Source organism: Ciconia boyciana, chromosome 7 (assembly GCF_034638445.1).
Source record: "Ciconia boyciana chromosome 7, ASM3463844v1, whole genome shotgun sequence".
Taxonomy (NCBI): domain Eukaryota; kingdom Metazoa; phylum Chordata; class Aves; order Ciconiiformes; family Ciconiidae; genus Ciconia; species Ciconia boyciana.
Window position 1 is genome coordinate 16,579,225 of NC_132940.1, and position 144,179 is coordinate 16,723,403.

General features: G+C 39.9%; 4 protein-coding genes across 6 annotated transcripts; 3 read left to right on the forward strand and 1 right to left on the reverse strand.

The window, feature by feature from the left end:
* Positions 1 to 3,467: 3,467 nt before the first annotated feature.
* PRKACB (protein kinase cAMP-activated catalytic subunit beta) lies at positions 3,468 to 79,709 on the forward strand. 3 transcript variants are annotated; one of them, XM_072866968.1, is made up of 11 exons: positions 3,516 to 3,650; positions 32,707 to 32,777; positions 58,281 to 58,342; positions 59,302 to 59,430; positions 63,167 to 63,265; positions 64,869 to 64,951; positions 65,536 to 65,662; positions 67,927 to 68,022; positions 69,550 to 69,672; positions 72,382 to 72,546; positions 76,758 to 79,708. In XM_072866968.1, exons 4-11 carry the CDS (start codon positions 59,368 to 59,370, stop codon positions 76,881 to 76,883), a joined length of 882 nt encoding a protein of 293 aa, XP_072723069.1. In that variant the 5' UTR covers positions 3,516 to 3,650; positions 32,707 to 32,777; positions 58,281 to 58,342; positions 59,302 to 59,367; the 3' UTR covers positions 76,884 to 79,708. The 3 variants fall into 3 exon arrangements, with proteins under 3 accessions (XP_072723068.1, XP_072723069.1, XP_072723067.1); XM_072866967.1 differs by lacking the exon at positions 32,707 to 32,777 and having other exon boundaries at positions 3,468 to 3,650; XM_072866966.1 differs by lacking the exons at positions 3,516 to 3,650; positions 32,707 to 32,777 and adding an exon at positions 41,067 to 41,286 and having other exon boundaries at positions 76,758 to 79,709.
* Positions 79,710 to 91,583: 11,874 nt separating this feature from the next.
* SAMD13 (sterile alpha motif domain containing 13) lies at positions 91,584 to 104,020 on the forward strand. The gene is made up of 4 exons (XM_072867528.1): positions 91,584 to 91,732; positions 93,135 to 93,219; positions 97,267 to 97,378; positions 102,778 to 104,020. Exons 2-4 carry the CDS (start codon positions 93,167 to 93,169, stop codon positions 102,919 to 102,921), a joined length of 309 nt encoding a protein of 102 aa, XP_072723629.1. The 5' UTR covers positions 91,584 to 91,732; positions 93,135 to 93,166; the 3' UTR covers positions 102,922 to 104,020.
* Positions 104,021 to 111,938: 7,918 nt separating this feature from the next.
* Positions 111,939 to 119,536, reverse strand: LOC140654113 (uricase-like). The gene is made up of 8 exons (XM_072867131.1): positions 119,385 to 119,536; positions 118,739 to 119,009; positions 117,846 to 117,962; positions 117,642 to 117,720; positions 114,200 to 114,386; positions 113,586 to 113,709; positions 113,088 to 113,171; positions 111,939 to 112,076 (listed from the first exon to the last, which is right to left on the reverse strand). Exons 1-8 carry the CDS (start codon positions 119,534 to 119,536, stop codon positions 111,939 to 111,941), a joined length of 1,152 nt encoding a protein of 383 aa, XP_072723232.1.
* On the forward strand, positions 117,655 to 131,687 carry DNASE2B (deoxyribonuclease 2 beta). Its single transcript, XM_072867458.1, has 7 exons — positions 117,655 to 117,740; positions 121,068 to 121,220; positions 125,086 to 125,263; positions 126,554 to 126,629; positions 127,682 to 127,843; positions 129,354 to 129,551; positions 130,108 to 131,687. Exons 2-7 carry the CDS (start codon positions 121,108 to 121,110, stop codon positions 130,461 to 130,463), a joined length of 1,083 nt encoding a protein of 360 aa, XP_072723559.1. The 5' UTR covers positions 117,655 to 117,740; positions 121,068 to 121,107; the 3' UTR covers positions 130,464 to 131,687.
* The last annotated feature ends 12,492 nt before the right edge of the window (positions 131,688 to 144,179 follow it).

A 144,179-nucleotide genomic window follows, 5' to 3' on the forward strand; every position in this document is an offset into this window, starting at 1 on the left:
CAGGGTAAGAATTATCAGTACGGATGGGCAAAACTATCCATCTGTATCTGCCAATCCCTTGCAATGCAGGCACACCTTAAAGGCAAGGGAAGAAAATTAAGATGCCTAATGATTTAAATTTATTGACTTGTTTCAAATGTGTATTGAAAACAACTGCTGTAATTGCTACAGAGATGCCACTATCTTGTCTAGAAATTGGAATGATTATGGAGTGAAATGATATGTGGTCCAGAAGTAATTACCGTATGAACAAGTAATTTCCATTAAAAGCACGTGAGAGCCTTTGATCTAACAGAAATTTATCTTTTCTGTCCTGAAATGACCCTCTCATTTTTAGTTCTGCGTCTATGTAGAGTGGAATATGCAAGTTTCATCAGGGAACTATACATCTGCTACAGAGCTTTAGGCTTTTTCAGAGAAAAAGATTGGTCTTGCTAGGATGTTCCTAATCGATAGTTCCCAACAAATATGTAGAAAAATGGATTAAAACCTGCTGTGAGTCACTGAAACTACATCATTAAATGTGTATAGTTCTAAAACTGCTGAGCTGACTTTGTTAGAGTATAGCTATTTTTTTAAATCTTATACAGATCAGCAAAACAAATGAAATTTGAATTCTTAGATTGCGCCATTACTGAAATATTCTAACATATCCAAACAGAACATTTTTCATATATGCATGATTTGATTTTTTAACCAATTGTGTTGAAAGAAAGAAGACAAACTACTTTTGTATGAGCAGTGATATGAGGCATTTCAGCATCAAAGGATTTTCTATAGGGAAACCAAAGGATTGTATATAAGAAAATTAAGGCAAACTGAAGATTAGGGCTAGAATGAGCTGATGCTCTGAATGCTAAATAAGTATATATACATAACAGATAATCTATACTACATTCGTATGTTCTGCAATTAATTAATGAATATTAACTTGTTAATGTAGCATAAGTTGTGTAAGTGGTGTGAACGAGAATGCAAATGTCCAGCCCTAAGTCCTTGTTTCTGTTACCTTCAATTAGACATGTAATGCTAGGATCGTGTAAGTGGTTCATTTAATGCGTCACAGCACTGTTGACTTATATTTGTTATGGTTTTGATTATGAAAGTGATTGGGTATAAGCATTTATGCAAATCCATCAGTGCTGCATGTGTATTCAGAGCATGTGCTTATTTGAGAACTAGTGTCATGCATTGCTGCACATATATATGCAGTGCTCTGTGTGTATATATAGGATTTTGCTGGAGTACGTGCAACAACCAGCTGATCCTTGTCCAGCAAATCCCAAAGGGCAGTAAAGGCTATTGGACCTTGGTGGATCCTCACATACAGAGCCTATGCAGCATAATTTGTTAGTGAAGGAATGAGCTGTAATGCCAAGAATATGCTAAAGATGCTGCAGCGTATCTCATTTGTTAGTGATGCTGCTGCTGTCTTCTCAAGGATATCAAAATGTCTGTCAGCACCTGGATGAAAATCAGCTGACTCAGATTCAGTCTGGCCAAAATGAAAATGATGATGGCTGGAGCGGGGAAAATGTTTAAAACTGGGGTAACATCTTTACCTATCTGTGATAGCGTCTTCAGACATTTATTTAAATACTACAGCACCTCAGGTTTCTATTTTTTGTCGTCTGAGTGATCAAGATGGTTGATGGCAAAAGTACCCTCTTCTTTTCCCAAGCTTAACTTCTCCTCCTGGTGCAGATCTGGCCATTGCAATCTACAGCCCTTCCTGGCAGAGTGAATTACCGGTAACTTACTGAACCTCTGGGTAAGCGTGCAAGAATGCAGAAACTCCAGCTTTGGCAAAATGAGACAGCCCTCTTCAACAGTACCAGCTTCACCATCCCCAATGGTTTGCAGGTTATTTCCTCATTATGTCTAAGTCTTGTTTCTGATCTTCAAAGCAATAAAGACCTGGCTTCCCCAGAGACTGCTTCTTTAATCATAAAAACACAGCAACTCCTCTGAAGCAAGCAGTATCACACATATCAGGAAAATGCAAGTGAAAAGGTGAAAATCAAGAGAAAGTCCCTTAAGTGAAGCATTCATTGGTAGAACTTCAACCTACAAAATATCAAGAGAATTCAGGTAAGTGTTCCGAAAACTTTGCAGCTGGATAATCCACGCAGCTCGTACCACTGTCAAGCCACGCGCTGGCTAGATCTGCCCAGTGTTCAGATGCAACGTACTCTGCTGCAGCGTCTCAGGAGAATGGAAATTTCCCAGAGGTATCTGCTTTAGCGTGCATTTGCGTCTATGTATAAAATCCTGTCTTACAGAGAGTAAGGTATTAGGCCGTGACGGTGTGTTCTGCACCGGCAGCAGCCCAGGGTGTCAGGAGAGGACTTTGATAGCACCTGTGAAAGATGGTACCCAGGACAGCTGCTGCTGGAACAACTCATGCAGCCTGCAGCCCTGGGGAAAGAGGGCAACTGGCCGGTCCAATATACGGCCGCTGATCCGTAAGATTACCACTTCTGCTCTCCACTCTCACCACTTCAAGGCACATAAAATAGAGCCTTCTTTCTGATAAGCATTTCCTTCCAGAGCTAAAACACTCAAAGCATTCCACGTGGTAAATATATATATTTAAGGAGAGCTATCATCAACTTGAAAGTCACAACACCGTTTGAAAACGCGTAGCTGTAGCTATTTATGACATGAGTGGCAGCAAAAGGGGGGAGGCAAAAAAATCTTTCCTGGCAGCTCGCTTACTCGCCGTGCTTTTTTCCTATAGTCTGCTGAGCCATGTAAATACCGTTTGCGAACAGGCGGCAAGCGCGAGTTTCCTCCCGTAGGCTGCCGGGGCGCAGGCCCGGGCGGGACGGCCCGGCCCGGCCCGGCCGGCGGTGGCGGCTCCGCGGGGGCAGCGGCGCGGTGGGCGTCCCCGGGCCGCCAGGGATGCTCGGGGGGAGGCGGCCGAGCCCCCGGCGCCGGGCGGGCGCAGCCGCAGGGCCGCGGCGCGCTCGGCCTGCCGGGGTCACCTTGGGCACGGCGCGCCTCGCCCCCGCCTCAGCGGCCGCGCTCCGCGGGCGGGCCGGCCCTGCGGGCAGCGGGCACGGCGCTGGGAGCGCGGGCGCTCCCACGCCGCCGCCCTGCGAGGCCGGGCGCTGCGCGGGGGCACGCGGGGGCGGCCGCGCCCCCGCCACAGCGGCAGGCGCGGAAGCCGAGGGCAGCGCGCCCGCCCCGGCCCTCCGTGAGCCGCGGCTGGCGCGGGCGGGCGCCGCCCAGGGCTCCCGCAGCCCCCTCCCTCGGGCCCGGCGGCCGGGGCGGCGCCGCCCGCCTGAGGCGGCGGCAGCGGCCGGGGCCGTGGACGGCGGCGTCCCGCGCCCCGCGCGCCCCCGGCGGGCGGCGTAGCAGGGAGGAGGCGCCGCCCCGGCCGTCATTTCCGCCGTGTGTCGGGGTGGGGGAGGGGGGCAGAGCGCTCGCCTCCTCCTCCGCGGCGGCCGGAGACACAGAGACCCAGCGCGGGGCGAGGGGAGCTCAGCCGCCGCCGCCGCGCCCGCGGGCCGCGCCGCCCCGCCAGCCGAGCCCTGTCCCCGCCCGCCGCAGCCGCCCGGCATCCTTCCCGCCCCCCGCCCCGCGCCGCGCCGGCCCGGCCATGGGGAACGCAGCCACCGCCAAGAAGGGCAACGAGATCGAGAGCGGTGAGTGAGGGGGATCCGCCGCCTCCGCCCGGCGCCTGGCTCCGCTCCCCGAGGAGGGGCTGGCGGGCCGGGCCCGGCGCGCCCGCCCCGCCGCCGCAGGCCCCGCGGCCTAGCGGCTGAGGCGCCGAGCCCCCCGCCCCGCGCAGGCCCGGCCGCCCGCACCCGCCGGCCCCCGGCTCTGCGCGGCCTGCTGGCCGCCGCGGGGAGCCTGCCTCGGCCCCGGCCCCGGCCCGCCGCCGAACCGCTCGCCCGCCCGCTTCGGGGTTTAGCGTCTCAGGAAATAAGCGGGATAAATCCGCCTGCGGCCGTCGGGCCGAGGCCGCCGCCGGGCCGCGCGTCCGGCTGTCCCACAGCAGGTGTTCGTCCCCGGCGAAGGAGGAGCTGCTGGCGGGGCCGGGGTTGCGGCGGGCAGGTGTCAGCGCCTCCGCCAGCCTCCATCCTCGCCCTGGCCAGCTCGCTTTCCCCACCCCTGAACACACCCTTGCCGGCGGGGGAGGCCGCCCGCCGCGCCGCGCTCCGTCTGCGGCGGGAGGGTTTTCATCCCGCTGCGGGGAATGTAGGTCAGAAACTCCGAAGCCTGCCCGGATCGCGCAGCCCCGGTGACCCCGCCGGTCCTGCCCGCTCTCCGTGGCACAGCCCCAGCCCCGCGGCGTGTTTACATCGTTCGGGAGCGCGCTGGGAGAGCACTCGCTACAAACGTTGCTCTCCTGATCCCTGGGCAAAATGGAAGACAAAAGCATTGATCTGAACTTGCCATCGCAGGGTGCTTTTTGCTGTTTTTCCTTTTTCCTGTCTAAGGATTTCAGCATAATCTTCAAATAATATAAAGCCGATTCAATTGTTGGGAAAAAAACCCCCAGACCTTATTTTTAGTAAGTTAACTTCCTTACTTCACTTCTGGTGGAAAACTTTGGGTATGTCTGTGATGGATAAGAGAAAAGACAAGACGTAGAGAGCAGCCAGTTGTGCAAGCTCAGTGTTCCTACAACAATACCCTTTGTTACTGGAAATTCCATGGCATTATTAAAATGGAAAGAAGTTTAAACATCGAAGTTACTTTGGGGGGGGGGGGGGGTTTGCAGTTTGTTTACTTTTTGTGTGTTTACTACTGAGGTCTGGGGTAGAACTGGGTAACCCGATTGGCATAGGCCGGTGCCTGCCCACGCAGCATTCCTCTGGCTTCCCCCGGGATCTGCATGGGTGTCTCCAGCTGTGGGACCAGGGGCTCAGCTTGACCTACCCAGTTCTGCTGTGTGGTTTTGCCTTTCACTTCTTGCGTCTTATCTCATTATTATTATTATTATTATAATTTTACAATCCAAATGCTTTATGAGTATTTGACCATTATTGTTTATTTTTTATTTAGCTGAGTGCATTAATTTTTGATAGGAAGTATTTTAGCCTACCTATAAAGGTACGTGTGGAGAGAGAGAGGGTGGATTGTTTGAAGTACTTCAGTACATTTTGTACTTCATAGTAGCTGTCTTGCTATTAGTCTGTGCAGTTAAATAACACTACACCACACAGTGTTTAGTTCCATTTTAATTAATTCGTTTCTCATATTACCAAATACAGTGATTTTTAAGTTGCAGAAGGAGTTTGCTTCAGAACTCCTCTCTCTCTCTTTGTTAGAGTTTAAAAATGAAATGCTGCTAGAGACTTCAAGCTCAGATGTTCAGTTACTCAGTATATTTAGCAGCAAAAAGCTCTGTAGTGATACAACTTCTGTAACTAGGAGAAGAAATTGATCATCATTGACATACTGCTGGGAAAGACCAGGATTCACTTACTATGGAGGATCAATAATATATGAATACTATACACATAATAAATTATTAGAAGTAATATTTGGTTTACTGGCAGTGAAAGTTGATGTGTAATCTGTTCACATGATACACGGCAACTAAAAACTAAAGAAACATAAAATGTGATGGAGCTTTAATATTTCTGATACATATTCACATTGTTGAGCCAATTTTCCTGTTTTGTGTGTTAAGTGTCCTTAGTAGCACATATTCCAAACTTCAGGACACTGAAAATGAAGTTGTTTGAAATGATAACAGAAAAATAGCCAGGTTTGACTTGTAAAAGTGATGTCATGCCCTTGATCCACGCATGGAGCGTATGGTATTGTGTGGATCAAGGACATGCTAAGGTCCCTGAAAGAACAATGGAGGGTAATGCAGCTTCCACTGATAACTATACTTGCTAGTTCATGAAGTGTAATTTGAGACCTCTTTCACTATCTGTGGTCAGCACAGTAAATGCTGTTCACCTAACCGTGGCCCTTATATTCTTCTTGTTTATTTTAGTTTTCCATGTATGTTCAAATATCCCCAGTACTTGTTACTTCACTCAGGCTGTCAAGAGGAATAAAGCCAGTTGTATGTGAACACCAGTAGTGGAATGGAGGAAATGTTTCAGAGTATTTCTAGGCAGAAGTTGCAGGTGAATGAAATCTGAATGCTGGTTAAGTTTCTTAAGCTTAGCCACCAAAAAAGTGAATCAGGCTTGCATAGCAGGGAGGGAAAGATACATATGTGTATATACAGAAGATGGAAAGCTTCAGTGTAGTCCGTTAGGGTTTTCTTTCTATGCACTTCTGTTCCAGGTTCTCCAGGTGGATTTTGATTTGGAGGGCCAAAATTAAAAGCGAGCCTTTACTAAAGAGAAGCCTAAGGGTTCTGTACCCTTTTTAAACTCTGTGCCTGTTTTAAATGGTTTCATGGTTTTCCACAGGGCACAGCAGCCTACGAATTCTGAGAGTGTTTTAGAATAATAATATAAGTAATTTTCATTTGAAATTTGAAGAGACACAATTGTCAGCTGTCTTAAAAGTTTCTCTAAGTTGGATCCCTCATCCTAATATTCATTTAATTATTCACTTCATTGTTTGAGGTTTTTTTTCAGCCACTCAGTTTACGGTGGTTGAGAAAACTTCTTTTCCAGCCTGTGAGTTAAAAATGTCAACATGTGGTAAATTACATTAAAAAAAAAAAAAGCCACAGGGAGTCTACCTTGTTGCAATTAATGTAGGAAAATGTTAGCTTTATTAATATTCATTATCTTGGAATCATTTGTTAAAGTAGCACACAACAGAAACATAACTACAGCACATTTCTGAGTTTAGAAAAGGTCACATAGTATTTTTTTAATCCAGTAAGTGGATCTGTTACTTTCAAGATCATTATTGATTTTATATGAAACAGGAATGTTTTAACTTTTACTAGGACTATTTTCTAAACAGGAATGAATGTCAGCCCTGCAAATTGTAAAGTTTGTAGAAAGATTTTTTTTTTCTTCAGATAACTTGATAATACAGGTTTTTTAAGTAATTACTATGTATGGCTCTGAATTATTTGCCCTTTTAGGTATGCAAAGTAATGTTATACATGACAGCAAGAAATTTGTTTAGAAATTAATAGTAATCGCACTTGGTGTTTTGTTTGTTTTCCTAGATTCAAGAGTACTTAGCTGTGATATTGTCTGTTTCTTTCTTTTTAATTACCAGACTGGATTAGAGACCAGGTGATTAGAATACACTCTTTGGTGACTGGAAGATTTGTATACTTTCTCTTCTTCCAATAGATCTTGAAACCACACGGGTTTCTGAGTTGCGTTAGCCAGGATTCACATGGTGCTTGCTGCCTTTTCTGTATCAATATGTGGTAGTAAATTGCTTTTAAAATGTATGTTTAAAATTAAACTATACATGATCTTCAAAACATAATTCTGTACACATATCTTCTTACCTGGTAGCCAGATCTCCAGCTTCCAGTGCATGAGGAATTTATTAGTCTAACATGAATTTACTAACTTCAACTTCTGTGGTCTTTAAATAGCCAAGTACAGTGTGTGTGATGCGTATTCTGCATGTGAGTTTTATGTTCATTCACTCCTCCTCCTCCTCAAAGTGTTCCCACTACACTATCTTCAGTATGACAGAGTTCCTATTATAGTCAATTCTTCTCTTTTTAACTCTTATAATTATTCTGTAAGTAGTGCTCCTTTGAAATGTGCTTGACAGGAAGATGCAGCCTTCTTAATTTTCTTTTACCAGTAGATTTTAACATCCTCAGGGGGCATTTCTTAGAACTGAGATTTTTTTCTTATTTTTCATGTGCATTCAGTGCTGGGTCATTCTGCTGTGTGTACTCATTGAGGACCAAAAGAGACCAATAGTTTGTTTCTTGTAAAGACTGGATGAGGCAAAGCTCTGTCACTGCTGACCCTGATTAGATTAAAATTGGTGAAGTAGAGGTGAAAAGCTCTATGTCCATTATTATTCCAAGCTTGCTGATTCCCTGTCACTTTTCCAGAGACACTTGTTTCAGTGTTTTTGGTCTGAGTGTAGTTTTGTTCAACAGCTGTTGTCTTTTTTTTTTTTTCTTTTGCTTATTGTGTTTATGCTCTCTGATTTTGAAATGGACAGCTTTTGGAGCCTTGTTAACACATTTTCAGAACATCAGGTATAGTATGTATTGTATAAAGAGTAATTAACAGTATATATTCCAGTGATGCTGGAATGGACTGTATGGATGATATCTCTAAAACAATGTATTTAAAGCTTCTTTCCTTATATTTTTGAGCTTGTATTGTCTCACTATTGATCAATTAGGTTTCAGCAATATGGAACTCCATCATCTGAAAATCAGAAGTAGTTATAATTACTTGCTGAAGAAATATCTAAAAATTCCTTTGCTGTAATCACCAATGTAAGACTACCACTATGCACCATCTGAAAATTCCGCTTTAATTAAAAACAAAATGCTTATTCACAGCTTGGACTAGCAAAGAGAGAGGCTATAATTCGGTAAATGATAGCCACCTGGTAGCATAACAAAAGGTCAGAAGGACTCCCAAATGATAAATTAGTTTATGTATTTAGCTGTCGTAGTCAGGCCTTTATTACAGGCTCAGACTGCTTTAAAGACAGAATATTTTAAATTATGTGACATGCCCTTGTTGCTGGGTTTCTTTAGTGTTCATTCATTTACCCATATATCCACATTCATAGAAATGACATAATGAAAAATAATATCTTGAAAAATACTGGGATTTCTCATATTTTTGGCAAGTCATGTTGTTCCATAGTGTAATTAAGGCTATGTGTGTGTGCTGCAAAAATTAACCGTCTCACTGATACAGGGAGCAGAATGTGGACAGAGAGTAAGTGGAAAAACTGTAAGGACGCAACTCTGCAAGTTATGGTGTCACGGGTTGCCCGAGTGGAGGGCTGTGCTCCATGCTGCACGTGAGGTTGTTGATGGGAGTCTTCTCCAGTTAGTTAAGTTCTTCCGTAACTGACACATCTCTCCTTTGGACGGAGCTGTGGAAAGGCCTTTGGATGGCTGTCAGATTGTGTGTTTTGCCTGCATCCTTACTATAGACATCATGAAGGGCTTGTTTGCCCAGAAGGTTTGTTTTGTTTTGTTTTTTTTAAGCTACAGCAGTTAGTTTAATAAAGGATATTGTCCCTGCTACACAGCAGGTGGGTTCCAGATCAGATCTGGGTAGAGTGTATTTTTTTAATCAGTGCTTCTGGTCATTTAAGCTTGCAGAGTTTTCAGTGTTAGGAACCTTGAGTCGGTGAGGATTTTTCTTACAAACTTGTGAAACTTAGGGCTAGAACTTGGCAAAGAGTCTGCCCTGCAGTGCTGCTCTCAAGCTTTGTCTTTGTTACAGGTGCAAGGTGTTATTTCATAAGCATTTCTTTCAGTTGCAGTTCTGCTTTTCTGTCCTCTGCCACTTTTTTCCTGCCTCTGTGCCCTCAAGTGTGCTGGAGCAACTATTTATGAGACAACAAGGTGAACTGAATTTGAGATTGATCTAGGTTAAAAATAACCCTGCAGAAAAGGGAAAGCAGAAGGGACTTTAGTTAACCTGGATCAGCTTCCTGATCCAGTTCACTGCAGCTACGCTAACAGTTGTACCAGTGCAGGCAGGATATGGCACAGAGGTGAGACTGGATAGCAGGCACAAAATAGGGGTTGTCTGACCTCCTGCTGTTGCCGAAAGGAGAGCTGTGGTGCTGTGGTCTCAGGCTGTACTGCAAGTCTTTTCTTACCATATGCAGTTTCTACGCTGTGAGCTAGAAATGCTTCCTGGGGAGTGGGGGAGAGGACAAAGTAGCAGTGGAGCTGTGAGGAGGTGAGTGAGTGAGAAATGTGTTGTCTTAGGAGTTGCAAAACTGGAAAGATAAAATCACCGTCCTTTTTTCCCCCTTTTTTTCCCCCTGGTATGGTTGGGAAAGGATTACACACATTCCTTTGTCTAATTTTATTTATTTGTGTTATCCTGGTGTTCAGGAGGGCTAGTCATGAATCAGGACCCCGTTTTGTTTGTACAAACACAAAACAGACAATTTATTCTCCAAAACCCACATGTTCTGTTTTGGATAATAAGGTGAATACAGACAGATGGGAAATACAAGATGAAAGTGAGACTAGTAGTCTGTGTAGCAGGAGAATTGGGATAAAGCAATTTGAGGGTATGTTTGTAGATGTTGCTGTGCAGGGAGCTAGAAGAAAGATACTGGGGTAGCCCTGCATGTGGTGTTTGGGATCAGCACTGGTAGATGAGTCTCTTCGGTGCTTGGTTGAGCCTGTCACTTCGGCATCCTACTTGCTGTTTCTTCAGCGTCACAGCAGAATAACGTCCACTAAGAGTAAGGTTTAACAAAACAGCTGAGCCCATCTGGTGGCTTGTACTGTTGAAAAATATGTTTTTATTCCTAGACACTTCATGGGTCACAATTCTAGTGTTTTTCCCATCCATTGATAAGCTATTTTACATAGGCAGAAAACTATGTGTTTTTTATCCCTTTGGGTTATCTGTAATTACTTTGCACACCAAATCAATTCACTGAGGTGTCGGATGGCAACAGACAGAATCAAAGGAAGCTATGAAAGCACTGTTGGCAATGAAATGGTGAGGTGGCAAGAAAAAGGAGTCTCTTTTCTTAGCATTGAGCCCTTAGATTAACTCAACAGTTTCCTAAGACCTCACCCTGCTAACTTCTTGGAAAAATGATTACTCCAAACTACCCCTTTCCCACCTGCCTTTGTTCGTATAATGAATTACTTCAAGGATTGGAGTTTTTAGTGGGAGATGTTAGCATCTAGCAGTTGGACTTTGCTTTTTCAAGCTTTTCGAGTTATATGAAGGTAGAGAAAAATATAGCAAAACATTGCTTCTTTCCATCTCCACACTTATCATATGGATCTTTAAGACAATAATATTTGAAGAGTTTTTTGTTGTTTTTTTCATTTTGTATTTAGTTTCAGTTCTCTTTTTGCCAATTTGATACTCAAACTAAGAAATGTTTTTATTTCATTCATTCATTTTCTAATTCATTAAACTATTTTCTACTATTCCCTGTCCAGAGGGGTTCATCTATAATCATAGAGGGCTTGCTAGCTTGTGATACAATGAATTCTGGTATGTATTCGTAGATACACATGTAGTATGGGTTAGGCTAACTGTGTGGGTTGCTTAACATTTTACCATGTAGTAAAGGTGTGGAAACACCTTGTTGGTTTGGGTTTTGTTTGGGGTTTTTTGTTGTGGGTTTTTTTTTTTTTTTAGGCTGCAATTTTAATAACTTCAGACTAAACAACCAGTTTGTTTTCAGTGTTTCTTTACATTGAGATATCATCTGCCTATAGTTTTAAGCCATAGTTTGAGGGTTTTAGAAAATCTTTCAGAAAATCCTAGAGGTGTATAAATACACTCTGCATGTTAGAGATAAATGGGCCTTGAGACTCTGAGAAAGCAAAAATTTTTTCCATGACATAGCTGTTCTCTACCAGAGAAAGCCTGATGAGCGTTTTGAGCCAAGTTCTCTCTATAGGAAGGGCAGAGAATTACTGTTCTACATTGCACTGACTGCTTCTTCTGCTTCACTAAAAACTCTGCTTCTACTGCTTCTGAGACACATGGTGTCTGTGTGATAGACTAACACTGAAATGTAACATACCTTACTTGTGAAGTTAAAACAAGAGGCATAGAAAATCCTCCTTCAACACATTGTTAGATGAATGAATATCTAATCTGCTGGGTGATTTATAAAGGTAAGCGTTAGTTTTGTTATCCATCTGCCTCTTGTTAACTTTTATCCTTTTGTTAAAATACTGTCATGTTTAAACAGAGGACATCAGGAACTTTTTGTTTATTTTATTTCATTCAAGTTAAGCTGCTTCCAGCAAGTACATACTTGTTAACCTACTGCACTTGCTGTTAGCACTTGTCTATAAACCCACAGACTTCCACAGCTGCAGTGTGGTTCAATAAATTAAAACAAAGGAAACTGCATTTCTGGCATGAAGAAGGAAACTTTAAAGATAGAAAAGATTGTTGTTTTGCCTGTGCCCAGAATCCGTTTGCTCTTCCCTCTCATGAAATGACATAATTAAGGGTGTATGTACTCAGATACATCAGCAGGTGCATTGTAATAATAATTAAGGTTAGTTTTGATTACTATGATATTAGGCAGTTTGAAATTCTTTGTTTGTCTTGTAGCAGGTAACAGTAATAGGTTTATTGTATATTTAAATTCTAATTGTTAAGCATATGATAATCTAGCCTTACTTTGCACAGGAGAAAAATGTGACTTAACTGCACCAAAGTCTATCATTAAGATAAAGGTTTTAATGCAAATTACCTGTATTAAAGCATTTTATTAACTGATCCATAGATTAATGTGGAGCCTGGAGGTTTTAATCAGAGTTTCTCATTGAAAAACAGGGAAGGTGGTGAGAGAGAGAGAAAAAATGTATTACATAGCTGAAGTCATGCCAAACCAATTTGAAAGATCATGGTATTTCCTTCAAACAGGTGTCATTATGATGAAAGGAGATGCGTTTTCATTGACTTGTTGAGGACTATTTTGTATCAGGCACTTTTTAAAAATTCAGTGCTTCAGTCATACATTTGGTCCTTGTGAAAACTTGTGCAATGAGAAAGCGGGGCTTCTCATTGAAATTCAGGACTATGCGTGCACTGTAGAGCCCAGCATTGGTACTCTGCTTTGGGAATTACAGGTTAAACATCCTAAAGCAGTAGACTGCAACAGTGCATCCTGTGGTCAAGCTGGTTTCTCTCCGTTGGCTTAAAAATCAACATTTTAGTGGTACTTGTTTATGTGAACTGAACTTCGGAGTGAAATAAGGTGCTAAATCATTTAGCTTAATTTAATGGCCTATATGAATATGAAATTGCAAAACAAATAAGTTTTGTAATTAGTGTAAGTCTACAGCAGCTTCATGGGATGTGGAATCGCCTGGGAGGTTCCGGGTGTGTAGTGCTTTGTAATGGTTCTTATGGTGTTTGCTGGTTCTTTTGCAAAGGAGCAGATTTTTTTTTTTTTCTTCTTTGAATTTCTTGAAGACTAATGATCAGATGCAAAACTGACACGAGAACAAAATTAGCTTTGGTTTTTCACACAGATTGCTTTAATACCTAGGAACAGTTCAATTTCTATCTAAAATTTGTCTATTGTTATGACACGCTTTCTGCCAAAAGATTGCTCTTTCGATTCTACCTACACCATTATCCAACTGCTCATTTAGTATTCAAATGCAGAATTTATTTCATTTGCATATCAACTTAGGGTTTTTTATATTGAACTCCGAGGTAGAACATTATTGAACTTTAAATGAATGTGTCCACAGTTTGGTTTTTTTTCCTCCTTCTGTTTTCATTGCTGAGTAACATGTGTTACCATTGGTAGGTAACAAACATATCAAACATGTTGCATCTAAGGTGAACACCCAGGAAAATGTTGGCAGGATGGCAAAAGGTACTGAATGATTCCCATATGAAGAATTACTATGTAAGTGACATCTCTTCTGTCTAGAATAGATAGAGGATATGATCTGTAAAATTGTGTGTGGCATGGGAAGTGAGAAGTGTCCTATGCTTGCCCTGTTCTTGCTTTTTTTAAGCAGCCACTTCGAGCCATGGTTTCTATTGGCTTTTTCCTTAGGGACAGATAAGAATTTATTCCTAATAAAACATTAGAGTCCTCCTTGAGAACGAGGAACTACAGAAAAAGAGAATGGAGAGAAACCAGGCAACAGTTGGTAAAAGAAGGTGTATGGGTCAAGAAATGTAAAATTAGGGAGCCAAAGGGAGCACTAAGCAGAGTATGGTCTGAGTCTTGTCTGTGTTCTCCTGTCCTGGAAGAGGGAGCTGATGGACGTTGGCCAGAGATGCTCTGTCTGAGGAGGTGGAAGTAGATGCCATGGGTGTCAGGGTCATCCTGTGAAGCTTCTTCCTCCTAGTTGCAGCTTGGTCAGAGCCAGTGGAGTTGATGAGATCTTGCATCACGTAGAGCCTTAGAGGGGAAGTGTGTAAATACAAAGGTGAGCAAAGAGCATCTTAATAAGAGGTTTTGGGGATGCTGGAGGAGGGATTGCCACTTGTCTCACTTGGGCCATGGCACATGTGTGTATTCCACCTTATCCCAGAGGAAGCTAAACTCTCAAGGACCCCATGAACAGCAGTATGGATGTGCCCATCTCTTTAAAACGTTTTTCCTGGCTGGGCTCTGGATTTAGCCCAGAGTACAAGCCGGTCCACCTGGCGTCTTGCCTCTTCTGATGGTAGGAGATCCTGTCTCCTGCTGTCTGGGCAGGGCAAAAGGTGAGAAAGTGAAGTATGAGTGCATAGTGGAATTTTCCAAGATGAGGAGTGAAGATGAACTAGATGTCATGAAGCCTACTGAAATACTGTGTGGGGAAGTATGTGTATATATCATGGGGACAACAATCTTATGCTGGTGTTACAGTTCCCTCAGTCTTGTAACCAGGAATTACGCTGTTGCTGTAGGGGTGGCTTTGCACATCAGGGCACCGGTGACTGGCTTCATGCCAGATACCCAAAGCTACATATTCTGGTTCTGCCACAGATGCCAGGTATACTTGGAGTGTTGTATAGTTTCAGCCATCTTTAGCATTTTCTGTTGACACCTGTTACGGCGAGTCCCTTATTTACCTAAAGACCTAATCTTCTTTGTGCACTTGACTCTATTCCTAGCAGTCCTCGCCTATGTTTTCCTGTAGTCTGACGTTAGACAGTTTTACATTGTACTGAAATCCATTGTTTTCTGTACCGAAGCGGTACTTTTTGTTTGATCTTTTTATCATGATAATTGTAGGTGCTACTTGTACACCTGCAAACAGGATTGTTTTGTTTTTGTTTTTTTTTAATAGATGGTGTCTCTTTAGAAGCTTGCTATTTTCAGGAGCTAAACTGATATTATAAAGTTGTTCCCTTCAGAAGAGTTGGCATGTTTTGGTGGTGGTGGTTTTTGGTTTTTGTTTTGTTTGTTCTTTTTTAGGCAGATGCTTGAAACTATGCCATTTATTAAAGAAAAGCATTTGCTAAGTAATTGATAGCAGGAATGTAGAACATAATTTGGCCAAATAACTGTTGTGCTTTTCAACTGTAGGAAAGTGTTGCATGATGATTTGGTTGAATTTCTAAATCACTTATAGCCACAATTATTTGTTGGTATTACTTAGAATGGTTTTCAGGAGCTTTTTTAGAAGCGACTTTATAGTTTCTGCTGGGCGAGAGCTGTGCTTTCAGAGTAGAACCTGGTTTCTGCTGGTATGGTGGTTTTTGGAAAAAAAAAAAAAAACCAAAACACAACATGTATTGTCTCCAGCTTGAGGTTTAAGGCTATAATTACAAAACTTTCCTCAACTTGCTGCTTAGGGAGTAGTTATGTGACCAATTTTCTTTGGCGGTAAAGCTGACTTGAAAAATTCCTGCCCCGATCAGCCCTGCTGCTCTGCTCGCAACTACAATTTGCTGCTCCCCCTGTGCTGATACAGCTGTTTGAGGACTGCTCTGAAGTGTCACCGAAATGGGTAAAACCCTTGCTTCCACCCGGCCCTGCTGTTTTAACCCATTAATTTCATGGACCTGTCTTAAAATATGGCCCCACCTTGTGTTGGACTGATACAAAGGAGGCATGTGAAAGAAAGGGTGAAACATTGTAAGTGGATTTTGCCACTGAAGAAAAGATACTAAGCATTTCACTGAAGGGAAGGAGAAAATGCTAGCGTCGCAGAGTGTTGATCTAAGCTTTTAGATAGACAGGTTAACCTGAGATGGTTTTTAATTTGAGGGTCTCTTTGGAGCCTTCCCTTCAACCAGAGATGCTGCTGACTGACTTTTGTAACGCTATGCATCACCATGCCATTCTCAAATACTATCAGCAAAAAATGTCCTATTTTTGCTTACTACTGAGACTAAAATAGTATTTGTAACATTTTAGTTCTGTTAAATGCGATTGCCCTCATGGTCATCAGAGCAAAATTTATTTTGACAAAGTTATCAAAAGGATCACCAGCCTTCCTTTTTATATTTTTAATTACTCCAGAATGTACTCAAGTATTTGTTAGGACAAATAAAACTGGAAGATGACTAATACATACACACTCATTTTAGATGCAGCATGTGAGTAGGGAATAACAGGAGGAAGAAGAGAGGCGTGCAGATCTATGCAGTAGCACAATGAGAGATGTGAAAGAACCAGATATCGAAGCTAGCCTAAATGATACAGTAAAGCTAGAGGTATAAGCATTGCAAATTTAGTATGATCTTCGACAAGAAAAATTAAGGCATCTCTTGCATTTACCTTTTCTGCAGTTGAACTGAATTTTCCACTTAATGGTGAAGATACGGATTTTCTGCAGGATGTATTTTTCATTTAAAGTGAAAATAAAGTTTGTAGCCTTACTGCCCTTTCTTTCAAAAGATAACTTGTGGTAGTTCTGCCTGCCTTTGTGTGAAAATAATCCGAAACAGAAAATAGTAGTTGGCTGGTTTTCCACAGTTCTATTGAACATTGTAATTTTCTCCACCAACTAAATTGACTCATTCATTTCCACTAATACATACAAACTTACTTGTTCCACTGCCAGTCTTGTTGTTAAGAGGACTAGCCCAAAAAGCAGTGGCTGGGAAAACAGAGTACTAGATGCTCAGTATGGAAAGCAGATAAATGCAAGCCTTTCACACACAGTCCCTTCGGACTTGGACACAAGAGGGAAATTTTTCACGATGGGAACAATCAGCCATTGGAGTAGTCTCCCCAGGGAAGTGGTGGATTCCCCAGCATTGGACACTTCTAAGATTCGGCTGGACAGGGTGCTGGGCCATGTTGTCTAGACCTTGCATTTGCCAAGAAAGGCTGGACCAGATGATCCTTGAGGTCCATTCCAGCCTGGTATTCTATGATGTGTTATGAAGAAGCTGAGTAGCAAAGCAAGTCTGTTGAGCTTGAGGTTGCTGCTTGTGCAGCACTTGAGAGGGGTTTATAGAAAGTGACTGCTAGTTGGAGAGGAGAGAATAGAGATCAGGTACATTTATGAAGAAATAGAGCAGTGGTGAGAATTTGGATTTCTCTCAAATGGCATGGTGGTGGTTGGATAACCTGAAGAGGGCAAGAGCTATATGAAAAGCAGTTTTGATTTCTTGTTGAATGTACATTTAATCATGAAAAAAAGAGCCATTTACTGAGTTTGGATAAGATGTGTGCTACAGTTGCAAAAGACGGAATATATTCAGTATTATGGGCGTAAGACACAATATTGGCAGTTTTCTGAGAGTCAAAGTAGTAGTAAATACTGAAGAAGGAAGGTGCAAAAGAATAAAGAAATAGTATTATTACTCCCTATTAAGTGTTTACTAATGATATAGGTAGCAGCAATAGCATTATAGCATGAGGAATATTTTTCCTCTTCCAAAATACAGAAGTACACTAGTGTTATGTGTAAAATAAAAATAAATAAAATTAAAAAAAAAAACAACAAACAAGCAAAAAACTGTTGACACACGTAAAAGCCCAGTTTTTCTTTACTGGTAATAAGGAGCATTCTTGATGTGGTAGAAAAAAAGGTCTAATCATCCTCTGTTACGCAAATCTCTTAATGTTTCTCTTCTTTGGGACCCTTGCTTCCTTGCTGACAAGAGGCCATTGGACCTTTACTTGTGCTCCAAGAATATGATGAAACAGTAAATCTCCCTATTTGTGGTTACATCAAGAACTGTTGAATAAAAGGTAGTATTAAATTTTTTCTGGTGTTTCGTCATATGGCAGAGCATATTCTCTCATGAAAGATTAAATTGCAGATGCTGCTGACATCTGTTACTGTTTGGGAGGTTCTTGTTTCTTTGTGTATTTGGAGGAGGGTTATCTGAATCATAATTACTTGTCTGCTGCAGCAGCAGCAACTTTGCAGTATCCTTTGATAGGAGGCAATCTGGAACCACAAACGAAAACAATACTTCATTTTTATAGATGTCTGTTCTTACTGGTGTGGTTTTTGTGGTCTAAACACAGCTTAATTGTCACAGCATTGGATAATTTAGAACTGAACTTAGAGGACTGCTATGTGAAGTACTAAAATACTGTGCTTAGAATTAGACATTGTTGCTGTGTAAAAAGTACTTCCAGCTAATTGTTCTTCTCAAGTACTTCTTCAGCAGTGATAGTATTTAAGAAGGGACAGCAAAATTAGAACAGTTTTGAAAGATGACCTACAAGCAGATATAACTCTGGTCCTTCAAATTGTTACAATTTAAGAAGGCAAAAATGTAGTCATAACAGTAGCCTAATATTTGTAGCTTCTTTATACTGAAGTATGCATATACTGTATGCATAGATGGAATTCTCTTAACTGAAGGAGGATATCTGAAGAAGGGGAAGAGGAAATTTCCCCTGTAATTTTTCAGGTTAGAGAAAGCAAGGAGAAGGATAACAGTTTTATTACAACCAATATAATTATGCTCTAGGTAAGATCATTGTTTGTAAACATTTTATTGTATTTTGACAATGTTGTTGAGTGATAGATTTGAGTTGAAGTTAGAAAAATGGGAAGAAATGGTAGTTAATATATCAACAGTATAGCATTCATGTATTAGTAATTTTAAATTCTGTAAGGTACATTAATATTCTGTAGAGTTATGTGAGATACTACAGGAAATCAGAGATCAGTTTACCTTTTTTCAAGTAAATGCAGAAAAGAGTGGAGGTGATGGCCAGTTATTGTTCTATTCACATCTTAGTCATTGTCTTTGCCAAAGTGACCAAAATAATAAGCGTGTTTCAAGGGAAGGTCTTTTAATATGTTGTGGGGTTTTTTTAATCAGGTATAGTTGTTTTATTCATTTATATGAAAGGAAATAAAGTCTATTTTAAATACTTCTACTCTTACAGAAATTTTTTATTCTTTCATTTGAATCTTAGAATGTATGGATTATACTACTATTCCAAACAGCAGTAATTTTGGTCAGAAGATAATGGTATATATGTAACCTCCCTGTAAATAGGCCATAAAGCATTGGCAGTCTAGTGGTGGTGGTGAGGTAGTTATATTTTGTAATTTGGGTGTCTGGTTAAGGGTAGAAAAAAATTGGACATTTATGTTCAAAGTTGAATTTTTAAAATTATGTCATTAATGGGTAAGGGATGTGCTTTTCTTCTATTGGCACTTGTTCGTACTAGTATGGTACAATTAACTTTTTTCCTTACCTCAGTGAATTTTTTTAGCCTCTTAACAAAAGCATTTTTAAGAAGTCATTTTTAACTTTAAGAAACTGAAAAGCTTTTTACAGTGCAATCAGATATTCTGGTGTTCTGTTAGACAATGTAAGTACATAATTTTCATTAATTCAAGTTGCATGATGCAGTATTACTTGGCGATTTATTAACAAAGAGTCTAGCTTAGGAACAAATTTTTATGAGTATCGAGACAGTTTGTCTTAATTCAGTGTTTCTGTTTTAGTACATGTAGCAACATCAAAAATGTGAATATCTTCTTTATTGACAAGTATTTTCTGTTAAGTTCTTCCCATTAAGTGATTTTAATCACAAGCACTATTAGCATTCTCACTAAAATAAAGTATGTTGAATTTGGGATGTGTCTTTCCTGCCAACAGGTGTTTATGCACCATGTGTCTGTGCCTTTCTGTTTTGCCTTTTATCTTCTAAAATCTAGAATAGAAATTACCACAGGCTGCCAAGATTGTCATTCTTACTGAACTTTACCCCTCAATTCCTGCACCTATTCAGGTAATCAGGAAGACATTTCCACTTTTAGAAAAAGAGGACATGTACATCTTGTTAAAACAAGGCGTCATAGGGTACTTTTTAACTCTTTGTATTTCAAGAAGATATTTTTATCTCATAATTCAGGATAATAGGGATGTTTTAAATAGTAAACATTGGTGTCTATTTCAGTTTAAAAACTTTGCATTTTAATATTTTTAACTACTAGATATTAGTTAAAATTTGCTTTGCTTAGAGTAAAGATTACATTATTTCAGTGTGGTTTTCAGTATCTTACTTTGCCTGATAAGAATAGGATTATTCAAACCCTTTGGAGATACGTTTCTGTTGCTGCCCCTTCTTACTATCACATTTGTGGTATTATGGGTTGGATAAATTTTTTGTGAAAACGAAGGATGGAAATGCAGCTTTCCTATTCTTGGTAAATAAAGCAAAAAAATCCACCAAAACTCAATCAAATTAATGTTTTCAAATTAAAAAAAACAGGCAGCACACTGGTGAAATATTTCAGGCAGGAGAACTATATCACTTGAGGAGTGTACCTGGATGTCATTTGGTAAAGATGTGTGTATGTGTGTTTCTGAGAGGGGAATCAAAGACACAGCAAGAAAGCCCTGGATACAGTTTGAGCAAACAGTGGAACATGGCCTGTGAAAAACATAGCAAGGTATTTTTCAGCTGAGCGTGGCTAAAGAAGCCTTATTATGGACTTCTCAGGTTCATTTCTTCTTTGTAGAGGTAGGCTTTTATACATTCTTTGTAAATACCCAAGATTGAATCGAGATAATCTGCAGAGAGCAGCATCTCGTGTATTTCTATTCAAGTGGTGAGTGGATGATGGAAACAGGTAACCAGCTCAGGTCAAGTAGGTAGCAGTGTGCATTTGTGTAAGCAGCATGTTTTTTTCTTTCTTGACTGACTTCCAGCCGTAATGATATCTACTATCCTGAAGATTATTTTGCTGTACTACCTAGTCATATTTCTTTGCTTTTGATTTATGTTTTATTATTTATATCAACAAGCTAAAACATGAATTTTCAACTGATACATCAGTTTCCTGTCCTGGGCAGTTAAATGCCAATATATGCTTTCTTTATAGAAACTGCTTCTCAGAGTTTGTGATCACATGCCACCACATACAGTGTGTCAGTTTATTTTGCAAAACTGATGCTTTCTTGCTGCTAAGAAAGTTTGCAATTCTTATATAAATTTATAAGCTTTAAAAAAAAATCTGGTGCAGCTCTTCCAGTTCTGTCAAACCTTTATTGTCCATGAATAAAGAGTCAGCTTAAAAATAAGCTTCTATGGTCATAGAGCTGTGATAACAATTGGAGGATTCCTTGCTTGGGCAAGTTAATATCAGTATCTTGGGGGGAGGGGGAAGGTTTTTGTTAGGGAATTTGTTTCTCTTGTTCCTATGTATTCTTCTTGAACTTCTTTCAGATGTAATTAGCATAACCCCCCCACACACCCCCGTTTTTTTGTTGTTGTTGTTGCACCTTTTTTTCAAGCTGTCTTTCTATCTGGGTCTGTTTCAGCCAGATTTCTTTTATGTCTCCATTACATTTTCATTCAGATTGGAATTAATACAATAACACACACACACATACATATCACTTTCAACTGTTTTCTATTGAAGTTCTATGTGAAAGTTATTTGATTTGATATATTACCAAAAATTTAGCAATACAATGGATAGAGAATAAAATGAAACCATGGTTTCCTCCCTGTTTATGTTCTTACTGTTCTAATTGGTTTGTGGAACAAAAAATAATTCTTCAATGCCATGTCAGACCAACTTTCTCCATTGTATTATAAAGCGAAATGTTCAAGTAGCCTTGAAATCTTGGCAATTTTGACATTACAGAGTTCTTAAGTTGGTATGCTACAACTTTGTTTTATTCCTGTGTTTGTTATGAGTTAGGGAATCGTGAGGTTCTGTATCTGTGACTGTAGATGTACTGGGTACCATTCAGAACCATAGTGCAGGTAAAGTAAATGTAAGGATTAGGAAGAAATCTGTAAAGAAGGCAAGGAGATCAATAGAACTGTTTGTCATCAGAAATATGAAAGGAGCCCAGTATTTTCAAAATTTACTATTCTTCTATTTGAAAACTTCTCTGAGAGAGACTTTCATAGCTGATATGACAGAATTTTATGGGAGGGTCTGCTGATGAACCACCTCTTAGTCTAGATGATGCCACAAGGTGATACTTGACTTTTAGGTTTCTTTTTTAAAACCCTCTAAGTTTCTGTAATCAAAATGAGAAAGAAAGAAAAAATAGTAATGTTGGAAAATCAAACTTTAAAAGGCAGGAAATGCAGGATTAAAATTACCTGTGTGACTGTATTTTAGCTCCTTTGCACCTATGTGTTGTAAGAGAGAAAATTGCATTATTATATGCTCCTTCTTCCCCTCCAAAGGATGTTGCTACTTTCAGTGCACAGGACATTGAGCAGTACTCAAAAGTACATTAAGCAAGTTTTATTTATCTTTTCTTTGTTATTTTCAGTGCATGTCTGTCTACCTTATTTACTGCACATTATTCTTTTCCTTGGGAGCTTTTTACAGAAATCATTATCTTAGTATACAACTGTTTTGCAAACATTGAATTTACCTTTACAACATTCTGCTAAATGAGGAGGTTTTCTTATTCCCATTTTACGAATAGGGAACTAAGGCACAAAGAGATGAAGGTAAAATGTTTGCCTTTATTTAGGGAGCCCTGTCTGATGTGATAAAGGCTTCATTTCTTGGGGCACATGATGCATGAAATCCTCTGAAGTATTCAGGTGCTGTTTATGTAGATTTCTGTGGCAGTTACAATTGTTTCTTCTTCTTTGTGAAACAGGCACCCAAATACCATTTGGTCATCATGAGGGATAGAAAAGCAGCAGTACATGCAGCTGAAAATAGTATGGTTTAAGGAACTTGTCACAGAGCAGGGATAGTGTCCACTCCTCAAGGATGGCATTCAGTAGCCTTCATCATCAGCGTGTCCTGCTGCTTCCCAGAGTTGTGTAGATCTTTCTGCCCTACACAAAGGAGCCGTACAGATACCTTTCCTTCACCACCTAATCCTGAATGACTGCCAAGGCAGTTCAGTACACTGTACTGCAGGAGGTATCAATCTGTGGAAAAATGAATACATGGCTGTATCTGTTGTTACAAAGCATGTGTAAAAAAGGGCCATGCTGAGGTTCCTAAAATGATGCTAATTCTGACTTTTTTTATGCTTTTGAATACCAAAATATGAAATACAAATAATGTTTTTAAAACATATTTTTCTGTTTGAAATAAGTTACATAGACAAGTAGTTGTTTATATAGTTTGATTTGTAAATGTCTTCCTATAAAAAGGCAGTAACTTTTACTAGTCAGTTATTGTCTTTATTCGTAAATGTTCATAATTAGCATAACAATAGGTTGATAGCGGATTAGTTCACTTTGTCCAATGTCAGTTGAATTTCTGTTTATTTATTGAATGTACAATAAAGCTAAGGGGTAATATACTAGCTTTTTCAGTGGCAAATTTTGTAGCTTGTATATTTTTATGCTCAAGTTGGAGGAATTTATTAAAAATTTTGAGAAGACATCAATTTGTATAGATATTACCTCAAGTTTAAAAAAGAAAACTTGGAATCGTGAGAAGGGAATAGGTACTGGTGATAAGTCTTTGCTCACTGGAACTATTAGGAAGGTCTTTTGCTAAACTCAGAAGTACTCTTAAAAACCCCATTAAAAGCTCACTTGTCTGTGTTTTGTAAGAATAACAGAAATGTGTCAGGCTATGTTATCACAGTAGGAAAATTGTTTGTAGATACGATTTGGCTCTCACCCGAGCTCAAAGCACAGTATTTGTTGACCTTCCTACTTACGCTTGATGCACTGAAAATCTGGGCTGTTAAACTTGAGAGTCATATGATTGTCTAAATCCTTATTTCTCAGTTGCGATGTTCCAGAAAAACAAGGCAGAGGCAATGCAATCAGGCTTAACAGTCCTATTCCTTTTAACCATTTCTAAATTTCTGTTAGGGAAGGTATAGCTTTTAGGAAAATTATTGGCTTTTTAAAATTAGTTGGCACTATTAAGCACCTTTCATCTGAAAACTGGCAACTAACTGCAAGTATTTATTAAACAATTAACTTTTTAGAAGACTTAGGCATACAGCAATAGTAGAGTGACTTCTTATAATTACCGTAGGCTTATAGTAACACTTCTAGTAACTTAAAATAATGTGTATCTTCATTTTTCTCCAGTCATGCATTTAAATTGGCAAGTATAGTTTTCTCTCTGTAACAGACCTTATTTTATGGCAATTAGTATATCAATTTACTTCACGTTCTCAAAGTGCTTATTAATTTTAGCTCAAAATAGATCAAATGTACCACATGTGACTGCTGTATCATAATACTACTTATCTATTTTTAAATCTAAATGGACTCTGGGAAAGTACTTTGCAAACTTTTGGCTTCTATCACAGAGCAGGTTTCCTATGTATTTCTGGATAAAGTGCCTCCTAATGGGGTCCTGTATTATCCATGGGTCTTTCTGGCCATGTTTCAAGGCTTTTATGTTTATTAATAAAAAAAACTGAAATAAAACTCAGGTGAATTGTGTAAATCCTTTTTCAAAATGAACAAGCTGGGGAGTCTCCATCTTCTTCATTTCAGTCCTGAAAATGTTCTGATATTGCAAAGGAAAATGAGATGTATGCTGTAAGTCATGAGCTCAGAATTGTATTGTGGTATTTTGTTTTGTAAATGTTTTCTCTGTGAACTTATATTCAACACCAAAGAAATAATACTGTTTCCCTGTGTGTATGTTACAAGCTTTTCAAAACTTATTAAATGTCTCTTATTAAAAATATATTGACTAATAGAAAGCAAGCAGTCTTCACCTTTCTTACTCTTTAATCATGGAGTTGTGGCTCAAAAGTTATATAAAAGTTAATATTTATTTTGTAATGGTCAATTGGGATCTCTTTATCTCCACCGCATGTGGTCCAAGTTAAACGTTAGGACTTTTCTAGCAGGATCTCACCTCACCAAATTATCATAGTCATGAAAATGAATAAGGTAAGAGAGAATCTCCAAGGCAGTGAAGAATTTTAGTATTTTCTACGTTGAAGGCAGCTGTAAAATAAGACAGATAAATCTAAGGAGAGCAGATGAAATGTTACTGAACTGGTTGGTTCCATGGTTGCATCTGAGTATACAGTTGTGTTGTATGCTAATTGTAGTTTGGGTTTTCAGCGTAAATCTATGTAATTGCCGTTTGTAGTAATTCAGTCTGAGAGTTACAAAGACAAAAATACCAGCAACAAGCAGCACCACAGAGATGATATCAGTATTTAACAAAAGATGATAAAGGAACATTAATTAGCTTTGCAGTCTGAACTGCATCATAATTTGGGATCCAAGGGAGTACCGTTAGGTGACAACCGTTGACAGACACAATCCACAATAGACTGCAGATATTTTCATTGCTTAGCCTGTGAGCCAAATAGCAGTAGTGCTGTGTGGGTTTTCTGAAGTCACTCTTCGTGCTGCAGTCTTGTCGCTGGCTGAAGAGACAGCACCCCAAGGTCAGATTCTTCATTTCATAGAAAGATATCAACACGCTAGTGATGCTGCAGCCACTAAGTTTACAACTTCAACTTCTCAATGCGTGTCTGTAGCAACATCAGATACAAATTAAGGAGGATAGCAAAACAGATTTAACAAACACTAATGTTTGAGGCATTCTTTTTTCTCAGCGTGCCCAAAGTATATCTGTCGTTTGCTATTCATATCCTGAGTCAGCTATTGCTAAGTCAGAAGTTGCTAAAATATTGAAGAATATTAAAGTGGGTGTTTTGTCTTTCATTTATGCACAGTTGGCAGTCAGTAACTAAATTCAGTTTTCGTTTCAGTTTGAGAACTGAAATGAAAAGAGTTGAGATAATGAGATTGTATTGAATCAGGTTTTGGTCTTTGACCTTCTAAAATTAATGTCTAAAACAGAATTAAGGGTGGAATTGTATATAGACATGGAGTGTTGTCCTTTAAGTTTAAATGGCTGAAGAATTACAGCAGTGAGGGGTTGGGCTTTTTTCTTTTCCATGAACAGTGATAGGGCAGACCTCTTTTCATGTAGAAAAATTTTGCCTATGCTCTTGGGGACTTGCATTGTACAACATCTCTCATTTTTTTGTTTGATTCTGTTTTTTTAATGAGGCCATAGTTGGCACCTGACTTTTTTTTTTTTTTTAACATGAGAGAGTAAAACTATTTAATTGTTTGGGAAAACACTGGTGAAGACGCCTTTTCTTGCTCTATAACTTACACTCAGGTTTTGCCTCCACTCACAGTAGTTGTTTCAGGTGCAGAGCCCTCATCCTGCCCTTCCTTAGTTCCTTGTTTCACTTTTACCTCTGTCCTGTGTCGGCTCCCTAATGCAATCTTGCATGAGGACACAGTTCCTTGCCTGTTCGCCCTTCCTCTGCTTTTTTTTTTCCCCCCCTCTCCTTCCCACCCCCCAGTTCTGTTGTGAAATTTTAATTTTTGACTGAGTGTCAGAGACATTCTCGTGAATTCTAATATCGTATGTTCCCCATGTTTGTATCATAGTTGTTCCTGAAGTGGACATTTAATGGCAGAGAATAGGAATATATTTTAATTTTAAGCTGTGTATGAACAGCTCACTAATAATTTGTAAGCAAAGAAGAAAGCATAGTTTCCTTTATCTGTTGTATTTCAGCCTGTTACATCAATAATTAATCTCTGGTGTAAATATTACTAGCATATCTTTAAAAGATCTATTTCACTCTTTTGAATCAACATATTTTCTTAGGAGGCCCTAATTTGGGGTTTGACTTAGGACAAAAATCAGACCTTATTAAATGTGGCTTTTGTTTCTGTATACTTTTTATTCTCTTAATCTGTAATATGTCAGCCAATCTGTTTACTGTCAGAAGTCTGATGTTAATCCATTTTCTTGGCTGAAGCAAAAAAAAAAAATTAACAACAATGTTTGAACCTGAGGATGCCAATTTAAGCATATGAAACACTAAAGTCTTATTTTTAATTTAACAAAACCCAGTCAATTTTATTTGAAATTGTTTCCATATTTAAGCCTTAGTTTTATATTAAATTTCAGGCTACCAATTATTTTTGGACTACACTTACAAATTAATGAAAGCAGATGGGATGTATGATTAGAAATTTTGGCATATTGAGCAGTCAGGCTGAACTGAAAAATATTTGAATGTATAATATGTAGGACAAAATTATATCAAAGAGCTATTTGATTGCAAAACCAAGGGTGCAAAAGGATGCTTTGAAGAAAGGCAGAGCGCATCTGAGCTTGGCCCCACTGCACACTGTACAGGATGTGAGCATGTGGCCTCTTCCAAATGGCTGTGTCCCAGTTGAGTGTCTGTATACTTGTGTATCTAGATGTGAATTCACTCCTTTAAGGGAGTGAATCAAATAATTTCAATAAAAACTGTCCAAATGAGAAGGGAGGGGGAGAGAGATTCTGGTTTTAAAAAACACTGCATAACATATATTTTCATATAATGATGTTCAGAATTAAAATATTTACCAAGAAACATGGGTTGCAATTTTTTTATGTTATTGAGAAGAATTTGTCTTTAATAGACAAGGAGAAGATTTAAAGGTTCATGCCAGGTTTGTTGCCCTGCTATTTTCACATCCATTCTAGGTGACTGCCAGGATTTTATCAGGGTTGTTAGTTATGGTTTTGTTTGGAGTTCTGCTGAAAGTATGCTTTACTTATCTGTATTCCTTGAGCTGGTTGCTTTAAGTAGAACAAAATTTGTACCCAGGATATCAGCTTTTCTTTTCTTTTTCTTAGGGTGAGTATATACATACCGCTTTTTTTCCTTAGAGGAAGGAAGGAAGAGAAACTTTGTGTTTCAACATGAATGGCTATGAGGCTGCAAGTTTTCCAGAAAAGTATAAAGCTTTGATCTTCTAGCTGAAGTTGTTGTAATTAAGGAGTAAGAGAAGCTGATTTTAGGTTAGATTTATAAATCTTTTCTGTGTAGGCTGGGTAGAGTGTTGGGAAGGAACTCAATAAGCTACATCCAAGTGAATGCGTGTGAAGCAAGCATAAGAGAAGGTGGAAACAAATTTGGTATCCTGTATTTGCTTTTGGACAGTTTGCCAAGTCTGCTTTGTTAATTCTGTGAAATAACAGGTTGATGAACTATATACAATTTTAAATGCTACAGTCTTGGTGGAGGGTGGTGATGAACATTAATGAGGTGCTTTTAATAAAGACTGTTCTTGAATCTGAACTAGTGATGTAGCTTTTCAGTTATGAGAATAGAGTATGCTCCTGCAGTTCCTACAGTTCATGAGTTTGTGTATCCTACACAAAATGAGGAGATAGATACCTTCAGAGCTTGGCATCCATATGGTATATTTTCACTGGGTTTGAAATACTGTTCTCCATAGGGGCTGGTGCTGCACATAGACTAGTCCAATTGCTGCTGGATGTAATTTAGAGTTACTGAAGCAGTCATCATTAATGGAGTATGGACTACTAATGTATTTAATCTACTCTTAATTAGCTCATGGACAGAGGTCTTAATGAACATACACCTGAAGATAATAAGGAGGGTACAGAGATGTAGTTAATCCAGTAATTGTAACAAGTGAATCTCCAGAAAGAACAAAAAGTGAGCAGGTTATAAACTGTTAGCAAAATCCAGATGAGTAATGAATTTTCTAGTGCTGCTTTTGTTTTAACTAAGGAAAGAGCAGCACGATTTGAGTTAGTTCAAATAATTTCCTTCATGATCGCCTCCTGCCCATTTCCTCCTTTCTTTTTCTACCCATCTTTCCATATGTGCATTTTAGCCCCACAACATCCTTAGCACCTTGTTAGGTTCAGAATTGGATCATTAAGGACTAAAGTAATGTGTTCCCATTTTGATGTGTTTTCCAGGACCTATCTATTCATTCTACTCTCTGAGAAGTTCTGTAGAAACTGTATTTAGCGTGCCAAAATAGTATTTACTTCAGTGGATATAGTAGGGTTTGCATAGATTTAAGGCGTACCTGAAAAGGTAATTCAAATGTAGATTTCAAACTGAGTAGAGCTTATAATTGCATTCAACGTGGAGTCCCAAAAGCCATTCATCTTCAGAACTTGGCCATGTTTGACATCCTGAATGCCCAACAAACCTTCCGGGAACCATGCAGAGTTGCATTACACAGCATGCTAGCGTTGTTCACCTTTCACAACTTTTCAGAAAAATTAGGTACCAGCAGTGTTTTGAAAAATTACAATAATATGTCATTTGCCTTATTTGGCTGATAAATCAGTTGATATTTTCTTCTGAAAGTGTCGTCTTTACAGAGGCAAAGGAATGGAAATGTCAAAGTAGGTTACCTAATAATACATAAGCAGTCCTTTTCACTTCAGATAAGTATTCATTTAGGCTTTCATTTCTGCGTAATTTAAGTATTGGGTTTTTTCTATCTATATAAGAAATTATCTATATAAGAAAGGCGAGGAGAGGGCTCAGTAATTGCAATTACTAAGTTCATTATTTTGATATTTCATTTAAATGGGATGCCGTGTGTTCTGTCCGTGTGTTCCGTGTCCATTCTCTGCCCCCCCCCCCGCCAAGTGGAGGAAGGTGGATCTTATAGTGGAAATAAGTTTAAAAATTCACCCAATGTATTGCAAACTGGTACCTCATTTTGGCAGTTTTCTTGGGTAGAGTTTAACTTGAGAGGAATTGGAAGAAAACCAGAATCTTCCCACATGCCACGTGACTCCCATAAATAACAACTCTGTGTTGAGGTTGTTAGGAAAAGTTATGAGCATCTGAGAGCAAGTGAAACATGTTTTTTTTCTTCCAGGAGGAAGAAAAGAAGCCTCTGGCTAGTTACAAAATTTTAAGCATTTTTCTCAAAGTGGTTCAAGTAAACTAAGATAATAAATTCAAGAGATAACATGTCTTCCAGCTCTGCCAAATTAGAGGGATTTTTGCTTCCTAGAAATTAGAAGGGCCTGCACGATGCTATCATAAGGTAGACTTTACCTATTCAAAATAGGAATATTCAAAACTTTTTTTTTTAGTAGTAATCATGAATAGGATGCCCGTATCACTGCAAGATTAAGGATAACATTCCCAGGTATTAGCAGGAATCCGCCCAAATGGTAAAGGCCTGTGTAGGCAAATTCTCTGTTTTCCCTGTGTGCAGTCTGCAGTGGAGGTGTGCAGTGAAGCTGTCAGTTATTTCAGATGTGCACGTTTCTGCAACTCCAGACTTTTTGGCAGAGATCTCTCATTTACAGATGAAAATATTTGGACGTTTGTCATTTGTCACAATGCTCAAATTCTGACCTGTGTAGGTTACCTGTGTGCGGTTTGGGGTGGGTTTTCTTTGCGAGAGTTCTGCTGATCAGGACAAATCAAAAGAAATATCAGTGGCACCTCTCAAAAACAAACAAAAAACCTGTCTTTGAACAATTACTTGTTTTTTCTTGGCTTGCTTTCATACATACAGTCATCACGTAATAAGCCTAAGCAATTTATAATTAATCTGCAGAAGGTCAGAGCAAGACTCTGGAAGCTCTTTGCCAGGGAATTGTTAGCTCCTGGGTCTGTGACAGCCATTTCTTATTGGGTAGGGCTCTTGCCTTTTGATACTAAGGTGAGAATGGAGTTAAAGGTGTGTATATCTTGAGATAACTTATATTGTCATGAACATTTCATTTCTGTAAATACCAGAAATAGAAACCAGTGGAAAGAAAATTGGAGTGAACTTTGATAGATAATATTGTTCCGTACCAAATGCATTGGATCTATGCCGCAAAAATTTCTTTACCTGTTAGAGTGTTCATTAGCTCAGTAGGCAAAGGGAAAAATAACTGTGTAGTCAAGTCTTGCTTGAATACGACTTTGGGGAATTCTTTGGAAAACAGTGGTATAGAAGAGTCTTGCAATATCCTTGTTGAGGAGAATATGGGGTTGAGTGTCAGTGCTTTGAGGTGACCTACTGTGAGAAGCTGCTTTTAGTGGCATTTCACAGCATTAAATACAGTGATTTTCAGGATGCATTTTTAATTATTGTTTGCTCCTATTTCTCTTTAAAGCAAATTAATTATAAATACAGTTGCAACTAATGGATGTTTTTGTATCTAGTTAAAAAATAACTTCAAGAATATTTGCTGTCAGTTTACCTGTCAATTAAATTTTATATTACATTTATGAAAAATATTTTTAAATCAATTTAAATATTGTTGAACTGTGCAAAAGTTTGTTCTTTGTGCAGTCTAATAGAGTGAGCTATAATAGAGCTAGCCAGCATAATGAGAACCTGCTTTTTAGAAAGAAAATCTTTGATTTTTAAACAAAATGCAGAATTGTCAAACTTCTTGGAGTAAATATGTTATGTATTATCAAGCATTGATTTTGCACTAAAAATAAGCAAAATCTGTATGTTCAGCACAGCTTGTAACTTAATTCCCTGTAAGCTGGTGAAGGACATCACTAGTTTCTTTTGATCTTATTAAAAAATCTGTGATCATTTTGCTTTGAGAGTGAAAATGCAATTGCAAGGTTGTGGCTGCTTGAGGATACATTATTAAAGAATTGTATCTTTTCTCTGCTGTCATTCATACTGCATGCTGAGCTGACATGCCATGAGAATTGTTTGATTTTGTTCATCATTACAAGTAATGGTGTATTTTATCCATACTTGCTTCTAAAGCTTTTTTCGGAGTTCTGTGTTGTAAATAAAGGCATTTGTGTAGCAACTTTTAGAATTTTGTTTTATGAATTCTTAATTATTGTTCTTAAAATTGTCTTTACTTGTATCAATAAATATCAAGTGACACAGCATCTTGGCAAGTTTACATTAACAAAAAGAAAGAAAAGAAACAGCTATGCATTTAATCTTGTAACATTTCTATCCTGGAAAGTGCTTTCTGCTTTCCTGTGCTTTAAACAAATATTAGAATAAATTAAGTATATTTGTTGTCATGTATTTCTCTTGTTCTTAGTAAGTGCAAGAGTGAAAGATAGATCTTCTGACCATTCTGCCTACTGGCAATTGCATCTTGCAATAAAAAGTTTTCTCAATTTCAAGATACCTGTCTGAGCTTCAGTTATTTTGGCCTTTATTGTAAAGTAACGCTTGGGAACGCCAAAGGATACTATGGACTGAGAAGTAATGTGCCTGTTTGCTTACCAGTAGCTGGAAAACACATTTCATAAATAGCAAAAGGGAAACATTTCACTTTAACTTGGTAAATGATTTCTGTTATATCCAAATGCAAATACTATTTAAGAATATATCCAGACTGCTACTAAATAAATTCACCTTACATGAAACAAACTGGATATAAATTGTAATTTCTCAATGAAAACCCATCACAGATAGGGGGGAAAAAAATAAGGTCTGTGCACTTTGCCTCTACCTCACCAAGAAAAATAGACAGTAATTACAAAGTTGGTGTGTGAATTATTTCCCCTCTAAAAAATCTGAGATACTTAGTTGTGTTTATACAACACATTACAGATGAATGACTGAGTACCTTTAAAACTTGCTGCTCAGTATTACAGTTTTCATACCTCACACTTTGTTTAGTCTTAAACCAGCAGATGGCATTTTTTACTCCATTTAAATGCAGACTAACATAAATTCTGTAAACCCAGTGTAATTAACTTCAGTATATAGAGAAATCCTGTTGTCTGAGCTGCACTTCTGATGCCTCTGTATTAATGCAAGTTCCTGTAACTGGGATACTGCTTACTTAGCACAATGTGTATTAGGAGCATTTAAGAAACTTTGAAATATCCTCTTACACATTCTACAGCCGCTTGTCTTGGGGCCAGCAGCATCCCTTCTACTTTTCAGGGATTTAATGCAAATTTTCCACTCTAGCTGCTGTGCGGGATAGTGCTGGATCTCTACTAATTTGGTCTTTCCCCTGTTTTGTAGAGTATCTGAAGCTGAGCAGGCTGGTAGGAGTGGAGGGACCAGGACACTCCAGTGCAGTCTGTAGTCTAGCGGTAAGGCACAGGAATACAGGATCTGTTCCTAATACAAGTAGAGGCGTGCGCATTGCCACAGCACATGACCAAATGTTTGGTACTTTAGACCATGCTTTGTGAAAGCCACTAATGTATTCTGATTTGCACTGTACTCTTTCATTCTGTGAAGAAGCACTATCCCTTCCGATGAAGTAACTTTGGTTTTGCTTTCTTTCTTATTTAGATATTTTCCTAACTGAAGCTAAATGTCATATAATCGGGGAACACTCCAGTTTTGGAGGAAAACAAAAGTATCCATTTAAAATACTTAGCTCAAAGTGGAGTCAGTTGTTTTTATTTTGTTGTGGTTTTTTTCCTCTAGGGAATGTGCTGGTGATTTAAAATGCAGACAGGCTTCCTGAAAGAGGTACTAAAATGATTCTAGTTACTCTAGTATTTATCATTCTGGTCTTTTACTGTACAATACAGAATCTGATAGTAGAGTGTAGCTACTAGTATAGTAAAGAATTTTTATCTGCAAGACTTTAGTTTTGGTGAGCATTTTACTACTGTCCCTTCTCTCACTTCCTTCTGTTATCCCATATCAAGAATTAGCTCTAAGCACGACCCCAGATCTCTCAGGTTTAATTATCATTTGTTACGTGAGGCACTCTTGACTCGGGATACGTAATGCTTAATTTGTCCTGAGCAGCAGTTTTCAAACGTAAATGTGCCTCTCATGGGGGAGTTCCTTAATATAACTAAGTGGCTAAACCAAGGAAGGATAGACCAAACCTGCAGATTCTAGAAAAAGTAGAGCTTATCAGCCTGAAGCTTTCTGTAGCCAGGATCTGCTCCACAGCAGCTGCTTACCCACAGGAGCCTTTACTGTTTTATGAGAGAGACAGATCATCAGTATCGTTGTTCTGATGGGAGATGGGCCAGAATTCAAGCAGGTAACTTCTCCTTCAACCCAGTCAGATATTGAGCAAAATGTCCAGGTTTTTAGTGTGTTTCTTCTGACTCAGGAACTTCATCTTATTCATTTTGATGGATAACCCATTAATGCTCATTATTAATCAACAGTATATTTTGTTGTAAATTAAGTGGACCAAAACCTTTGTCTGCTGTTAGTTTTTTCAGAGAGACAGAGTTACTGAATTGCTAAATTTCTTCAAAAATTAACCTTGGATTTTAATTTAAATAAGTCCATACACTTAACCTGTTTTTTTTTCTAGACCTCATCTGTTCAAAAGCAAGAGTATCTTACTTAGTCATGGCAGAGAACTATTTTATGCAAGTATAGCAAAAACCACTTACACAGATTTTAGGGTACTTTCTATTTTGCTGAAAAGTAACAGAGTTTGTACAAAACTTCTGATTGTATGTCAAACTATCTTAAATAGTGCTATGAAGTAACTATGGAGGTTTGAGTAGCTTATGATCTGGAAGGGCATGGACCAAGCAGATTTCTACAAGTACTTTCAGAAGATTTCTTGTACTTATGTGAAAGCAGGTATTTCAAAGATGGAGCTTCACTAAACTTTGTTTTATTATGGAGCTATTGTGTGATCTTTATTCACATTCTGAAAACCTCTGTCTTGCAATGTGACAATCCCAGACCATAAGCACCAGTGAGCACATCATCTTGAAGGAAGCTGTAAGAAAAGCAAGGAGGAAGGAGCCATGTTGGAAAGGAGAGGAATCCAGTTCTCTTTGGCGAGTTGGACAATTTTGTGGAAGATTTGGCTTGTAAAGAAAGGGTTCTCTGTCCCCTTCTTCTCAACACTAGGTTTGGGACTATGACTACAAGCTATTTGACTTCAAAAAAAACCAGATATGTGTTGATAGAAATGAGGAAACTTGATCTGCTGCCGTGGTATGTGTACATGGAAAACCACATCATCTTCAACGGTGAATTTGTCAAATTTGGACAAGAAAACTGATGGGAAGAGTGAGAGCTTTTAGCTTGCGTATGAAAAATCAGATGCTGAATACAAGGAGGGTTTGACTTTTTTCTTTTTTTTTTTCCTTGTCTACATTCTTAGTTATTTTTTTTATTCCTTTTGTATCATCATGGATAAAGAATAAATGATGCTGTTGGACCATGCAAGCCTTAATTTATGCTTCCTGATGAGAGATGAAGGTATTAGATGTCTGCTGCAATTAAGATTGTGTACAGTAGATGCCAGTAGAGGTCTACTGAGTCAAACCAGAAATATGACCAGCATTTCCATAGCAACAACTTCCTTTTGGCAGTCCTATTTATAGAAGTGCTGCAGTCCCAGCTGTAGTACTGCTCTCAGAGGGGCTCTCTAGTAAGGGTTAACCTTTTTAGAAAAAAATGTACATGTAAATGTACACTAAGACTGCATGGGTTTACTTTCTTTTGTTTTATTAAACAGTTAAGTCATTGATTGTGTTTTTGTTTATATACATTTTGAAAAATCTTTGTTTCAAAATGGAAAGCCATTAAATCTGTAAGATATTAGCAAATACTGCTCTTCCTTCTGTGTGTTTAAAAAGAAATGCAAGCTGGTGGCATAGTGCTGGACGTATAGTGAAAATCAAAATATATCTGCTTTTTAAAGAAGTCTTTTTCTGCCTCTTTCTACCCATAATTCTTTCTGAAATATGCATGCCTGGCAAGACTCAAAATGGACTGTGTTTACATAATTTCTGATTAAAATGTTCTTTTACTTATGAAATAGCTATCTGTATATTTTGTTTTACATCCTTTTCTCTCAAGCTTTATATAATAACTAGAAAAATATACGTATTTCCTCAAGCTTAAAGCACAGAATGCTCTAGGTTCTTTAGTATATATTTTAAAACAAATTTTAGTGTTATTAAATGCTTATAAACTTTTGTAATTTATAATTCAAAATTAGACACGTACTTACATTATTTTCTTTTTCTTAAATGTGTTGGCTGCATCTTTCAACTTATAAATATTTTATTGGTCAATAAGAGACCTGCTAAATTTAGCAATATCCTCAAGCTCTTAAAAATGGAGGCACCCTCACTAACACTTTGTATCAAATAATTGCTCACTCCTTTTGTAATAAATAATAAATACTAAAGTTGGACTTTCATTGTTGAAATAACTGATGCATAAAGGAAAAGATGTGCTTTATCAAGCCATCATTTTTTAAAGCAAATAAACTGTCTTTAACCTCTAGAAAAAAATTCTTTATTATTCATTTATAAGGTTTAAGTTGTTTTTCTGTAGATTACAAACAAAATAAATAGGCATAAAATGTCACAGTATGTCTTTTTTACCTGTGGATAAAGGCCAGTCCTGAAAAGGAGAAATACTGATTTTAAATATTTAGAATAAGAAGATATAAAAGAATATTTTTATTTAGCCCTTAAAGAGAAGTAGAACATCCGTAAACAGGCAGATTGAGACTCAGCTTTGTAGGCAACCAGGAGAATGTTAGGTTTCAAGATTTGGAATTAAGACCTACATTTTAGTTAAATGTAGGTGATCTGAAATTTATTTTGCATCATGGATCCATTTTTCAAGGTCCTGTCAAGGAATACAGTTAATTATCTTAAAAACTCCTGTGTGCCTTTGCTTGCAAGAAATTCATGGTTAACCTTCATTAAACACTAGAGAAGAGACTCCCAGTTTTGACATAGTATGAGAGAATTTCAGATCTGTGTATGAAACTAAGTACGGCATTAGATCCTAGAAGTAAAATAAATACATTTCAAAGATATATAGGTGTGCTGTAGTTTTTAGTGTTTTTCTATTTTGTACTTCTTTAAAATTCAGGAATTTCACGGTAACTTTACTTGGGAAACATTTTTAATATTTTAAATTGATAATGTGTGCCTTTTTCTGTATTGCAATTAAAGCAGGACTGTACAAATCATGCCACTACTCAACCATCTAGCTTTTTCGAGGAAAGGAGGGTGCTCTCTTTCTTAATCCTAAATTTTTAAGTCTTGACTGGTAGGGTAGAATAGCTTCTTAGAAATTGAGAAATGATGTTTTAGCAGAGATTATTAAGAAGAAATTGTCCACGTAGCCACATTATTCCTGACTCTTTTTCAGCAAGAAGCAGAAAGAGTCTGTGGCTGGGTTATCGTGCTGTGTCTTGTTACCTATGGTTGAGAGACACACACTGGGCATCAGCTGCTGGGAAATGCACGCAAGGTTATGGGCTGGCCATCAGGAAAAGTATAAATGGTTTTGTTGCCTTTATCAGATTGGAGAACCACAGCGTTAGCCCTTTTCTATAGTTATCATCATTATGTTGTTTTTTATAAATTTGTGGGAGAGCACCTTAAAGTTTTTTAATGAAATATTATTTATCAAAATTCTATAACTTACACATGTAATGTTCACATTCATGGCTGAATCTCTTACCCACCCCTCTGGGTGTTCTAATTTGTTTTAAAATATCACCAAGATTTAGTGGCTAGAATTTAGTGAAAATAAAATTTCTGCCTAAAAGAAATTCTTAACATTTCAGTGTTGACTTTGGCTGCAAGGAGAAGTTACAGCTTCGTTATCTCTTGTAGAACAGAAATTTTAGAAACTGGTTAGAAACATTGAAGCAACTCTCTTTTACATTTTTCTATGTAACACCTTCCTTAAATTGTATGCCTAGCCAGTTTGAACTGAGTGTGTTTGGGAGCGCTTTGGAAGAGATGGAGCTCTGCAGGCAAAGGGAATCACTGCACCAGCACTGAGCCCCTGTGCCAATGTTGCTTGGTCGGGCACCGGGGTTGTGAGCTCCCTGGCATACACCAGGTAGCAGATACACTGTGTAGCCTGGGTAGCTTGGGTTTATTTTGCAATAAATATTAACAAAGAGTGGATTTTCAACACTTCCCTGGCTGTAGAAACTAATAGGAGACCTGGATGGTAACTGGCTAGTCTTAATGTCTTCAAACTTTAATTGTTTTAGATAACTGACCTGAAGTAGGCTATTTTTTTGTAACAAAAGGGTTTCCTAGGCCACAGAGACTGTCTGTAGAGTAAAAGTTACTCGGTGACAGTTAAATGAACCTAATCAGGCTTGATATTATATGGTCCATACCTGTGCACAGTTTGGCACACACCTGATATGACTTGCATTGAGTGGGTAGAACATCTGGATGTTCATGGTCTGGCTGGAGCACAGCCAACTTTTGCTCTTTTGGGAGGGCGTACGAGCTTAACCACAAGCACTGCATGGCTTTAGGTCAAAGCTGGCTCAGATTCTTCTTCCAGCTTGGAGCATGAGTAAGATGACCTCAAGTCTGTTTGCATATGTCTGTATAAGCATTTATTGTATTTGAAGATTTACAAACTGTTCTAGGGAGAAGTAGGGCTGGCTAGCAAGTGGAAATCCTAAGACAAGCAGAGCCACAGAATTTTGCCTTTGATAAAGCACCGTCCATTGCTGATTACTGAGCTGAGCTTTGGGGCAGTAAAATACTATGTCAGAGCTTGTGGACTCTGTGCTTCATATATAACATAAAATACTTGGTGTGGATAAATTAATGTTGCATTGATTTGGAAGATTAGTATGTCAATAAGATGAAAGATTAGGTAAAAGGAAGTAGGAGATGCCACCTTTAAAAATTGTGGACTTCATTTGAAGACACTGAAGTCCACGTGGGATGTGGGCTTCACAGAAAGTCAGTGTGGTAGTATTTTATATTATCATTGGGCAATGCCAATCAATGCCAAAAATTTCCGAGATTAAGGAAGTGTACTACTATCTGTGTATAAATATGACCAGTACTTTCTTTTCATGTTTTGCATGTGGAGAAGAACTTCTATAACAGAGTTCTCTGGCAGTCATTTGTAAAATTCTGGCAAATCCAAGTTTTCTCTTAGGATGTCTTTTAATAATCCCTTTTTGATAACCTGTTTTCACTTAAACCAGTTCACTTCTGTGATCTCAGAGGGTGGATATTTCTGCTTCCTATTTTTGGCGCCTAATTCAAGTGTCCAGGTTAGTCACTTGGGTGCATTCAGAGCTCTGAATTTTGGTGGGCAGAGTTGGTCTCTGGCAGTTCCCATATCTCTCCATTGACTCCAGAGGGTTGGCAGGCTCTAACTTACGTAATGTGATGTGAGTTTTGTAAATTATCCTCTCTGAGATCAGGGAAACGAAATGGTTTAGTTGAAGACTTGTGTGAAAGATAAGACGACAGTAGCGTAAAGGCTCAGAACCATGGGAGAGGAGAGAGACAAGATGAGCACACCATCGTGCCAGGTGGCTTTGTTTACTGGAGAAAACAGCCAAGGTCATAGAAAACAATAGTCTCTTGGAAGGATTCCCTGGATGCCTGGAGACTTGGGGTGAGCTACAGGGGAGCACAGCTGTACAATTCCAGAGGGGCTATTCCAGCCCTGGAAAGTTCACCTGGTAGGGAAATAAGCATCTTGTTGCTGTCTAAGTATTTCTTATACCGCTGTATGGAAGGTAGCATAGCATTACTCTGTCATAAAGTGTTTGGTTATATATGGCACATAATATATCCCCTCTGCCTAGTTGTGACCCCTGATAAGGCAAATGGATCCCCATGGTCTTCACTAGCTCTTGTTTCTGGCAGCAGAGCCTTGAACCAACAGGATATCGTGGAAGTCAGCATTGATCCTGCAACAAAGCAGGTAAAAAGCTGGAAGGCGTAAGGTGGAAAAGGACCTGTAATGGGATCCAGGGAAGGTTGCAGCGCCTGACCCTGACAGGGGTGAGCAGCCTGGTCACCAACAAGCTAGCAGGCGCTCATCCAGATTTGCAAACTGGTGTGTAAAATGTAAGTGTTTAGACATTGGGTTTCAAATTTTGAACAGGTGCTGGAAAAAGAAATTACATTTCCAGAGTATAATCTGGAACCTGAAAGCAAAGGGTGTTTCTGCGCTTTGCATAGGGTCTAGAAATTTAAACTGTTGCATTGACTAAGGCCGATTACAACAACCCTGGAAGTGCCCGTTAGGAGGAATGTAGCCAAATCTGCAAAGTCTGTCCCTCGGCATTTTTATTGTTTTATCGTTGTCATAGGCAGTTTGTCATCATGGGTTGTTTTTTTTTCTGAAGCACAGAGCTGTTATGAAATAGTTATGTAATGTCCAAGGATGGATATCTGCTGACATTTGAAAACTATTCAGTGAGAAGTATGGTGAAAAATGAGAGGTATGTCTTTAACACGTGTTGACTGTAAGACAGGAGACAGATTGTGGAAAAGTTATTTCAATCTTTCCTAAGAATAGCCTTAATTTTTAAGAAGCTACATCTTATATGTGCAGAGAATATACTGGGAAACCTGCCTAATGTATAGGTTTCCATTTTCACAACAATTAATATTTAGTATTACCTGTTGTAAGCATGCAAAATTACATAATTTGCAAATTAATATAATTTAATGTTAAATACAATTTATTTCCCCTATGTTCTGCACATTAAAAATGATGCTTTCTAGACTTACTCTACAGTTGAAAATACTCAAATTTCTTGTGAATGGAAAAACTTTCTTATGCAATTCCAGGAGACTTGCATGCAAAGCTTTTACATAAGCAATGTCAGGAGCTGGTAACCATGACTTTGTGACTCTCCTTCCAGCTGCCTTTGGGGCTGGGAGAGTGAGCACGCTGCTAGATAACCATCTGCCAACGCTGGTCGTTCTAGTACTTTATTACTGAAAAAGTTAAATGCATTTGGTTCATTCTTGGGAGTAAGTAGAACCCAGTTTGGGTAAGTATGATGCAGTTGTGTTTATACGTACGTTAGAATTCAACTTCTTCAGTCTGATTTTTCTCAAAGGAGGAAAAGAATACTTCCCCACCACCACCAATAATAAAATAATAGTTTCTTCAGTAGTTTTAGCAAGTAACCTCCTTGCTTGGAAAGTTGTTTCATTGAAAACATGAGATTACTAATGATTAGATTACAGCTGGTTATGTTTGCTATGATGATGGTGGTACTCCATCTTAATAACAGGGGAAGAACTGCAGAATAGTCACTTTTCTTTTTTCACGCATGGTTGTGGTAAATTAAAAAAAATATATCTGCCTTATGATCTTTACTTCTGAACAAGTTGTTTATAGTATTTTAACAGAAAATGTGTATTTAAATATAAAATGTGATGCATTAAAAAGCTGTGAAAACACATGCTAGAGCAATTATTGTGTATTTTTTTATAAAAACACTTTTTGATTGACATGAAAGGAGACTTTCAGGAGTATAAACCAGTACATTATAGAGCTTTTCTTAACAGGAAGTAGAAGAGAGTAGTGGTTAGAAAACACTGCATACAGGAAGCTTGACACATGCATAGCTCTTAGTGGCTCTGGGTTGTCCAGCTCCCTTCAGATATTTTCTCTTTTGCTTTTGTAAAAGTCGCCGGTGTGTATAGATGGCAGCTCAGAAGGAGGTACCTTGTAACCAGTGCACAGGGACAGCCACAGCGCTGCAGAGACTGGAAGGTTTTGCTAATCGCCTTTTCCATAGGCATTCAAAGAGTGGTGCGCATGAACAGAGAGCGGCTCTGGAAAATGAGAGCCAACATTGCTCTGAACTTGCTGTCCTATGGGACAAATCAAGTAAGTAGGGGGGTTTGTTTGTTTTGTAGACACTCGCTCTTCAGTTCGCCTAGCACGTGAAGAACTTGCATGTTTGTAATCGAATATGAACACTGATCTCTGATATGTTCTGGGGGGCAATTTTACAATTCGAAACCTAAAGGTATTAATTGGAAGAACAGCATATTGCATCAGGCAGGGGGAGGTGGGGGGCTGGTTCATGGCCTGGTGGCCGGCAGGAGAATTTATCCCTCGTCCCTTCTTTTCTCTTAAAGCACAGTTGACTTGTTTTGGCAAGCCGGGACCCAGTTTTTACTTCTGAATTACTTCCTTTATTTTCAAATTAAATCAGCTAGTTCAGCAGAAATAGAAAACTCATTAAAGACTGTAATGTTTAAACTTTGGAATAGGCAGACATTGCTGCACAGATTAAACTTCTAATTATAGGGCTTTTTATCATTTGTCGTTTTATTTTAGGGGATATATACATCAGAACACTCTATACAGTGGTAAACAGTATATAATTGTGTTTGGTTTTAACTATTACATATTAATTTAGTGTGGGAATGCTGACTATCATTAGCTTTAATTTCTTAATTAGTGAACAGTTTACAGTATTATTTGTATGGATTAAAACTTTTAGTGATTGCATTTTGGTTAATAAGAGTGAGAGATTTCAAAAAATATCACAATCTGAGTAAATTGACATTGGATTTTCATTTTTTTCTTTTAAAGCCATATATTCTTTTGGAAAGCAATTATTGTCTCTGTGGTTAAATACTCGTTTTAAAATGTTACAGTATGGTAATTGATGATAATTTTGTTCCAGATTTCAGATTCATTGATAGATTTGAGATAGCACAATTATTTCAGTTGAAAATAGGTCTTACTGGAAATGCTTAGCATCAGAGTGTTACCATGAAGAAAATCAATGTTTATACATCTCCCTGCTTGCAATTTAAAATATTATATGAGTAGGGAGTGAATCTGTTCTCAGAGGATAAGCAGTAAACATGGATACAAAAAGGTGTTAATGCATTGACCTAAAATAGATTAAATCTAGGTCTCCCAAGTGGGATGGGAAAGGATCGACTAGTTTTGTTGGGAACATAAATGATGAAAGTGCATAAATTCTGAGCTTCCACTTCTCCAAAATATTTTCGGCTTGGTAAAAATAGAGGCATACTTGTGTTTATGTAGAAGCTCTTTTTTATGTAAATAGCTATTTGAAAAAATAACACTGAAGCACTTTTGTTTATATAACATGAAAAAAAAAATGGTATTGACCTACTGACACTTACAAATTGTGACCTGTTTGTGTACAAGTCTCTACTATTTTTTTCCCCTTCTATTTAAGGCAGGCTTCCTCATGTGACATGCTTGATGAGGAAATGGACTGTCGTGTCTCTTGATGATAAACATGGTGAAAATGGCTGTTCCGCGAATGCTATTTTAAGTCATAATTAAGTACAGTGGTTGCATGCAGTTTTTCTGAGCCAAAGTTACTGAGCTGGTAGCTGAATGGTGGTTGATTATGTAGCTTTGGTTTCGGGGTGAAATTCTGAATCTTTATCCTGAACCTTTACTCTCAATTTGTAGATTATTTTTTAAAAATAATAAATAAAAATACTGTAGGTACACATGGACTAAGTCTATGTTTCAAGATTCTCATTTCACTACCAGTGTAGCCAAAGGAGTGATAGAGAAGATAAGGAGTACAGTGGAGGGACTATTTCTGTCTACTACTGACTCCTAATTATATCTTTAGAAAAATACATAATCTGTGAAAATTCTTTGTGAAAAATGGAAGAGAAACAGTTTTGTTTGGGTTTTGGGTTTGGGGGTTTTTTTGGTGGTTTTGTTTGGTTTTGTTTTGTTTTTTACCTGAGAATTCAATGTCATAGAATTGCATAGGGCCACTGAATTCAGGTTGTAGATTAATTTCAGAGAAAGCTTAATAGTGTTTTAGAAACACACTGGTGTTTGTCTTGTTGGATATTGGAATATTCTCAACTGTTCTGCCCATATCACTGCAACTTATTGAAATGTTGGTGTAAGGTTTTAGGTGAAGCTACATAGCAGACAGTGCGAATTACTCTTGAAGTTCAAGGCAAAAGCAGTCTTTTTAATTCCTGAAAAAAGTTTGGAAGGTGACTTCTCAGAATTTTTGTTGTTTTAGGTTTGAGATGGACTTCATTTGAAAAAAAAGTTAATATATTTATACCTTCTGCTGTAATGAAATACTGTAACAGCTCTGTTTCTATGTATGTCCTTTTACAAGCAGTTACTGCTGAAGCTATGGGTTTGCTGAAGGGGAAGGAGCTGCCCCTTGTTGGGTGGACTTTTTGTTTGTGTTGTCAGTCATCTGATGTGGGTTTGAGTAATTTGCCATGTGGTCTACGGCCTTAGGGGTGTGTCAGTGGTTAATTTTGAAATTTAACATCTTTGCTTCGTTATTTTGATATGTCAAACATAAAACATGAAGTGCCTTGCATTCTTGGTTGGTGCACGAAACAAATGAATGTGTTTTATAAAGTCCTCAGAATCCAGTAGGGCAGAGGTGGCTCAGGACACTGCGGGCCTTGGAATCTGTTTTTAAAAGCTGCCTGAGTGCCCGTGTGATTGTACAGCCTGAACTGGTAACCAGGTCAGTTGTGCTGCACAGCCAAAGGGTGAAAGGGATGTGATGGTAGTCATCAGAACGATGTATTTCATTCTTAGTTTGGATGTCTTGACTGTGACCACTTGCAACTATATGGAACCTACGTTTTGATTTTTCTTTTGTTTTCATAGTTGCTTGTTGCTCTTTGAAAGATTGATATGGGAAAGGAAAGGAGAATGAGGCTGCTTGGTTTTTAATGTAGAGACAGTAAGATCAGTGTGAATCTTTTATTCTTGAACTGATACAAATATTTTCCAAGTCTGTGCATAATCAGAGAACACATTAACAACTTGGATAGCTGAAATGGTCAGGAGAGTCACCGCTATTGCATCTTTCTGGCGTCTTCATAGTCTCTAAATTGCAAATGGATGTGTGATGAATAGTCAAAGGAATATTATTTGGTCTTTAACTGATTCAAAATAGTATCAATATACTTTCAAATACTGTGGAATGTCTTATAGAGATTTAGCTGAATAATCACTAGATAGATATACGTGTAGAGAAAAATACACGTGAAATAGGAAATAATGTACAGAGTACATTGTGTGAATTGATTAAAGCTTTAGAATAACTACTAGTTGGGTACAAGTCAACAGATAATTCTGGTCTAAGGTTGCCATGGAAACAACCAGTGCTTGATATAATTGAGAGCATCTTAAAACCTCCTGGTGTTTGCATGCTTTTTTCCCCCTGCCATTTTGAGTTGCTCTAGGCATGAATAGGTAGCATTGGTCAGAACAGAAGTAGTTAATGAGCAAAACCAAATATCCGTGTCCTGAATATTGATTGTGGTTTACTACTGGTATCTTGTGCTTCATAGTTTTTTGCATCACAAGGAGCTCGTAAGGAAGAGCAGCTCTCTGGATTCTGTGTGCTCTCTCTTTCCAGATAGTGTGTAAGTGTGTTTAGAGATTGAAGCACTGATTTTGTAGGGATTAACATACTTCATCAACTGTTGGATTAATATTAGGAGCAATATGTTTCTGAAAACTAGCTTTTCAGCATGAATGGTAAGTCTTTTCTATTACCTTTGACACTATTTTTTTGTTCCGTCTTCACAATCAGGAAAAATCTACCGGGTTTTCCTTTCTTGTCTGCATAGCTGCATTGACTACTGATCTCTTTGTTTTTGTAATTGACTCGCTGTGGGTTTCTATTAAAAATTACTGGTCTTAAAGATTTGCAGTTTTTATTAAACATTTTGCTTTGCATAACTGCTATTTAGTATTTGAAATTCTGTTTTACAGCTTTCTTTTAGAAGTAACTGTTCGACATCATTAAATAAGACACAGAATCTGATTTGGAAAATTTTATAATTGAATGATGTATATGTCAGTTCACTTAATTTTCTGTACCACTTAAATTATTTTATCTAAATTGATACCAATAGAGAGGCCTTCTGAAATTATTATAATCATCGCCTAAAAATTCGGAACTAGCTTTTGTTGGTTTTCATCTGAACCAGCTTATTCTTCTATGTTTTTTATTCTTTCTAAATGATGGGATAGCAGAATAGTTGAGGTCGTTCATGGAAGTAGGGGAGGGGAGTCTCATTTGAAATGAGATATAATAGATCTAGTAAACTTATCAGGCAGGTATTTGCTTTCCAAAACCACCGTGTCTACTTATTATAACATACTTCAAATTTAATGGAATTATGAAGCACTTTATTCTTACTTGGAATATTATTGAAAGTTGTATCTAATTATATAAACTCTGTATGTTTATTTCCTTAGAAACAGATATCCTTTGAAAATTGTTTGCAAAAAGCCCAAATATATTAGTTTCTGAAATGATGCCTTTTTGTTTCAAGCAGATAGTCTGGAGCTTTGGAAAATGACTTAAGAGGGTTAGAGATTGCTTGAAAAGAAAAAACAGTTAATCACGTATATGAGGTTTGTGTGGATCTGTCTGTGTGTGTGGTTTTGCTTTATCCTGCAAATTTGAAGTACCATTTTTATGAAGGTTTCACTTTTGTACATGGCATGAGATAAAGAGTGGGAGGAGTCATCCCACTGCCTTATCTAATATCAGTTTATATATACTTATCTCATTCAAATGTGTTGAGGTCATCTTCCCTGAAATGAAAAGTGTGGCTGTCGTTTCCTCGGTATACAAAGTACAATATACAAATGTGAAAACCAGTACAGATATAGGACAAGGTTTCAGAACTTTGTACGTACATTATGGAGATTTATGTTACAGTGTCATGGCTGTTCAAGTAAACCTAAATGCGGGCTGTCCCCGAAAGAGGTGGCCCAGCCTCCCTTGTGTGTTCCCCGCAGCCCTGCGGATGCTGGCAGGCGGGAGCCCGGCGGGAGCCGGTGGGGAGCTGGTGTGGCCTCGCGGGCTCACGGCCGGCCTGGGTTTGTGCCGCAGGGACGCGGCGGCATCCCGACCTCCCCGCCGACACCTGCCCCTGCTCAGCCTCTCTGGAAAGTGCGGGTGAAACTACAGCCTTGCTGCGCTTCCTTGGCGTCACGCGGCCGCCTTCGTCTAGTGGTGGAGAGGTCTCTCGGTGGGTTTCACCAGTTACCAGGCTGGGTTTTCCATCACCTTTTTCTCTGTTTCTCTTACAGTTAGGTGGTAGCTTCCACAGGAGTTAATGTTTGTGGAAATCAGCTCTATGAATTTTGAATTTCGCTGCTTGGGTGGTTTATTTTTTTTGTATTCTGTTATGATTAAGTCATTTTAAGGGAATAAATTTCCTACAAACTAGGTGAAAAAGAGCTTACAGGTGTTTTGTTTTGTTGGTTGGGGTTGTTTGTTGTTTTTTTTTTTTTTTTTGCAGGGGTGGTGGTTGTTTTGTTTTCTTTTCTTTTCCCTGGGGCCTTATTCTGCAATTTGCATCTGTAGATTTCATTCATCTTGACATCCAGGCTCCCGGTTCCATTAAAAATAGAAATAAATAGCTGCAAGTTTTACCAAGTGTCAGTTCCCAGTCAAGAGGATCTATAAATCAGAAGTCTAATTTTGACAAGGGAAAGGTGACTATTTCCTCCTCCATCAAGGGAGGATTAGATTAAGTCTTCGCTGTAAACATTTCCTCATTTAAACCACTTCTGCTTTTCAGTGCACTTTTGTGGCTGTCTTCACTGCAGCAGTGTTACATTACACCCTGTCAGTGGGTAAAATCAGATGTTCTCCTTGGGAAAGATTGCCAAGATGCAAGTGAAGCCTCGATGGAAAAGTGATATATTTTCTTCAATTGCAAGTACAATTGCCTTACTTCCCCACCCCCCCCCAGGAGAGCTCCAGTTATATGATTTTTTTTCTTTTTTTTTTTCTGGAAAGACTTGAAAGAAAGAAAACCTATTTTTCTATTTCTTTGGTTGAGGGTTTTTGTTTTGAACAGCAGAACATTTTTGAACAGATAAAACTGGAAGGCCAAGTAACTTTAGGAGCCCCAGCTCCCACTTCTGAAAGGTGTTACTCTGCTAGATCTTCTGTTTTACTAGGAATAGGCTTAACGCTCCCAAGTATCACCATGTACATGATTGGGCTAGTGCTTTCCACTACTGCAAATCGAGGTAGTTGCTGATACAGAAATTTACACTCGTGAGATAGTAGTTACCAAATGTGTGTGGAGACAGATGAAGCAGTATGAGGAAAGAGTACGAGCAATGTGATAGACTCTGCTGAATTATTGTCCAGCTTTGTGTGCACTGGAGAATAGGAGCGTTTCAGGAGTGAGGGTGAAGGGAGGTAGTGTAAATATCTTAGTTACGTGCATTGGGAACATCTTTTCATGGCAAGAGACAGCAAGTAGCAACTAATTATTCCCACTGCTGAAAAGACTATAGAAAATGGAAGGATGCCATGGAATGTCCAGGTGCCAGAACTATACATCTTCCTATATGCATCTCATGGGACTAATGTTTTTTTCCTTTCAAAAATTCCCCCATGTTACCCGTTAGCCTCTGACAGCAGACTAGGATAATTTCTTAGGTGTTGACCTGGGTTCATGTTTCGTTCAGATTCTTGTATAAAATATTTGAAAAAATAAAAGGCAACACAAGAGTTGCTGTGTTGACATAGTTCTTAAAATGCATCCATACAGTGAACAGTCCCTCAGGGTGCTTGGTTCGGAGCATGAGCAAAAAATGAGTTTAATAAAATTGGGGTTTCTTCCAAAGGAAAGGGTATTTAGTATGTTGTAATCTTGTATCTCTTGACCTGTGACTTACTCTAGTCCCTTTTGTTACATTTGTTACGTATATTTTGTTACCAGAAAGATTTTCTTCTTTCCTTGGTTTTTAGTGCACATCTCAAATTGTTTATATGATTATTTGTTGCTGGTTCCTCTAAGAGTTGCTGCTGGTACTGCTGTTGCAGGCCAAAGTTTGCAACACGAGTTTCCCAGCTTTAATGATTGAGGTTCTTACCAGCCGTTTTGTAACTAGAATAATGGTTTTGGTGTTTTCCTTTATTCATTCTAGTTGCTGACAGACACTCCAGTCCATTAAGAATTCATGTGGTTTAAGTTTTTTCATTTAAGTTTTTTTGCAGGGTTTGCAACTCAATTCAGTGCAAGTTTTATGCTTGCCTTTTATCCAAATAAGCATTGACTTGAACCAGTTTCTCTCTAAAGGCCCATTCTTTATCAGAACGGATAGTAAACACTCTTACCTACTTTTTGCCCGCCCTAATCCTGAGGCAAACAAAACCTTGTTGTTCACTCGATGTGTTGAATTGTGAAATGTGTTTGTTTACATAAGACTTCCTTATTCAGGAAGTCAGGCTCTCTGCTATTTAAGGTTATAAATGAACTTCTCCTGCTTGGCTAGTTACTGCAGGCAACCCTTTCCTGTAAATATTGAAAGTGTGTTCTGCAGGAGATATGTCAGTATAGCGATGTGTCAGAATCTCAAATCTTGCGAAGAGATGAAGAGCTATTTTGCTGATTTACCCTGACAGCTGTGAAGATGTCTTACTGATCCCAGCGCATGTATATGAGAACTTGGGTAGTTTTGTTAATGCGAGGGCTGGGACAAAGTAGCTTTGTGGGAAGCGGACATAGACACGAGTGCAGTTAAACCAAGATTGGCGTATCTACTATTATTTTGATGCCTTGTTTGAAATATTTGAAAAAAGAGAAAGCAACTCAAGAGTTGCTCTTTTCAAGTAACTTGCAAAACGCATCCATACAGTGACCAGCCCCCGCAGTTGTGTAGTTTGGAGTAAAAGGAAGGAATTAGTTTAGTAGAACTTGGGTTACTTCTAAAGAAAAGGGTATTTGTGCATGAGTGTATCTAGTAGTATGAGAGGCATTGCCTGCTTGCAGGGAATTTATTAGTCACTATGCAGATCAGATCAACGAACTGCAGATTTACACTTACTGTTTCTAATAATCTAACTGTAAAACATACTCTCAGTGATAGCTGCCCAGTAATATGTTATCCGCTTTAGTCACTGAACTTTTACAAAGAGGGAAGGTGGGGCAGTAATATGGAGAGGAAAGTTGGTGCTAGCCAGTTAGGCAGTATCTTAACAGTGCAGAGGGGTGGATAGCTTAACTAGAGGAAAACTGCAGCAGGTGCCGTAAACATTTTGCTTGGTATGTGGTTTTGACTGTACGAGGAAAATCTGATTATGTTGTATATTTGTATTTAACTACTAGAATTTGCTAAAAACCTTTACTCAAGAATATGATACATTTACAAGATATTTTATAGTAGTGCCCTAGAAAATTCTGTTCTTGGAACTCATTCTTAAAATGTATCCCCCCCCATGGTAACCATGGAAATATATGCACTGCAGAAACAAGAGATGTTGGCATTTTCACCATTTTTGCATAGTTTTCAATTTTCTTTGTAAAGTAGTACCTGTTATATTTCACACAGGAAGGTGGTTGTTTACACTGTAAGTCCTGTGGTAGTTGCAACACTTTAGATTACTTGCTGGATAAAGTTCAGCTACAACTATAGAGGGTGGTACTGCGCAGATGAAGCTTAATTCCTAATTGCTCACAAAGCACATCAACGTATGAAAATTGAGGATTTTACATGTTAAGATTTCTTCACATAACCTTTTCTGTATGAACTAATTTTATATGTAGGGAGTATTACGTACTGCATTTGAAAGTAATTGTGTTAAACATATAATTTATTAATTTGAAATTTTAAGTTAATAGAATTAACTTATCTAATACAATAATTGAAAATTAATAACTTAAAATTAGAATTATTTTTCAGAAGCCTTTTCAGTAGTCCAATGCCGTACTTTCATGGTCACATTACACTAGCACAAACTGGCACTCCTTCAGAAAAGGAGCAGTTCTCCTGCCCCACATATTTGCCCATTTCCACCCCACTTCTCCTTTCCCTCACCCCAGGAGAAGCATTCATGTGATAAAAAGAACTGGGAGCTGCTGCAGATTAAAATTAGCTTCCCTTGTCCTCCCCTGCCTTCTGTCCATTACTTTTTAATCTGGCCTAATTCCCTGACCTGGCTTGGCAGTCAGCCACAAGGATGCTTTTGCTCTTTCAAGGAAGGTCATGATAGAGAGGCAGGGACTGTGGAAGGACAGGACTGAGGTTTTTTGTGTTTATACCAGCCCGTACTGAACACTGAACTGTAGCCTAACAAACCAAACTACCATTTCTTCGACTTTTAAGCCTCAAAGCATGTGGATCGTTGCAAGAGAGGAAGCAGATTTACAAATGTGTCATCTCTGGCAGTCTGGAATAATTCTCTTCAATGAACACTTCAAGGGCAGAAAGAAGGTATGAGAGAGACTCCTTTCTTTAGGCCAAAGCTTAGTTTTAACATATTCCAGAACTAACTGGATGCCAGTTCTAACTGGTCATTTTAGAGAACTGGGACAAAATATCAACTCTAATCAATCAGCAAAAGGTTCCTAATAATGCTTTAATTTGAAAGGAAAGCTTGGGCAAGAAAGAGAGGTGCTACCCTGAAGGACCAAAAGACCTGAAGGGATGGAACAGCTCTCGCCCACTAGGAATCTGCAAGAGACTTTAGGTCACGTCCCATGCTTGGATGTTCAGATGAAGCTATTCTGCTTCTCTGCATTGAGGAAGTCTTGCATATAATCAGTAGTTTAGGATTTGAATAATAAATCTCAGCTTGGTTCATAGGTTTTGGTTGTCTGTTTCAGGTTTTTTGGCAGAGAGGAAGAGAGGCTTTTGGTGTAACTGGAAAATGTAGAACTTATCTGTGTGTGTCTTGAGGGAGAGTCACTTTTAATGAAGTATATTAATTTATAAATTTTGATGAGCATTGGGTATGGATTCTCTTTTAGATTAAGAAAGAGTTTTTCTCATCTATATTTTTTGGTGGAAAATGGTGGAATTGGGACGTACGCATGTGTAAGTCGCTGAGCAGAGCTAATACAGGACGTGAATGTGTTCGTGACTGAATAAATTTACTGATTTACATTATACGTTTGGGGTTTTTTAAACAAAATTTCAGGGATTCACATTTTAAGTGACTTGGTGTTAGTTGGGTTTGGTGCTGTCTCCCCAGAGTGGTCTCTGTTATGTTGTACTTTGGGCATTAGCAGGGTTCACTGCCTCTGTTTGGACCAGTACTTTATGATTTAAGAAAAAGAAGGGGAAAAGACTGAAAGTTGGATTTGGAAATAAAATCGATTTTATTATCTCTAATAAAAATAGAAGAAGGAAGAAAAAAGTCAGTCTGACTGTGGCAGTTGTGTGCAGTAGAATATCTACTGCTCAAAATTCAACAAAGATAGGTATTATCTCTGAAAGCTGAAAACCTGGCTCCTGTTTTGGTTTGTCTAAATCTGTCACATCTCTTATGCAGGCTGTTGCTGTCTAAGCAGCAAGTAGAGGTGAAAATTAAGTAAGACTTCAGCTTTGTTTAATTTACAGCTTAAAGTTATAGCCTCTAGCACTGAAAATTAAGGAAAAAAAGAAAAGTTGGGCTCTTCGTAGAGCTCTTAACTGTTGCAAATTTGCTTTTATAAGACTGACAAAATACTGTCTAGCTCAAGACTTCAAAATCACAGACAGGATTAAAATAAGATTTTGCCTGCATTCCAAATTTTGAGTTGTAATGGATGAGAACAATTTGTATGTTACAATTGCTGCACATTGTAAATTAATTACTGAATGTGCTCCCCCAAAAATCAGATTCTAGTGCTCTCTTCTAGTCTTTAGGCACTGCAGCTGTAATTGCTCTTAATTTACTGTTTATCCTGTTCCTCTCCCTTTTTCTCCATGGGTTTTCCATGCCCTTCTCTTCTCCACTTCTCACCAGTCCTTCCCAGTATTCCACAGAAGTGTTTACAGTGTACAGATAGATTAATTAATAGCACTTCCATTTGAATAGCAAACTTGTATGCAGTTGTTAATTCTTATGTGATCCTTCATTTACTAAGAACTTTTAGGTTTTGTATTCCAGCAAATGAGCTCTTTCAGAACTGCTCCATATGTTTTGGGGTTTTTTTTAACTGAAGGTTCTTATCCATTGCAGCTGGGTAAGTTAGTTTGCTCTGCATCACCAGTTTTTAACCTAATTAATGTTTAAACAGAAATACAAGATCAAAACCTTGCTCCCAAAGTAAAAAATGGGATAAATGAGATGATAAATTGATGCAGAGTTTATTAATCTAGCCTTTGTGACTTTGCATCTCTTAGAGCAGAAACAAGACAAAATTCTCACTGGTCGGTTTTTCACAAGAGCGCCAGTAAGTGGGTCTCACCGCAATGTTAAGACAAGATTGACTTGCTCTGTAACAGGCTTGTATCACTTTGGACTTTTTTTCCCCCCACCATTTTCATATTGTGAGAAACAAAATGTTTTGTTCTTGTTGATGGTCTGTTTCAATGATACCATTTTAGTCTGTGTTTTGAAGAGTTTCCCAGCTATTAAAATGTTAACTGGTGCTCACACTATTTCCTTTGAGTGTATTAACACTTAGTAGTGTTTATTTTCAAAGACTTGCCAGGGTAGAAAAATCTTGCTGTAAGCCTTGTGATATTTTTCCTGCTAATCAAAAGAGAAATGTAAAGATATTTAAGACAACAAATTAATGGTGTAAGAGTGGGACTTAGAACTTGAATCGTACGCTTCTCATACGCTTCTGAAATGTGGTACCATAACCACAGGATTCACTGAGGTATCTATATACATCTCGATAATGTTTAAGGCTATAAATATTGGTTTTATAAAAATGAAATATATGTATTTACCAGAATCTCTTCATACATATTTATTTTTCCATTAAATGAAATTTGTAGATTTAATTAAATAGCCCATTTAATTCCAGACTTCAAGTTATTATATTAGAGTTTTGGAACAGAAATTGAATTGTATTTTGATAAAGGGCATTTTAAATACCAAGCAGAGATTGGCATTTAGCACAGCAGATGGGGGTTTGTAGTGGTGCCCAATGTTTAGTCTTAATCAGTTTAGTTCTTGCTTTCTTGCCATGAATCTTATCCAAATACTTTCTTTTTTTTTTTCCCCCAAAAAAAAAAAAGAATTTCTGGCTTGCTGGCTCTTGTGGGAGATGTGCTTGAGAATAACAAATACAGTGCACGTGGGAGGTGGGAGAAAGGCAAAGTAATTCACGGTAACTCTTCAGGACAGCTCCATCTGTGACCCCTTTCCCTCTGCTGTCATTGCACCCCTGCAATTGAGAGGTCCTAAACCTTTTAATTTTTTTCAGGAGCTTTCCTCTGATTCACTCACTCTTAAACTGTGTTTTAGGCCAGAGTACTCTCGATAGTACTCATATACCATTTGTTAACAATTTTTTTATAAGCTTGCTAACTTTTCGTACAGGAGTTAATTGATAAAACAAACAAAAATATTGTACATTGCATGAATATACTGTTAGATAACAAACCTCCTGCTGTTTGGGGGTGGGTTCAGGGGTTTTTTGGTTTTGTGTGTGTGTGGTAGGGTTTTTTCATTCATTTGGTTTTTGGTTTGTTTTTTTTTTTAATTTAAATACCTCCTCGTATGCCAGTATTACCTAGGAACCTCTTGATCTTGAGTTCCACTTCCCTTAGAAATCTCTTCCAGCCGGCTTTCCTGCTTATCACCGTGTTGCCCTGGTTCCGAGTACAGATCTCCGCAGGCCCAGTCTCATGCCACCTGTGATACACAAGGGGATAGCTTATATCTTGTCCAGCTGTGGGTGCACCTGTAGCCTTTCTTCTGACCAGGGTATGAACTGAAGCAGGCAGAAGTTATAAAATTGCTTCAAGTCTTCCAGTTGTAACTCCTTGGCCAGTACCTCATTTCTTAGTACCTTTTTCTGAACCTCCCCAGATTTCCTACTGTATGCTTTGGGTGTTTGCGTTGCATAAAACTTGCTTCTCCAGCCAACGATTGCTCTTGCTGGTCATGAAGAGCTAGGTTTGTGCTGTGCGTTTGTGCTTACCTGATCTCTGGACCACTGGTGCATCCTCTCCAGTTCCAGCTGGTGTCCTTCCTGAAGCATCCAGTTGTTCTGACCACTTCTGTGACCTTCATTGTGCCAGCGCTGTTACCCAAGCTTTGCCCTCTCCTTCCAGCACCTTCCTTTCTTAAGCAACAGCTTTTCCTCTTTTAGTTTCAGCTCCTTCTCTCTGACTTCTGCTGTACCAGTGAAACCAGCCTGAATTGGGTCTGTTTGCTGGTCTTTGCATACGCTCCTTGCATCCCCGTCTTCCCTTTGCTCAGCCTTATGTGAGTGATCCTTGCTCTTCAGTGCTTATGGGAACCTGTATATCAACATCTCTTTCCTGGGTTCTTTTTTTTGACAGTCTTAAAAAATTAAATCATACTGGTATGGCGACCATACAGGATTGCTGTACGCATTCCAGTTTGCATACAGCAACTTCAGCTGTGCAGTGCAGACTTTTCAAGGGGTTTTGTTGCTGTTGTTGGGTAACGGGACTGAAATTTGATTGTGAATTTTTTTTGGAAACTGCTTGCCATTTCTGTACTATCCACCACATGCCATGCAATTCACACATGCTGTCTTTTGGAACAAAGTGCTAAGTAGTGGGAAGATCACCCGATTACAGGTTTTATTGTGATCCAGCGCGCTGCGATGAAGATAGATACACTTTTGTTAGCAACAGTTCCTTGGATGTGTGTGTCTTGGAATACATTAATTATTAAAGATGCCAACTTGATCTCCTGAAGTTTTGTAAGCTGTGCTTATTTCTGTGATGCATCATCTTTTTTTCGTACTGAATTTATCTGCTTTTGGGTTTTTTTCTCTTTTCTTTGCTCAAACATTCTGTGATTTAGCATGAGTCATTCTGTCTGTGTGGGAAAGGTCTGGTTTATTACACAGTCCGTTCTTGAGTGGGGAGGGGAAAGGGTGGAATGTATTTGTGTTTTCTATGTGTTTGTTGTGGAAATGCATAAAACTTTTTTTTTCTTCTCTTTCTTTCCTCTCTTCATCATCTCATCTGTGTGGGTGAATGTTCCTGCAAACCCTTGGGGAACCTATAGAGACTTTTGGTATGCTCATTCCTTCATTAGTGCCCAAAGTCACAGATGTTAGGAACAGTTTAAAGACTAGAAAAGCAAACGAGTCACATTGTTACAATGTAAAGTGGCTAAAAATGTGCACTTGTAGAAAACTTCTAAGTCATCATCTAATAAACCTATTTGTTTGCATCATCACAATAATACCAATGGCCACTACTATCCAGTTGGCATAAATTTTGATTCTGCACTTGAAAAGTAGAAATGCCATGTGTTCTTTTGTAGCAAGAGCTCATGTCTTGTGATCGAGAGATAATTTTCAAAAGTACCTATCCTGTTTCAAATTCTAAGTCCTATTTTCAGAAGCGACTGAAGTGTATGCACTTAAGTTGCCTAAATTCTATTTGAAATCACCTGCTGAATTGTGTTGTGGTGTAGGAGCCCAGGTGACCGCTGAAAATGAGAACTAGGCACAATTTGACCCACTTTCTCCTTAGGAAGAAAATGTAATTCCAATAAAACACACCACAGAATATGAAGTAATTTTAAAAAGATAATGATTTTAAGATAAATGAGTGCCATTAGGTAGTTTTATTTTGAAAATACATGTTCAATGCTGCTTTCCAAGAAAAGAGAGCAAAACTGAGGTAGAATAAGGTGAAAGTTTTGTTGAAGGAGAGCTTGTGGCTTATTGATATTCTAGAAAGGAGAGATTTTTCTCATGCTTCCACAATTTGAATATTTCCAGCTAGATCACTTTTTTTCATAAACAGCATTCTTTATTCCATAAGTAGAACAGAGACAAAGATGACTACATGTAAATGTCATTGTATCTTTTTATAAATACTGAATAATTACAGTTCAGTGCAAAATCTGTGGAAACTTAAAATATTTATTTATATGAACAATGGAGATAGCATGAGGGATATTTAAGACACATGTACTGTAATAACATGAAAAAAATGAGACAATTATTTCATTTTTTGGTTGTGCTGTATAGTGTTAAAGTTAACATTCATTTCTAAGCTACAGCCACTTATGTTTGAAGGCTCAGCTTTTTGGTAATCTTAACAATAATCTTAGGGTTTTTCTTGCCATTAAGAGAAAATAATGTTCATGCTACTTTGACATAAATTGATGTTTAAAAAACTTTATCAGTAGTCATCACTTTATCAAGTAATCTCTGTTCTCCTAATGGAAGAAGGATCATGAGGCATTAATTTGGACATTTTTAGCTTCCCTTTTTTGTGTTGAGAAATTATTTCATGCCACAGGAAATCCTGTCCTTTTCTCAAATTAGGATCATTAAAAGTCATTACATGAGTAACCCCCATAACTTAAAAACAATGGAAATATTTTCCCCACATGGGGTAAATATGTCAAACGTTTTACTGATTACCCACTAAAATATTTTTAACTCTCAGTGAGTTTTAATGCCAATGTAAAATAGTTCCTTTGATATAAACTATGTTTTTCTTACTCTACTTAACCATAATTTTAGGGTAATAAATATGTTCCTCCTCTTTGATATTGCTTGTTTCTCTTAAAATAAAATTACTGAGTGGATATCATGCTTTAAACACTTTTCTAACCTTGAGGTCTGCCAGAACGTTTGACAGTTTTTCTAAAATTTCCATTGTATTGATGCTGCTCCATCAGAGCCAGTGACGGTGGGAGCCATAAACCTCCCTTGAGTATTTTCTGATAGTTGAGTTCCATATCACACTTGAGAGGAGGGAAAAAAGGAAAACAAAAAAATTCACAACCAGTCTTTCCAGGGCTGCCATTATTTTTACTGCTGCTGTAACTGTGCTGGTAATAGAAGAGTGATAAGAGAATTTTTGAAAAGTTCTCTATGTAGACGCTAGTATTCTCTGAAAAGAAAAGTACAAAAAAGTTCTGATTCATCAGATGATTGTTTACAACCCCTTATAAACCTAATTTTTTGACCATCAGAAGGTAAAATACAGTTGCTAAAACATATATTTCTAGATATTGACCAGAATAATCTTGGCACATTGCTGAGTATTTTTAGAAATTGCTTGTGGCAGAAAATCACAGTACAGAAAATCCACTGTTATTAGCGTTATATTATGTGAAATGATTCAGAGAACACAAAAACAGTATGAAATTTTCTTGATTCTGTGACTCTTTCAGAACCACAGCAATGTCTGAAACGCCTCCCATTTATGACTGTGCATTAAGTAATCTGCATTGATCTGGCTGATAATTGATACTCAAAAAATAGAACAGCTGAAAGATGATCTGAACAAAATATGTTGGTGCACATTTTAAACAGTCATCCAGAATTTTGCTATTATACATTCCTTCAATTTCAATGGAAAATCAATACTAAAAATATACATTCTCTGACTGTGGGCATGCCTAATGTGCAGTGTTGTTGTAGCCCAGTGCTTTGTCTTTGCTTGCAGTAATGCTGTCCATTTGGTACTTGAGCTTGCAAACAGCCTTTAAATAAAGGTGATGGGGGGAAAAAGCAATGTGATTGACATTATGCTCAATCAGTTGAAAGAAAATGTAACTTTTATTTAACAAAAATAGATTAAAAGCCTATCTTTGTGGAATGGCTCTTTATAAATGTCAGGTGTTTGTGTTTTTTTCCCAGTCGAATTACGAACGTCTTACATCACCTTAAAGCCTGCTTGCGTATACAGTATTGTGAGTTATTAGAGCTGATTTAGTTTAAGTAATTTGTGTAGAATGATGTGGTTACTCCAGAAAGCTTAGAGATCACCTGGAGATATTGTAGAAGTTCTAGAGGCATTGGTGCTTGCTTTCATACATGGTGAAAATAGCATATTACGAGTTGAAGAAAGAAGTTGATAATATAGTTTACATATTTTGTTAACAAAGCATCTCCATCGCATCCATGATTAATTACATTAATTAAAATGTACTTTTTTGTGTGTGTTTTCAGTGAAAGAGTTCCTAGCCAAAGCCAAAGAAGACTTTTTAAGAAAATGGGAAAGCCCCCCTCAGGTATCAGTCATTTAGGCATTCAATAATTTTCTCTATTGCATTTTTTTGGATAATGTTATCAGTGTGTTATCAGTCTGTAATGAGCAGCGCAGAAAACAGAAGTAAGTTTAATGCAATTTTAAAGGAGTTTCCATTTTTAATGTCAGTTTTGTCATTGAAGTTCGTCAGCAAAGACACTCAGGTCTTCTCCAGATTTGAGCTGATGAAATGCTTATACTGAACAACAGCTTTCCCTTACTGAGAATGATGTTTACCATCAACATGACAAGACTGAAAATCTATTGGCATGTTTTAGCTGACTTTTTATAACACTAAGTGTTGGCACATCTGTAATTTACCCTGTTAATAATTTCCCCCATGGTATTAAGGGGAATAAAGGACATTAAGTCTTCTGCATGGGGGTTGGGGGCAGGTTAAGGAGCTTATTAGAGAGAAATCTTTTAAAAGTTGAACTTGGGGATTTGGGTTTTTGGGGAAGGGTCATTGTTGTTTTTAAAGCAGCATTTGAAATGCTATGGTAATGAACATCTGAGAAAATTGACTCAGTGATATGCTCTCCAGACAACTCTCATGTAGAACTGTCTCTAGAGCTTGGGGGTTTTTGTATGTTCAAATATTCTTGTTTGTGAAGCATGAGGGGGTTATTTATCTGCATGTTAGATTCATTATCTGTTTACTGCTACACGTTTCTTACTAAGCATGCTTCATCTGTATGGACAAATTATAGAAATGTTGACACAATTCAGTTAAGTCTTTTTCTGTTTTAGTGAGTGCAATGTAAAATCTCTTATTAAAATTTGTCAGACATGAAATTATAACAACAGTATAGTTGGCTATAGTTGTCTTTGATAAATGTAATTTTACTCAATTTTCTTTCATAAATTAATTAAATTCATACAGTTAAAGCTGTCTTTGGGTGTTAAATTGTAAATAATGTCATTATATCCTTGTACATGTAGAATACTGCTGGCCTAGATGATTTTGAGAGGCAAAAAACCCTTGGAACAGGATCATTCGGGAGAGTTATGATGGTGAAACATAAATCCACAGAACAGTATTATGCTATGAAGATACTGGACAAACAGAAGGTTGGTGTAATTTATAGTGTTTTTTGTTGTACAAAAGAGCTTGATGTAGACAAAGATCTGGTAACTGTGGCTAAATTTTGTTGCACTTACTGTGCTTTTGCTTATCGCGCTTGAATACTGGTGATACTTTAAACAGTTGACTTCCTTTTTTAGCCAGCAGATTCGGTTGTTGGGATTGTGTAGAATTCTTACAACGGCCAATAATATTAATGGCAGGCTAAAGTAGTGTCCAAGGCATTAATAAAATGTTATCAGTTAAATTCTTTGCTTAGCTTTTGTAAGGTGGCCTATATATTCTTCAGCAAAAGCAAAATGTAGTGCTGTAGTTAAATAAATAAAGAAATACACTTTTGCAGGATAGCTCAAAATTCTGGAAGACTCTTTGCATTAGAAATTCACAAAATATTCATTTGTGAACTATAATTTAACAAATTGTTTGCACAAATAATTTCTTTTCCATTCTTGATCCCATGAGGTATTACTTTTTGTATGCATAATTATGTAATAATCCTGTTGCATCTATAGTAACTGCATAGATAGAACAGTAGTCCCTCTCTCAGAACAGCTGTCACACAATAAACATTTTCTGTGTTGGAAACTTAAGTGCTGTAGTCTGAACCTGTGTTGTTACTCCAGCCTGATTTTTTTAACAGCTTATTACTCTTAGATTAAGCAACCAGTGTCATTTGATAAAGTTTAAATTTTAAATAAAATAGAATTCCAGAATGCTAAGAAGTATTTTTAAGAAATTTATCAATACAGTTCATTTTTAATGGTTTTGACAAGTTTTTCAGAAGTACATTATTTAGATTAGTAGATTCTAAGGTCCTCAATATAAGAGCTCTTCTTACTTTGTAAGGCACTACATAGAACTTTGCTGCTGTATTACAAAAATCATATTAAGAAAATATTAATCTGGCAAAGAGAACTTAATCAGCAACTGACAAAATGAAAGTCAGCGTTGCCTCAGTGTAGACTCTTGCACTTAAGCGTTATTACATTCCTGAGTAATTTTATATAATGGAACTATGGCAGTAACATAATCAAACCATTTTCCCTGAGTTGCAGTTCTACTATTCTTTACATGTGATTTGGGGTCCTGGACCTTGAATAATGTGTCATTTATTTAAAGACTGCTTTGTAATGGTCAGACAAGAAGAAACTAAAGTAAACTTACCTTTTAGTGTCAATTCTGGCATTATTTTTTTACTTGGAAAAGCTCAATTTTTGCTACTTCAGCATTCTCCTATAACAATGGTTTCTGACTTTTATTTAAAAAAAAAATCCAATTAAATTAAAAAGACATTCCAACATAGTAGAACTGAAAGACCATTTTCATTTCCACCCGTGTGGAAATTTACCTCATCATTACCCCGGTATGGCTGGTGGCATCCTGCGGAGAGCGTTGCTGTAACACGAGGTGTGATGGGCATCCCACTGCTGCACGGAGAGCCCATCATCAAATTTCAGATTTTCAACTGTTTTTTCTTTGAACCCTTTTTCATGAATGGCTGAGTCCTTGTCACTGGAGCAATTCAGGAAATTACATCTTACTTCAGAAAGCTGCCATAAAAATAGTCTGAGGATTTAAAAAAAAAAAAAAGTTAAACTCATTGCTACCTCTCAGTCTAAAATAAATTGGAAAGCTATAGCTATAAAATTATCTGGTAAAAGCAAAAATTCACATTTTTAATGATTGCAGTGGACTTGCAGTAAAAGATTCACAGGATTAAAGATGTTTGCATCCAGGTATCAGTCTTCTATCAGAAAATTAGATTATCTATAATCAGAAGTCTGAAGTGTTCCTTTATGAAATACATGCTTTTTCAACTCAATTTAGCATATATAATTCTATATTTACATATTCTATTAGAAATATATTAGTGTTATATTAGTAATTTCTGTTAATTGATCAAAAAATAGGAGATGGTTTAGGGAGAACACATTTCTATCACTTTGTATATTACAGAAAATTTACAGATATCTGAAATTAGACAGTGTGCAGGCTGCCTATAATTTTTCATTTACATTTTACTTGAAACAAGAGAAAGCATATTGTGTGTCCCTTTGTTATCCAATCTTACGCTTGGCTTATCAGGATATGAAAAAAAAAAAAAGTAATAGATGTTGATGTAGCCAGTAGTTTTGTGTGTAGGGTTGTTATTCCTTTAGTTGTCTGCCTTGATTTAGGAAGGCTGTAATATAACATTGCTTGGCTAGTTTCATTATGTAATTGGTTTTGGAAAAGAAACATTGTTAATAAAAGCTCAGACGCAAACAAACTGTTGGACAATCTGCCATTACCAGATACCATTTGATCTACAGGAAGCTGTCATTGGACGTGCCCTGAGCTTGAGCTTAAATGTGAGCAAAGCCATGTTATCTGAGGCTCCAGTTTGATATTATGAAGTGTTAAACAGCAGCTTCAGCCTGTGGTATTGCTGCCATCACCCTCCATCTCCTGCTGGTTAGATACTGCAGGAAGGGTGGTAAAGTCTTGTCTAGCATTGCAGCTGAACGCTGCACAATATCAAACTCAAACCTTAGCTTGCTTGCTTTGATGGCCAAGATAATTCCAGTACCACAGCTTTTTAGGGATGAAGGGGACACTTCCCACAAATGAGCTGATTTGACAAAATTTTTATTTGGTCCCTAAAGATCTGTGATTCAAAAGAGACTTAATATTTTTAACTCACTATTTCTTTCGCATGACATTTATTTCAAAACAGTAGTGTGTTTTTATAGGTACTACCTTTTGCATCTAAAAGTTAAATTTAAACACAGTTTCACAGTCAGGGTTGGAATATCTTGCTTATCTGTTATAGATAGCAGTTAGATTTGATTTCCGAACATGTAAAAACAGACTTGTTGTGATCACTCCTGTACATTTTCTCCTTGTTTCCTATGGAAAAAAAAAAAAGTAACTTTACTTGGAAATCATGCCATTCTCAATGAGATATAGAAGATAAATCGTGCAATAGGGCTTAAGTAAAATGGAAAGAATCGATTATGCAATGTTGGGGTTTTACACAAGGAAACCAATTGTTCATTACTGAGGAAGAGCAATGACCAGAAATCTGCCCCTTGCTGCCTTATTAGCAGCGTAACGTTAGAATGGATTCCAAGAAGGTAGCATTTAATTTTTTTAATACTTTTGCTAAGCTGTTTGCTAAGCAGAAAAGCAAAACCCATTGAAAGGTCTGGCAGAAGTAACTTGTTTATGTGAATGGTAATTTTGAATTTGTAGTCTCCTTAGTCTTCTCCTCACTAATATGTGAGCTATATAAAATAAGTCAGTTTACTCCTGTTCACACATAACAAAATTCATAATTAAATGTGTCTGACACAGTTTCCTGCTTTTCTTAGCAAAGGGTCCAAAGATCAAATGGATTTTATTGAACTGTCATCTTCCTGCAGAATTATCTCCATTACAAACGCAAGCAATTCTTAAGAAAATGTACGGAGATGTTTTCCTTACTGATTTCGATACTCAGCATGTACTAAGAAACACTATTTCTAGAGTTATCTGCAAACCATATTGCATGAGTATTACTCTTTAAAATGTTGTTAGACTTTTTAATCCTTTCTCCGCACTGTTACTGTACTAGTAATCCATAAGGTTTTTCATTATCTGTAAAGTTACAAGCTTGCTTTCAACTAATTGTTTTACACTGAAAAATTTATCAACAACTATAAAATGTTATACTTAAACTGAAGATTGTTTTTTCTCTCCTAGGTCGTCAAACTGAAGCAAATAGAACACACACTGAATGAGAAGAGAATATTACAAGCAGTGAACTTTCCTTTCCTTGTAAAACTGGAGTATTCTTTTAAGGTAATCATTATTTTGAAAGTAGTTGTTTGGATTTCAGGGAAGTGCGTGCTCAAACTTTAGATATTGAAAACATTTACAGTACAATAGTTGTAACTATTTTTGTTTTCAAAGATGCTTCACTTGGCACTGTTGCCAGGTCTTGAGCAGGAGTTCCTTCACTTGTGTACACACTTGCACACACCCCAGTTCACCAGGTGGAGATTGAAAGGATATCTCCAAATAAATAAATAAAAATTAAGTGTCGTGGTTTAGCCCCAGCCAGCAACTAAGCACCACGCAGCCGCTCGCTCACTCCCCCCCGGTGGGATGGGGGAGAGAATCAGAAGAGCAAAAGTAAGAAAACTCAAGGGTTGATATAAAAACAGTTTAATAGGGAAAGCAAAAGCCGCACACACAAGCAAAGCAAAGCAAGGAATTCCTTCACTACTTCCCATGGGCAGGCAGGTGTTCAGCCATCTCCAGGAAAGCAGGGCTCCATCACGCGTAGTGGTTACTTGGGAAGACAAACGCCATCACTCCAAGTGTCCCCCCCTTCCTTCTTCTTCCCCAGCTTTATATACTGAGCATGACGTCATGTGGTGTGGAATAGCCCTTTGGTCAGTTTGGATCAACTGGCTGTGCCCTGGCTGTGCCCCCTCCCAGCTTCTTCTGCACCTGGCAGAGCATGGGAAGCTGAAAAGTCCTTGACTGGTGCAGCAACAACTAAAACATCTCTGTATTATCAACACTGTTTTCAGCACAAATCCAAAACATAGCCCCATACCAGCCACTATAAAGAAAATCAACTATCTCAGCTGAAACCAGGACATTAAGTTAAATTAAACTCTTAGAGATTTCCCTTGTTTCAGAGAGAAACTGGCTTTTGTACAGCAGGGGACTTTTAGGCATCATTCTGTCTTTGAGAGAAACCAAAGGATGTATTTCTGTACCAATATATGGAATGGTAAATTTGTAATTGTTCTGGAGATTTTTTTGTTTGAGATTTGTACCTGAGGCATGTCTTAATGACAGTCTTAACCATGAAGGAAAGAACTTTGAGGTTAACTTCTAATTTCATGACAGTATGTGCTAGTTAGTCTGTAAAGAAATTGAGTATTTTCCTAATTTAGAGAGTGATATGTCCTCTATATATTTCCTTCCTTTTTTTTTCTTCTTTTTTTCTTTTTTTAATACCATTTAAAATGAACAAACATGTTCTACCTTAATCTTTACAGTTTTGAGGTTTGGGGCTGGGGCTGTGGGAGACAAGAATACCTCAGGCTGTCAATTCTGAACTTTTAAGAGTGCAAGGTCTTGTCTTGCAGTAGGCATCTTATCCTCTCTTCCTTCAGATCACTTACACACCATGCTGTGTCAGGAATTCACTAATTATCTTTGCTCAAATTTACTTTAAAATACATTTCTTGAGATGTATGATGCTCCTTTTGTCACGTGTGTCTGCACTTTTTCGATAATTTCTACCGGTGTTGCTTCATATTTGTTAAGATCATTGGATGGCCACAATTTTTCATTTTCATTCTTTAATAAAATATACTGTATGTAGGAATTATAGAGACTATAGCATGCCTAATATGTATTTGTGTGTGTTTACTTGCTTCCTTAGGACAATTCTAATTTATACATGGTAATGGAGTATGTTCCTGGTGGTGAAATGTTTTCACATCTAAGAAGAATCGGAAGGTTCAGGTAAGAGTATTAATGACATTATTCCTGTAAAAAGGCTTATGTTGCTAAATTGGGAAGAGGGTTTTATAAAATTTGTTAGTATTGAAGAAAAAATTCTAAAGGGGTAAGTGCATTTAATTTACCCCTCTTTCAGTAGACTTAAACTAGTCAGGCAATGAAAAACTTGTAATTATTTCTTGTTATTATTATGTTGTTATTACTTGTTATTATTTTGTTATTTTTCAGTTAATGCAGGCATTTGTGATTTATGTATGATAGAATCTTGGAATTCCTATGCATATTGTCACTAAAATTGATGATAGTTTCTAGAAGTAAAATTTAAAGTCTAAGCTCTGTATTGTGGGACACTTTCATCTTGATTTGCATGTGTATTTTAGCTGCAAGACTTAAATTAAAATTAGGGAATTAGTGTATCAATTCTAAAATGTTTTCTGTTTACCTTTTTTTTTTTTTTCCCCCCCCTCGTTACACAGTAAAAGAACCAGTTAAAAGATACTTAATTTGTCTATCCCTGGCAGTTACATGGTTGTTTCAGTATCTTAGCATAGCATTGGGGTACTTAATATTCTTTTAATTCTTCACAGTGAACCACATGCACGGTTTTATGCAGCTCAGATAGTGCTAACATTTGAGTACCTCCATTCATTAGACCTCATCTACAGAGATCTAAAGCCTGAAAATCTTTTAATTGATCAGCAAGGATACATCCAGGTATGATATTCTTCCTATATTTAGGGAGTGGAGTCTTGTCTTACAGTGTAGGCTTAGGTAATTCTAGCAAATGTGTTTAGAGTAAATGGTCTGAAGCTGGTTGGCATGTTAGCATATATTTAGGGAGCATTCAAATGCCCTACTGCTTAGTAATGGTTAAAACCATTGGACTGTACTTCCTCTGACTAAAATTAAGTATGCACAATAGAGCTGTCTGCAGTTGAGCGAGTTGTCAAGGTTTCCCTTGGGGTCTGTGGTGAGAAGTAGGTGATTACATGGCTCTGTTCATCTGACCTATTTTATACATCTGCCCTAGAAAAAGACGAAAGGTGCCCAAAAATGTCTGGTTCTCTGCATTGTCTATATAAGTCATTTAGGATAACCAGCTTAGATGTCAATGCCAACACTATAGTACTTAATTTCAGTCAGATGAGTCCCACCCTTGGAGAGTCCTAACCTTCTCAGCCCATCTGGAGTAAGAGCTGAGTTGAGATCAGATCAGAATTGCAGTGCTGTAAATGATGACTTTGGTTTTACAACAGCCTCTCATCTTCCTTTTAGCTCTTGTTTTTGATCTAAATGGAAATGGGAAGGTGGTAACAGCAACAAGCACTCTGCAGTGCTTTGGAGTCCTTAAACTATAGAAGCTCTTATTTCCTCATTGTGTCACCTTTTGCCATAGCAGAATCTAACAGGAAAATACATAATAAAAATGCTTGAGAGAAGTGGAAAGGATTCATATCTTATGTTGTTTATAACTGTAAAATAATTTTGCATAGAGAATAAAATAACTGTAGAGAGAAGAGAAATACAAGTTCTATTAATGTGGTTGGGGAGCACCATTAATGTAAAGCTATGAACGGCTTACTCCAGAATTGGCGAGACTCTATATGCAATGGTATGTTTTTGTACGGTGGGCAAACTGCAAATGGTAATGGGTCCAGCAGTCACTCTTCCCATGTGAGGTTGGTGCGCTTCTGTTTCTGAACAGAGATGGGGATTTGTGTTCATATGTTGATACTGCAGCTCCAACTAAATTTTGTTTAGAAACTCTGTTCATTTTCTTTTTGAATTTTAAAGCCTTTACCGTTTGTCCCATGTCTGCAGTGTATTCTTCTTACGTAGACTTATGTGCACTCACAAACACATAAATTATTCTTTGCTGACTGAAGTAGGTCTGTCTAGTCAGCACGTCACCCTCTCCGTTCAGTTCCAGCTCTGATTGCTGTGGTTTCTACCAAAAATGAAGCAAAAGCTGCCTTGATAGTTTGGACTTTGGCTTGTTTAATTGTGACACTAGTGTATCAGAAACATCCCCACAGGTTATTGTATAATTAGCAATTATTATCATTGTGGTACAGTATGTTTTCTCAGGGAATGGGTCGAAAATGATACCAAGAAGGAGGAAACAAAAGAAACGGATCCCCAAACAAGCACAGACTTGATAGCTTGAAACTGGTCCCAAAATTTCACATGTAACTCCCTGGCTTCCGTATGTATTCCACAATACGGTCCAGGAAAAATGACAGAGACGATGATACTGCATACAGAGTTCTGAAAACTTACTGCAGAAAACACAAGTGGAATGAAAAATTTATAACAGCCAAGAACTTGCCATTTGTGAATACACTTACTGCTACATTTTCCCCCCCAGTCCTCAAATAAACAAGCTTGACTCTGGTGATGCTTTCGAAGATGTTCAGAATCAGAAGTTACTGGAAGTCCTCTTTTATGTTGTCTTGTTCCCACACTAATTTTACATATAACCTTTATACGCTTACGCAATAAAATTCTAAATGTACAAGACTGGCAGATATCTTGACCCTTTTTGTGATTCATTTATTTGTAAACTAAAGGAAAAGATAAATATCTTGTTCATATTCACGTTCTTTAAACTTTCAGCAGTATAAACAGTCTGATGTGAAAAGTATAAGAAAAATGATTAATGTAACTGCAGTACATGTGGAAGATTAGTAAGCCATAGTTCCTGCTGATTTTTTAAATTATAAATAGAAGCTTGTGTCAGGGGGAAAATATGTATTTTGTGTTATTTATTAATTTTATCATAAGAAACCTTCTATCTGTCTGAATTGGAAGTATCAGGACTGGCTACTAAAGGTACATCTGACTATAAGATACTATGTGATTTGAGAAACAAATTTTTCCTCTGTATAAAATAGCTTTCGAAAGTATTTCAGAAGTACTTAATTTTCAATTTCTTTGTAGAAATGCACTTACAGTCAATTTATTTCTTCTGATGACAGGTCACGGACTTTGGCTTTGCAAAAAGAGTAAAAGGAAGAACCTGGACGTTATGTGGGACTCCAGAATACCTGGCACCTGAAATAATTCTCAGCAAGGTATTTCGTCTTGTTATTCTGCCATGCATTTGATGCAGTTAAAACTTATCACCCAAGTATTAAACTCTGAGGGATAAACAATTGCTGATACTTCCAAAAATCAAATCTTGACTAGTCAACTCTTTATGAATTACACAAAATGCAATCATTGCATTGTAAATATTTTTTTAGTATACTAAAACTTACTCCAAAGCAGGGATTTTCATATAGCTGTACAGAACTTTCTACATGTGCTTGCCATGTAACTTGTGAGAGAAAAGGGGATTTAAAGAATCTGTAATTAGGTTATTTAACTAGCATGCTTATCAGAATAGCAGATGTGAGTGATGACATTCTGAAGTGTTAACAGACTAGAACAGGAGCTCCAGAGGTAACAAGAACTGCATATTGGATGAATCAGTAGTCATTAAATAACTAGTTGCAGAGTGTTTCAGGTTTAAGGCACTTCGCACAAAATCAAACATGACAAACCACTGGTTTTACACATAAAGTACATGCAGTCTAAGCTTACCATTGATCAGTTTGTGTCTAGTACTTGCACTAAGTGTTTGAACGTAGAAGAAATATTATTTATCATATGGCTGTTCAACTGTAGCCCTTCATGTTTTGCAAAGGAAAAATATCCTTAGAGTTTTTGGAACTGCTTGTGATATAAACAATCATAATGCATAATGTTAAATTATGCATTTAATTGAATTGGTTTAATTAAATACCCTTTGCAGGTCTTTAAAAGTTAACGAAAAATACTTTTATTTGGGGAGAAAATGTTCATTATTTGCAGCTTTTTTGCCCCCATGCAGCTAAAGCAGCAGAGTAAATTGCAATGTGTCTACTACAAATTCTCCATAGTAGATTTTTCAGGAAAGACTGAGTCTTAGCCCTGAGCTTTGTAAAAGATCTCAGAGAACACATATAAAATTGATGAGGCTGGTGGGGTTTTCTGTCTTTTTTAATATTAAATAGGATTTTCTAATGATTTTATGTTCAGGCTTTAAAGATCAGATCATAAATTACTCTATTACAGCTAATTCACTAAACTTTTAAGCTCTTGTAGCTAGTTTACTAAATATGAAAATTAATGTTCTGAAATGCGGATAATCAAAAAGATGATGGTATATGATATAGGGAGGGTTGTCACATTTAATGAAATTTCCCTAAGATTTGAAAGAAGTTTCAAGCATTCTGTAACAAGATTATTTTGATTTTAAATAACTAAATAAATAAATTGTACCCATTCCTGTCACTTAGGGAGTCTTGTCACATCAGTGTACAGACATCACTGAAACTCAGCACAGGAATGTATGCAAAATGTTTCACTTTCATCACTGTTTCACTGTCGTCACTGTATTAGGTTTTAAGTATATTGCTGTTGGTATCTGTGAGCTTCAGTTAGGTTTGAACTAGGTTGTAAGTTCTGTATTAAACAAGCAATAATGCATTTGCTTTCTTTGTATTCCATAGATATATATTGAAAATCTTAAACTGTGTTAGAAATGTACTAACAGTGGTATTTCTCATTTTATCCAGGGTTACAACAAGGCAGTGGATTGGTGGGCATTAGGAGTGTTAATCTATGAAATGGCAGCTGGATATCCCCCATTCTTTGCAGATCAGCCCATTCAAATTTATGAGAAGATTGTGTCTGGCAAGGTGAGTGAAGGCTCTGTGTATTTTTGCAAATGCAGTTATTTATCTTTGCAGAACCTGTTTTTTTTTGTGGAGTAGATGCAGAATTTACTGGCTACTAGACAGTGAGCAATTTGGAAATAATATGGGAAAAGTTTGTAACATATACTTCTGTTGTGGTTTAACCCCAGCTGGCAACTAAAGACCACACAGCCGCTCGCTCACTCCTCCCCGGTGGGATAGGGGAGAGAATCGGAAAGGTAAAAGTGAGAAAACTCACGGGTTGAGATAAAGACAGTTTAATAGGTAAAGCAAAAGCCACGCACGCAAGCAAAGCAAAACAAGGAATTCGTTCACTCACTCCTTCCCACGGGCAGGCAGGTGTTCAGCCATCTCCAGGAAAGCAGGGCTCCATCACGCCTAATGGTTACTTGGGAAGACAAATGCCATCACTCCAAATGTCCCCCCCTTCCTTCTTCCTCCCCCAGCTTTATGTGCTGAGCACGACGTCCTATGGTATGGAACAGCCCTTTGGTCAGTTGGGCTCAGCTGTCCCAGCTGTGTCCCCTCCCAACTTCTTGTGCCCCCCCCCGCCTGCTCGCTGGTGGGGTGGGGTGTGAAGCAGAAAAGGCCTTGACTCTGTGTAAGCGCTGCTCAGCGATAACGAAAACATCCCTGAATTATCAACACTCTTTCCAGCACAAATCCAAAATATACTAGCTACTGTGAAGAAAATTAACTCTACCCCAGCCAAAACTAGAACAGCTTCTTAAGTACAGACATTGTTACAGTAATATTAAAAATCAAAGTTCTAAAAATCTGTTCCCTGCCTTCAAATTTAAAATGCAAGTTACTAAATTTACATTGTGGTATTATATCCTTTTATGCTTGCATAAAAATGATCCAACAACTATTAACAACTGTTTAACTGTATGCTTAATTTGCCTAGCTATTTTCTTTTCTAGAAATATTTTTGCAGCTTTTGAGAAGCTCTAAAGAGTTTCCATAATTCATAGTAGGTTTCTTTATTCCTGTAGTTCAAGACATGTCTAATGTTCTGCGCAGCTTTCATTGTTACATAGAATTTTTAAAAGGTGTTTCCAGCTTTTTCCCTTTTATTTTTCATGAATATGTCTTAGTGTGCCAGATAGCACAAAAATGTGATCATTCTGTTGTTTCTCCTGCCAGCCAGTGTCATCTCTTCATGTTTCTTTGTGCTCACTTGATTTGTTACGGTTCTTCTCTTCCTTGTCCCTACATAAACACACGCTGTGCCGCACCTTACGTACTTCTCTAATTCTAACCAAGGGAAGTGCCCCAGTGGGCCCTGTGGTACACTGCAGTGAGGTTGACTCCTGTCTAGGACCTTATTTAAATCAAGAAGGTGATTGCTGTTTGAAAGGCTGTAATGCTGTGACCCTTCAGCTGTCTCCATTAATATATGGGAATTCATTTACGAAGGTATATTTTTAAAGAGATATTTATCTTCTAAACTAAAAAGCTTGGGCATTTTTTGCAGCGGTATCTAATTTGCTTGATATTTGTACTGTTGATCATCTACCTTTTTTACTGAGTCCATGGATGGATGGTTGCAGAAACAGCACTGGACTTGAACTCTGGAAACTGACATTCAGTTCTCAGATAGCAGTATATTTCCTTTATAACCTTAAGTCTCTCATTTAATCTACCTCATGCACTTAGTTCTCTACTTTAAAAATTGAGTTAGTATTTCCTTACTTCTCAGCTGTCTAGGTATTGCATTCATTAAAACCTGTGAATTTCTCATGTACTGTGATAGAGCCATATTGACAGGTAAACTGAAGCAGTGTCTTTGATTATCAGACCTCTTGATTTTGCAACATGTTTTTATGTTAAATAATTCCATGTTCTGCATTTACATTGTAACTGATCAGCTGAAGATAGGGAGTGTAAAACCCTGAGGCTATGGGCATGACAAATACAACTTGCTGCCTGTTCTTTTCCCCTTTCTTCTCTCTTCCATCTCAAACGGTGTCAGTACATCTTTTGCTAGTAAAACCCTATGTAATTACATCCCATGAATTGTCTTCAAATATTTCTTAGCCAGGTTTGAATTAATTGTATTGCCAAGTCACTCGTGTGCTATCTTCAAATAGTGCTGTGTTATTTATGTAAGTCTTTTGATGTTGGTGTATTTAGTTATCAGAAACAGATTACAGTACAGGATGAAGTTCCAGATTGAATTTTCATACATGATTGCTGAATGTTCAGTTATTTCAGAGCATATCTATATATGCTGTATATATGCTATAATATATTGTATCTCCTGTGTGCACACGTGTGTGTGTATATATATATATAAAAAATGTAGTCTAAAAATTTGTTCCTGGAAAATAGTTGAGATTGCCTTGAGATGATGATGTGTTGGTGAGACACCAAGTTAAATTTAGCTTTTGTGTCATTATTACAAAATTAATTAAATTAATTTTTTTTCTCAACTCAATCAGATCTAGACACTTTCAGTTCAAAAAATGGTAGAGGCTCAAGGTATTGCTATTGATAAAGGCTCTGTGAAACAGAAATACGTGTGCAACAATAATCATCCCCCTTTTCATGCATTCCTACTTGATTTGTTTTTAGAGGAAGAATAGAAAATAGCCCCAATGTTTCCTTTTGTGTGAACATTGTTTTACTTCACAGGGGGAAGAATCAAATTTGTATATTGCTTTTAATGTTGTGGATGTATATTTTTAGGTAAGGTTCCCATCACACTTCAGTTCAGACCTAAAGGATCTTCTAAGAAATTTACTCCAGGTAGATTTGACCAAACGATACGGAAATCTCAAGAATGGTGTAAACGACATAAAGAATCACAAGTGGTTTGCAACTACAGATTGGATTGCCATTTATCAGAGAAAGGTAAGACCCTTCCTGATCAAAACTATTACAGGTCTTTAAGGGGTTGAAGTAAAATTTCTAATTATTTCGCTTATTTTGCTTTCCTAATTCTGTCACTTTTAATTAAACTAAGAAAAGGTGAAAGTAGTTTAATCTTTAACACTCTGAAGGGTTTATATTGATTTAATTATGTTTGTTTCTTGTTGATATTTTATCCTGGACCTCTGTGCACATTCATGTTCTCTTAACAGGTGTTGTGCTTTAGTCTATTTCTGGAATATCTCAGAATGAGCCATCTCCTGCCTCTCTTGCTTTTTATTTAACCCCTGCTATAGTGGCATCTATAAATACTCCTCCACAGCATAGAGGAATCTGTTTTCCTTTCCAGCTAGTTCTTAGCAGTCAGATTGTGCTTGAGTGTGGAGCTCTAGTCAAAGCTAGAGCTTTTCTTTTTCTGCTAAAGTATGCTCCCTCCTTCTTGCTCTTGCTTTATCTGTGACTGGGACAGGATCAGATGTAGAGAGTGTCTACTTAGTCCTCAGTGTCTACTGAGGAGTTTTTGCCTTCTGACACTACACTTTAATTAACTGCAGTTCCATAAGCTGCGGTAATGGAGAGAGCCTGCTGAATGCTGTTTTCTGGCATTTTTAAAAATGGTTTTCTAGCCCTGCCTGACCAACATGACTTGCAATGTGGTTTTTAGAAAGTCCATGCCCAGTTTGCACTATGAACTTCAGACTTGCACAAGAATGAATGCAACAGAGGGAACTGAGAATATTTTCAGAGCACGAGCAGCCATTAATGTATTGGTTTGAGAGGAGCATGTTAGTGGCTGCTGGGATGAATGAAGCAGAACTGGGAGAGGAAACTGGGGAAAGGGATGAGGATGATGACATTTCAGTCTAGGTGTGTCTTCCAAAGCTCCTTCTCCCCTTCAGGGTAGAGTCAAAGTTAAATATCTGTAGATTAGTGAGTTACTAAAAACATATTCCTAAGAAATTATTTGTTCTCTTAAGTGCAACCTCTGAATTCTTGTTTTTCCAATAGACAACAATAAAAGACTAAAACAACTTCATTGGTGTTGTCCCAGAAGACTCAGGTGGAGAAATAATTTTGTGTGTAGATATTGGTAAAAAGGTTAGAGTAAAGCGATAACATTTCAAGGAATTGGTTTACATTGTTGAAATGCTAACAGTCTTGATTATAGAGGCATGAACTTGCTGCTATAACAGCAGTATTTTAAAGGCCAAACCTAAATACAACAATAGTTTCTAAAAAGAAACTGGTTGTTTGGCTACACAAACTGACAGTACAGTTGTTGTATTCTTCACTAATGTATTAATTACTAGAAGACAGGGTACAATTAATGCATCTTGTATTCTTTCTATTAAGTATAGATGTTTTAAGAAAAGATTCCCCACTGCAGAACTGTAATTATCTGTTCTTTGCTTTCTTAATGCCTGTTTACAAGGCAGTTTTATATGCACTGAGTTTCATTCCCCAGTATGCCGTTTGGGGACACCCAGGCCCCATAATATTCAATCAGATGCTTTAATAGTGTGCTAAATATTCTTAGCATTGCTAGTGCACTGCTGTAGAGAATTACTTTCACAGAAACAATAAATATTTTAAAACGTGAACTAGTAGTACAGTCAGAATAGCTATTACTAGTTTTAAAGGATTTTGAAAACTAATGCTGAATAACTTTGAAGCTTCTAAGTATAAGGAATAAATACTGTAATACTACAGGTCTGAAACAACAGTATGGATTATAATATCACTTAAGCAGTCATAGAAATACAGCAATAAACTTTGGGTTTATACCAGCTTTTCACGGTGGCTGTTACGACAGTATGTATTTTCCTGAATAAACACACTGTTCCTTGGCAGCTTATGTAATGTGAATAATTTGTTGTGCTACAGTCATAAGTGAACCAGCCAATTACTTAATATTTCAGATAAGATCAAGTCTTGTTTTCTTTGTGTATTTGTGTAGCTGTTTATTAAAATGCTGCCTGATAATATGGTGGTACTTAGGCCAAACATGTATTTCTACTATAAACAAGTGTTATCTCCTGCAATCTCTTTTTAGTGATTTCCTTAGTGAAGATAATAGGAAAAGGTCTGAGGCATCTCATTTGAAGGTGTTCTAAAATTCCAGCAGTAAATAAGGTATTTCTTGTGCTCTGAGCTTTGTTGTAAGGAAGTAATTGAAAATCACTTTGAGTAGACACAGGGACAGAATTCACGTAATGGTAGATGTGTGGCTTTGTAGGCTAGGTATGTAGACAGACTGTGTACTGTCTCAGGATAAATCACCTAAACACATATACTGTTTTAGGAACAAAAGGATACACACGTGACAATTGTAGCACAGTCTATAAATGCAGAAAGTTAGTGTTATTTCTTGGGGGTGTACAGTGTTATCACCCAAAGTCAGCCGAGTTTAATTTGTATTAGCCTGTGCTGTAGCTCTTTAATTTACTGATTTCCACACACACACACACACCCCCGCCATCAGTAATCTACCTGGGGCACTGCACAGTTCCGTGGCTGCACAGTGGGATCTGATCCCCTGCCTCAGCTGGAGCCATGCCTGCCCTACTTATCTGTCTCCCACCATGCTGCCTCTGGCACCACATACTCCTTGGGATGTCCCAGGGAGAGATACTTCTCTGATTACTTTGCATTTCGAGGTTTAAGTTTGCATCACCTCAATAGTTTTGCTATAATTTTGCTTACCATAAAGGTAGATAAATCAGGCACCTGTCAAATGAAGAAGAGGAATGAGGTACCGATAATCATGCCTCCAACTCCAGTTTGCTCTAGACCTGTTTCAGTAGAGTATCTCTCTTTCTCCCTGGTCTTCCATTCCCTCTGGTCCCTTCCTTACCATCTATTCTTCATCATTGCCTCCCATCAACCCCGAACCCTGTTTATTCCTTCTTTCAGCATGCAGTTGATTCTAAAATTTAGGTTATTTTAAAAAGTAATTAAGCTTAATTTTGAACTTTGAGGTGTGATAGACTAGAAGGATTAAGATTTGAATTAATATTAGCTAAGTGAAGGTGGAATTTAGTAGTCTGTTCCATAAAATAGCATTTCAGTGTCCACAAGTTGGGAACAACTCCTTCTTCTTTATTTTTTTTTCCCCTCTGTTTTCCCCCCCCACCCCGCCCCGACTCTGTAGGGACAGCATAAGCTGTTAGCCAGTAAAAATGCAGGTATGTCCCTGTGCAGACCCATATCTTCATTTAAGGTCATCTTTAGTTTAACTTCCAAGATAAGTAGAGGCTGAAGTGCACTAATTGGGACAGAAGGATTGAGCCTGTTAAGTTGTAGCCAGACCCAAGAATTTTATTTTTAAGGTCAACCTCAAAAAGCTGCAGGTTCCCTCAACTTTAAGAAGCAGCAGTTAAGAGGGTCCTGGAAAACGACTGGTTCCAGTACCTGAGTGTGCATGGCTTACTACCCTACAGTTGACATGAGATGCACTGAATCTCAAGGCTAATTGAGTATATATGTGGATTTGAGAGGATACGCAGGCAGTCTTTACCAGAAGGGTTTTCCATCATTAATTAGAGCTGCACTGGCTTTCTGTACAATCTTTTAGTGACCCATTCAAGTCATTGCTTTTCTCTCAGTTGTGGCCTAGTTTCGAGAAGGCTTTAACTTCTCACAGTTAGGTCCTAGGAGGAACTTTGTAGGAGATGCAGAACAAATTGGTTTAAACTTGTATTAGGTTAGGTTAGTTTTTATTTGGAAATAGAGGATTGTTGGCAAGTAGGAGGAGAGGGGTTCCAAACAGCCCTGAGATTTGTGAGTAGTGTTGATGGTAGTCCATCTACTTCTCCACTTCCCCCATGACTGTGTGACCGTTACATGCAGCCCTCGCCACGCTGGGGGCCGCACCACGCAGCTGATGAGCTGAGAGCAGGGTCTCTTCTGCAAGGAGAGAACTAAACTTTGTTTTGAAGTGGAAGTAATTTTTTATTGATGTTTGTCTGTGAGATATTAGTCTTTTTCAACTCACATTCATACATCTCGGCCTTCACCTTCTTAGGCTGGTTTTATTTATGTGCTATGACTTTAAGCTGGTTCACTGTAATACCTGGTTTCTTGGCCGGATTTGAGGAGTAATGGGAATATTGTTGTGCTCGTTATCACAGTGTTAAATCTAAAGGTATTAGGCCGATAATATTTCATGTGATTTCCCCCCCCCCCGAATACAGGTAGAAGCTCCGTTCATACCAAAGTGCAGAGGCCCTGGAGATACCAGCAACTTTGATGACTATGAAGAAGAAGATATTCGTGCGTCTCTAACAGAAAAATGTGCAAAAGAATTTGCTGATTTTTAGTAGGAGTAAGAGGACAAGATGACATCAGGGCTCACATTGGGATCTTTGCACTCTGTTAACAGATGAGGTGGAGCTGAGACCATCATATGTCAAAACAGTTACCTAGTTACTTCATTCCACAAAGCTGACTGAGGTCTTTATTGCCATCTTCCATGTGTGCAGTTTGCACCAACCCTTCTAACTAGGCACAATTAAGCAAGCACTGTTTGTGCAGTAACACAGAATAATAGACCACTTTCCTACTTAACTTTGGTTTCTGTCGTTCTTTGTTTCTGTGTATTGTTCATTTTCCCCCTTTAAAATGAAGTAGTTTTTTACCCAAGAATGCTCCATTTTATTTTGAATAATGTATTATTTGTGTGAGTGAAATGGAAGGTGTTGCGGCTAGTGTGATTTAGACTGAAGTGAAAGATAAATGTTGCTTCTAGTCTGTGCCAGCCAATAATTCTTGTCTGTCTTGTGTCTGATGCTACAATTTATAATAATTTTTTAGTAGCTCAGACTAAACCTAGCCAACATTTTTAGCATTTCTGAAGGTAGTATTTATCGCCATATAAATGTCTGCTAAATTAACTTAAAAACATTTCTTCCTGGAGACTGACCAAAATTCAGTAGAATCAATTGGGTGGCTTAAGTAGGGGACAGTAGCTAGACCCTGTGCCTTGGTTTTCTACATCCCTGCAGTTTTTGTCACTGCCTCCTTCCTTTGTATTTCCCACCTAGGCAGTAGGTAAATGGCCATAACCAGACTGTACCATGGAAAGCTTACAGTCTCGTGAGAGGGAGTAATTCCACCTGGTCTGGATTTTGGACCATATTTAACCAAGTCAACTTACCAGCATTTCAGTTGGCAGGTATGAAATGGCTTTTTTAATAACATGAACCCTAAACTCTTAAAGGAAGTTTTGGTCAGTATTGTAGAGAATATTATTCATTTTGATTCACATTTTCTTTTTCTTTTTTTTTTTTTTTTTTAAAAAAAGCCGATGTTTGGGCTCCCAAAGTATTCCTTGTTTTGAGCCTTTTTTGATTAAAAAAGGCATCCATTAAAGTAAAAACCACCACACCACAAAAAGCAAAATGCGCTCTGCCATTAGCTATGAAAAACAAATGGTTTAGCAAATGCAAAATAATGTTCTAGATGCATCGCTGGATGAACACGGTTATTTTTTGTTAGCTGTTAAGAATAAGAGGTTATTGCCAAGTTTTTATTCTGGTATACTATATTAGTAAACTGAGGATGGAGTACTGCTACAATCATTTTCTTTTGAATTACAGCACTTCATTCACGAAGAAAAGAGACAAAGTTTAAAAACTGCAACAGCTGAGTTTATTTTAGTTGCGTTGTGTCTTCATTTCTAACCTACTTTTTTCAATCAAACAGAATGTATGGTCACACAGATATAAGTATTTGGGCTTAATTATGTTTTGTATACTCTCACCAACTGACTTAAAAGATACTGCTACCATGTGCTAGCTTTGGGCACTTTCACACATTTATTTCAATGTTAATAATCAGTGGCTCAGCACTTTTTTGGGGGTTGCTTTTAAACTTATTCATAGTAGTTTTATTTGTACACTTGATTCTGGCTGTCTCAGTGACCTGTCTTAAAACAGCACATCAAAACAGTTTAAACTAGACTCATATTTTATGATAAATTTACATGCATACAAGGATGAATTGTTTTTAAAAAAAAATGAGCTATATTGATACATAGCCATTGTATTTGTTTGAATGTCAGTGCAAATAAACCACTGACATTCCTTCCTTTTAATCTGTATGACACTCCTTTAAGAAAAGCCTTTGTAGACATTTTACAAAAGAGTATGAAACGTACCATCCAACATTCTGTATGTTTAGGTTGTTGAGCATTTTTGCACAACGTCATTAGGAGGCTGACACTGAATGCAGTCTTTGTCCACCCATATTTACATATGTGCAAGAAAAGTATAAGATACTTTGCTGTAGCAAATTTTATGTAACAAAGATATATCGTCACATTAATAAATTTAAAGAAATCCTTTGTATGAAAATGTTAAAATCTTTTGTATTTCATTTAGACCAAGGACATGCTGCTGTATGCTAGCTGTATGCGATAAATTCTACAGTAACTTTGTTGTCGTTTATGAACTTTAAAAGATTTTAATAAATGTTGGAGATCACAATTTGATTCTGTTATGATTTTAATTTTTAATCATTACATTTATAATTCTAGTAAGGTTCAGAGATTTTTCTGTTTTGTAAAATACTGTAATCATTCATCTTGCGTGTACAATAAGACAAAAGTCTAGGAAATTGGTTCTGACATGTCTGTCTGATATCCAGATTAAATTCTACGTGGGCATAGTGGAAAAGTCATCTTAATGCCATGATATTATGCTATTTTTTAATTTTATGAAAATCCTGTTAGAAAGTAAAATACTTTTCCAATATGGCATAATAGACTTCAGTATGGAAATGAGATTCTATTTTGGAAAAGGAGGGGAAGTGTGCAATTTCCAAGGCATTAGTGAGTACATTTGACAATGTGAGTATTATACAACCCTCTCATTTAAACACAGTCATAAAATATAACTACAGAATATTATGTTACCTGTATTTAATTTGAAAAATCCTTTTCACAATATGGAAAAATTGTATATCTATGACAGTAGAAGCTTGTTAATTTTACACATTTGAGGAATTAAGTGTTGAACTATATGGTATATTTTAATTGTACTCTAGTTGTATGTAACTTTCATTTCCAACATAAAGGATTGTATCTCATTAAGTAAATTGCTTTTTTATTATCTTGTCAGTTGCATTAAAACCCTTATTTTTAAATCCTTTAAAGTATTTTACTAATTTTTGCAAATAATTAGATGTTTTTAAGTGCTGCAATAGTGTGCAATATAGTAAACATTTATATACAGAAGTGCAAATTAAATTATGTACAACACTTGTGCTGCTTCTTTGTGAATCAGAATGTTGTATGATGAGAGTCGTTGCATCTCCCCACACACTGCAAACAGGGTTTGAAAGCAAGAGGAAAAGGTTATGAAACATACTGCACATACTAGTTGGGCCCCACTGAGCATAAATGCTAACTCGGGTGTTTGGAGAAGGTGGTGTGGAGAATATTAAAGGCACTATGAGAAGGCAGTGAGTTGGACTTCTTAGACAATCAAAGGCAAGCAAGGTGATCATTAGCTGCAATATTGTTTGTCTTCGTACTTTCACATTCAGACTCGATGCTTTTTATTAAAGGTAATTGCCTGGTTTTAAGCTGTCTGCAGATCCCGCTGTACAAACTTCGTGCTGTCTCTCATTGTGCTGTGAAGCAATTGGTAGAAGTAAAGACTGTTCACGGTCTTGGCATTGTCTGTCTTGAGGCTTTTTCTGCAAGTGTTATTCGGAGAGGCTCTGGTACCTGCTCTCTGTAACGCAGCTCCTCCTCTTCCTGCTTTCTGAGCGGAGCTTCGGCCTCTTTGCTTCTGCTGCTGTACGCCGACTGACTGTGGGTTTGTGTTCCTCTTGGTTTCGTAGTACAAATGCTATATTACATTTTAGAGACCTTTGTACTTTTTCTAAAGCTGAGCTAAGAAACTGCAAAAAGATTGTCTTCTGCGTTTACTACAGCTCCCATGCAAGCACAGCGTGTCGAGCAGCAGATTTGAAGGTGTCATTCAAATCTGTTGTTCTTCTAATTTGTCCTGTCTAAGGAGGACTTATCCCAGATAAGAATTTGAGAACCATTGCGTAAGAAACCGGTAAAAAGATTATTCCATTCTCCAGCTGGGGCGTGTATAGCTGTTCTGGATGTGTCTGACAAAAAAAAAAAAAGTTGTATGACCACCAGAGTTTTAGAAGTGTGGGTCTTGCACACATTTTAAAAATGCTTTTAATTGACAGCTTGAGAAATCAACTGATTTGAGGGCTCTGACAGAAGGGATAAAATATGAGTGTCTAATGTCAGGCTGGGCAGTGATCACTTCCAGTAAAAAGGTTAGAGCTCCACAAGGATGTTTAAATGTCTTATGGATAGTAAATACTCGTCATCTTACATAGGAATTATGTAAAGGGTTTTTTAGAAGGATAGGATGGGTATCTCAGGGCACGATAGGATCTCAAGATAGCTTCCCTTCCTAACTTTTGAATTTGATGATGAATAAAAGTTTGAATTAAATCTGAGGTCTAGTCACATTTTGACCTTTTGTTGTTGCTTTTATTTTTTTGCATACTGTGCCTGCCTGAAGGAAACTTGCCTATATTGAAAATGTAGTTTATTCTTATAAGTCCCTACTACAAAAAGTTCCTACCTCAGTGGGATAACAGCAGGTTGAGGCTTCCATTAAATCATTGGGATGAGTTCCCAATAGTCTATTTCACAAAGCCAGTAAAGTTTCCTTTAGAATCCTTACAATCCGGTTGTCCTGTTCCCTCCCTCAGAGGGTCAAATACAAATGTTTTTGCAAAAATGTTGTGAAAAATTGTCTTTATGTGGCTCTTTGCTTTAAATTTTAAAAGCAACGTATTTGTGGTGTTCATTTGCATTAGCTCATGGTCAGCGAAGCATGTGAGAGAGACCCAGTGACAAATTTGCACATTCCTCATTAGTGCTCAGCTTACAAGATTTAGATTTTGATAGATGACACAGCAGCAATCTAGTCTCTCATTGCAGATTCTTCACTTTGTGTTGAGAAGCAGCCTGTCTGAGGATGAGGCATCTCTGCTAAGGACAAGATAGAGAAAACACTTTGCCCAACACATGGACATGGTTGCAGCACAAAAGCTCTTTAGGATGAAAAGGTTGTTCTAGTTGGAAGGAGTTTGAGGACGGAGGTCAGTGATCTGTTCCTGTACATATGCAACCACAGTAGGAGACGTTTTCCTTTGCTGGGAGGTAGAGGTCAGAGACTTCTTCCTTTGCCTTTGCTTCCAGGATGCTGTGGAAGATGGGAAAGGACACAGCTGTAGGTATATTGACTCAAATGGAGCAAGGACTCGGCAGCCTGGCATGTAGTGCAGTACGTTCTGAGTGTGTCCAGTCAGTTACAGGAAGAAACACTGGTGATTAGTGCAATAAAGAGAAAACTGGAGTGCTGGAAAGGCTTGATTAACCTTCTGAAATTCTTCCACCATCAAGATAATTTAATTAAATGAAAAAAAAAAAATCCAACACCTTCTTATTTACATTTAGTGGCACATCAATGCTTTGGTCTACACAGCAATATCACAAGAACTGTCTTTTACTGGAAGTATTGTTCTTTACTGTGTATCTACATTGCTACTTTGAATGTATATATAGTTATCAAAGTAATAGTCAGTTCAACAAAATGAATGCTTGATTGGGGTGTCCTTTAAGTTTCTTCCATCTTTACCATCATCTTTCTACTTGATGTTTGCATAAAGTGGGGATGTAGGTGTCAGGACTCCATTAATGATAGGTAACACCTTGGATGAGTAACACAACGTAATTCACCTATCTCACAGATGTGTTAATTGAGGTTAAGCAATCAATATTTGGTTATTTCATAAATGCCCAGAGTTTATAAAATAATCTCTCTTTCAACTGTCACCTTAAAAAAAAAAAAAAACCAACGATGTGTGTCCCCAGTAAATACATTACCTTTATGTCCCTTTATTCTCTTACCATACGCATTGGGAAGTATGCATCTGGCAAGCTTGCTTACCGGTGGGAAAAACTAAAAGAGGAGCTGAGCAGGTAGCCTTAGTAAAAACATTATGTTGTACCAGAAACAAGATCATGGTGGCAGAATCATTCTAAGGGCTACATGATATAACGTGTATAATGTAGTGATATAGTTTGTTAATGTTAGCATATTAGTTCATGTCAGGAGTGTGATTCTCCTTCTATAGAAGTATCCGCTCTGTGGTTTGCGACACAACCCAGGGACTTGGCTGCAGGAGGACATCCACATCAGCGAGCCACCTCCCATGGCCAAACCACCCATAGCTCTTTCATTCTGGAAGAGAATTTCCTAATGGGACTGGGTCAGCTGCAAGGTACATTTCCTGCCAAGAGAAGTATTGCAGTGAATGCTGGGGGGAAAATAACTCCCTAAAGTCTCATAAATGAGTTGGTCTTTTTAAAGCCACAGAAGGAAACTTGAAATATCAACACAAATGCTTCTTCACTCAGGATTTGTACAACCCAATGCTACGCTTTAGGGCGTTCCTAGTATTATGTCTGAAGCTATTAAACTGGTCTTAATTCTGCAACTACTTATTGACTAACAGAACTCAACTCTGACTTTTCTTGAACTTTTTTCTATGTTCCAGATTACTACAAAAACCTGTAAACTAAAACGAATCATGATTCCACCTTCACCGAGCTTCTCTACAACAAAATGCTCTAGCTGCATTCATCTGCCAGTAGATGGCACATTTCTATGGCGTGGAGCCTTGTGTGTAAGAAATGTCAGCTGCAGGGCACAGTAAGAACAAGAGACTTGGAAAATACTTAAGAGCAGTAGGGAATGAGAAATTTGGACTGTACCAGTCACATAATATGTCAGATAACATATGCAATACCAACCATGAGTATTTGTTGTTTATGTATTAGATTTTGCCTTTAAATCCTTTTAGTCTTAGTTATTAATACTTGCAATATTTTTTTTACTGGTTTTCATATCAGCATCAGCAAAAAAGTTTTTGACATTAATTTGAACAAAAGCATTTTTTTCATAATATATATTATTGCACAAGCTGTATGAGAATTCCACTAAAAATCCCTGACTGGTAAATCCTTTTTTCATTAGAGGTTAGAATCAGGGGGTCTGTTTTAGTAGCACACAATCACATTTCTGTGTTATGTGCCCTTGAAAGTTCAGAAATATACCACTTTTAACCCAAGATTGTCACAAAAAAACCCTAAAAAGTGCTTCTAAGCTGGTTCATTAAATATATAGTATTTATAGTAGAGAGGATATACATTTTTAGAGTTGTATGCTGATCAAATTTAGATGTATCTCTACTAATTATAACGTTTACAGGCAAAAAACTTTGTTCAATATTTTTCTGAATTATGTGACTACCAGAGCAGTTGGAGAGAAAGTAAAGTTACAGCAAACGTGTTCTTGAGAGCATCTCTGATCAGAGCCTCATCAACCAGTTTAGAGCTGAGCAAATTTTTAAAAGGTGAGTTTAACTGTTGTAACATTAGTGCATAACTTTTGAATGTCATGTCTGCTCATGTTCACATGTGAATATCTGTTTGGTTTTGTTTTATATCAAAGGAGAGAGTAGAGAGGGGAAACAGGGTCATCTAACATGCGACTGGAACACTTACCCTGCTGTAACAGTGGTTCCTTTCTTGCAGTCAGTGGTACTGTTTGCAACCACGGTCTGCCAAACAACATGCGCATCCTTTCATCTTTCATATTTACACACAAAGTGTAGGGTTGTCATGATTTCTTTTGGTTTCCTCATAGTTCAGTGCCTATGAGCAGATGGAGAACCCACAAGCCCCCCACTGGCACCAGTGACTGAGAACTGCAGAGATCACCCCTCTCTGGGTCTGTGGTGCTTTCAGTGGGCTGAGGAGCAGCATCCTCCACAGCTGATCAATGGAAGAAGTGCCATATTCTGGTCTTCCACACCTGGTATCAGTTCTGGCAGTTACACCAGAACTGTAACATGTAAAGAAGATGCCAGTATTTACCAGGACATGGGTGCTTTACAAATCTTGGAAATCTGGATGTTTCTAAAGCAGGCTAAAACTGCCTGCTACTGGCTAACTCTGCCTGCCTACTGGATATCTGGTGGAAAAACTTCACTGCCCTAGAAACTCACTGAATGATCCACCCGAACACCTCTGAAATATGAGCATTCCCCAAAATGGCTATGGTTAGCAAAGGTGGACACCCTTCAAGAGCTTGCCCTTCAAGGGATCTACCCAAGTGTTGCGTAGATTTCTGTGCATGCTCAGAATATTTTTTTAGAAGAAAACCATAAAGGAACAGACTGGTTTGGCTGGACTCTGGATACCAAGGTGGGTTTGTGACTAAGCCTCTGCTCCTCTTTTCTTTACTGAGTGTATACATGGTCCTGAATCTTACTGACCTTGGCTTCTAAGAAACCCTCTTGATGGGAAGGTGATGTAAGAATGTTACAGCAGTGCTTTTAAGGGGAAATCCATGACATGCCAGAAAGTCTGTGTGGGACTGAGCAGAAACCTCCATGGGCAGGTGTGGAGAAGGCTCTTAATGTCCCCACATTGAAAACGGGGGAAAGCTCAGCACAACTGCATTGGAACATTTTGATCGCTGCTGCCAGGTGGCTACTGAGGAAACTAGATGTTAGTCTTATGTATTGTAAAAATAATGCATAAGTTAAGATATTTAGAAATGGAGGAGGTATTTGAGGTTGTCCCTGCAGAAAATATTTTCCAGCTTGTGGACTAGGTGTCTATGACGGATGTTCCCTCGGTCTGCGTGCGGGCCTCCTCTGTCTCTTGAAAAGGTGTTGTGTGAGAGCTATGCGGGCTCATAGGTACGCTGGCTTCCACAGGGGTCTGTACTGGGCCCAGTTCCCAGGCACAGTGTCCAAGGAAGTAAAAGCTCATACGGGAGGCTGGCGAGGTATCAGAAGTCAACTTTACAGCCAGGACTGCCTTCTTATTAAGAAGATGGCAGCCTTACCCCTGGAAATACTGTCTGGAGAATGAGGAGGAGGAGCAGAAGCGTACAGCACCGACCCCGAGACCACTGCAGGGGAAAGTTGTCTGGCAGGAGTTGGAGCCTCCCCTGCAGCAAAAGGACCTGTGAATTGCACTGTCACCACTAGTCACCAAGTGGGTCACTGGGCCACCAAGGCATTGACATCAGGCTTTTGACGGTATTTCACTGATAGACAGTTCTTTGCTCCTAGGAAAAAAAGCTTCCCAGCAAAGTGGGAAAAAAACTAGCACTAATTTCTTAATGCAGTGTTTGAAACATAGTTGAGATATTTTCTTGTGTTTTATTGACATTTTTCTGTCTATAACTGTTTTTCTATTCCTGAGTGCATCAGCATGTTGTGCTTTTTCATTTGCCTCACTTCATACAACCAAAGTGCTACCTTTCAGATTTCCCATAGATTTAACAGCTATTTCACCGAGATGTCTGAGCCATATTTATGTAAAATATTTTCATTAGGCTGGGTTCTGTTTTACAATGTTGGTATTTCATATGAATACTTTTTATAAGCTTCTTGCTACATTATCACAAGCTAGGCAAATATGTGGCAGGTTACTACTGCTAGTATGGGCAGAGTTGTGTTTTATACAGTGATTTTTTTTTTTTTTTTAAGTATAAGCTTTAAAATGACAAGAGTTTAAGTCTGGACCATAGCTTTATTAAATATAAAGCAATTACCAGAATAACAAGGAGCACAACAAAATAAGTAGGGCAGGAAATTCTCAGTGAAGTGGATATAATTCACGTGCAGGAAGATTTATTTAAGCAATTCAGTCTTGGACACCAGAGGAAGCAAAAGCAGAAAGGTACCACTGGCCTTGCACTGTAGTCAGCTGCTGTACACATTCATTTTTAGCCTCTTCACTTAGTGAAGAGGGTGCAAATCTAGTTATCTTACTGGAGATCCCTATGATTACAAAAAAAAGGTTGGATAATGCTTATTGTGTAAAAAGGACCTTAGCATACTAAAGCAAAGATTTAAGGGACTCCCCATCAGGACAAAACAGAGGGTCTTTGCCATCCTGTTAATTACTGCCTTGTCAGTAAATCTGAGCAGTGCTCCTCCCCTCCAGGCTTGCAGCAAGGGAGCTGTGTTGCTGATTCGGCACTGTGCTGCTGCAGAGCTCTTAACCCATGCGTTGATCCTGAAGCCCAGAGCTTTTACAAAAGTTTTTGCACATCTGTGGACCCTGTCTTTTACCTTATAAGAGTGTACCCAGGTAACTGCATGGAATATAAATCGAGGCTGACTGGCTCTTGTGCTCTGACCTAGTACTTAAACATGCACTTCAATTTAGTTGCCTTAGAAATGAATGCCAGGCTGGTACAAGTCTCTCTGCTGTACTCTTGCCACAGGTTTTCTGCCTTCCTTCCCTCCACACCTGCTTTACACCAATGCTACCTTTGGCCTTTTGTCTAGGCTTTATGCAGAACTTCAGAGCAACATGACAATGCTCAGCTGTGCAGAAAACCCTGGCAGGTCTGAAGGGGGCTGTGAAGAAGATACAGGATGGCTTTTGGGTGACCTTCCTGGCCAAGGCAGGAATCAGAGAGGAGCTTCACTGCTGGGCTCCATGGGCGGACTGGAGTACCTTGCTGGGAACTGTCCCTCCTTCCTCTATGCAATGCCTAAGTAGAGAGCAGGACAATGGGTATTAAGCTGTCAATGCTGTGGAGCAAGGTAAGTGGCAAAATTCTATTCAAGCAAACTAGAAAGAATATGGACTGGAGTGGAAAAGACCTTAACTGAGGGAAAGACAGTTTTCTGAGCGTACAGAAAGTGTTGGAAAGGTGCAACCTGGACCAGTAACAGGGATTTTGCCTCTTTCTGGGTGTACAGTAATTGCCAGAGACTGTGGAAAAGACCCTGAGGTACTTACCAATCCTGGGATGTCTAAAATCACCAGTGCCATACAGGTGTGATAAAAGATCTCCATAAGCGTAGTGTGGAGCTAGGGGCTATTCAGAGCAGACAGGGAAGGTAGAAGGTACTGCTGAGACCCAGCTGCACCCCAGGGTGCAGCTCCAAATGCCTGCTCCTGGGAGGCGAATGTACACGAAGAGGAAAGGGGAATGAGCTAAGAAGATGCAGCTTATTACAGAGAGAGTCTAAAAGGGCTATGGTCATTCAGACAGCTGAGTCTATATGAGCAAGTAAATACCAGAGAAACAGAGAAGTCAACTATTAAACTAAACAATATTACTACAGGAATAAATAGGTGCAAACTGCTCATGTATTTTTCAAGTTGTAAATTAAACGTTCTTAACCACCAGTAAAGGGAGCCTGACACAGGCTTTCTGACTGGCAGAGCAGGGTTGAGATTCCTTATGGGCTCAAAAACAGTGCTAGATGCGGATGTGGTTATGTGAGGGTTTGCCTGTGATGGCAGGAGATCAAACTCCAGGGCCTGGAAGGTCCCTTTTTAGTCCTGCATCGCTAGGAAGGAAATGATGCAAAAGGGATTTTTAGACTACTGTTATTAATAGACTGGAAATAGCTATAAATTAATTCAGTTTGGGTGGCAAGCAGTCATCTTCAACCTGTGCCACTTCCACATCTGCGACAAGAATTACTTAAAAACAGCCTGTGTCCCCTGTTCGTTTCCCCTGCCCCCAGTGCTGCACGTTAAGAGGAGCTGATGATTTTTGGTCGCTAATCACGTTTGGATGAAACCCCTCAGCATTTTGGCTATCTCTGGATTACTTTCTTCCTCACGGTGAGCAGCATTTCCAATCTGGCCGCCAGGGACCACAAATAATCAACGCCAGCCCCGAAATGTCTCCCCGAACACCCAGAGGAAAAGCGTAGCACCTTCCAGCGTTTATTCCACGCTGTAGTTCAGTCAGCAACGGCAGCTAGCTGCTTCGAAAGCCACATCCCGGCCTGCTCACGACCGCTGCCTGCGGGACGAGGGCCGGCGCGCAGCCGAGCCGCTGCGCATGCCTGCGGGTGCGCGTGCCTGCGGGAGCGCGTGCCTGCGGGAGCGCTGCCGGGCGGCCCCCTGCGGGACTTCAGTTCCCAGCAGGCCCCGCGGCTGCCAGGCTGGCGGCTATTGGCGGGGCGGCGCGCGGGCGGTAACGGTCCCGCCGGCCGTTACTGCCGCCTCGCGCCCAGGGCGGCTGAGCGGGCGCGTCGTGCGCGGGGCTGGCCCTCCGCAGCCCGCCGGTGAGCACCTAGCGCCTGCCTTTGTGCCCGGGGGTGACTGCGAAACCTTCAGTCGTTGTTGACAAAGTAGTATGTATTTTATCCATTCTACTCTGCGTAAGGCAGAGGAGCTTTCCTAGCTTCCCTCCACGGGAAACCATGAAAGTCCTTCATTGTTTTCTCACTCAACTTTCCCTATGAACATGTTTAACCATGTTTTTACCCAGGACACTGGAATAAGAGAGGTTTACAGGGCTTTACTTTGCCCTGGGGGAGCTGACATTTGGCACCCACTGCACAGCTGACAGGGTGCTACGCTCTCCTTTGCCACACGCATGATGCATTTTGTCTTCATGGACTGCTGTCACTTCCAGGGACAAAAAAAAATAGCTTTGCAGTAGAAAACTGGCATTTTCTAATACCCAGAAAACAGGGTCAATTGGTGTCCGATATCTACACTGACTTCTGCGTGTTTCTCCTTGTGCAACAGCAGAAGTTCAGAAACACACAGGGCTGACCCCTTAACCTGGATCTACCAACCCTGGTCTCGCTTTGTTCCCTACGAGGCCTGGAAACGTTTTTTTGCCAGAAGCGGGATGCAAATAGTCAAACAAAAGTCTAATTCACTTCCCCGCTTTGTCTCCCTCCAGACATAATCTCGTTTTAATTAAATTACCTTACCCCAATGAATGAAAATACAAACCACAGATCATATTCCACATTGAATTTTCCCACAGCCCGTTTTCTTAAAATTCCTTTCTCTGCTGTTCAAGGTCTTTTAGAAGGAATGCATGCACTGTGTGAGCCTCACTTCGAATACTCTAAGGATTAATTGAACATGATGGAAGGAAGGGGAGAGTATGAGTGAAATAGCTGGTTTATATTTGTATCCTCAAATGTCAACTCATTACCAAAGTTAGAAACCAGCTGATGCAGAAAACTCATTATGGCCTCATTTAGAATGCTTATTTCTTCAGAGACAAAAACGAATTGCCTTGCACGGCTTACTTGTCCAACACAAATATGCCACATTTTACAGTACGCTTTGGGATGTGAAGTAAAGAGGGTTTTCTTTAGGGTGCAGTATCTTTAATACTCTATTTAACTTGTTTATCTGCATTTATTTAAAATCCAAAGCAGTGAGGACTCCCACTGCTCTCTGTTCTCCACAATCCTATTGATATTCGAGTCCCATTATTTGCATAGTTTTTGCGAGCTTTGGTTACTTATTTGGCAGCATGTGAGTCAGGCAAAATGACATGGTTGGGGAAGTCACGTCCACAGTCCTTTGCACAAAAGTGCACTTTCCCTGTGATTTTAGTGCTTGTAACTGTGTCTGGTTAGCAGTTAGGTGGCTCAGATCTCTGTTCACAAGTGCAGCCAGGATGCAGTAAGCTTCTTCTGGGAGTGAGACAGATGCACAGTGCCTGGGACAGCCCAGCGCGCCCGCTCTGCTGGCCAGCAGGCTCTGCTTGTCAGTGCCGGCTGGGGCACTCGTGTAGTGGAGCCGTGACTTGCCCTGCAGAAATCAGGCTGAAGTCACCAGTTGGTTCTGTACGAATCCCCAGGTAGCTTGGAATGTCCCCCTTGCCTCCCAGCGAACAGCAGGGGTGTAATTTGAGTGGTTTGACTCAGAAGGAAATTCTCCAAGTAAAACATCCCACAAATTTGTACTACCCCAGACTGTTACGGATGGTCAAAAGGTCACTGCATCTGAGTTGTGGTTGGGACGCAGCCTTGGTGCTGAGGGGAAGTCTGCATGCCCGGCTGCGGGGAAGGCAGGGTGTGTTGGTTAGCCGGTATTGTTTGCTTAATTTCCCTAGCACTGACAACGTGCCATCCATGTAACACTTGAAAACCATTAGAAACATCCTGAATCAAGGGACATTTGGAAGAAGAAAACAAAAATTAGTGTAATAAAGAAAAAAAAAGTGCAATTGCTGGAGAAACTTGCCAACATTTGTATTCATCTCTGCGGGTGAGATTTTATTGCCAGTGATCCAGACTTAGTCATTTGTGGGCACTTTGAGTTGTACCTTGCAGTACAGCGAATCCCATGGGTATCTGTGGGTCTCCTTGTGAAATAAGGTATGGTGCTCACACAAATAAGAGACGTAGCTGTCCCCAGGAATTGCTGTCTCCATCTCCTCTCTTCCCCCGGTCCCGGCGGTGGCACGGTGGTGGTGGCACGGTTGTGCTGTCCCTAGTCACTCCTCTTTCCCGTCACCCTGAGCCTGCCGATGCTCCAGTTCCAGAGAAAGCCAAGTGTCTACTGTTCACCTGCGAGTTGATGAACTCATTCTAGAAATGCATTTTATGTAACTTTATCAATTTTCCGAAATCTGGCTGTTCCTATTTCCCACTTTGTGTAAAATTGCCTCGATAAGCTACTGCATCCTTCAAAAAATATCTGCGGGTTTTTTCCCTTTCCCCCGCTCTTACCGTTACTACATACACCCCATTTGGTAGGAGGAGTAGAAATGTTTACAAGGAGGTCCCAAGAAACTCGGGTCATGAATCTTGCATTGAGTGCTCCTCTCCGGCCGTGTGCCGCGGGCGGGCTTGCAGCCGCCCGTGCCCGCAGCGCTCCGCCGCCGCCGCCGCCGCCCTGCCCGCGGCTCCCCCGCAGGTAAGCGCTGCCGGAGGGAAGCCGCTCCCCGGAGGCGCCGGTCCCGCTCGCCCACAAACTTCCCGGGTGCCCTCCCGAGGCTGCGCGGTGCGGGCGCTTGCGAGGAAGGGGGCGGCCGGCGGGGGGACCCCGCGGCGCCGCGGGCCCCTGACGGCGGGGAGAGCGGGGGGGGCGGCGCAGCGCTGCGCCTTTAAAACGGCCGCCATGACGCGGGCGGCGGTTGGTGCGGGCCGTGTGTGGCGGCCGCGTCACGCGGGCCGGGAGCCAGGCGGGGCTGCTGCCCGGTGTCAAACTGAGCCGCCTCAGAGCGCCCCGCTGCCGGCGGGGGGGGCGGGAGCCGGGGGCTCCGCCGCTCCGGAGCAGCCTGTAGCAATGCTTTGGTTTAGTTGCTCGTAGGTAGGTTTTTCTGTCTTACTTCCCCCCACCCCCAGCCAAAAAATGACAATGTGGTGCAGTGCTGCCTGGCGAACGGTTTCGGAGATGCTTGTAAAATGGTGAACGCGTGTCACACAGTCCCGGCGGAGCCGTCTCCTCGCCCGCCGCGGGGGAAGGGGAGCCCCGGGGGCCCCCCACGCCCGGGTGGCTGCGCGGGGCCGTGGGCTCCGCGGAAGGTGCCCTGCCCCGAGCCCGGGTGGCTGCCGGGTCCTGCGCGGCCGGGGCGAGGGGACCTTCCGCAGACAGGCTGGTGCGGTTGTCGTTTTGCAGTCACCTCAGGTGAACCAAGAAGTGATTTGAGGGAATGCGTTGAGTTATTTGGTCAGCGGTACAGGAAGAAGCATCTTTTCGATTAGTTTGTTACTGCTTTCTTGGTGCTTTCCATGCTGCTAGCTGTATAATAAAGGGTCTTTTTTTCAAACAGCAGTATTAATTGCTATCCTCTATTTTTGCAAAGTTTTAGCTGCAGAGCGTGATTTCCCTATTCTGTACTTCCCAGAGCTCTGTGACATTTCACTGGCATCCATTAATGCTACAGCAAGAACATCCTGAGTCCTTGGTCAGTTCTTTGGTGCTCTCTGAAATAGAAATGGCTTATTTGAGAACAGAAAGAAAAGGCTCCGGTCATTTCTGCATGTTCTGTGGTGGGAAAAGCTGTGTGGTGAAAGTAATCCAGCATGCTGCGAGGAGGGAAACAAACGGGGTTTTCTCCTGTGTCCTTCGTATGCTCCTTTCCTTTTCAGAGTTCCATATACCATACCTATAGAAGAAGCTGTGCTAGTGCAGGAAGGATGGTCTTATAGATAAGATACTGATTTAGGCCTCAGGAGTTTGGGGCTCAGTTAGTAACTCTGCTTACCAGCTTTATGTGTGAGTTGGGTGTAAGTCACTTTGTGCTCATCTGCATCCCAGATTCCCTATTTGTAAAACAAGGCTATGGATTTCAAAACCTCACTAGGGATAAGATCGTATGGCTGTTTGGATCCTCTGTATAGCAGGGTGACTGAAGGCATAATAAGCCCTCTTGATATCTAGCTATGTATTGCAGGTCAATCTCTATGTGCATGAATATATAGTTTGATCAAAATTTTATTAGTTTCAAAAAGGAGCAAATGTAACATTACCTTCCTTGATTTTCAGGCATGAAATATTTCTTGTCTTTGAAGCACAGGTCAACTTTTCCTAGTTCACTAGCTATTACCAGCTTTCCCAGGCTTCTGAGGAAAGCAGTCTTTGACAGCACCTTTTCTCTCGGGTGGAAACATGGTGGTGTCCCTGTAGAATGCTTGTTTTTGTTACATTATGTTGCTCTTTTCATACTACCAGTGATTAAACACAGCTTTTTTTCCCCCCTATTGATCAGTTGCTGAAGTAAAAGAAACCTCTATCCTCCCCATGCTAACTGTTGACATGGAAAACAAGGAAAATGGCTCTCTGGATGTCAAAAAGTAAGTGAATCCGTAGCGTTCAGTTTATGTAAACAGCACATGGATTTTGACTGTAGTTTTCCTTTGACTTAATGTGGTTGGCAAGGGTGGGCACCTCTATCTTTGCTTGTTTCAAACCTTCCCTGTTCTCAATTACTTTTATTGTATTTCAACTTTGAAATTGAAGAGTCTCGGGCACTGAATTGATTAAGTGTGATATGCGGGAGGACTGTATAGCAAACGCAAGATGCAGAAGCTAGTAAGTTAAGTTAGGGGTATACCTTTCTCTATTGATTTCTCTTCTCAAACAGACTAAAGCAAGTGGTGGCACTGTAACCAATACTCTTCCTCTGCTCACCTGTCTGCTAGTGGCTCTTGCAGAACCCGTGCCTGGTGGCGAGAAGTGTCCTATGTGGAAGTCTCCTTTCTGTCTCTTTCAGCAAGACGTATGCCCTTCTCTGCTGACTGTCCAGCCATCTAGACCTGAGAAGCAGTAGCAGCAGCATCATATGTCTTTGGTTTCAGTTCTCTTCTGGAACAGATATTTTAAGCTGTTTGCTGGAGAAGCCTTAAACTGCTGGGTTTTTACTTCAGACCTAGGATGGGAATAACACAGAGACATGGTGTGCACTGCTCTACAATTTTATTTGGTGTGGTAGACTGCAGGCTAAGGGATAGGAACTGTTTCGGAGGCATTTCCGTATCCTTAAAGGTCAGCAATTCTTAGAGTAGGACTAGCAATTCTGAATGAAGTTATGATCTGAGAAGTGGAGTTTGGAAAAATCTGGCCTTGCTGCTTTAAGGTTATAGAAGGGTTATAGAATATATAGGCTGAGATAGATACATACATACATAGATATTAAAAAAAACCACACACACAATGAAAGGTACTAGAGAGAGTCCTTAGTGTGTCCTCTCAAACTGCAATACTTCTGCAAAGCTGCACCTCATTCTTCTCCTTCAGATCTCTTTTCCATAAGCCTTACCAGAAAACTTGACAATGCTTAGGCTCCCAGGCACTAGAGTAATATAAATAATAATGGTCACTTCAGAATGCTGATAAAAGACCTGATTATGACACAGCATCGAAGGATCTGATGGCAGCTATTAAAATCAGCATGCTTCCCCTTCACTTGAGACATTGGTTACACCACACCAACATAAAATGCATTTCCCTATTTGGCAACTATGAATAGATTATACCACGTATGTCCCTCAGAAGCCACCTTCAGCTGGCAGTCTTGCTTCTACAATGAGGGCTCTGCAGTGGGGGGAGAAGGGAGGCAGTCAAAGCAAGGATAGTTTGCATTTAATAATTTTCCCCTGAGGCTTAGGTGATAAAGGCTCGACTACTAATTGGGAAGGTGGCTTTTTAAAACTGATAGGGATTGTAATTAAACTGATCAGGAGCTGTGGTTTCTAAATTAATGTATGCAGTATGTATGTGCGCATATCTACAAAGGAAGTATTTGGCACTTTCTTGAAGTGGTTATAAATAGCTTGGATAAAATCTGTTTGTTCACAGCTATGTCCTTTCAGGCCTTGCTGCTTCTGCCACATGATGGCAATAAAGGCACAGGGACAGTGGCGAAAAGCAGACAAGCATAATCTTTATTCATTGTCAGTGCAACTAGTATCTTGTTACAAAGCCTAAAATGCCAGTCCTCTTAAGATTTTACAGCATCCAGGATGTCTGGCATAAACCGGTATACGGCTAAGCCATGGCTGTTACATATTCCCTTTTCTTGTCTAAAGAATAGAGCCATGTGCAACAGCAGGGCAAGGAGGATACTGTTAAAGTCTAGAAGCCAAATGAGCATCTGTGTGGGTAGATGGGTTAAAATCCAGCCAGCCTCCAGCAGTCTGCCACATGCTGTTGAGTCTTCTGCAGCTGTAGCTGTGGAAATTGGCTCCACTTGAGGTCCAGCATGATGCTATTCCTTGGGGCAGGAACTTGCATTTCCTGTGATTAGTTAATGACTAAGGTAGAGCCTCTGAAGTCCTTGCAGTTGGGCCTGGGATGGGGCTGGACCAAGTTGTAGTTCCCTAGCAGTAAAAGAAGAGCTACAGGAACAACTAATGCACCTGGGCTGAAATACAAAATTGTGGGACCATATTTAGTTTGAAATTAAAGTGTTTTGGGAAGTAAGAAAAATACAGTTAGGAGGTATTTTTACAGATTGAATCTTTTATTTGCTGTTTAGGAAGAACTAAATTCAATATATTTTAAGATTTATTATGTTTTTTTAGAATATTGAGTTGTTGGGGTTTTGTTTGTTTATTTTTAAGTAGAAGATGAGTCATTGAAAGTGATAGTCTATGTCTTAGGGAAAATGCAAAGATTTAAATATAATTCTTCAAATGCTGCTTTTACAAATATGTGTAGGTTTTGTGGTGCTTTTCACATTTTACTACTTAAGCCTCAGAATGTGCACAACACCAACAATCTTAATTGAAAGGCATTCTTTGATTAAAAAAAAAAAAAAAGTGCAGCTCTGATAAGGCCAGATAGTCTCATTTTCAATTTTGCTGAGTGTTGCCTTTCTATGTAATCACAATCAGTGAAGCGATTCATGAAGTAAGTCATTACTTGATGAGCAAAAGGAAGACACTCTGGCCCTTTACTCATTGCTCTGAGATATGTGTATATTCCATGTGATAAGTGAAAGAAACTGCTTTTAGATGCCAAGTGCAGCAAACAGTGTGATATCGAGGTTGTAGTGAGTCTCTAGGGCCAGAATTTTGTTGTCCTGTTGACAGGTACATTCCAAGAGTTAGAGGAGAAGCGAAAATCATTGTGTTCACGAGCCCTCCTTCCCAGGGCTCAGCTAGTTGTAGAAATTGGGATGTTGTAGAAACAGTGATGGGAGGCACTATATGTGATTCTGTTCACTTCTCTTCATGGCTGGTTGGAAAAATGGTTGGCTCTTGATTCACTCAGTTATTTTGCTGAAAGATATACAAGTCTAGGCACGACAGAGGTGGTAACAGTTGAAAAAGAAAAATTCGAAGGACAGAACAAAAGTGCTGTCAGGAGGGTATAATCTGTGTTTCTTTTCCAGCTGGTGCTGTTGAAAATCAAAGTCCTGCCTCTAAGCTTCAGTCCTTAAATGGACAGGATTCTGACATCTGCCCTGATCTGTACATTTTTCATATTTTTCATTAGCACTATGGTTAAGCATGCAGAACAGTGGAAAATGTGGCATGAACTTTGGGACTTCTAGTTGGAGAAACACGTTAAAGAAGTTCTTTCTTTTGATGTCTTGCTCTTCATCCTCCTAAATTGCTATAGGAAAGGCAATCAAGCTCACTGTGTGTCTTTTTACCAAGAATTTGCAGATACACAAAGGTTATCTGAGATAGGGTGATGGCAGGTTGAGGATAAGAAATGCAGGAGAAGGATAGTAATATGAATGATTGGTTGTTTTTGCTACTGTGGCAAGCAATTGTCTGAAATCAATCACAGAAGGAATTAATTCCAATTGTGTTTAACAGATGTTTTCTCAGATTCATAGCTATTTAAAAAGTCCATAGATTTGTCCAAAGATGAGTCCAAAAACAATTTTGGGCAGTTTTCTATATTGAGCAATTGGTGCGATCATTGGTGCCTCTCTTTTTTTTGTTTTGCAAGGTAAAGGTGGTTTCCAGTAGTTTCTACCCACGTTACAATGAAGCACAGTCTCATCTGGGAAAAGAATAATCCACATACTGCAATTCTTTATAAGTACTTGGTAGCTGAAAACAAGCTACAGTCTTGAAAGACAGGGATTTGGTACCTCAGTCATGGTAGTCTTTGTCTACCTTTATCTAAAGACCTTTGGCCGATGTGAAGATTCATATACTTTCTTCTTTTCTGAAGGGAGAGGTACCTCAGTTGTCCCTAGCATCATGTCTTTGAAATGGAAGAGAACAGGAGTGACTGTTCTGCATCGGGGCAGGGGAGTTGTGTTGAAGGATACTCTTCCTGGAGGAACAAGGAAGGAAGGGATGTACATGGGGTGTGCACAAAGAAGCAGCAGGCGCTCTGCGCACATTTAGTGATCACTTGTCTGGATTTCCACTTTGCAGTTCAGTAGAGAACGGGAGACCTCCAGATCCTGCTGACTGGGCTGTTATCGATGTTGTGAATTATTTCAGAACAGCTGGATTTGAAGAACAAGCCAATGCTTTTCAAGAACAGGTAAATCTGTTAGGAAACACCTTTTGACTGCCACCAGTTTCTCACATTGCACATTTTTGCCATGGACCTGGTTATATGCTGTTAAATGGGAGTGAAAATCCCACATTAATGGGGGGATTTGAGTCTGTCATTGGGTGCAAATCCATGGGACTATGATCTTTGAGTAATAATATTGTTCTACAAGGTGTGGATAATGGGTTGGAGTTTGTTTAAAACAGTCATCTGAAAGGTGAGGAATCTAAACAAATATTCTGGCTTGGACGCCGTGTCCTTATAGAACCACTCAGTTTCGCTATCTTTTTATTTAAAATGTGAATGGTAATTCCGTTCTTCCTTAGTGTATTGTGCAAATACACTCATGAGTATTTATAAAATCTGGGGCTCCTAAGAAGCAAGCTGCTTTTGAAGACCTAGGGTGAAAAAGGGGCTGTTGTGTTGCATTGAACTTGGCAAGTGCAAGTGAACAGGGAAAGGACAAGTTGGCAATAAAGGGGAAGAATCTTTTTAGGCACAGGAGCAGCACGTGTGTAGGACTCGGTCTGGGAAAGAGGTTGGGTCTTCATCTCTGGGCCTCGTAACTGCTGATGCTAATGGATGGCTTCTTCTGGTAGTTTTGATCAGCAAAGAGCTTAACAGTCATATGGCCCCTTGTAATTCACCTATCAGCACACTGGTAAGGTGTATTAATGGGCAGGATAGGGAAGTTGTCTTATTTGGCCTACAGCCCTCCTGTTCCATAGAGAAGGAACTTACATCTCCAGATTATCAGTTCAGCACCTTTCCTGATAAGTCTATAGGTTTGTGTGCGACTACCAGGAAATTAGTTACCAACACTTGTATTTAGTATTGGAATAGGTGGCTTGACTTTCCAAGGCACTGAGATAGTGCAAGTTATTGGCAGCTTTTCAACGAAACTGTACATCTAATGTGAAATAACGTTACTGTTGGTCAGGTTAATCTTGCCGACCTTCAGCACCTGGACAGTGAAATCCCATCTGGTTGTAACTGATGAGTATAACAGAGTATCTAAATTTAGCTCCTTGTTCTTGGGGGTGAAAAGCCTGGTGGTTGGGTAATTCTCTGGCAGGGTGCAGGGAGAGGCTCTTTCTGCAGCTGCTACTAATTTTTCAGAAGTTGAAGATGGGTAAACAGGCAAAAAAATTGTTTAAGTGTATCCATTCCTTAATACCAGCATCCATGTCTCCTCAACAGCCCTGGAAATGTGGCTTAAAAAACCCACACAGGCAAAGTAATTGCGGCCTCTGGGTTTTTTCCTTATACTGACAGATATCTCTGACTTTCATCAAATACCTTAACCTCTCTGCACTTCAGTTGGCTTGTCAATAATACTGCAGTAATTACTACTGGTCTTGCAGCAGCAAGGTGAGGCTAACTCATGAGTTTTGGCAAAGCAATTTGCAACAGCCTGATGGAAAGCAGCATAGAAGTAGAGTGTAAAGATTTTATTAGTATTCTGCAGCGAGGGTTAGTGGCTTCAGGAGGATAGCTGAAGTAAGCTGCTTTTTAGCAATGTGTTGCCAGGGCTCTGCTAGGATAGCCATGGGCAGAAATGTGGCTGTGATTCTGCTGCCAACTTCACTTCATGCCAGACCCTTGGGGAGAGAGGCTGACAGCTGCTGTCAAGATACGGCCAGGAGATGTGGGACGGACGCTCACAGCAGAAGTCATTGCCACTTCCTTCCCCCTCCATTCCCTTAGCAGCACGAGGGGCAACAAGTGCCTGGTTCTCTGTGCCAGCTCTGCCAGCCCGTTCCCTGTCTGCACCAGGAACAACCTTGTCCCTAACCTCTTACCAGTGGTGGTGGTCTGTTTCCTCTACACTGTTTACTCACCACGAACTTTAACTCTGTACTTATGGTATTTGTTACCAGGATCTCCCATGCCTTCCAGGTATGGCAGTGCAGTCAGTATGGGAGTTTGAACCCTTAGCCATCCTCTGTCTATAGAGTGACCAAGTGTGCAGCTGAAGCTCTGGCCATCTCTGTTTTACTCTGCCATTTGTACTGCAGCTTGCCTAGGCCGCAGAAACCTAAATTCATTTGATCTGCTCCTGCCCTGAATATGTGCTGGAAGGGGAATGAGGTTGTAAATGGTAAAGTATTCCATTTCACCTACAACACTGGGAAATTGTTTTCCACTGAACTGCTTCAGTAGGGGTAGCACAATGGTTTCCTTACAAAACGTCCATAGCCCAGAATGTAATAATGAGATCTATTATTACATTCAGCTTTTACACAACAGTAACTGAGTCCACAATTTCTTTTGATGAATCTGAATACATCTGGACTCACCAAAGCAAGTGACTCAAAGAATTTTGAAGACCTGAATTTTTCTTACAACATTTTAAGGAAAATGAGAAGACATTTTAAGGACTGCAGTATGTTTTATTAAAACGATATTGTAAGTGCTGGTAAGAAGTGATGATTGTATGATGATTATACATTATTCCTTCTTGGAGTTCCACTGATGTCAGCAAGTCAAAAATGCTCGCTGATGAAAACAGATTCAACTGAAAGATGTTGCCCAATAACAAAAAACCATAACATCAGCAAGCAAATCAGTCAAGCCAAGAAGTTGGGGCACAGGATAACTAAAGAGAGAGGCAGACCAGATGCAGGATGAGGGTGTGAACACCTTCAAAGAACTGCTGCCTGCCAGTACGTGGCTGAGCTTTCTCTAGGAGCCCTGGGAGCACAGGAGCCTGTGGCTCACTAGAAGACTGAAGCTGTTTGCCATGTCTTGAGACATGCTAGTGCTATGCCTGACCATTATTGCCCATGTGGCTTCTTAACTATTAGTATTGCAATAGCCAGGTAAGCCTGAATAACCCAATGGTAGTTTGCTGTCCTCGCTGCAATGCCTTACCAGAAGGGAAACGGGCTTGATGCTAGCTTGTGTCCACTGCTGCTTTCTAGCAGAGCCATGGCATGGAGGAGCACACAGGCATGGTGGCTGCCATGCTTTTGTGTTAGCTGTACTGTAAAACCTTGCAGTTCTCAGTCACTTGGAGAAAGAGCAGAAAGAGTGCTGGGAGGACTTGAAGCTTAACTGGTCCACTGGTTATTTGCTGAAGACAATACGCTATTGCTGCTGAGCTCATCCTGGTGCAGTGAGGAATTACTATTAGCTCTAGTTGTGCAGAGGGGTGCTCCTGCAGATGACATTAAAAAGGCATACCGAAAGCTGGCATTGAAGTTGCATCCTGAAAAAAATCCAGAAAATAGAGAAGCAGCAAAGAAGAAATTCAGAGAAGTCACCAAAGCATACAAAATCTTACCTGGTGCCAAAAACCAGACAACTATGACAAATCTACAGAAGCAGGTTTAAGTGGAAAACTAAAAAGAAGTGGAAGAGGTAAAGCTTACAATACACACAAATATACAAAACACTTGAATTCTGAACACATAATAACTCATTTCTACCCAAATGCATTTAGAGAATCAGTTTTCTATTCAATGAAAGCCTTAGTAGTTACCAATGTTTCTAGAATCCACGGGGAACCCTGTGGAAGAAGTAAGGAAAGGAATAGATACTTTTTTCCTATTCTTGGAGTTTCTCCAGTTCCAGGTACTGGATTTACTTAATTTGGATCTTACGAAGCTGGAAGCTGTTCTTCCTCCATAGCATTGTTGAACAGCAGCAGAAAAGGCAACTTCAGATTGATCATAGCAATGAGCAAAATACTCACTGGTGTCAAAATTCCCACAGAAAGAATTGTGACGAATGGAAAAGAGAGCATAGAAACTGGTTTCAACCATTAACATTCTCAACAGTAATTGGAAAGAGGCACCTGCTATAACTGGGTAAAAAGTTATTGGAAACTTCTTTTCTTTTAGAAATACTGTTACATTGCACTCATCTGAGGGATTAGCCATTATATCTCTTGGCGAGATTTTTAAAGAAATTCCACTTTCAGCTGATGTTTAACTATGTTGTGGTTTGTCCATGTATTTTGTATTTATAAACTTTATCAAATCATAAGAGAGATCAGTCTGGACAAATTCATGCTGAACTCTAATATAAGTCTTCCTCTTTTCACGTTGAGTTGTAATCGAGGATGGGATCTCTGACGTTTCCAAGACAACATTTAATATTTCTAAGGAAGATGCTGCAGTGGGATAAATTGATGTCTGATGCTCATAATATTTATAAAAATACAAAATTTTGGCAATATATTATCCTGGACAACAACAATATCTGCAAGCATTTGAACTGGTTGTTGGCTATCGATAACAAATTCAACACTTAAAAGTGTTTGGGTTTTTTAATTAAAAATAAAAAAGAATGCAACAGCAGAGTGAAGTCCAGTGCAGGAGAATGCCATAAGGCTATATACTTCTTCAGGCTATGACAACCTTGGGAGGTCTGGCTGTGTTGTGAGACACCAGTCAATGCATTGTTGTGTAGGTGTAGCTCCTGTTTCTGGAGTAGTGCAGTGCAATTGAGCTGTAGGAATGTGTAAAGAAAAGGATGGTCCCATGTCTAAAACAGAGATGGGAGTTGAGAGATGTGGATTCTTTCTCTTCCATTTTGACCTTTGAAAAATCATTTACAGGTAGTTTTCAAACATACAACAAGGTTTTGAGGTGGAAAAAACCCCAAAGCCTACAGGATTTCTAATCTAAATAGGTCAGACAGCCAAGGTTTGAGAGGAAAAAGAAAATAATATCTGTGATTTTAAAGTGGGAATTTTTAAGCAGGAACAAGTAGAGGTTGTTGAGACCTAAGCCGGGAAGTTGCCACTTTTAGCCTCTTCCATTGTAAGTGGAGGAAGAGAAGTTCTCTCAAAGTGTTGAGGTCCACAGTTAGGCCCTTCTAAAATTTCTGATTGCAGGAGTTTTGGTGGGTGGGGTTTTTTTGTTGTTTGCGGGGGGTTTTTTTTGGGGGGGGGGTGGGAGGGGGGGAAGGCGGTTCTTCTCCCACAGGAAGCTTGGGAAGGTTGGCCTTTTAAAGAAGGCACCTGAAGTTATTAGCAGATACCGACTAGTCCAAACTTGCATATCACTGTCAATGGTAATTCCTCTGAAATGCACTTCATAAGCCTTCTTCTTAAGAGTATCCTTCCCTTAATGGCTGATAATTAGGCAATCTGCACATATACCTATTAATTTGAAACAGATTTACAAGGAGGGAATTTTGAAATTAGGCTCATTTGGGTTTTGTGCTTGACTGAATAGTATTTATGCCTTAGTAAGCACAGGTGAGCACTTGAAAAGCAGACAGCAGAATTTAGCAGCTATAAACATAGTTTCAGGAAAATAAAGGCTACTATTTCTTCTCTCGTTGGTCCTCTGCAGATCCTCTTCCATTTGTTGCATGACTGTTCTCATCTGTTAGATTTGTACCTGTCTTTATCAACTCTTTAATTCTTCTTATAGGAAATTGATGGCAAATCATTACTGTTGATGACAAGAAATGATGTACTGACTGGACTTTCATTAAAACTGGGGCCTGCGCTGAAAATCTATGAATATCACGTAAAACCTCTACAGACACAACATCTAAAGAACAACTCTTTATAGCGAATTGTCTAATTGGGGTCATGTTGGGCCTCAAACAATAAATAAGCAATTTGGTTTCATGTGATGGAACTTTGTAAAGAGAGAATATATCTATTAAGAATTTAAACCAAATTACAATATATATCCTATTGGATAGAGTTGGCAATATACTATATACTGAGTCTGAACTGAGAGAGGTGGTGTGTATTTTTTACATAGTACATAATGATTTTCTCTTTTAGGAATTGTCAGTGAGCATGTTGAGATAGCTACATCACTGTATCCAGAACAAAAGGGAGGTATGTCATTCTCATTTTTGAGCCAGACATGTTCTTGATTTCATGAATTAAAATACCAAAAAAAAAACCAAACCCAAATGAAGTTTACATGCATCTTTGGGAGAGAGAAACCAATTAAAGTAGGTTTTGGTTTACATTAAAGACCTACTGAAATTACTACTTATAATTTTAGGATGGGACTGACACTTGCCAACTCACCCTTTTTTGCAGAGGGTCCTATTTTGACCTTATTAAGGTTTACTCATGGTATGCTGCAATGTTTAAAGCTGTACATACAACTAACATAACCCCTTCGATAGCAGAAGGTGTTGCTGGGTTGTGTATTTTTTGCTGTCCTTTAAATTTTCAGCTTGTTTTCACCTGTTTTTAATAGTAGTTCTATGTAAAGTATAGTTGGTTTTAAAAAGTTTGTGTTGCTTTGCAAAACAAAAAAATCTTCATTTTATTCCTTTTTTTAATTTATGATAACTTGTTTTCTAATGTTATGCAGAAATTTGTAAAAAGAGTAAAATTCTGCACATTTTAAATATTGTCTGTCATTGGTGTTGTAATGGTTGATTTTTTTTTAATGCTTTACTTAACAGTTTGAATACTTGTTTTAAAAACTGAAAGAAGCTGTCTCGTCACCATACATCTCTGTTAAAAGAGAGTCTTGTTCAATCTGTTTGTACCAGTTCCCTATTTGATAGGTTGCTTGCTATATCCCAATAAAGCATTGCTTATGTTTGGATTCAGTTTACTTTACAGATCTTTTCCTTCCTCTGTTTCTTTGTTGTGGTATATTGGAGCTCCTGTTTTTCTCCATTTTTCCCATTAAAAAGGTACCAAAACCTACTTAATATTCTATGTCCTTGTGATTACTTTTAACACCACCTACCAAGATATTTAAAGATTTCATTATTTTTGCTTTTTCTTATCTAGTGTTGTATACTGCTGAAGGAGAGAATTTGAAGCCCTGGTCACAGTTCACCAGTAACATCTGTGCTTCTTACCACTTTCTAGAGCTGTCAGTGGTACAGAGGCACTGTGCTGGCCGTGCTACAGCAGGGTGATTTACCCCAGAACACCTGGGAGATAGCCCACAGATAGTGCTAAGCGCCGTCTGGACTCACCATCTTCTCTGGCCCAGAGAGCTTTGTGATTACGCCCAGAATTGGGTAATCCCCCCGGATGTGGGGTTGCATCAGTGAGGCTCAGCAAAGGAACTGGGAAGAAGAAAATAAGCAGGAGAGCGTGGTGAAAGTGGAAATGGTGTGGGAGGAAATGGTGAAGGGGTGCAGCTGAGGAGGGAGAAGGTAAGAGAGAGTGGAGCTTCCTGCCATGTGGGGACAGGATTCGGGGAGAGGGAGGAGAATCTCCTGTAATCTGCTGCCTAGGTGATTCTGCCCTGCCTTCACTTCTGACTTGGCCAAGTGCAAGGTGGCTGTTGATGCTACAATGCCAGGAGAGTTGCTTATGGTTTCTGATGTTGAGATCCAAGAGGGGATAAAGACACATTAATAGCTGTGCTGTAGGTAAAGCTTACAGTATATGGTATAATACATAAACTATACAGCAGCGTGCTTTCTTGTATACTTTCTAACCTTTACATTGTACAACATATTTATTTGGAATTTGAGACATTTGATAGGAGACAGGGATGTATTCACCATTTCTCTTTCTGTCCCTTGTACTGTGCTCACTTCAGGTATCGGTCTGTAAGCAGCTGGTTTGTAAGTCACAGTCTGAAGTCTGCTTATGATTGTATTCCCCTTTTAATCAGCACCGCTAACTGGTTCATACAAGCCGAACAGAAAGCTCGCTGCAAGTGTGAAAGGGAATTTGGAGGATGTTACTCAGAACTGTAACAACTTCTTTTTACTGTCCCTTATCTTTATTGTAGTTTCCTGCTGTTCTCTGAGCTTTCTAATGCTGCTGTTCTCTTTGTGTAGGTGACCATTCTGGTTTTTGTCTATTACATTCTCCTTGCTGTTTCTGGGAGAACAAAAAAATCTTTTTAAAAGAGACTGGAGGGTTTGAAAGAGGAAGTCAAAGCCAGATTATTTTTAGCTACCATTCCTCTTGCAGAAAACACAGCTGCTGTTGAGATGAAGAAGTGGCTGATGGGCATTACTGGATACCATATCAATACTGCAGTTCTGAGAGTCACAGAGCTATGCAGGAATCCAGTTTATAACATGCCCTTAATGTGCCTGCAGCTAGAAGTCCCTCTTCCTCAAAAATCCTCCCTGTGCTTTGGGTGGTGGTTAAGCTGCCAGGTGTCCAACTGCTCAGCTGATACCGGCTGTGAGAGTGACAGTGGTCTCAGTGCTGCAGGTCTCCTTGCTTTCACACTGAAAGAGCAGTTTAGAGAGTGGTCTTCTCCTAGAGGCAGCTTTAAGGAGCAAAGCAGCAGTCAGCTCCCCTGCCCTGCTGCCAGTCAGCACAAGAACGGAGAGACGTGCTGCAGCCAAGGACCTCCTATTGCCTCTCCATCCTCTTCCCTGTCCCTCCTCTTACCCTTTTCATAATACCACTGGTGCACATCTATCAGAATCTTTCATAGCACTTTTAAAAATGATTTGAAAGCATTACAGTATTCCTTTTTTGGTATGATGGCTGTGAAATATATATTGGTATTGTTCATCAGCTCTGATGCTCACTCTCCTCTCAAGCTGTAGATACACAATGCATAGCATGTTCTCTTTGCATCCAAATATAGTGCCAACTACCGCACATAAAGCACATATAAGGCAACTGTTGGCAAAGTATGGAGGCTGTGGCTGTCCACCAAGGCCACTTTCTCAACCCAGAGAAAATTGTTCTGTCTACTTGCTGGTATCTCCCACCACTGTGTGTTATTGTTCCCTTTAAAACAGTTTGTTCTAATGTGCTGCACTTTATGAATTTGTAGAAAATTCTCTGCTCTTATAATTGCAGGACAAGACTTGGCAGCTGTAGCGAAGGGAGTAGTCACCCATGCATCAGTCCTGGTTAGAAATGGCCCAGGCAAAATGTCATGTTAGGCCCTTGCCGTCAGTGATTACTTGCTAAATGAACTCTCTTTTCACTGCTTTTTTCTACATGTTCAAATTCTACCAAGTCCTTTATCTCTTCCTCTTTTTAAAAATCAGCATTTAATTGGTCTGTTATCTTCAACACTCCTCCTTCTATTGTCACACTTAAGTTTCAATCACAGTTATTTGAAAAGCAGAGGGTCTTACTTTCTGTGAGTCTGGGGGAAGCTACAAATCTATTTTTCTTTTTTTAATGGCAATATTCTCTAAAATTTGAAGGCTGAGTCTGAGCAGGACCAGAAAAACATCATCTCACTTTGTCTCTGTTCTTGTTCTTGACTTCCAAGTCATAACAGCAGTTCCTTCCCTTCCAGGAATGGGTTTTGGCCCAAAAGTCATGTGGGAAATTAATTGACTCTGAATGTGCACGTGAACAGCGTAACCATCACTGGCTCAGTAGGCAGCAGGATGAATGGAGCAGTATAGAGAAGGGTCTGCTCTCACCTTCACCTCAGGGACAATTTCCACAGGCAATGGATTGGCTTCTGTGTCATCTAACAGAGAACGAGAGGACTTGGTGCTTGGGCATGTCAGCTAGGAAGGCCCATCCATGTCCCGTTCCATCACACCAAAGGCCTCCGTACACGTTCACCTCTGCGTTGCTCAGTTTTGACAGCAGCTTCCCCTGGGGGAAGTGCAGAGGGCAGTGGCTGTAATTAGCCCACTGGCAGCCTGCAAGGGCAGTCTCCATTGGAATAATGGGCAGACTGATTTAATAAGTAGTTTTCATTCCCGTTGGGAAAGCCTGTGTTCTTTTTAATATGATAACTTAACAAGGTCATTAAATTCTTTTTTGCTTAGCCCCTATAATTAGGGAATTGTTTGATTTAGTGATGTTCCTTTGGATCCCAGATGTGTATTCAACTTATTCCCAGAATAACATTAGCTGGTAGACGCTGTAAATTTGGGGAATGCAACTGTAACCTCAAACACCTGGACAGCCCAAGGGGAGCACTATGAAGACTGTAAGTGGCCCTTGGTCTCCATACGAGAGTTTCATTGCTACTGAAGGCTGCTGGTGACCACTGTTGTATTTATATGCTGCACTCATGAGCATCTTTGTTAAAGGAACAGTCAGCAGTTATGACTGCTGTATAATCAGCTGATCTGCTGATAAGGCAACAACAAATGTCTTGGCATTGGCAGGCTTGCACTCATCTCAAGATGTTCTCTTCCCCTTTTCAAATGATTGCTGTAATCCAGCTGCCCCTCGATAACCACTCTGCAGTACTTGCTATGTTGAGGATGCCCCTGGATGTACCAAAAAAGGGAGGGAAGGCTCATCATTTGCACTGATCTCTGATTCAAGAGTAACCTTGCTTTGTCACGTCCTGGTGGATTGCAGCAGGAGGAAGTAAGTAAAGACTAAGGAACTTGTAGCTGAGTTTGTTTCCCAGCTGGTGGCCAAACCACAGGGAGAAGTGTGGAAGCGGGTGTGTGCCTGGGTGTAGCAACCCTGTTTTGCAAGGATACTCCTCTTTTACTCCCTCTGCCCTTCTGTATAAATACCACATGCCAGTTTGCCAGGGCTTCTCTACCTGGAAATATGTAATCTAGCAGATTTGGAAACATTGCAGGAGTACAAGGCCATTAAAACTTGAGCTCTTGTCTCCTCCACTCAGCTGTAGATGTTAATGTGGGAATTCATGCCTAATGCCACTCTTGAGAGGTGGCAGAAGGCCCCCTCAGTACTCAGGCACTCTGATTTCTGCTGTTATGTTTCCCTCTGCACCGAAGGTTTCTCTACCCCCTTCTTTTTCAAGTTTTGAGTCCCTCCAATATTGTTTGTTTAGGGTTTGTGTTTTCAGCTCTGAAGTAGCCAGATAGGAGAGACATTTTTCCTTACTGATTTTTTTTAAATGTTCTGTTCTCTCCCTCCTTTGATTTTTACGATATTTTTTACTATCACTGTATTTCTCCCTCCTCTTCCCTCCCCCCCATCTTTCCTGCTTATCTTCTAGTATCTCTTGCCTCTGTCACCTTATGTTCCCATTCCGGGCTGGCCGCCCTGTGCACCTCCATTCATCAGGACCTGGGCTACAAATGCCTGTCCCCACAGGCAAGCATTTACTTGCAGCAATACCTGACCTGCTATGGTCAGCTAACAGGACTGAATGATTACCTTTGCTTCTGCCCCCCAGGTCCGTGAAGGACTCCTCCAGCTCTCTCTGGCAGGCAGCAATGGGGTGTGTGCCCCTTTCCTGGTTCTCTCCAGTGCTTGTTTTTTGTGAGCCTGGCAGAGGTGAAGTGCTGTCCTGGTGCGTAGCCTGGGACGGATCTTGAAGGGACCATGGCAGGCTTCAACTCAATGCAGCTGAGAGTTTGCAAGTCTGTAATAAAACTATGTAACAACTAACCCCAGCTCATGCTGTTCCTTATTTGCTTGTCATAGATCAGTCATACACCAGCTGATCTAGTAAGTGCCATTTATACATATATTTCTTTTATACATATATGTATACATATACATATGGGACCAAGTGCATGTGCATGCACTCAGGTACATGTGGTGTCTTTTCTTTCTCAGGCTGCTATGGTAAGGTTCAATCTCAGAATCACAAAACAGTTTATATCCTAATTATAGCTGAGATGCGAGTTGACATTTTTGATCCTATAACTGGAGACATTTAATAGGTTTCATTTCTAGATACAGCTGTGCGCTTTCCAGGAGGAAGATGGTTGGCTGTTGTATGTACACAAGTAGCGGGATTCTAACTTCAAAAATATTTATATTGAGATTTCTAGACAGAAAGGTGGTTTTTTTGTCACTTTAAGTGACAAAACACTAACAGTTGACTCTGTTCAACTTAGAATCAGGGTTCTGTACTCCTGATAAAAGTAAGATTTAAAAAAAAAAAAAAAAGAGACAACTTTAAAGAAGAAAAAATGTAGCTGTCCTAGTTAATAAAAACTGACAGTTTTAAATGTGTGTTGGAAAGCAGGTAGCCTGAATATATATAGAATAATACAGCCAGTGAAGACAGATAACTTGTACTGACCCTGAAGGTGACATTTCATCTCTGTTTTAGATGTTGGCTAATGAGTTTAGCTAGTGTATTTTATCTATGTGACGTTGGTTGCGCATAGAGCGTGATCAGCAGCTGAGGAGGATTGCGGTTGGACTGTCCTGGGCAGCTATCAGAACTGAACAGAAACAGGATGTGAAAGAATCGGACGCTGAAATGATAGTAAGATGTTTGTGCACTTGAAATACCCTGTTTCTTGGTAGGGAGGCTCCAGGCCCTATAAATTACTGGGATATAGCCCAGGACCAGCAAGGTCCATGTTACCAGCAAGAAGATGTATTTTAAATGGCAATTTTACGATCTGCTAGCTGCTGCTCATTTTTGTCAAGTGTGATTTCATCAGCAAAGCATCACAGCTGCCTCCGAGTAAAACACAGCAAGCAACTTGAATAGCTCCTCAGGACAGGAACTGAAAAAAACAAAAAATCTGCCTCAAAATAATGCAAGTCCATTGTGGAGACTGGATCTAATGAAGCCAATGGGAATTTGGTCAGGTTTCAGGCCCAAGTAAGTCTGGCTAAGTCCCATTTTCAAGAATGATTTATGCCATTGTTACCTGAATCTAATCGCCATATGGAAAATTTGGGCTTCTTCCGATTGCCTAAGTACTTTCTTTAGAAGCAGTCTGCCCACATAAGTGACTCAGGTTTGCAGTGCTGGATAGAGCTGTGCCGAGATGCCTTTAAAGACTTGCTGAATGTCTGCATGTCTGTGGAGGTTTGTAGAAACCACGTTGCATGAGCGTACGTGTGTGCTTGTCGCCACAGGAAAGTCTAAATAAACAACTGGTTGCTGCTTTGTGTCCTCATTCTGCCATGAAGGTTAGTCCACCACTACCTTACAAGCCCACAAATGAAGTGCAAGTAGTAACAATAGGAAACCTGCCTAATGCAATAAATTTCTCATAAGGTAGAAAGGAAGTGGGTTGTGAAGATCTGCCTTGTTTAGAAAGAGGTAAATACTGAAATGTTCAGTAAGATCCTTTTTCATCTATTTTTAACAATTGGTAGTGAACTGCCATTTGGAACAAGACTGGTCGCTTTTTGAGGTAAAACTGGCTGAACTAAAACATATTTCTTTTACTTACAATGTTTGCATCTATATATAAGTAGCAAAGGGTTTCATTTCTTATTTGGTAAACAGTCAAATACTAGTTTGTTTTTTGATGTTGCTCTTTATTTGCCCTTAAAAGATACATTAATAAATTACAAGCACCTAAAAATAGCGGAAATAGCAAGGTATAAGCCCACAAGTACAATACAAGACAATCTAACAAGAAAGAATGTCCCTGGCAAAAGCTAAAAGTGTTGTAAATAAAATTTTCAGAATTGGCTAGTGCCCAGAGAACAGCATATCTGGGACAGATTGACTCGGTGGTATCATTTGTCCTGTTGTTTTTCAGGAGATACCTCAGGCTTGTGAACAGTGTCTTCCCTTTGCATCTGTTACATCCTGCTCACCAAGGCAAAGTACTATCTCGCAAAGCACCTCAAAATGTCACACGGTGCAGGATGTTCCTCATTTTCGGTGCCTATGAATGTAATGATTGTGCCCAGAGGAATGCTGCAGGTCTGCCTAAACTGGGAAGGCACAAAGGCAACCGAATTGCAGTTTTCAGAAGTACCTCTGGGCACTTCCCATTGGATTTGCATTCTGTCACATGGAGTCTGTGAAAATGATGCCCAGAGAAAATGAGAGCAGTGGTTAGAAGTTGTCAGAAGTTGAGCAGGATTTCTGTTGCAAATGTGGTAGCCACAGTTTGTGAGACAAGAACTGTTGGCTGTATAGTTTTATCTCTATGTTCAAAGCTATCACCTGGGGTAACTAAAGAAAAATATGCATTGTCTGTCTGTTTAGCTTTCTCCCTGCCCCTCCCGAAAGTAATAAGGTTACTTAGTTTGACTCCTGCCTGCTCAGAAGTCATGATGAGATTATTAGACTAAAGAAAACTATTTAATTAAACTTACAGAGATAGCCCAAAACCTCAAACACCTCAGTGATTAATATAAAAGTAATTATATAGTAACTGTATAGTCTGACAAGTAGCAGCAGCAGCCATGCAGTCAGAATACATGCAGAGAAATTAGTCAACAGCTGTAACTATTCACACCGCAAAGGAGATATACTAGATACTTTTTTTTTTGCTTCTTTTTTCATTTCCTTCACGAAGAAATCAGTGTTCTGTCTGATTCAGTTACTGGGTCAGAACCTCAGCTCTGTAGTTCAGTGTGGCATCAAGGGGTCATGACAGGTTACATCAATGAAACATCTGGTCTCATGCCTGTATATTCATTTTACTGAAGGAACATTAATAAATAGAATATACAGAGTTGCTGATTTTACATGTCAAAAGCATGTTACAGACATTATTGAATTAATTGTTTCATTAAGAGGTCTGGGAATAGCTAGTTTAAAAATTAATTGACTATAATGTTTCCAGCTGGGATTTTCAAAAGAGCATAGGGGATTTCAATCTGCCAGTCACACTGAGATTCAGGGACAGACTTTGATTTCTGAATTCCTGAGGGTCCTTCCCAACCTCAGGAGTTCATAGGGGGAAAAGCAGTCAGCAATGGAAGAGGCCAACAAGGAGTACACATTGATAGGAAAGCCATACTGTTAAGTTTATCAGGAAGGTGTGAGTGTAGCCAAGAGGTTTAGTTTCCCTGGGTAGCTGCCAGTCCAAACTGACTTTGCCTCTCATCTTTTAGCACGTGGCCTTGTGCTTCTAAGAACTTCTTCCTGCCAAGCGTGCAAGCGCAGGAGCCATAGGGAGTTTCCACTGGAATCAGAACCTGAGGGAGATAAGCACAAACACAGAGGTCATTTCTGAGACGGGGATGTGCCAGGGCCGTCACAGCAGAAACTGCAGCTATTCACCTCCTCTCAAAATCATGCCCAGGCCCTTCCCTTCCCTTCTGAATATGAATGGTAGATTTTGCTGTTATCTCAAGTGAAAGTGGATCTATAATGTCCACCTGAAAGAGGGCAAGGGTAGGATAGGATGGCAGCAGAATCACAAGACTTAGGGAGGGAGACTAGAGCATAAACGGACCATTGATGCAAAATGGAATAACCCAGTTTCTCTCCGTCATGTGAGGATAACATAACAGACTTTCAGCTGGACCTGGCTGTCAGCTAAAGCAGCTGTGGAGGGAGGAGCAAATATATCTCATCCCCTACATCTCTCACCCTCTGCCTGATCCCAGGCTTATACCTTGTCCACTGTTGGACCAATCTGCTTTGGCACCTAATGGCTACAGAAACATCCCTTCACTGCTCCCTTGGAGTGCTGGTCTTCTGTCACCTAGGGGCAGCCTATGGCCTGCCTCGCCTCCTTGTAGCCCCACTGCACCAAGGCTGCTCCCTGGCCTCAGTGGTGCTGCCAGCGGAGCAGAAAGGAGAGCCATAGTGGGCTAGCTTTTCACACTGCCTGGCTATGTGAAAGGATGCCATGACACATTCTGCTTCGTTAAAACTGCACAGGTTGGTTGACATTATCACTCAAAGTCAAATTCAGTGGAGAAAACAGGAATAATTTTTCAGAGGTGGTCTCTGTTACAGATCCCTTTGATCTCCGAAGCATTCCACTGTACTGCTTTAGGTATTATCAACAACACAAGAAGGCAATTATCCTTCTGCTGTAATCAGTGTAAATCTCTTTTAGAGGTAAGGTGGAGCTTTCACTGGGGCTGGGGGAGAAAGTTTTCTCCCTTTAACTCTGTTCTGTGCAGAACTGCTGCTATGCTTTAAGGCTGAGTATTTCTAAAGAGTCCAGGCAAGTTGTGTTTGGAGCATTTACTTACTTCTTTGTCATTGGTCAAGCCTAGATTCGTCATGTCTATGACATTATAAAAAGTATTGTTCAAGATGACTTCTATGATCTGTACCTGAAACCATGAAAATGGACGAGACAATGAATTAGGGCACCTTCTCAGCCAACAGCCTGGCAATCTTTTCACTCACTGCAAAGAAAAGCAATGCAACCCCTCTACCCCCCCATATTTATAGTTGATAAAATGCAATCTATTGAACATGTAGACAATGTTGTAGCACCCATTTCACTTTTACTCATGTCCTGCCAAGCACTGAGTGATATTCTCCCCCGTTACGTTCACAGCCGAGGAGCAGCATATGAACTTCTCAGTGTGTTCATATTTTTTCAGACCATCTAGTTGTACCACCAGTTTCCAGTCTTACTTAGAACTGTCAGAGGAAGTAATAGGCTCATTTTGGTCTTCTTAGTGGTCCGATTAACATTCATTATTGTTTAAGTAAAACATTGACAGGAGAAAATAAGATACCTGTGGCACTTTGGAAAGGACAAGCATCTGGATGCAGTTGACCGTCTTCTGGTAAGAGGGTGAATATTCCCCACAGTCGGGTGGCCCAGAAAAGGCTTCAAGGATACATTCACGGATTTTGTTCCTAGAAGTAACACAGATTCTTACAAAACCCTGTATCAGCTGTCTCTGTCTAGATCCGTAATGTTTTACTGTGGTGTGGTTTTTTTTAGTTTCTCTGTCTTTTCTGACAAATGCATAGCACATGGGATTTCATGGAAGAACAATTTCTTTGTCCTGTTACCTCCAAATTCCCCCACAGCTCTGTAATTCACAAATAGGTGTTTTGCTAAACGTATTTAACAAATTAGTTGTTAGTTTGTTCCCCTAAAGTGTTCTGTACTGAACACTGAACTGTCCATTTAAATACTGTCCATTGGTGCACCATCAGAGGGAGGAGTACCCCCAAGGCGTGCCTCTCACCCCTGGTACCAAGGGCTTAGCACAGCCACTGAGATCTGGGAGAGCGGCTGGCGCACAGCAACTGCAGATCTGGCCCTTACACCTGCTGTATTGTATAGAGGGACTTTGGGGTCATAGGTTAGGTAATAAGTATTATTTGATTTGATGTATACCATATGCAATCAAAGTCAAGATCTCTGCATTCGCCGTATGACCATTTGCAGAAGAGCTCTCCACATAAAATCCTGTCCTTCCTTTCAGGAAGTGTGGTGTGTTCGTTCTTATAGAAGCCTTCGAATCCAGACTGTGTTGTCTTCATAAGTTTCAGATCTTTAATTCCAGCAAAAACAACCAGAGGACCTGTGATCCAAAAATACGAGACAGTATGAGCTCCTTTTCAGGCAGAGAGAAAGAAACCTCTGGAGCACACTTGCAGTGACAGCTCCAGAGCCATGAAGCGGTCTCTCCAGGACTCACCCATGTGCTTCTGTTGCAAGACTAGCTACCTTTAAAAAATATTTTCTGCACACTGATGTTAGCGGAAAGGTAAGAAAGAAGACAGAAACTACTGAAATCAGAGCTCGATGTAGAAATTAGAGAATTCCATCAAGTGACCTGCAGTCAAGGAGAGGTAAGGACACACTTTATCTCACCTCTTTGGAGCTGGGACATGCATCGAGTTGGCTCTCACTGATGTCAGTTCAGGGAGTACTAATTGCTCTAAAGGGAAATGAAACAGGCTACTAGGGCTGTGGAGTACAGGAGAGGAGAGGTGAGCCTTTTCGAACAATGTAGATGACTGTAGAAACTTCCTGTACAAAGACTTGGAGCCTCAGTCAGAAATTCCCTTTACATACCCAGCCTGTTGTGAGTTTTGCATCCGTAAGAATGAGAGGGCGAGGAGTCAATGCAAATCCTGGCAGTTCAGCTAATTAGCAGGGACTGGCACTGATACAGATGCCACCCACAGGATCAAAGTGACAGTGTTTTTGCTCTTAGCCTCTATTTATAAAATGTGCTGTTGTAGATCACTGCTGCATGGGTGGATTGTCATCTTCTGAAGACCAAACAGTTGTGTTCTGAACTTTTTCTTCTGACAAACCTTTTGGATGGCAGCTAAACAATTTCACGTGGTCAGTCATTTAGAGCACACCAAACTGATAACTGAAAATCTCACTGACCAGAGCTGCCAAAAAAGCAGATTCAGAAAAGAGAAACTTCATGGCACGCAGGCTTATCCAGAGCCTGTACAGTCAGTGGCTGAAGCCCATGCTGCTGTTTCTGTGCCGTTCTTGGTGCTCACGCTAGCTAGTTCAAAATTAATCCTTGAATATGTCTGGCGCATAGTAATCCTGCCTTTGACTGGGAAGACTGACGGACTTTGTCTTTAACTTATGTCTTTGCATGAAGTTATACTGGAAATAATTCCACTGTGATGGATATTTCTAATGACATAATTGTTTAGAGGTTTGGTTTTTTAAAACTGCTCTGTCGCTGGAAATTATCAAAACTGCATTTTATCTATTTCTTCTCTTGTTTACATTTGTTATTGTTTTTGAAAGAGTCCAAAGAGGTGTATCTATAATTTTGGCTACACCCCCCTGTTATTTCCTACAGCTTTAAAAAAATCTACAGAAGAGACTGTCCTTGGACAGGATATTCTGGGGCTTGTTCAGCTCTTGATGAATTCATTGCTTGGGTATAAGATTGTAATACACAGGTATTTATGTAATGCAGATATTATCAGTGAACCTGGAGACATATTTATCTCATATTCAAATACACAGCCTTGTTTGAAAGAGCTCCTTGCAATGAATGATTTACTGAAAGGCTGGCTGACTGGCTGGCTGCATAGCAATCGACCTGAAACTCGCACTGGAGAATGTAACGCCGAGGCAAAGTTTGCGAGGTGAGCAGCCCGTGCTGTGCTTTCAGTATGTTTTGTGCTTGTGCTGTCTTCAGTTGTCAAATGTTGACTCTGTTAAGTTACTTAGGATGTTTTCAGTTTCCAAAAACTCTGAGCCTTTTATCAGCCGATCTAATGGCAAAAAATAAGCCTATAATTCTATTAAGCCTCACTAGGTTTCTTTTAATGATGAGTAAAGTGTTAAAAGCTAGGATTAACTGAGAAATAAATTTCTGTCTGGCTGATAGGTGCATAGGAGGATGCTAAAGATAGAGAATGTTCTCTTATAAGAAAAATAAAAGGGATTTGAAAACCTTCTCCTTGGTTATTGTTCACCTAGGCGGGGAACCCTAAAGAAACAGCTAAAGGGCTACATGAAGGGAAGACTAAGACGGACAGGCAGTTTCTTCAGTAAGCCTTAAAGGCTTTTTGTTTGTGTAGAACCTGAAACTGCAGAATTTCATGCTGAATTTTCAAGGTGGTAAAAAATTTAATTCAATCTGTACATTAAGAGCAGCAGCTTTTCAAGAAAGCATAAACTCTTTTTCTTTAATTTTTTGTATTCGGGTTTCTTTCTTAACATTTTCCAGAAACCTCAATACTATTGAGGCTGCCAAAAATACAGCAGTAGTTAACATTACTAGGAACATCACAAAAGATTAGGCCAAGAGGCACTGGAGACTTGTACAGGCTCTCTCTTTGCTTTCAGCAGGGACAATGCTCAAATGAGCCTTTCAGAATTTGTGTCCTGTCTGCAAGTGAAACTGGTCTTGCCACTGGTCCTAACACTGACACATTAGGAAAACAGGGAGAGAGGGCAGGATGGGAAATACTTCTAAGTTACATTAGGAAAGTAATAGATAGATACCGAACTAATGCCTAAAACCTCTAAACCCACCATGTGAAATAATGCAGTGATCTCAGCTCAGTTCCCAGTAGTCTGAGAGACCGGTTAAATGAAACACCAACACACTGAGATTGAACTTACGCTCTTGGTGTGAGTCATAGCAAGAAGAGGTAATTTTTACACTCCCTTTGGAATGCCCATTTATGGACAGACAGTTGAGCTTGAAAGCCTATGTCTTTTAAGTATCACAAAACTCTTAGTGAAGCCACAGGGTGCTTTGTTTACACATGGCGTGCAAAAATAGTAAGCACGCTCTGAAGTATTTTCATGTGAAAAATTGTTTGTACATAGACCTGAGTGCTCACGATGTTCAAGCCAGCCTGACTTGCAGCAATGAAATTGCATCTTAGAAATAAAACCAAGGCATGCCGACAGGGTTTTGAAAATAGCCCCAAACTAGGCAATTGGCCAACAGCAGTGTGGTTTCATGATATATTCTCTATAGGGTAATGATAACAGTGAGATGGCAGAATTACAGTATAATGTAAAAAAGTGAGCAGACTGTTCTCAGAAAGCTCTTAAATCCTGTGACAATGTATAGCAGTTGTGTTGTATGTGCTGTTGTAACCAGTATATGTTTAGGATACACATACAAATGTGAGCTACATTAGTTCTTCAGCCATGTCTCAGATCAAGGAGTGCAAAATTAGACCATAAAAATATTATTTGTTTTAGACCTCTGGAGAGGTTTGGCTATGCTGTAAGCCCTGTAACACCTTTTGCTATCTCTAAAGCCATCTTCATCTCTCATCAGCAGAAACATTTACAGAGAAGTAGGGGAAGTTGCAAATTCTTTTCTCACCATTTCGGCACTGCTCAGCTTCACAAAAGCGGATCCCATCAGGAACGTATATAAATGAGTGGATGTGGGGAACGCCGTTCTGCAATTTAGAGCAGACATGTAAGTAAAAGTGCAGTAAATAACATCTTAACTTGAAAACAGGAACTAAGAGAGTGACAAATGGCTCCAGCATAAATAAACTGAATGTATTAGTATTTTAGATACCTCGTGTAGACGTTGCCATGGTACTTCTTGAACGTAGGTTTTGACGTACGCCACTTGGCAAAATGTTGTCATGAAGTGTTTGCAGATATCTATAGCAAATTGTTCTAAAGTTGGGATCTAAGACAGCAAACAGTATTATTAGAAAGAAGCAATTACCTCGTGTACAAAAGTAGATTGTTCTGATTGTGGTAAATATTTGGGAAAGGTCAATGTTGTTAAAAATACAGACTTCTCTCAGTTCTGGTTTTGTGTACTATGCCTAGTCATTTGATCAGCTTGCAGCATACGCTGCAAATAGCAGAGTCATGTCAAAAATCTCCTGTTCTGTGGTATAGTGAGCTGCAGTCCTTGGACTGAGAGAAACTGCTACAGAAGCCTTACACTTCGAGGATATAATGCTGAAATAATCATAGCGATATTCTGATTAAGCTTTACAGGCTAAAGATGGGATTTCATTACTGAGACAGAGAATTTGCACTACAGATTGTCATTACAATAGACGCAATTGAGGGAGGTAGGAGCACAGTTAATGGAATTAAGGGAAGTCTCACATACTTTGACACCTTCTGTTTAAAAGTGCTATATAGGAATAATGCAGTATTATGTGCTATTAAATTAAAAAAAAGATGGATCTTATATGACATATCTACAAAAAATACTGCTAGTTCTGTGAGAAAAAAAGGCTTTGGAAAACTAAGGAGGAGTCCACAGCATAAGCACTGGAGGAGGAAAAATTCTCTCCCAAATCACTGAAGGTGACTTTAGTGCCCATCTGATATGCCGATGGGGGGAGAGATTCTTCTGATGCATTTTGAAATTAAAAAGTTAGCATAACAAACACTTCCAAATAAAGTAATAAGAAACAGCAAGGCTAGTTAAAAAATAAGGAATACCCCGTTTTTTTTGGCCAACACAAGGACAATATTCTTCATGGTGTCGGTAGGTATCACAAGAGAGTTGTTTCCCTCCAGGTACTCCTGAGCAGAAGTCAGCCGGAGATGCGTGCACACTTCCACTTCTTTAACGAAGTGCTTCTTCCCTTCTCTATGAAGGCGAAGGAACTTAATTGTGTTCTTGCCATATTCGCAGTTGAGGACTTCTACATCCTTGATCTGCAGAGAAAATACGTGACAGTTGTAAAGGAACTCAGTGGAAGCCTGAGTTCTGCTCAGTCAATGAAACATAAACAATGTTGATGGCCTTTATTTCTGTGGTTACCTGTGATGAAAATATTTCCATTTTAAATTGCAAAGTCCTGATGGGAAGAAAAAATACTTTAGGAAGATATTACTAGTAGCAGCTACTACATTAGTAGCAGCTGCGATAGAATTTTAAATTTTTATGGGGGCAGATCATTTAACATGAGTAACAGTGAACTAGTCTCTCTTGTTCATCATCTTTGGATCAATCCTGACTATACAGACCTTCGCTGAGTCTTCCCTCCACCATCTCTTTCTGAAGCCAGAGTGTCCCAGCGCATTCAGTGACCGCAGGTACAGCGGTGCAGAGGGCAGGCAGCATTCACACCTGCGCCCTCACAGCCGCTCCATCGGGGCCGGCTCTGCTGGGCTGGGCTGTGCCTCTCTAGATGCAACTCCCGATTTTCCCAAGAACCAAGAACAGATTTTCATCGCCTCCTCCTCCTTTGGCTCCCAGCTCTCACAACCGCTGCCAGGCTCCACGTGTGCCATGCTCTGAGCCCTCTCTGTTTTCATGCAGAAGCTGGCAAAACACGGTGAGCATCCTGCATGGCAGAGCCCCCCGTTAGCAGGCAGAGCCCCCCGTTAGCAGGCAGAGCCCAGCGAGCGCCCTGTGTCCCCAGGGCTGCCCCCGTCACATGCAGGGGCAGGGGGACTTGCTGCTCCGAGGCCGAGTGGAAGCGGTGAATATCAAAGCAATTCTTCCGTGAGGGGCAGGGAGGTTGCTTTGTAAGCAGGCAGAAGTCCCAAACAGAAAATGGAAACAGCTGTCACATTCTTGGCATGTTGGCACGTGTGTTTTATTACCCCCTCTATGCACGTTGCAATTCCTGAGAGCAAGAAGGAAAGACAGACCGAGCTGGGCTGGTTGCAAGCGTTTCCTCCCAACTGTGTTACAGTTCCGATCTCCCACAAAAGGGATCGGGAGCGAGTCTGAGCAGCAAAATTCAGGTCTTGATCCACACCTCCAAAATCCCGGCTTTCTGGGATCATTGGTTTTGTTTGCACTAAGCCCTAGTCAGTGTTATCCTGCTTCTGTCAAACACACCCAATTTACACATCCTTTAGTGTTGGAGAGGCTATACGAGAAAGGAGGCAAAATACTGTGAAGGTTGTGAGGATTTCTGTTATGCTAAAACATCCAGAGCTTGTTGCACTAGACTTTCCCTGAGGCTGAAATATCCCATACTTGGTATCAACATCTTTTAATGTAAATCAGCACCTTTTAATGTAAGGATAATGAAGAGGGAGAAAGAATATTTTACACACCAAAATATAAATTGAAGCTTTTTATATGTGAGTTGCTAAAAGATTATCAGATGTAAAAATTCTCGATTCAGACATGTTTGTTCCTAAGAGAAATGCTAATGCACTTAAAAGATAATTTTAAAAAAATATTAACTAATTGTAACTAAACTACTGGGGCTCAGAGATCCGAGCGTTCTCTCTGACTGTCAGTCCCCACTGTCAGACGAAGGCCCCCACCGCCAGAGCCAGGGCCGGGCAGGGCTCGGCGCTGCACCAGAACCCCTCTTTGCAGGAAGGGTGCAGCGGCCGTGCTCGCGACAGGGGCTGGATGGAGAAGTAGTGAGACGGAAATGATCTTGTTTTGCTTGTCTGAATACCGAGGTTTTTTCAGATAGTTGTAAAATACTCACACTTCAGTCATGCAGCACTAAAAAGAAAACAAAAAGGGTTTCGGTATCTGCAGCTTTTTTTTTTTTTTTAAAGCAGAATACCTTGAATATTTGAAGTAGTCAAAATCCTACCTCCTAAAATACAAAGGTAAGTTGTCTCAAAAACATAACTTGGCAACTGTCATTTTGCCATTTTGTTGCCCAAAGAAATCCTGAGCAGTTCCCAGGGGCCCGCGGGAGCCCCGGCCCCGCTGCTGGCAGCTGTCCCTGCAGTGGGAGCCCGACTTCCCGGGCTGGGTCTGCCGTCCCGGGCCGCTGCCCGGGGTGTGCTCGCTGCATCGTACAGCAGGAGCTGACAGCTAATGCAACACAACTTCTCCTTTTAGACCCTACTCAGTGCTCGCCCTGTGAAGCCGAGAAACCAAAATGCCTGCGGGATCTGCACGGTGTCACCCTGCTTTGCTGTTGCTTCTCTCCTCCGCGCCCGTGTGGGCAGCCGAGATTTCCTGCAGGAATGAAGACGGGGAGACAGTCGATTGGTAAGTAAATACCACACAGGGGAGAAACGCTGGGTGAGTAAACAACGCTCAAGATTAAACCGCGTGAAGTAGGTGGATCACCGAGAAGTAATGCATAGCAATCACTGTTTTAATCCTGTTTGCCTGTGAGTAGTAGCTGAATTTTGCATTTGGAAAACCTAGGATAAATTATTGAAATGCACTTTCATTTCACTGAACCAACCACCCCACTGCATTATGACTAACTGCAAAATAATCACCAGTTAACACAGCGTTCATGTCTCATCATCAAAGGCAGCGCAGCCTGTGTTGGGGTGCCAAGACTGTGCTTGCTGGCGGCAGCCCGGGGGCACCCGGCCCGGGCCCGGGCTCCAGCACATGGCTCATCTGGCTGAGGGACCTGAGCCGAGCGGGGAAAACGTCCCCGTCTCGCCCTTTGCCTCGTCGCTCGTACCCCAACAGCAGCGTGGTGGGACTTGTCCCCTCGCTGCCGTCGCCAAGGGCAGCGGAGGCTGAGCCACCCCGGGGGATGCGGGCAGGCGCGGGGTGGGGGCAGCAGCGTGGGAAGGTGCCATCGCGCCCGGGGACCGAGGGGCAGGCATCCTTCCCCGGGGACCGAGGGGCAGGCGTCCTTCCCCGCCGCCCGAGCTGCCGGCACGTTGGAGCTGGTACCATCCCACTGCCTGCAGCGAGCTGAGCTTGGGTGTTAAATGATTAACTGGATTAATGCGCTTTGAAGATGAAAGACACAAAGTATAACGACATAATATCCAACCCAGGTTTAAAAAGTGAAACGAGAGCTCCTAAAAAAGAGCAGGGAAGCCTCTCAGAGATAAACATCAACCAATTTAAAAAGACAGGTGTCTTTCTCACAGAACAATGATGAGTTTGGATACAAATGATAAAGAAGTAGGTGCTATTCTTGCACGTCCCTTCCCTTGCACACATTGCTAACTGCAGGGAAGGCAGGGGCTCCTCACACCGCAGGCAGGCTACTCAAGCAGGGGCATAAAGCCGGCTTCGCTCTCTATTGGCGTAGCATCAAACACATGAGGGTCCGATCCAGCCCTCTGACTTGGCACCCTTGCCAAGGCCCTTCTGGATAACGTGAGTTTTTCAGGCATCAGACTCTTCGTTGGTGCAGCTACCCAATTTAAAGGTACGAGAAATTTCATTTCTCCACAAACTGCAATTATTCCTTGCAGAATGAGTCTGTGTGCTAAAGCGAAAAAAAAAAAACCAGACCAAAACCCAAACAAAGAAACAACCAATCAAAACAAAAAAACTTTTACCATCCATTTCTTAAATGAACACAATGTTTGTATCCAAATTCTCTGAGAAATTCTTTGAAAGCTGTGACTAGGAGTAATTCACCTGTGCCGCCACGCGTGTGAACACCAGCGACGTGGGTCCCGTTCCAGACGGGAGCCGGGGGGCCTGCACAGGTAAAACCATGTTCTCTTCTGCCACGTTTAGCAGGGAGGACATGGGGGATTTCCTTTCCAATGTGCCATGATCAAAGGAAAGAGAGACTTGCCTATCTGCACGGGTCATCGTCGTTTATTGACAGAAAATATTCAACTTTTGCCTGATTCTGGATTTGGTTGCTATGAAGCCGATAGGAGAAGCAGAACTGAAACTGCTGAGAAAAGCCTCCTCGTAACCAAAAGATGTCAATGCCCTTTCAAACAAACACATCACTGCAGGTTTTATATTCAGTTAGCAAGAGCTTCATGTGAGTTCCTACTATTCAGTGGTTTCATCCTGCAGTATTCCATAATTACTAATTATTAGTATTCACGCGCCCTTTAATTTGCCACTAAACCGGAGGAATCACTTGCCTTATCTGACCTGATCCCATCTGTGCCTGCAGGTCCTACCCACACGCAGTGCCTGGGCTGGCAAAAGTCCTCCCCTGTGTTTTCATTCCACTCGGGAGCTCGTCCCGCCATCGTCACTGCACCTTGCGCAGGGGCTACCAGAGCAAATGGCCGTAGGATCGGCTCCCTAAGGAGGGCGGCAGGTCTTTCCTTTATTCATCCAAACTCACTGCATTCTGTGGGAAGCTCTTCATGCTAATAAAAGTCAAAACTCTGCTTTCTGAGAAGTGTTGAGTCAAGGACTGAAGCCACAGATACACAGTTTGGGTTTTTTTGGGGGGAGCAGGGGGAGAAGAAGTAAAGATGTGATTATTTGTAGTAAGTTTGTGTTCAGTCACAAGCAAACAATGTGACAATGCTAATCGGGTATAAGCGGATTTGCTTTTCCTTGGTTCTGAGGAAAATAACTTTCAGTCTGCTCCCACAAATGCCTAAGCTCTTGAAAAACTTCCTGTGCACAAATAGCAGTGAAGACTTTTATACAACTTTAATTGCTGATATGCTCAGCTGGCTTTCTGGAAAGGGCCAAAACATGTATCCACTGGGAACTGGCAAGCAATTTACTGATAGCTCAACTACTAGCATTTCCGTAAGCATACCTGCTAGCACATGTTTGTCAGATGCAAGGCATAAATCTTCTTCATAAAACACCCTGAGAGCATAAATCTTCTAATATATTTCAAAGCAGTTTGGAAAGGCTTCGTATACTAATTCCTGGATCAGCTCGTACTACTGTAACTACTGCTATTCCTCTCCTTTCCAAATCTTCATTTCAAATAAAGGGATTGTTGTGACTCCTTGGGCATGGACAGCTCTCCCCAGCCTTGCTATATAAATCACTTCCTTCTTTGTGATCTGTCATCAGCTATTTCTCCTGAGATATTTAAGGAACATCAGTCAGTGGCAATGCAGGTGGATTACCAGAATCACCAGTGGTGCCTGTTTCTCTTCTGCCTGTACACGTAGGTTTCCCACGGATTAGACGTTCCTCTGGCAAAGTGCTTTCCTGCCACTCCTTACCTGCTTTCGGAGATGCCTTTTTTGACCAACTTGAGACTGTAAATCAACTGGGCAAGGCTCACTCCTCCTGATACACTTGAAGGGTTAAGCACAGTCAGGCTGCATTTTTGGTAAATAGTATAGGTTTGAAAATAATGCCACTCAGTTCTTACTATTGACATAAATAACAAATTACTCAAGTACAGCACTCAAAGAAAGTGGCTCAATTTATTATACCGCAATTAATCCCATGGACTTGTGCACTGGGAAAACCTGTTTACTTCATGAGGGACATCATTAATATGAACTGAGCCATTTACTGACAATATTGAGTACTCTACAATTTTGAAAAGAGTTGTGTTTCTGGCTAATGGTTTGCAAATATCCAGTCTGCAACAGTTCAGCAGAGTGCGAGTCTGTTATGAAAAGTAGGATTGGAACAACATTATCACATGGCTTTATACTTATTTTGTGGTTTTAATATGTACAAATATAACATTATGCATTTTTTAATTTTAATACATAGTTTTATCTATTTCATATAAAGGTATATTTCTGTAATGTAAAAATGTATTGGTAAGAGGTGTCCGGGTTGACCATGAGAATGTCAGACTGAGTTTGGGACCTGAGGTTCTCTACCAGAACCAGGAGCAAGAGGGATTTGGTGGCTAAATGGGACTCCAAACCAGGGCTACCTCAAATTCTTTCGGGGTACCAACAGCAGTCTGGCCACAGCAACAGGAGTTTGGTGCTGAATCAGCCTCCCTTGCTTGCTAAGAAGCAGAACAAATTTGTCTGCAGCAGGTACTGTGCTGCCGAACTGCTGCTGGTCCCTGCGCCAGCTCACCTCCCTGAGGCCGAGACGTCCACACCACACGCTGGTGGCACTCCAGTGTAGGCATCCCCGGAGTCACCCTTCTCTTAAATCCTCAGGTGGGAAGGAGATCCTGATTTACACATTCAAACAGGATGGTTGTAAAAAACCCAAGTGCTCTTCCCTGTTGCAGGTTTGCTCTTTACAAGTTGCCGAAACATGCCAAAGGAGAGATTCCCATGCTGGGGCTGGAATACATGTACATGGACGCCCTGGCTCCGCAGTGGCAGCTTGGTAAATACCTCATCAACATGACACAGGGTGCTCTGGGACAAACACTGAAGCAGCTGTATGAGACGTACGAATCCGAGGCAAGTGACATTTAATTATCGTTTTGTTAGTAAGCTTACTTGATATTACATGCAAATGAAATGAAACCAGCCAAAATAAGCACGTAGGTATGGCTGGACCTGACCGACTAGATCTACTAAAACACGTCAAGGGGAGCGTCTTGACAGCTGGGCAGATTATTTGCAGTTTTGGCTACAATTATAAATTATCCTCGAACTTCTAATTTCTAGTCAAGCCTTTCACACACTTAAAGTATTGCCCATCAAAAACTGAGTGTTGGTACCTAGTCCCTTTGGCTTCTTCTCTGCAATTCATGTTGAGCGATGACTGAAGCTGTGAACTGGCTGTGAACTCAGACCAGGGCCAGTGGTGACTATTACAGACACTCGTCCTAAGCCCTCCCATGTGCATGTGTTTCACGCTCTGTCTCAAATAAAATCTGGGTTTTGCTCTTCCCCACCCTGAAATCACTATGACTGCTTCAGCAGTGATATGCCGCTTGTTAGGCCTTTTGCTTTCCCCACAGTCAGACACCTCATTTATATGTGAAGCGATTATGCAATACCGCAAGATCTGCCTATAGTTTTTTTTTTTACTGTCTACATAGTATTCTTGGGAGTCTGGGTGTGTCTTTGCATTTCTGCAGTGGGTTAGTGGTAGGGTGTCATTAATTTATATGTAGAAGAGATTCCAAGATTCCCAGAAGTCAGTCAAATATTAGCAGTCCGATCAACTGTCCTATTCCAGGTCTCGCTGTAATTGTAATAAACTGTTTACAAATTCAAAGTACATCAGGAGGAGAAACATGTCCCAACTCCTTTGAAGTTCTCTACTCAGGGGGAATAAGGTGTGGCCATATGCAAATATTTTGCAAAAAAGCATTAATTGCTTGACCTTCATAAGAACACTTGTCATGTCTATTTTTCCTCAGCAAACATTTTCACCACGTCTGGTTGCTAAATCGGAGAGAGGCACCAAAAAAAGAGGGGGGGAACTTCTTTGCAAGCGAGTGCCCAATAAACCCATGTAAATTGTCTTAGTGAGCATGTTTGACTTCTTGAGGAAGGGCTACTGCAATGATTGAGAGAACTTCCACTTTATATTAACCGGGACCCTAATGCTGAGTCTTCAGGTTTATTTTACTGTAACTTCTGCGGAGACTGTGTCAGCTGAATTGGGAGAAGAATTAGGCTCGTGATGTTCACACAGAGAAGTCCTGAATTCTTTCTTCTGTTCCCAGCAGCAGATGTTCACTTAAATGCCTTCCTTTTACTGAATGTCATGTTTCAGAAATGTGTGTTTTCCTGCAGAGGAACAGCATTGCATACGCAATATACAACGATGAGGTCCCTGACTCCAACGGGTGGAAAAGAGGACATACCAAAGGTACAGGGAGAGTCCCAAGCTACTATTTTCTCCCTTCTAAAGCTGTGGATAGCATCTACTTGTCTGTTTGTCTATCTGCATATCTAAAATTTCTGCCTCAAGCAAAACTGGAGAATGATTTGCATGATGCGTGGTTTGTTGTATCGTTATATATGCTGCAGCTTCTGTTTTGGTTTTGCTATGCCTGTGCTGTGTTGAGGAACTCTTAGGGCTTATGGACCCTTTGTTTTCAAGAGCTGAAACTCATATAGCTCCCTTCAGTGAGTACAGACCACATCATCCTGAGCCTAATGGCAACAGCAGTACAAGATGTGAAGGGAAAGGCACCCTAAACATAAACCCCTCCAAACTCCCTCTCTCTGGGGCAAGAAACTGCTGCCAAGATCATGGAAGCACTAAAGTATGCAGTTAAAGCAAAGCAAGACTTCAAGTAAGTGCAAACTTCAGTGGAGGTCTAAATGTTCCCTTGAGGAAGCAGATGGGGTTTCCCAGGCTGACTCTGGGATGAAGGTATTTTGCAGGGCTGTACTTCCAGGCTGCAGCAATGGGGACCGTTCGGGAGCTGTGTTCCTTCCCGGAGCACTCTGCTGCAGGGGGAGGGGGAGGCACAGCCCATCTCTCTGCTGCTTCCCCATGGAGGAGAATTTGGTCTGGGAAAGAAGATGTAGTGTTGACAGAGTCTGTTTCCCCTTACGCAGTGAATATATGAAGGGAAGGAAAAGGAGCAGTGGAGAGAGGGTCACAGCCACTAACTCATCAGATTTTTTGAAGATAACATTTGAGCAGAGAAAGAGAAAAGGTTTTGAAAAGACTTTTTTTTCAAAAGAAAAGTGGTGACAGTTTGAGTTAGGCTATGCAGGAGAGAATTAATGCAATTTTAATACAACGTTAGTGTCTCCTATAATCCATTAATCTACTCTAGAGCCAGTTTACTGTAGACATTAACACATTGAAGTGTGGTGTCTGCAGCAGCAAATCCAAAGTAGGACACAGCTATATCATCTCAGGGCTTTTTCCCCCTTAATTCATTTGCAATAACTTTTCTTTGACAGGATTTCTGCTCTTGGACAAATCGCAAGGCTTCTGGGTGATTCACAGTGTGCCCCTGTTCCCTCCCTTCCCTGAGGATGGTTATGAGTATCCAGCTACTGGGGAGTCCTACGGACAGACGGCCATCTGTATAACCTTCAAATATGACCAGTTCACAGAAATAGGTATGAAATGCTTCTCCCTAAGAAAGCCTTTGCCCTGCTGCACCTCTCTGACTGCTTTCCTTGAGGCTTCACCTTAAAAATTGCTTGTTCTTGTCCTTCGTTGTCAGATTGGGAAACCAAGTGAGGCCTGGAAACAGCGTTCTTGGCTTCACTTATGTTTATCCAGCGATTTCCTGTGTGAATGTGGGAAATTCACTCTTCCACTCTGTCTCCATCTCCCCATGGGGACTATTGAGATAATAATAGTCACAAGTGCATATCAAAGGTACACTCAGTCCATGCATACAAAATGCTTTGGAAAGAAAAGGTTAATAATCTTTAACAGTAATAGCTTGTTCAGCTGCAATCGTCTGCAGTTCTAAAAATGTAGGGCAACCCCTGCTTGAGCTTGAGTAGTAGCCTTGACACATCAGAAATATCAAGTATGGAATAAATATCACCCAGAATTTCCCCAGGTGCCTTGTGCCACATAAAATGCCAATACTAAAAATAATTTAAAAAAAAGAAATCTATACCCATAGGATTCAGAACAATCTGACAATGATATCTGGTACTGGAATCCTGAAAAGGGACTATCAAAAGGCATTATAACAAATCACACTGGTATGTTCCTTAACGCTTTTCACACTGCTTTTCACTCTTTTCCCAGCTACAAGCCTCAAATGATATCAATGAAACACATAAACTGTGCAAATGGCCTGGCTGGCCACACCCCAGAGCTATCTAAACCAAGCTCCTGTTTGTGGAAGCGTGTCTACACATGTGTTTAGGGAAAGAGGACAATAAAATGAGAGGCATACAGTAATGCTTTTCCTGCTCCATCCTCCCAGCTTCTGGTAATCTGTGGTTCAGGGATTTCCTGAGCTGGAAAGACTGGGAAGTTCCTGATGGACTGGTCTTCCATGAACTCATCTAATAAGCCTATTTGTTCCCTTGCTCTTTACCATATCCATGGCAAGGACTTTTACAGTTAAGCTGTGCACTGTACAGAAAAGTAATTTTCTTCTGCTAATTCAATCCAGACACTGAAAGTCAAGCCCTGTTCTCCCTAAAATCAAACTAGATCCTTTGGCAGCTCTTCTGTTTGCATTTGGCTTGGCAACTGTAACTGACTGGGAACTACTCCTGTAAATACTGACAGGCTCGAATGTACTATGCCGTCTGAGTGCTACGTGCTTAGAGGCTTGAAGATGAGCATGGATGGAGGTGGCAGTGGACCGAGACCACGGGTTAACAGTTCTGCTAAGAGTAATAAGGTGTAAGTGCAAAAACCTGAGCATACTCTCCCAGCCAGTCTACGTGCTGCAGGGCCAGTCAAGAATACAAAGCAATTAAACATGGTTTTGGTTGCTAAAATAAGATACTTTGACACTGAACTCCTCCAGCAGATAGGCTGTGAAGATTTAGAAGGATTTAGGTTTCCTTTCCAAGGCAGAACTTTACTCTCTTAATTCCTTCGCTTTAACCCATTTTATTTCTGCGTGTGTTCATTTCTTTGGGTTTTTCTCAGACCAACAGATGCTGAGTTATAATCCAGGAATCTACAGCTGTTCCATCCCTAACATCTTCCAAGCTGATCTCCCAAATCTGCAGAAGCTCTGTGCAGGGTCCAGGCTGCCCTCGGTCCCCTTGCGCCACCTCTCCAAACTCCAGTCAGCTCACGGGGAAACCTTTCTCCACTTTGCGAAGTCACACTTGTACATAGATGGTAAGAAAACCTGTTGCTCTATCTATCACATGTTCTCAAGCAAGTAATAAGCAATTAATATATTATTTGACAATTAGTATTTTCTTTGAGGGGAAAAAAGAAGTTCAGCTTCAGAAATAAATGTAACAGAGGGCAGGGAAAGGTGTCCCGTCACAATATTCTTTCAGCCCCACAAAACAAAAAGCTGTCTGGTCCTTCAAACACCTTCTTAAGGTGTTCAATAATGGGATTTTCAGAAAATTTATTTCCTGCTATTCAACCGTAACAACAAACAACAAAAATGGGGTTTGAATCATCTGCTTTTTTTATTATGAAGAAGGCTTGAAATTTTTTTTTCTTTCCTTTTTTTCCTGCTGATTGTTGTAAAAGGTTTTCCAGGAGAAGGAGGAAATGAACTTCTGAAACAAAAGTCAAAACAAGGGGAGAGGGCAAAATCCCTTCTGCCCCACCGTATGCATTGGAATGAAACGAGCCCAGTTTAGGCGATGCTTTTCAGTCCCCTCTTAAATGAAGGAATGTGAAAGACTAATTTCCCACACCCTGTGTTATTCCACAGATATCTACGTGGCCTGGGTGGCTCAGGAGCTGAAGACTGATTTGTTGGCTGAATCCTGGCAGCATTCTGGCCAAAAACTTCCCTCAAATTGCTCTCTCAACTACCACGTCTACAACATAAACCTAATAGGGACGCCATTGAATTCCACCTTTTATTCCATTAACGATCATTCCAAATGGGCTGTTTCAAGGGAATATGAAGATCAGTGGACCTGCATCGGAGACTTAAACCGCGCTGCTGAGCAAGCTTGGAGAAGTGGTGGGTTCATCTGTACACAGAACGAACACATCTACAAAGCCTTCAGACATTTGATAATCCACTATGAAAGTTGCACTGATGCTTCCACATTGATATAACGAGCCATTCCTCCCTAACAGCACAGCCCCTTGTTAGAAAGCGTAGGAAACGTCTCCCTTAAAGTATATTTTTACTCTGAAAAATGGCCCTGTGAGTCGCCAGATGTGTTAGACCTTCACCTTGTTAGCTATAAAAGCAGACGGTTTGCAGGTAAATTATGGCTGTTTTTCTCTGGGTGCTGGACCAGCAGGCTCTGCACGTGCTGAGCCACCCTCTGCTCTCTCCTCGGCTCTCGGCCGAGACGCTGCTGCACAGGGCTGCACCAAAGCACATCGCTGGGAGCAACTGCACAGGCGTCCCTGGGGAACTTGTGAGTGATGCTGGACATGGGATGGGAGGAACAACAGAAACCTGTCGCGTTAGCTAGGTTGTCAGGGCTGGGCAGTTAGCAAGAGAAAAGTACCCCAAAATGCTTCAAAATCACCCCATGTTCTAGGCGCTGTTGAGATCACTCATAGCATTTCTGCGCAGTTTGGGGTGAATCTCTTAAAGAGCTGACATAATTGGATACAGACAGGGAGACGAGTAGATCTGTGGACAGGAAGGCTTAATTTTTACATGATTAATTTCTAGAGAAGAAATGAGCTTTAAATCATTTGTAACCAATAGCTTGGGAGTATTTCTAGTGCTTTTATTCATGTACAGCAATCTTATACACAAATAAACATGCCCAAAATATGAATAAGCAAAATAAATTAAGAGCGAAAATGGTCTGTTTACAGTCTCCCTTTTCCATCTTTATAGTTATTTGTGGTTGGTTAAAATATTTTATAGCTGCCAAAGGAGAAATAGAGACAATTAGGAAAAAAATTAAAAGGAAAAGAGAAGAAAATATTTGAAGGAAGATGTTATTTCACCTACATTTTCACACTACAACAAACGCGGCCGTTAATTTTCAATACCTCCAGTCTCAGGCTTTGGACCTGAAGTTTGCATGGACTTGCTATGAAGACAAAGCTAATTTGCAAAATCCTGATACACTCTTGGGTTCCAATTTCAAAAGTGTACCTGTATTTAACATGTTCCTAAATTTATAGCATTATATCTCACTTGTATTTTTTTTTTCTGAATTGCTAATATAAACTCCAGTCTGAAGAGTTGGCTGTCCCGCTAATATTTCTGTTTTGCTGTGTTCATAGTCCATACTACTGATTTTCCACAACAGTGTCTTAAAAGGAAGCAGATATCAAGAAATGCCCCACAACCACAAGAAGTTGTTGAAGATTCCCTTCCCTTTTCACCCTGAAAAATCAACCAAACAACAAACTGTATGAAGTACCAAACAAATTATATTTCAGAAAACATTTGTGCATACTTCTTGAAGAAATAAAAATAATGTATCTGGCCTGCTTAATGACAAGAATTGTCCATGAATAGTTTTTATATCTAGTCAATCTGGATTGAAGGCAAACCCGAGTCTCATAGCTCAGTGAAAATAATGCAGATAGTTTAGATATTCTGCACAAAACAGGCCTTTTTCTTTTCCCTGTGTATGACCAAATAACATTTGATAAATAATTTGCTTGGTAATGTTTTTTCTCTGATGCTTGTCAAATTGTTTGACGTATCTAGTTTTCGTTGTTTTACTAGCTGTGGTCAAGCAACACCTATTTATGGCAGTGAAAATTACCAGTGACACAGAATGCTGAGCAGTGGGATGGTAGGGCATCACTCAGATAAGCCAAGATAAAGTCCATTTCTCTTGTCCACCTTTTCATGGCAGACACTAACCTAACCTAACCTGTCTGAACTCTTATATCTTGCCCACGCATGACCTCAGTGTGCAGGAATGGTGAGAAATCCTTCACTGGAGACACTGCTGGTGAGGTTCACCATGGTGCATCAGAGGGCACCTGGACCTATGACACAACCTTAGTTTCGTATGGTAGATGCTCAGCCACAGCATTTGGGTCACAGAGTTCAATAGCAAAGAGTCTCCATCCACCGGCTGTCACAACAGTGTTGCCACAGCCCTGCGTCCCAGGCTAAAAGTCAACAGTCCATCACTTGACTTTAAGTGCTGATTGTTATTCTTAATTATTTGATCAATTGATAGCTGTCAGAAAGCTTCACAAGACTGCTTACAATATTGCTCTTTCATTATACCCAAGATTGGTAGCCTCCATTTTATCTGTTACTGAAGAGGCATAAACAGCAGTGGGAAGATGGAGAGAAAGTTGTACCATACATTACAAGCGCCTAAACAGCCAGGTTGCGCACACACTCATTTCAGTGGTGTAGCAATAAAAAGGCTGCAGTTCTGGTTCTCTCATTTTTTGACTGTAAACAGTTTTAATTCAGTTTTGCTTTCGTTGTGTAACTTCCATATTTGCATATCCTGGTATTTCTACTACACACATTATGAAACATGGGCAGACTTTTTGTTTCCTGAAAGAGACTGATAATTAACAAGATAAACCACACAGATTTTTAAAGTGTTTGTAACTCTCAGGCTTCCTGTGCAAAGGCAAGACCACACGCCACTTACTCAACATCATATGCCCTCACAGCATGCACTGTGATCGATTGTTGGTCTGAAACATTTATTTTTGTGTATTTTATGTATATATTCATAGAGTTCTTAATTTTAAAATGTGCTGTTCTTTTTCAAAATGCCAAACGCTCAACAAATATCTGCCTGTCCCAGTGACTCTGTGCTGCCTGTGCTGCCCACTGCAACCCTTTTGACTGGACAGACCTCCTCCTGCGGAAGGCAACAGCTGGCGCTGCCCCCTCTGCAATTTCAGGGGGACCTGCCCAGCAAAGCTGATCCTCCAAAAGGGCAGAAGTCTTGGACCCTGGCATGGAGAGGAGAGAAAGCTGGTCTCTCATCTGGAAACCCAGAGCCTCTTCCCCTGAGCATGCAGGTATGGCTATTCTGACCCGTGGGCTCTGTTCTAGTTAGACTAAATGAGAACATCCATTATACATGAAAATTGTTTGCCGAGGGAGTAGGAGAGGCCAAAAGCAGACATTATTAATCCACTAAACATTACTGTACTGCAGCCAAGTTTGTAACAAACACAACAGTAGGAATCGTTGTTTGCTATAAATTGCCTTATAATCATTTCCACAAGCTGAGACTCGGCCCCAGCACGCCTGACAACCTCACAAGGGGCAGGAAATGCAAATACAGCCTCTTGAAATACACGCCTGCCACTCGCTCACCCACCAGGATGACTCCTACCCTCACCATGGCCACTGCCAACCCAGAGCAAGGACACAACTCTGTCTCCCCGTCACTGCTCCAAAAAATTCCCTGATGATTTTTCTTAATTCTTTCTTTTTCTTTTTTTTAATGCAAGAGGTCAAAGGATTAGACGTGAGCCTCACTAAAAGAAAAGCTAAAAAAAATAAAAATTTGAAGGCATAAATACTTAAACTGCGTGAAGTTTAATTCCAGCTGGGCAACTACAATACTGGAAAACAGGCACAGGCATTGCAGCCTGAGCCCACTTCAGAGGGCAGCCTTTATGGTGGGATTGCTTCTGGCGTCTTCACGACGACTGAAAATGTACTGAGCCCTCACGATGGGAGTCATGAGCAATGTATAGGAGAATTTCTCAAGGACACCTGGGGCTCCATGCCAGCTGTCTGCCAGCAAGTCAAGGGAGGCTGTGGGAGAAATTTCTCTGACTGAGCTAGGACCTTTCCCTTCTCCAAGGCGTGCTAACTTAGCCTGGCACTTGGACTTGTCACAGAGGTTCACAGGTGTATTTCTGAACCACAGCAAAGTCTGCTTCCAAGTGTGCTAGATTGCACTTTTCAAAAGTACAGAAGTCCTGCAAAGCCCAGGAGGTTTTGATCGTTTCACTGTCAGTAATGCCCGTTCTTCCAGCTATCCTTGCAAACCACACACGCTGCTCCCCTCTCAGCACACTTTGTGTAGTTGTCTGCTCTCAAAACGGGAAGTTTCCAGGAAACACACCTAATGTAAGCACCTGTGTCAAACAGGGCTTCCTCAGCTTGCCTGCGGTGTGAAGGGAGAGGGTTGTTTTTGCGAAGACATATGGGCCTCTCTCATCCCTCTCTCCTGTTTAAACATACACACTCCTGACAGTAATGAAATGCTCAAAAACATAATTGTGAGAATGTTTTAATGTATCAAAGCATCCTTGGCATTATTAGCATAGTCACATAATTATCCTCAGAGAAACTTACACCCATATGTTAACACCCATAAATTATTGCATGGATCTCTTTTATACCTTTATTTTCAGCTTCTGGGAAAAACACATCACTGGTATGTAGTATAGTAATTGCTTCAGAACATGTAAGCTGCCTATGCCCTGGGTAAAATGTTCAGGAGACAGAGTAGTGCTGGTAGTGTCTTCTAAAAGCTCGGTGTAAGCCAAAGCCTAACTGTGCTCAGAATGTGATGCAAGAATATGATGCACCTCTTTAATTTCACAAGAGATTTCTTAAAAGACAGAAATTTAAAAATGAGAATGGAGATGAACAGAAATTTATGTTAGGCAAAGTATGGAAAAAAAACCCTTGTAGCAGGAATAAATTCTTCATAATACCAGGCAGAGAACCCGATCTGAAATTTCAAACTAGGATATCAATATCAGGGTTTTCTAGGTACCCTGATACCCTGAGTAGCTTAGCCATATCTGACACTTTTCTATTTAGATTGGAGATACCAGATTAAAGGCCTAATCTACTGAATTTTCTCATAATCCTTATGAACTTGGCATGAATGTAGTAAAAGAAGCTGCATATGAACTCAGAAATCAGTTGTAGCACTTTCAGATCTCATCCTCAGACAGGAGCTAGCTCATAATATAATTTTTTAATGCAGGCCCATTGTATACTTATCTTTATGGTTTTTAACTGATTTATCCCAGTATTAAGAGTATGTTATTCTATGCATATCTGATATGTTCACTTCACTCAAACTGTTAAATACAAAACATTAGGACTTGAAAAAATATATCTTGCTTTTTATAAACAGGTGTGTTGTTACACTTTTACTCAAGTGATTTTAGTAAATCCTCTTGATTTTATTTTTTTTTTAGTTGAGTTTGTTTGGCATTTCTACACAAGGTATCTGGTGCCTACTCTGATTCTCCTGTAAGAGGGATAAAAGTAAGGAACATTCTTCCCCTCCTTTGATCACTTTGCAGCTTGGGAACTGCAAACTGATATTCAAATATTCAAAGCTTTACCGGAGCAGAGTACAGTATTTAATGTTGCCTGCTAGAGTGCTGGTGAGTGCTACAAGTGGTTCACTGTAGTACACTTGTACTAGCATTGCCTAATTTATTAATCGTAGAAATTTTGCACACAAATTAGCCACCCACACAGTTGTGCATCATAATACAGTAACCCAAAAATCTGTCTTCACATGTATTAATGCCCGCAAATAAGCATGTCATATTACAGCAGTACATGGTTTCCCCATTACATTCCAAAACCTGCCAAAAGCTCACTAAAAGCCATATCATCAAGGGTTTTCTTTTTGTTCCTAACTTCTGACTTTCTAAAGTGTGAGAGTATGTCACTCCAAGGCTTGTTTGTGTCTGTCTTTTTTCAGGTTTCCTTTTTGAGCTAAGATTCTGCCAGCCAAAAATCAGTATTTCTGTTGCTATAGTGCAGTTTTAAAAATGTGTTTTTGTACTGGTATGAGTATGCTCAGCACCACTGTCCACCACTCCATGTTAAGGATTAAAAACACCCAGCTCAGTACACATTTCAGGAACTGTTTCCTTCCCTGCTCCATTTCATGTACTGACCTTGTAAATCCTAGGCATTGTGTAAAGGAAACCTGCATCTTTTCTTCTCTTGCTTTCTAACTACTCCAAATATTTCTTTCATGAAAGTCAAGGTGAGAATGAGGGAACTGACAATTTTGCATGAGACATTTTGCAAGGAAAGGCAATGAAAGAAATGCTGCACAGTAAACAGGGACAATTAGTACAGTTGTGTTCCCAGCCACCCACCAACCTGCCCTCCTCTTTACTGCCAAAGGACGTGAAGAACCAGAGAAATGGAAGCAAAGAGAGCTTGCAGGAGAAATGGAGAAGAGGGAACAAGACAACTGAAGGTGAGCAAGACAGAAAAAGCAAGGGAAGAGCAGAAGGAACATTAGGATGGGCAACACCAGGGAGGTCAGAGACCTTCAGTTTGGTGACAGAGAACCATTAGGACTTAACTGTGCAGAAATCCAGTTAATAGGATGTTTCATTTACTATCATAGTCACTTAACATTTATTCATTCTACAGATATAGCTTCCATAGGCTGGGCCACTGAGAGATAAACATGAAAGACATAAACCAAAATTACTTAGCCAAGTATTAAAAAAAAAAACCATAACAAAGCCACACCCAGAGAGAAAGTCACTACCTGGCTGTTACCAAACCTAAAAGAGGTGGGGCAAGGCAAAGTCAAAAGCACTAAATATGTAAAAGTAGGAGGGAGAAGTTCATAAGCTAAACAGTTTGAACCACGCATATTTGAACAATATGCTAAACCATTTCTTTAAAAGAAGGAAGCTACTATTAAGGTTTAAAGGCAATACAAAAACACAATGAAAACAAGAGATGCAAAACATTCACAAGAGTAACTGCAGATCATTTCATTACGGATCGTGACACTAAAGCCAGCTTCATTCATTCTTGTGGCATTGAGAGAACTGCAGGCAAAAAAGTAAATACAAATACAAAAGAACATAAACAGAACATAAATAGTGATAAGCAAAGTGACACCTTTAACACTTTGCTCTTGGGATTATTATTACAGATATATCTACAACATATGGCCTTTTATTCTCAGGTAAAAATCAAGCTTAGTTTAGAAATCTCCCCAGTTTTATATCTTCTTTGGTTTCATCTCCGATCCTACTTTGCTGTCCAGCACTAAGCAAACCACCACTGGTCTAATATGGTTGTTTCTCACTGCACTAAGTAAAAATCAGCAAACATTCCTAGATATTACTTACTGTCACTTGGCTCATGGTGGCCTGCTATTTTGTCACCTCCCGGTCTTGGATCCTACAGAGGAATAATGGCAGTATAGAAGCCGTAGCTCTATAAAAAGTGTCATCTTAATATCAGAGGAGGAGCTAGGCATCAGGGCTTGGCTTCACAAATGTAAATACTTCATAATTTATTTAGTAACGTGGCTTTTCTTTTTCCCTCAGGCAAAAGCTTTAATAAAGGAATAGGTCCACTGCAACAAAAGAAACAACAGCAAAAATAGAGACAATCTAACCCCTAACCCCATTAATATCAGTGGGAATTTGCCTTCATCTTCAGTGGGAACAAAACTTCAAAGACATGGGAATCACCCATAAAACCTGAAGGATAAAATCTGAACCTTTCGTGGTCTATGACACGAACTGTGTTTAGAGGATGGTAGTGTAGTCCCAACATGGTGGAAATGTCCCCAGCAGGAGTTTCACATCCTTGGCTTGACCACAGCCTTGTCCCCGGCGCTGCCAGGGTGGCTGTTGGGACAGACATCAGAGAGGCCACGTGCATGGGCAGTTTCTTTGACAGAAGAACCTCTCTGAGGCAGGACCATGCCAGGAGCTGGGCAGAGATGAACCTCCTCTTGGTGAACACGGTCTCTCTTGCTTTCATGGCTTTACTTTCAGTGCCCAAATCAGGAAGAAGTGATATCCCCACCTTTAGAGGTCTATTTTTACATCTCAGTAATTTAAGACAGACTTTCAAAGCCTGTCTCTGGCGGAATGAAGACTGAATGCTGTATCTCCTCAGTCCTACATTGTGTTGTTAGCACTGAGGAAGGTGAGTGGTGTGGATAGAAAGAATCTTTTCTTCTCCAGGGAGATTCAAGATCTCCCTCGAGGACTAAGAACACATCCTGGGTGCACTCTGCCTGCTAAATGCTATGAAAAACCAACGTGGGAAAGCCAAGATAAGGGAACTCATTCCCAAGCATCTCTGCAGGTCTTGTTTTGGTACTGGTACCATATAGCAAAGCAGAAATTAAATGAACAGAGGTACCATTCTTCTGATAACAGCAGAATTAGTTTCCCTCTCTTTCCTTTGGACGACTCCTTATGCTTCTTCCATTCCCAGGATTGCATAAGACGACACAGTACCAAGTCACTGTATGGCAATGTGCGTAACGTACAACCTGGAGAGGTTGTTACACTCTTGATGGGTGAGTTCATCTGCCCCACAAACACACAGCTCCTCATAGTCCTATTTTAGCTCTTTAAGAAAAAGTCCCCCTCTGTCCTTCATTATTGGTCACCAAAATAAGTCTGACAACACAGACCCTTTCAGATAAACCAAATAATGGCAGGTGTTTCAGGAAAATGTTCCATGGGAGTGTGTACCCTAACTAAGGCCCCCTCATTAATTTCAAATTGTATTTCCTCTGGGATCTACACCACCAGTCCATTGCAGGTCATATCAAGAAAAAAATGACAAACATTTTCAGAAAAATCCCTTTAAAAGAAATATGTTTGCCATATGCTAATATGTCTGTGTACTATATGGCAATGATTTTCAGTCCCTGGGTGTAGAGAGGTCCGTGGACAACCTTTAAGAAAGCCACAAATATGACTACAAAATACAAGTTCATACATATTTTCCATACATTAAATTTCTTAAGGAATCCTGCGCCTCTACGGAAAACTATAGGGAAATTTCAAAACCTGTGCTTTTTGCAAATCAGACCTATATTGTATGTCAAAATATACAGTTGGGGGTTTGTGGTTTTTTTGAGAGAGCGAGCATTGCTCGGGATCCTGCAGGAAGAGAAAACTTATGGTTTCAATATTTTTTCAATAAAACGCAGTATTTCTTTAATGCTAAATTCCTTCGGTTTCCAGTGCCCTCATTTTTAACAATCAGCGTGTATACAATCGGTCTAAGAAACAAGGAATGAAGCATGTGGTTTGGCTGCTTTGAAAATCATATAATAATGCTATTTGAGTTTGTGGGCTTAGCTTGGTAGTCCAACTAAAATGACTGTCAGCTAGACAGACAGTGCTATAAAGGTGAAAGACAGTATTGCAGATAAGAAACTAATCTTTATTTCATGGTCCCTGTCTTCCCTGGGTATATGAGCCCAGCGCTTTATGGGATCAAGAGACACTTAAACATAATGATATTGAGCACAACCAATTTGATTAAATTAGTTAAACCAATGTGGTAAAGGCAAAGGGAAACTGAGCAGCTTCATGGCCCTTACCACGTATACCATAAGCACGGTATCTTCCATAAGCAAGGGAAATTTCAAGGGCTAACAGCATTTGAAGTAAGGCTAGTGTAATTTAAATGTAATATCGTATGAAGCATACGACAATAAGATCAAATGAGTAAAAAAATAGAAGAGCTAAACTCTGGACAGATTTATGAATGCACTGCACAAATTAATACATATTTGTGCAAAGTATTCAGGAGAAAAGAAATATATCTCTTCTAAGAGGATGTAGGTGTGGCTACTACAGTGTACCTAAGGGATTAAAAAAAACCCCTCCTGTTGATGCTGTGTTCTTGTTGTGTTTGAAGTAATAATTAGAGTCTGGCGTCAAGTTTGAATGATAACTATTACTTTCTTCACACTGATTTTCTAAGCTTGAGAGACCAGTTTTCAAAAGCTCTCTAGCAAAGCTATTATGTTGCCAGTATTACTCCAACAGAATAAACTGTTAAAGGATGATCAGAAATACTGAGGGTGAGTCCTGGTTTCCCAGTATCTTCTCAGGGCTGAGCTTCAAAAATGAAAGTCAGCTTTTCTGACAGTAATCTCTCATAATTGCAACTGAAGATTACGCAATTGGCAAATCCTCAACGGCCTTGGAAATTGAACCTAATACATTCAAAGGCATAAGCCTTTAAAATATTTCACACATAGACACTTTTTGCCAATATTCTCAATTAGAACTCATGTTTTTGTTCTTAAAGAAAAAAGCCCATGCTATTTCTTTCATTGCTGATACAGTTTTGTATCTGTTACTGCTTTGAATTTTCTGTTTTGAATACTCCCAGAAGGAGGTTGTCACTGCCGATGCCACAGACTCTGCCAAATGATTGGCTTTGTATGCAGCTCAGCCATTTCCCTCCGTTGCAGGTATTAGATGCCCCAGCTTACTTCAGCGTAACTCCAACTCGTGGTTTTTTTCTTCTTTAGGCTTATTAAAAAACAACTCTTGGGCTGTAAAGAAAGCACCTTTATAAGTACAGATATTTGGATTCCTTTTACTCCAAACTCCCATAGCACTGTGCCCCAGATGGCTTAATACTGAAAAGGATTCCACTAAGTCTTGCATATGGATGTATGAACATACTATATATAAACTTACAACTGAAGAGCTCTAATACTGTAAAATAAAGCATTCAAAAGTGAGGAAATATAGAACTACATTTGCCTGCACAACTTTGATTTGGCCTGTGTATGGCTATCCTTTACAACTGGACCATCTTTCATTTCATGTACAAGTACAAAATCTACAGCTTTCTCAGATAATGGGTAAGGGGTTTGCTGATTTTTAATCCTTTTTGTTAAGTGTATAGTCTTCTGGTATTATTTATTGCTCATTAGCCATCTCTGTCCCAGAACCTAATTCTGTCATGGGAGTTTTATGTTTAGCTCCCTGAAGTATTATGGTTCTCACGTTTGATCTAGGATATGTAGTAGTGGTACAAGATGTATGCCTATGGGTGGAGGGATAAAGAGTATTTACTATTAACAGACTCAAACCGTTCATTTCCTTCCTTCTGTGGGTTCCCTTCCGGTATACTATAGCGAGTTCTGCTCCTAAACAATTTTTATGAGTTGAATATATTATTAGTCACAAGACTATCCTGGCTTCATGCTAAGCCTTTACGTGGTGACAAAGCATTTCTTAAAACCTGTTGAAATGCTTTTCACCCTAAGTACATAGTTTAGTTTCTGCCACACAGTCCTCTGCCAGTACTATACATATGTAATGTCTTTTCCAAATCACAGTAGGTGGAAGCTTGGTTTGAGAATACACTGGAACATGCAGTAGCATTGAAGTTTTAGGTAGTGACTGTTAAAAATTCTTGGAAATATAAGTAGTATTTAAAGGCCAGATGGTTCAGGAAGCTAACAGGACATTAACTGGCACCAAAATGTGGGACAACAAAAAGAGTGAAGAGGGTTATCTGCTGCAGGTTTCTTTTTGAAATGAGAAAAATGGAAACAATTTATGAATGCAAACATGAAGGGGACAGCACTTTTCAAAGAGTTTTGAACTGCAGAGTAGAGTGCCTGCCTCTTCCTAAGGCAGGATAATACCTAGAAATACAGCCAGTAGGTGAGGGGACCAGACTGACATCTCGCTTGAAACAACAAAATTACCTTATTTAATTTCTGCCAACAGGCATAATGGAATGAAAGATCTTGAGCTCAAAGGAAAGCAAATAATTGTGTCCCCCAAAAGATGGACTGCTTCCTCATGAGATGGTGTTAATGACAGGCTGCTCTCCATGCAAAGCTGGAGGGGTGCCCAGAGAAAAAACAGCATGGCTAATGGATGCAGTTCATCCTTGTCAGGGTGGCAGTCTGTTCCCAGGACTACCAAGCAAAATATAGCTGAATGAACAAGTGAGAACAAAATTTTAAATATCAGCCTCAGCCTGGATAAAAGCCTGGAAAATTATACATTTAGTTGTAAAAAGATCTAGAATGACAGGCTAAAAATCTTCAACAGAGACCTGCAAAGAGACTACAATAATCTGAGCAGTATATTCTACTTAAGTTTTAAAAAAGTACAACAGAACTTGGTCTTGATAAATAACTTGCGTGCAGGATCTAGAGCAGTTTTTTTGGGATCTCCAGCAACACCATAATTCCATCTCTCAATGATTCTGTGGTTGGCATTGTATCAACAATATCAACCCTGCAGGTTGTGTAACAAGATAATGATGCAACCCTTAGGGATGAAGGTGGAGGTGCCGGTAGGATGACAAAGTCCCACCACCCACAAACAGTAAGAGATAAATGAGATTAGGTGAGGCTACAGTCAAACATGAAACATTAAAAATACTGTTTATTAACAATCACAGAACCAATTAAACTGAATTTATATAAACTATTTAATTAACAGATTAGAAAGCCTGAAGTGACCTGTGTGATCTTCTAGGCTGACTTCCTGTATAATGGAGAGCAGATTTCCCTGAACTAGTTCCTGTCTGAACTAGATTGTATCATTTTAAGGGGGAAACACCACATCTTGATATAAATAACAACAGAAAAGTTACCATAATTCTTGGAAACCCTCTCAATGGTTAATTATGGGTAACTATAAATCAAGATTGCTGGTCTTGGATCTTTGTCTACTAGAGCTAAGCCATGTATTTTTTAATGGATAGTTACTACATAGAAAGGTACATAAAGGGCCCCTATTAACTTTCTCTTTGATAAACTAAATAGGTGGAACTCCTTGAGCCCCACATTAGGAGAGTATCCTAACCCTTTAATCATGTCTCATGTCTATTCTATTAAATCCCTCTAATTTTTCACCACTTTCTTTGAATTTAGGACACAAACCCCATGTACAACATTCCAATTTGCTTTGCATCAGTGCCAGATACAGAGGAAGTATAAATCTCGCTATTCTTTCTCAATATTTACTTGCTTGGGCAATCAAGAGTTAGATTCCCTACTCCAGTCAGAGAAGTAGCGATTGTGGTCTATTATCAGTCTCCAACTCCTTTTCAGTGACTCTGCTTCCCAGGAGAGGACTCCCTATCAGATTTGCTGGGCCTTTGTTCTTCTTTCTAGAATACATGTTATGCTTATTTATCTGTATAAGGCAAAAATGCTTTCACACTGATTTGTAGAAGAATAAGGCACAAAGGGACTTATCAGAGGTTACCATGAAGTATTTGTGAAGAAGGAAAATTAGGACAGGACAGGTCTTCTGAATCCCATACTGGCACTAGTACTGCACATTTACATTTGAAGTTGAATTGCAGAGGCCGTGACTGGATGCATTGTCAGCTGATGGATACAATCCTGGTATCAGACTGAATGCTGTCATTTCTTTCCAGATGTGTTTAGAACTCCTCTGGTGAAATAAAAGAATAGGGCTTGAACTATTTAGCCTAAGCCTCTCCTGCCAAACGTAACCATGTCATACCTTCTCTTTCATAAATAACCCCACACAAACTTAGGAAATAAAATATTTTCCCAAGCAAGAGGAAAATATGATCAAATTGGAAATATAGACAAAGGAAAATATTATCTTAGCTAATTCTTCCTTAGCTAATTCTTCCTAAAAGTTACCTTGTATGGTAACTTTTACTGAAATGGTGCTTTTGATTCTGTCCTCTGTCTCCTACTGTAGGGAATAGAGATAGCCTTCGGTGTCAGTCTGTGTTGGGTAGAGCACCAAACTTGCTGAACCATGTAGACCAAGCAAAAGAGCAACCGTAATAAAAGGTCTAACTTAAGAGACCAGATTTCATTATGAGTTTCATTCCTTCATTCAGTCAAACCCTGTGTACCAGACAGAATTGGGTCTGACAAGCTTCTACTGTAAAATGCTATAAAAGAGGCTGGAATCTAGGCCAGAGCTAGGGATAGTTCTTGGGAAGCTCTCTGGATTTCCTGGAGGGCAAGGTGTGGTTCTGTGTGTGGGAGGTAAACGCCAGTGATTTTCTGTTACTGGTAATTAGGTGCAGCTTGAGTTTCATTAATAAGAGCTACATATGTATACGGGAAAAAAAAAGAGTTTATCTGACACTGGGACTATTACATGTTG

Excerpts from the sequence above, each read along its gene's own strand:
- PRKACB (XM_072866966.1), top strand. The coding sequence starts at position 41,100 with ATGGCAGCTCAGAAGGAGGTACCTTGTAACCAGTGCACAGGGACAGCC. Across the intron at positions 58,343-59,301 it reads AATGGGAAAGCCCCCCTCAG|AATACTGCTGGCCTAGATGA; the intron begins GTATCAGTCATT and ends TTGTACATGTAG. Across the intron at positions 63,266-64,868 it reads AACTGGAGTATTCTTTTAAG|GACAATTCTAATTTATACAT; the intron begins GTAATCATTATT and ends TTGCTTCCTTAG.
- SAMD13 (XM_072867528.1), top strand. The coding sequence starts at position 93,167 with ATGCTAACTGTTGACATGGAAAACAAGGAAAATGGCTCTCTGGATGTC. Across the intron at positions 93,220-97,266 it reads GGCTCTCTGGATGTCAAAAA|TTCAGTAGAGAACGGGAGAC; the intron begins GTAAGTGAATCC and ends TCCACTTTGCAG. Across the intron at positions 97,379-102,777 it reads CCAATGCTTTTCAAGAACAG|GAAATTGATGGCAAATCATT; the intron begins GTAAATCTGTTA and ends TTCTTCTTATAG.
- LOC140654113 (XM_072867131.1), bottom strand. The coding sequence starts at position 119,536 with ATGGCACACGTGGAGCCTGGCAGCGGTTGTGAGAGCTGGGAGCCAAAG. Across the intron at positions 117,721-117,845 it reads CATGGCAACGTCTACACGAG|AACGGCGTTCCCCACATCCA; the intron begins GTATCTAAAATA and ends TCTAAATTGCAG. Across the intron at positions 112,077-113,087 it reads GCTTGACCAATGACAAAGAA|GTTCTGATTCCAGTGGAAAC; the intron begins GTAAGTAAATGC and ends TATCTCCCTCAG.
- DNASE2B (XM_072867458.1), top strand. The coding sequence starts at position 121,108 with ATGCCTGCGGGATCTGCACGGTGTCACCCTGCTTTGCTGTTGCTTCTC. Across the intron at positions 126,630-127,681 it reads GAAAAGAGGACATACCAAAG|GATTTCTGCTCTTGGACAAA; the intron begins GTACAGGGAGAG and ends TTTCTTTGACAG. Across the intron at positions 127,844-129,353 it reads TGACCAGTTCACAGAAATAG|ACCAACAGATGCTGAGTTAT; the intron begins GTATGAAATGCT and ends GGTTTTTCTCAG.